Below are 126,871 nucleotides of genomic sequence, written 5' to 3' on the forward strand. Positions count from 1 at the left end.
CAAAAGCTACTGAAGATACCCATTTTCAATTTCTGTTGTCTTCAGGCATTTGTTATCTTATTCTATGTTTTTAATATCCCACATATGAGAGATCATTTTGTGTCTGTCCTTCTCCTTCTGACTAACAATTCTCAGCATAGTATTTTAAAGTCCATCCAGGTAGCAGTAAATTGCATCATGTCATCCTATCTTATAGCCACGTAGTATTTCATTTTATGTGTATGCCAGTTTCTTTATCCAGTCATTTGTTTTGAACACCTGGGTAGTTTCCAGATTTTGGCTATTGTGACTAATTCTGCAATAAAGTTAGGTATGCAAATACCTTTTCTGATTAGAGTTTTGGAGTCCTTGGAGTAGATGACAAGAAGTAGAATTGCTAGGTCATGTGGGAACTCCATTCCTAAATTTTTTGAGGATTGCCTGTATTGTTTTTCCAAAAGGCTGAAGCACTTGTCATTCCCACCAGCATCAGTGCCCCTTTTCTCCACATATATGCCCAGTGTTTGTTTTTGTTCTTTGTTGTATGTGCCAGTCTCACTAGTGTGAGGTATCTCATTGTTGCATTTTCCTTAGGGATGCAGAGAATTTCTTCGTATGTCTCTGGGCCATCTCTATGCCTTCTTTGAAGATATATATCTTAGATATTAACACTTTTTCAGATGAGTGATTAAATATTCTCATTCTAAGGGGTTGTCTTCCTTGCTAGTCATCATGTATTTTATGGGTGCAGAAGCTTCTTAGATTGATGTAGCTCCATATGTTTTTCTTTGCTTCTGTTAGCTTGTCTAATTGCGTGGAGTCACTGAAAATACCTCTAGATTCAATGTCATGAAATATTTTCCTCAGTATAACTTAGATATGATATTGAAGTCTTTTTCATTATTTTTTACTTTTGTCCTTCATCTTTTTTTGAGTATTTCTTTTTGTGTATGACTTGACCAAATTTCCAAACCCCATTCATTGTAGAAGCTTTCCTTGCTCCGCTTTGTATTTTTGCTTCCATATCTAAGATCAACTGTCCATATACCTGGTTACCTGTCCCAGAACTCTGAATTCTATGTTTTATTGGTTTGAGACTCTGTCCTTATTTTGGTACCACACTGTTTTGATTGCCCCAGCTTTATAGTATTGTGTATGTTTTTTGTTTTGGTTTTGGTTTAAAGAAAAAAGAAGAGACTTGAGTCCAAGCAGAATGTTACTAAGGAAGAAGACTTAATTTTTATACTGTAGTGGTAAAGTTGATTAGATTTTTTGATATTTGCAATTTTCTAAATCCAATGATTCTTAATTTCTTAGTATTGCAAATTTCATCTGGATTTATTATAGTATCTTGATATTTTTCAATAGCAATTGGTAGAAGAATGTACACATAGAAATGAACTTCAGATGCAACTGGCTAGTAAAGAGAGTGACATTGAGCAGTTACGTTCTAAACTTTCGGACCTTTCGGATTCTACAAGTGTTGCTAGTTTTCCCAGTGCTGATGAAACTGATGGAAACCTTCCAGGTATGAATCCTTATGAACAAAAATGTATTACATTTTTCTTAAATGTGATAAAAATTGGTCTATTTTGTATTTGATTTTCTATTTTGTCCATGGATCCTTAATAGACTTGTTTCTGATAGCCAGAATCTTAAACCTTCAGTAAAATTAATACTTTATAGAATACAGACAGTAATAAACAACGTTGAACTGTTAAAATTAATCTGATAGTTGAAAAGGTTTATGAATATATTGTGTATTTTTGTATATGTTTATTGGGGGGGCACATTTGGTGATACTCAGGGGCTACTGCTGGCTCTGCACTCAGACGTCACTCTTGGCAGTGTTCAACGGACCATGTGGGATGTCAAGGATGGAACCCTGGGGAGTCAGTTGTGTGTAAGGCAAGAGCCCTACCTACTACCTTACTACTATACTATCTTTCTAACCCCTGTGATTCTATATTGAACAGAATAGCTCCACCATAAAAGTCAGTTACTGCTACACCTCTCACTACACTATTCTAGAGAAAAATGTGTGTGCGTGCGTGCGTGTGTGTGTGTGTGTGTGTGTGTGTGTGTGTGTGTGTTTCTAAAGTTACCACTCCCAGCAGAACTCAAACTTAGTGGTGCTCACAGACTACTAGAGTCATCATATTCATTGTTTTTGGGGAAGAAACACAAAGCTGGGATTTCACTCAGATCTGGGCTTTTGTTGGGGGGGGGGGGGGAAGTTGGGCTACAACCGGCAGTGCTCAGGGGGTCCTCCTGGGTCTATGCTCAGTAATTGCATCTGACAAGCTCAGGATTTTAACTACCGACCTTCGGCATGCAAGGCAAACGCCTTACCACCATGCTATCTCTCCGGCCCCAGAGTTCTAGAAATTTAAACTTGAAAACTGATATAAGGGGCTGGAGAGATAGCATGGAGGCAAGACGTTTGCCCTGCATGCAGAAGGTAGGTGGTTCGAATCCCAGCATCCCATATGGTCCCCTGAGCCTGCCAGGAGCGATTTCTGAGAGTAGAGCCAGGAGGAACCCCCGAGCGCTGCCAGGTGTGGGGACCCCCCCCAAATAAAAGAAAACTAATATAAATTGTTCTGAGTAATGCATGAGTAAAAGAACTTTTATAGCAATACCTTGAATATTATAAGCATGCTGTTTTAGTTGATCCTTTGTGAAATTTTGGTATAAGAAACTGATATGTACAACTTAGGAAATTTTGCATTTTCCTGTGAGGTCATTTCTGGAAAGATAGTACAGTGGGTAGGATACTTGCCTTGCATATAGCTGACCTAGGTTCAGTTCCTTGTACCACATATGATCCCCAGCCACTCCAAAAGTAAGCCCTGAGTGCTGCTAAAAATAGACCACAAAAAGAAAACCAACAAAAACAAAAACAAAAAATAAAATTAGACCACAATATAAAGTGAATTCAGCCTTTATTTTTTGTAATCTCTACCCTTGTTCTTTTGTTTGGGGGTGTTTAGTTTGTTTGGGGACCCTCTTGGTTGACTTACATATCATTATCAGAGTATCACTTTGGATTTAACAAGAACTTCTAGTTTTAGCTATTTGATCATCTTTCATTTTTGGTCTTTGGGCCACACCTGTCCATGGGTTACTCAGAAATCTCTCCTGATGATGTTTGGGAGACTGTATCAGATGTCAGGGAATGAACCAGGTTGACTGCTTACAAGGCAAACGTCCTGCCCACTGTACTATTTTTCCAGCCATATATTTTTAAAATTAAAGGGGCCAGAGTCATAGTACAGCAGGTTGAATGCTTGTCTTGCACATGGCCAGCCTGGCATCAAATTGCAGCGGCTGAATTTTTTAGTTTTTAAGTTATATGGAGAATATTTTAGCCTTTTTCTTAAACTTAGTACTTTTTTTTTTTTTTTGGTGTTTCAAAATATGAGAGATACAGGAAACTATTCCTTATCCTTTTTTGGTTTTTTGTTTGTTTGTTTTTTGGGCCAACTCAGCAGCGCTCAGGGGTTAGTCCTGGCTCTGTGCTCAGAAGTCACACCTGGCAGGCTCAGGGGACCATATGGGATGCCGGGAATTGAACTCAGATCTGTCCCAGGTCAGCTTTGTGCAAAGCAAATGCCCTACCACTGCACTTTGACTCCTGCCCCTAATACTTATCCTTAACCTTAAAAGAAATAACCTTCTTCTACAGTCATCTTTCCTTCATTTTGTTTGTATACATAAAGATCTTCATGTTTATATTTCTAACATGAACATTAATTATATTTAAACAATAATTATAAAATGTCAATCATGTTAATCAAGAAACTTCAGGTATGTATAAACTAAAAGTGTCAATAGTAGACTGTCAGAATTCTTCTTGAATCATTTATTAAGTTCTATAAACTTAAAAGACTGTAAATTTTAATAAGACTTAATAACATTTATAATTACTTATCTCCCAAATTAAGTACCCCCAAACTAAATTTGATAGTTTGACATTGTTAAAAGTATTTTACCCAAACATATATAAAAATATTGTATTGAGGAAACAAATAAAATGCTTGTCTCTTATTCTTTATATCTAGTTGATTCTACCTGCATTCCTTATTTATTTATCTTCTGTTCTTATCTTCTGTGAGTAATAGGTCACTTCTGTACTTTTGCTCGTTTTTTTATTGTGTAAATCATGGCTCTGATTTGTTCCACTTGCTTCATTTTTTTTTTTTTGCTATTTATTTTTATATGAATGTAAATTATATTTAAAGTCTTCTGTATGATATGCCATTTAAGCTGCAATCCATTCCAGTCTTGCCTGGCTCTTAATGATATTGTTGTTATTTCATACTTTTATAATTGAATTCTAAGAGTTAATTTTTGGGAAAAGTGGCTTGGAATTTTTTTCTGCAATATTTGTATGGCCATTAAAGTTGATTTGTGTGATTGAAGCATGAAAGAGAAAATGATAGCATTTATTCATGTAGCTGTGTTCAGGTGCTTGTTGCTGCATGCTGTCAAACAACCATTGATAGCTTTTGCTTTTGTTATAACTGAAGCCTGATTACTTTATCATATTTTTTTCCCTCAGAGTCAAGAATTGAAGGTTGGCTTTCAGTACCAAATAGAGGAAATATCAAACGATATGGCTGGAAGAAACAGGTACCTTATGCCTCATTTTATCTAACTGATAATTTGGTAATTTATTATATTTTTTACTTTTCAAGTATAGAACTGTTCGTTTTAGGGAGCCTTTGCCTTGTACACAGCTAATCCAGGACAGACAGTTATTCGAATCCCTGCATCCCAGAGAGTCCCCCGTGCCTGCCAGAAGCAATTTCTGAGTGCAGAGCCGGTAGTAATCCCTGAGTGCCACTGGGTGTGACCCCCCCAAAAAAAAACAAAGAAAAAAAAAAAGAACTGTTTTATAGAACATTAACTGTTCTATAATTAGATTTTACTTTAAATTAATGCATTTTAAACTGTATATGAATGGTAAATATTATGCTTATCATCTTAAGTTAATGTGACTCATTTACTTCTCCTTTCTACACTTTTTTTCTCATTTTAGTATGTTGTGGTAAGCAGCAAAAAAATTTTGTTCTATAACGATGAACAAGATAAAGAACAATCCAATCCATCTATGGTATTGGACATAGAGTAAGTTGCCTTTTTTTATCATTGTAATTATGTTGACATAGTATTAATTATGTTAAGAGTCACAGTTATAGGGGCTGGAGAGATAGCATGGAAGTTGGGCATTTGCCTTGCATGCAGAAGGATGGTGGTTCGAATCCCGGCATCCCATATACTCCTCCAAGCCTGCCAGGAATGACTTCTGAGCATAGAGCCAGGAGTAACCCCTGAGCGCTGCTGGGTGTGACCCAAAAACGAGAGAGAGGGGGGGGGAGGGGAGGGGGAGGGAGGGAGAAGGAGAGAGAGAGGGGGGGGAGAGGGAGAGGGAGAGAGGGAGAGGGGGAGGGAGGGAGAGAGAGAGAGAAATGGTTATAGTTATAGTTATCGGGGCTGAATCTATAGCAGTAGGACATTTGCACTGCACGCGGCCAATCCAGGATGGACCTGAGTTCAATTCCTAGTATCCTCTGTGGTCCTCTGAGAAAGAAAGCCCTTGCAAGAGTTCACAACTCTGCCATCCTGTGGGACCATGCAGGTGCTGGGAGGTTGGGATCTAACTGAGTCTCTGTGCGAAGCTCTGCTTAGCCTCTTATGCCTTCTCTTGCCAAAGTGTCTCCCAAATATTTTGTCTTGCTTTGTTTTGTTTCGTTTTAGGGCCACAACCAGCAGTACTCAGATGTTATTCCTGTCTGTGTGCTCAGAAATGACTCCTGATGGAGTCAGGACCATATGGAATACCGGAGATTGAACCTGGGTTGGCCATGTGCAAGGCAAAATGCCTTACTCACTATACTATCATTGTGGCCCCTTTTGTCCATTTTAGATTGAGTTGCTTATATTTTTAAGATTGATATTTGAGGGCCCGGAGAAATAGCTTGGAGGTAGGGCATTTGCCTTGCATGCAGAAGGACAGTGGTTTGAATCCCAGCATCCCATATGGTCCCCCAAGCCTGCTAGGAGCTATTTCTGAGTGTAGAGCCAGGAGTAACCCCTGAGCACTGCCAGGTGTGACCCTAAAAAACAAAACAAACAAACAAAAAAAGATTGGTATTTGAAAGTTCTGAATACAGATTCAGAAATTGAAGGGTTCTTTCCCCCAAAGAAAAACACCCAATGGGATAGTTAACTGTATTGCAGTTTAACTATCCATTTAAATTGTTTTCAGTTTGGGTTTATTATGAGTAATGGTACTATAATATTATTTTTATTTCCCTGGAATAAAGAATACAATTTCAGTCATAGTAAACATGTGTTTAATTAGTTTGAAATGCATATTCTTTTTCCAGAGTAGCTCTGCAGTTTTATATTTCTGCCATAATTGTATAATAAACCTAGTTTTTCAATTTTATCAGTATTTGGGATTAATTACTACTTTTATAATTCTAAAATCCTGTTTGCAGGTGATATGATTTTAAATGGCATTTATCTAATCTTGGTGATATTGAGTATCTTGCCATATGTTGGCATCTCTAATGAAATGTTTGTCTTTTATTATAAATAAGTTTTTATAATGATCTATATCATTTTCATTACAGTAAATTATTTCATGTTCGACCTGTAACTCAAGGAGATGTCTACAGAGCTGAAACTGAAGAAATTCCTAAAATATTTCAGGTAGTAATCTGAAAATAATGTTTTAGATATTTTATCTTAAATCACTGTATATTTTGTGAAGTAAATATAAACATATACTTGTGTTTTCATACATTTGAAATTTTTACGTACAGATTGAAATATTTTATTTTATGATTTTAGATACTCTATGCAAATGAAGGTGAATGTAGAAAGGATGTAGAGATGGAACCAGTACAAACTGAAAAAACTAATTTTCAAAACCACAAAGGCCATGAGTTTATTCCGACACTCTACCATTTTCCTGCCAATTGTGAGGCTTGTGCCAAACCTCTCTGGCATGTTTTTAAGCCACCCGCTGCCCTAGAATGTCGAAGGTGCCATGTTAAGTGCCACCGAGATCATTTAGATAAGAAAGAAGACTTAATTTCTCCATGTAAAGGTAAGGCATGAAACTATATTTTTATGATCTAATAACCAGTGAAATAACTTGATTGTGTTATAAGTAGTATTTTGAGACCGCAAACATTGTACGGGGTTAAGGGACTTTACCTTGCATATGGTCAATCCTGTACACTGCGTAATCCTCCCAACATTGCCAGGAACTATTCCCAAGCACCTCTGGGTATGGTCTCTCCCCTCCGTACACATAGAAAGCAATATTTTGGAGCCAAAGATTTAGTACAATAGATAAGGCATTTGCCTTGCACGCCAGCAGACCTGTGTTCAATCTCTAGCACTCCAGATAGTCCCCTGAACCTCCCATTTTGTTAAAAGAAGAAAAAAAAAAGTGAGTTGGAAAAATAATTCAAAGCTTTGCATGCAGGAGGTCCAGGTTGGATCTTAGGTATATCTCTGGAAACAACCCCAAAGTATCACCAATGTGACCAAAAGCCACAAAGTGAGGTGGAGCAGGTAGAGAAATACATAGACAAGGCCTTGAGTTCCAACTATTTCCACAGACCTCCCACTCATCACCAAGAGTGGTTCCAGATCTGCGACACCACTGAGTATGTCAACTATTTTTTTTTAAAGTGTGACCAAGAAGCACCACTATATTGTGATTTACCCTCTTGAGGTTTTACCTCTTTCTTGTTTTTGTTTTTCTGTTTTTTACTTCCTGTGCCAAGAACATATGTTCTAACATAATCATAATGTCTTCTGAGAGGAGCTAATGGGAAATTTAATAGGTTATTACTACTTTGCTGTTTTACTTTTCAATCTTCAATTAAATTGCAAAAGATATAGTATCCAAGTTTAGTAAATAATAGTAAATGTTTTAATAAGAAACTTACGCTATTTAAAAGGTATTTTCTTTTTCTTTACATAGTAAGTTATGATGTAACATCAGCAAGAGATATGCTGTTGTTAGCATGTTCCCAAGATGAACAAAAAAAGTGGGTAACTCATTTAGTAAAGAAGATCCCTAAGAATCCACCATCTGGTTTTGTTCGTGCATCTCCTAGAACACTTTCTACAAGATCTACTGCAAATCAGTCTTTCCGGAAAGTAGTCAAAAATACATCTGGGAAAACTAGGTAAGTATTGATATATAAAATTTAGCAATATATGGGGCCAGAGCAATGGTACTGTGGGTACAGTGTTTGCCTTGCATGTAGCCAACCCGGTTTGATCCTTGGCACCCCAGATTATCCCCTGAACCAGCCAGAATAATTACTGAGTGCAGAGCCAGCAGTCCTTAAGCAGGTCTTACTATGATCCAAAACAAACCAAATAAATAAATAAATAAATGGGCAATATGAGGTAGTCAGAGTGATAACACAGTACGTAGGCACGCAGTTGACTCAGGTTTGAGCCCCAGCACCCTATATGAACACCAGTGCATGCTAGGAGTGATTCCTAAATGCAGAGTGAGCCCTAAGCATGGTTGTGGCCCCCAAACAAACAAAAAATTTAACTGGAGCCCGAAAGATAGCACAGCAATAAAGCATTTGCTTTGCACGCAGCCAGTTCAGGATGGACAGTGGTTCGAATCCTGATATCCCCCAAGTCTGCCAGGAACGATTTCTGAATGCAGAGCTAGGAGTAACCCCTGAGCACCACCAGGTATGACCCAAAAACCAAAAAAAATTAACAATGTGAAAGTGATTGGATAACATCTGTTAAAACTAAAATCTCGGGGCCAGAGAGGTGGCGCTAGAGGTAAGGTGTCTGCCTTGCAAGTGCTAGCCCAGGAAGGACCGTGATTTGATCCCCCGGCGTCCCATATGGTCCTCCAAGCCAGGGGCAATTTCTGAGCGCTTAACCAGGAGTAACCCCTGAGCATCAAACAGGTGTGGCCCAAAAAAAAACAAAAAACAAAACAAAACAAAAAACCCTAAAATCTCTTAATTTTCTTTTTCCTATAAAGGGCATCATTTGTAAATATTTATAAATTACTTTAAAATGATTTTTACAGATTAGTTTGAGATGTTAGAAGTTAATATTAATGTTATATTTATTTAGTTCCATGTGGGGACATTATTAGCATTGGTTGAGATACATGGCACAGGGTTGGAAAATTAGTCCACAAGCTAAGGCACTAGCCTTCCATGTGGCAGACCTGGTTCAATCCCTGGCATCACATATGGTCCTCCAAGCACCACCAATAGTAAGCCCTATACACCATAGGTTGTGGTCCAAGAACAATAGAGTGAGAGAGAGATAGCACATATTTACTGATCTTGATGTTTTAAACAACTTTGATTTACTTTTTTTTTTTTTTTTTTTTTTTTTTTTGGGCCACACCGGCGTTGCTCAGGGGTTACTCCTGGCTGTCTGCTCAGAAATAGCTCCTGGCAGGCACGGGGGACCATATGGGACACCAGGATTCGAACCAACCACCTTTGGTCCTGGATCGGCTGCTTGCAAGGCAAACGCCGCTGTGCTATCTCTCCGGGCCCTGATTTACTCTTTTTAATATAAGTAAATTCATATAAAACTTTGCTCATCTTCAATTATAATTTAACTTAAAAAACTAAAATTAGGGGCTGGAGAGAGAGCACAGTGATAGGGCATTTGCCTTGCATGTGGCCAACCCAGGACAGACCTGGGTTCAATTCTTGGCATCCCATATGGTCCCCTGAGCCTGCCAGGAATGATCCTGAGCACAGAGCCAGGAGTAACCCCTGAGCGTTGCTGGGCGTGGCCCAAAAACCAAATAAATAAATAAATCATATTTCTTCACAGGAATAAATGAAAGTCAGAGGAATTAACTTGCACAAATTACACAACTAACTTGTAGCAGTGAGGATTTTAAAATAGTGTTTTTTTCTTAAGCACCAAATACCAAGTTTTCGTGGAATTGAAATCCAATTCTTAAGAGAAGGGGCATTTTAAAACTATCTTTTAATTAGGGGCTGGAGTGATAGTAAAGCAGTTTAAATACTTGCCTTTACATCTGACCGAACCCAGTTTGATCCCTAGTACCATTTGTTTTACTCCAAGCACTGCCGAGAGTGCCCATCCCTTAACACAGTAGCAAGGGTTGCCACTGAGCATCATCCATTGTACCTTTTTGTGTCTCAAAAGTCAGAAAGAGAGTGATTTCATTATCTCTTCAAATGTTTTTATCCTTTACTCCAATTTCTTTTCTTTATTTGGACCCTGTGCTCTAGGTTCGTTTGAATTCAGTCCAGGCCTCCTGCATAGAATGCATGGGCTCAGCTCATTGAACTCTTTCCAGTCCTTCCTAAATGTATTTAACTATCACTCATTATATATTTCTCACTTCTGACATGTTTGTGTGGAATGCTATATCAGTCTCTTTTATATAAAATAGAACGAGGTCTAAAGTTTTTAAGATTGAATTACTGTTTTATAAGGAAAATGGATTTAAAATAGATTAAAATAGGCAGTGCTAAAGAGATAGCAGTAGTATATGTGTACTTTTTCTTTCAAATTTATTTCTTGTGTTTTTTAACTGAAAATGCATTTAAAAAAATAATCTGTTTTCTCTTTTTCCTCCAACAGTTAACCATATGATGTAGTGCCTTGTGGAATCACGTGGATGCTACCTGATAAACCAGGCTTCTTTAACCATACAGAGCAGACAGGCTGTTCCTTTGACACATATCACAGGCTTCAGGGTTAAGATTGCTGTTACTGTTACTCTGTCCTTGCTTTGGCACAAAAGCACACTGAGGGTTTTTTTAAATTGCGGGTTTGCCTAAAGGTAGATTAGATTAATTATTACTGTGTAATGCAAGTAAAATTTGGGAAAGCTTAGCTAGATATATATTTTTAAAAAGGTGCTGCCTTTTTGAATTTCTAATTAAATGCCTGTCAATAATGATAGAACATAGTTTTCCTCGTAGGAGTAAGAGGAAGGGACTTTCACTATCAAGTGGAATGGCCATCATTATCAAGATCAACTCATGGAAGGAGTAATGAAAATATCTCAAAATGAGACATGAAAATTTTTAAGTAACTTCAGTTTTTGTGCTCTTGCGGGACAATAAAAAACATTTTAAGAAAGCAGTGACATCACTTGACTTCATTGTCTTCACTGTAGAACTGAAAAGCCTTACTGTTGATTGCCCATGGTGGACTTGATGGAGAATAAATATCTTACATTATGTGTTTTACAAAATACTTTTTGTGTTTCAGGAAGTTATATAGATTGAGGGAGAGGAGAAAGCAAAAAAAAAAATTCACATTTAACCTATGCAGTTTTACCAAGCCATATTGAGTTATTTTATTACTAGAGACATTAGGAGGAAGTAATTATACAAAAGAACTGAATTGAAAAGCATTTTGTTGGGTACATCATTTCTGTAATTGTAAATGTATTTCTTTATGGTTTTAAGTGATAAAGACCTTAAGTTAACGTATAAGAAATGTATGCACTGTTTGAAATGTAAATTATTCTTAGAACATTTTCCATGGGAGTCACAATACCCTTTGAGTGCCTTAATTTGACAGAATTATTTTACAGTCAGACTAAACAAATTTCAAATGATGGATGAATTTTTATTGATAATTAGTATAATTTAAGATATGTACATGTTGGTTGGACCTTTCGAAATTCAGTACAGTCTGCATCAATCTACCTATTAAAAGGACTTTATAAAATTGCAAAATGTTAAAGGCTATAAAATTATGACAATACATCTGTGATGTTTTCCAGTTAACATAGGAATTATCAAATAAATACTATTAAACTCTTGTTCAGTAGCAGGAGTTGACACATGGGCAGTATGAATTAGTGTTTATATTTTTAACCAAATACCTCCTCAGTAATTTATAATGCTTTGCAGTAATGTGTATCAAATAAGAAGCACTGGAAAACTGAATCGTCTCTAGGTGATATGCATGTTTCAAGTGGTATTGAAAGCCGCACTGATGGATATGTTATAATAAACATATCTGTTATTAATATGCTAATGACTTTGTGCTCATTTAATGAGAAATAAAAGTAATTTATGATGGATCCTTTAATAATGACTGATATGGTGTTTTCTAATGGCTGAAATAAATGGAGATCATGTAATGATAAAATCTGGTTTGGGCTCTTAAAACAAGTGGTTGCTATTGAAAACAGTACCTAATAGCTGTTGAAAAATTTCTTTCCCATGGCTTTCTATGCTTCTTTTTTTTTTTTTTTTTTTTTTTTTGGTTTTTGGGCCACACCCGGCGGTGCTCAGGGGTTACTCCTGGCTGTCTGCTCAGAAATAGCTCCTGGCAGGTACGGGGGACCATATGGGACACCGGGATTCGAACCAACCACCTTTGGTCCTGGATCGGTTACCTGCAAGGCAAACGCCACTGTGCTATCTCTCCGGGCCCGGCTTTCTATGTTTCTTATATCTTTTTTTTTTTTTTTGGTTTTTGGGCCACACCCGGTAACGCTCAGGGGTTACTCCTGGCTATGCGCTCAGAAGTCGCTCCTGGCTTGGGGGACCATATGGGACGCCGGGGGATCGAACCGCGGTCCGTCTCCTAGGCTAGCGCAGGTAAGGCAGGCACCTTACCTCCAGCGCCACCGCCCGGCCCCCTGTTTCTTATATCTTGAGAGCAGAGACTTTTTGTTTTGTTTTGGGCCATACCTGTTGGTGCTGCAGGGCTACTCCTGGTTCTTCTATCAGGAATACTCCTGACGGGTGTGGAGGAGCTGTGGAATTCTGGGGATCGAACCCAGATCACCTGCGTGTCCCTCTGGCCCCTATGTTCTTTTTTTGGGGGGCAGGGAGCCAGACCCAGTGGCACTTGGGTTACTTCTGGCTCTCAGCTCAGAAATCACTCCTGTCAGGCACAAAGGGACCATACGCGATGCCAAGATTTGAACTACTGTTGTTCCTGGGTCAGCCGCTTGCAAGGCAAACACCTACTGGTGTACTATCTGTCTGGCCCCATATGTTCTACTTTATTTTTTGTTTTTGTTTCTATCTTTGGGTCACACCCAGCAGCGCTCAGGGGTTACTCCTGGCTCTATGCTCAGAAATCGCTCCTGGAAGGCTGAGGGGACCATATGGGATGCCAGGATTCAAACCACTGACCTTTTGCATGCAAGGCAAATGCCTTACCTCCATGTTATCTCTCCAGCCCCCATATGTTCTAATTTTTATAGAGATTCCTCAGCTGTGTTAGGGATGTCTTAGACCCACCTGACTATACCAGGCAGGGGAGTGGGGCTCGTGGTGTTGGGAATCCAGTGCAGACATGTGTGCCAACACTGCACTTTTTCTTCAGTCCTGTCTAATTTTTTTTCTGATTTAATTATTTTATTGTATCCTAGATACTATTTATACACTGAATTCTGTTATATTGCCCAGAAAAAGTATTGCTTTTCATTATTATCAGATCTTAAATCAGTCAGATTCACACTGGAAATCTTTTGGGTATCAGTTCAAATTTCTTTTATTTGTGGCCACATCATGCAGTTCCAGGCCTATACTTAATTCTGTGTTGCTCAGAACTCATTTCTGGCAGTCATGGGTGATAGGGGCTTCCAAGGGTACTAGGAATTTGACACTGACTTCCTATATGCACAGCATAATCCTTTGAGCTATCTCCCTGTTCTGTGTGTGGGTTGTTCTTCATGTATCATTTTTTTATATATATATTGGGCCACACCTGGTGACACTTAGGGGTTACTCCTGGCTGTGCACTCAGAAATCGCTCCCAAACCGCAGTCTGTCCTGGGTCAGCCATGTGCAAGGCAAACGCCCTAACACTGTGCCATTGCTCTGCCCCCCTTCATTTACCTTTTTAGTTAGTTCATGTTTAAGTTAGGGAATACTGAGATCTTTAAGCATACATACATAATTTGTTATAGCCTTTCCACTACCTAGTTCTTTAATTGCTGAAGTACTACTTAAATTTTCGGTTGCTTGTTCTCGTAAATTTCAAAGGCCGGGTAAATATGTTTTTACGCGGAGTTTGAGCCACTCTGCTGAAAGTGTTCATTCTTAAACTAGAAATGAGAATGGAAACCTCTCTGCCATTATTTTGGTTTTAAGTCATCTTTCAAAATATGCCTATATTTTGTAGCCACCAGTGACTTTATGGTGGTTGTATTTTTTGTATGTCTATTTTATATAGTTTATAGTTTTACAGCGATCCCAATGCAAAAATAGGGACTGGCATGGTAGTATAGTAGGTAAGATACTTGGCTTGAATTAGGCTGACCCAGGTTCAACCTACGGCACCCCTTATGGTCTCGACCTAAGTTTACCATGCCTAAATAAAAAGCCAGGAATAACATTGGGCTCAGCTGGGAATGACCCAAAACAAAAAGCTTATTTCACGATAGATGAAACCATCTCAGTTAAAGTACAAGTCCACTGAGGCAAGAGTAATAGCACAGTGGGTAGAGGATTTGCCTTGTATGCAGGTTCAACCTTGCATCCTATATGATTCCCCAAACCTGCAAGGAGTGATTTCTGAACACAGAGCCAGGAGTAATCCAAGTCCCTTAGAATAATATGCAAAGACCATCAGAATTTGACTCCTATCTATATATATCCCATACCACATCTTGTTTCATTATCCCCTTTTCTTGTAACTTAACAATCATACTGCCTTTCATCAGTTCAAAACAGTTTTTTAGAAGTTTGGAGTGACAAACTCAAATATCTTGGCGTCAACTAAAGAGGTGAAGGACCTATACAAAGAAAAATACAAAACCCTGTTTCAATAAATAAAAGAGGAGACAAGGAAATGGAAACATATCCTGCTTATGGATTAGGAGGATCAACATCTTTAAAATGGCAATATTCCCCAAAGCATTGCACACATTTAAAGCAATCCCTCTAAGGATAACCATGACATTCTTCAAAGAAGTGGATCAAACACTCCTGAAATTCAATAAACATCTGGAGCAACCCTTGGGGCAAGGAATATGGGAGGCATCACTTTCACCTTAAATTACAAAGCTATATTCATTAAAACAGCATGGTATTGCAATAAAACCAAACCCTCTGATCAGTGGAATATACTTGAGTATTCAAAGAATGTTTCCCAGACAGTCTTTTTTTTTTTGGGGGGGGGGGGTCACACCGACAGTGCTCAGGGTTTACTCCTGGCTTCACTTTCAGAAATTGCCCCTGGCAGGCTCTGGGGACCATATGGAATGCCGAGATTCGAACTGATGACCTTCTGCATGAAAGGCAAACGCCATACCTCGATGCTATCTCTCCGGCCCTGACAATCTTTGATGAAGGGGCAAGAAATGCAAAATGGAGCAAGGAAAGCCTCTTCAACAAGTGATATTGGGACAATTGGTCAGCCACTTGCAAAAAGCGAACTCAGACCTCCATCTAACACCATGCACAAAGGTCAAAAGCAAAAGGAATAAAGACCTAGATATCAGACCCAGAACCATACGTATATAGAACAATATGTAAGTAAAAACACTCCATGACACTGAGACTAAAGGCATCTTCAGGAAGTAAACATCACTCTCCAAAATAAGTGATAGCAGAGATAAACAGATGGGGACTTTATTAAGCTGAGAAGCTTCTGCACCTCAAAGGAAATAGTGACTTGGATACAAAGGCCACCCACAGAATGGAAAAACTATTCACCCAATACCCATCAGATAAGGGGCTAATATCTAAGACAAACAAGGTACTGACAGAACTTAAAAAAAATCTAACTCCAAAAAATGAGAACAATTTCTCAAAGAAATACAAATGTTCAAAAGGCACATGAAAAATTTTTTCCACATCAGTAATAATCAGGGAGATGCAAATCAAAACAATGAGGTACCATCTCATGCCACAGACTGACACACATCACAGAGCAAGAACAATCACTGCTAGTTGGGATGAGGAAAGTCACTCTCATTCACTGCTGTTGGGAATGCATCTAGTCCAGCCTATATGGAAAATAATATGGAGATTCCTCAAAAAAACTGGAAATTAAGCTCCCATATGATCCAGCTATACCATTCCTAGGGATAGGCCCTAGGAACACAAAAACAATACAAAATGCCTCCTCATATTCATTGCAGCACTATTTACAATAGTCAGACTGGAAACAACCAGATGCCCTTCAATGAATGGCTAAAGAAACTGAGGTACATATACACAATGGAATATTATGCAGCCGTCAGATGAAGTCATGAAATTTTCCTATACATGGATGGACATGGACTTATGCTGAGTGAAATAAGTCAAAGGGAGAGAGACACACATAGAATAGTCTCACTTATCTATGGGTTTTAAGAAAAATAAAAGACATTTTTGTAATAATGGCTACAGACAATAGCGATGAGGGCTGGAAGGACTGGCTCACAATATGAAGCTCACCACAAAGAGTGGTCAGTACAATTAGAGAAATAACTACACTAACAACTACCATGACAATGTTAATGAGTGAGAGAAGTAGAATTGCCTGTTTCGAACATAGGTTGGGGTGGGGGTGGGGGTGGGGGAGGTGGGAGATGGGGGGCATTGGTGGTGGGAATGTTCTACTGGTAAAGATGGCTGTTATGACTGAAACCCAACTACAATCATGTTTGTAATCGTGCTCAAAATATTATTAAAAATAAAAATAATGCTTTGTGGGGCCAGAGAGATGGCACAGTGGTAGGGCATTTGCCTTGCACACAGCCGATTCAGGACAGACGGTGGTTTGAATATTAGCATTCCATATGGTTTGAGACCCCTATTGAGATGATGGGGATCAAAGCCAAGTTAGCAGCATGCAAGACAAATACCCTATCTGCTGTGCTACTGCTCCAGCCCCTGGGCTGAGTTTTCTGTTTGAACTTGTTTAAAGTTATGAAAAAATGTTTAGAGTGTTAAGTTCTTGAGTCTTTACAGAAAAAAAAAATACCATTAAGTATTTATTTGAGGGGCCAGAGAGATCGCACGGAGGTAAGGCAAACATTTGCTTTGCATGCAGAAGGACAGTGGTTCGAATCCTGGCATCCCAGATGGTCTCCCGATCCTGCCAGGAGCGATTTCTGAGTGTAGAGCCAGGAGTAACCCCTGAGCGCTGCTGGGTCTGACCCAAAAACTAAAAATAAAAAAAAGTATTTATTTGATTTTTTTGGACCACACCCTGAAGTACTAAGGGCCAAGGGACTACTCTTAGCCTTAGATCTTCTCAGGGGTTGCTCCTGGTGGTGGTCAGGGGAGGAAATCAAACCAGTGTTGGCAGTCTGCAAAGATAGTGCCATAACCTTAGTGCTATCTCTCCAATTCAATCACTATTCCATATATGTTATAATTAGAAATCAACTTACAACATTTGAGGAATAAATTATTTAGGTAAGCAGGTTCTTTATGGATGAAACCATTTAGAAAGGGCTGATAAAGCTTTTATAAATCACCAAATCAACCCACAAATCATGCTTATCTTTACTATTTGTGGGATAATGAGTCATGGAGTCATGAGTCATGGAGGGTTTCCTGATAACGTACTACTAGTACTAGTACTAGAATATGACAAGAAAGCATGGTGTAACAGGGTTGGGAAGGTAGTTCAGGAGCTAAGGCACTTCCTGTATGCAGCTAATTTGATTGTTCACCAGCAATATAGTTCCCTGGAGAAATGCCAGGAGTGATTCCTGAATACAGAGCTCGAAGCTGTGAGCAGAGCCAAGTGTGATACTCCCCCCTACATTCTGACTAAAGCAAAACCAAACCAACAACCCCCTCCCAAATAATTTGAAAAAGATAAAGGTGGATTATGGATTCTTCCTTAGTCTCCAGAAAGAGAATTTATGTATGAAACTTGGGTTTACCTATGACAAGTTAGAGTTGAAAGGAGCCTCAATAACCTAGTATCATAGACCCAGGAAGTAGTACAGTGGTTTAGAGTACCTGCTTTCTGAGTGTATGGTCACAGGTTCAAATCCCAAGTGACCCACAGGTTCAAGTACAAACCGAGTCTCTGTGATCCTCCATACAGTGATTTCTATCTATACTGCACTCTGGCGTGTGAGTACAACTGAAGGGCTCGATCCCACTCTGAACTGTTACTCAAGAAAAGTGTGAAATGAGCCGGAGAAATAAGTTTTAAGAAGGGCACTTGCCCTGCAGGTGCACAACCCAGGTTCAATCCCTGGCATCCCGTATGGTCCTTAAACACAGCCAGGAGTGGCTCTTGTGCAAAGTACCACAAACATCAAAGGGATGAAGGGAAGATCTATTCTCAGCTGTTCTCCCGGATGCATTAACAAAAAGGATAAAGCATCGGCTCCCAGAGACCCTGTCTTTTGATTTTAGTTTTGGGGCCAAAGCCCTGTGTGCTGGGCGCCGGTCTGCTCGGAAGAGTGGGGTTCGCATGGTGCAGTCAAACGCCAGGCCTCGCAGCATGTGCAAGGAGCCGCTGTAAACCCCTGATGCCACAACCAAGTCCCGTTCTCAGATGAAGTGGCTTTCGGTGAGGGCGCGGCGAGGCGACGCCAGTGCGCAGGCGTCACCTGTACGGCACACGCTTGCGCGCGCACCCGCCTTCCGCTCCCACCTCCGGGCCCGCGCCGACGCTGGTGCGCAGGCGTCACCTGTACGGCACACGCGTGCGCGCGCACCCGCCCTCCGCTCCCACCTCTCCGCTGGGCGCCCCGCCCACCTCCTCCTCCCTGGAGGCGCCCGATGACTTCCGCGAGCCGCCCGCGCGCTGCTGCGTCATCGCCCGGCGCCGGTTTGAATGAGAGTCGCGTCGCGTCGCGTCGCGTCGCGCCGGAGCCGCCACCGCCGCGCCTCCACCTCCGCCGCCGCCGCTTCCGCCGCCGCCGCCGCCTCTTCGTGTCCTTCTGCCGAGCGAGGCCGCCCCCCTGCCAGGCCCGGGCTCCCTGCGCCTCCGCCGCCGTTCCTCGCGCCCCGCCATGCCGCTCTATTCCGGTGAGGTCCGAGCTAGGCCTCGGCGTAGGCCTGGGAGCGGCGGGCGCAGGGCGGGGCGGGGACGATCCTGGCCGCGTGGCCCCGGCCCCGGGCCCCCGGGAGGGTGCAGAGCCGAGCGGAGCCGGGCGCGGCGATCGCCGGTCCCGGGAGCCGTGACTCTGCAGAATAAGTTCCTGGGGCTCCTCCTTCCTCGTTGGCCCGGGGAGGCGAAGGCGTGTCACACCGGCAGCGCTCCGGGGTTCCTCCTGGCAGGCTCAGTTAGGGGACCCTATGGCATGCCACATGGGATTCGAACCACAGTCCTTCGGCATGCAAGGCTTGCAAGGCCTTAGCTCCATGCTGTCCTCCGGCATGTCCTCCTTAGTTCTTTCTGCTCGCCCCTCTAATCTTGCATCAGATGATCTTCCAGTTGCGCAGTCCAGCCGCTTCGGTTTTTTTCCTCACTTCACCCCCTCTTCGTACCAGGGTTTCTTGCCCTAAAGCACGTGTGACACCCCCCCCCCCCACACACACACACACTTCCAGCGCCTGGGAGAGGAAGATGAGGACAATCAACCTTCTGCAGGGCTCCTTTCTTCTTGACAGCCTTGACCATGCTGGCTGGTCTTGGTCAAGCATCACGATTTTTACTTCGCCTAAGTGGATCTGGCTCTTCATTGAAAATGGCCTCTTAAAAACATGTGATGACAACTGTTGACTGTGGAATTGTGATTCATTGACAACCTCCGATTTCTTTTTTAATTCGTACCCCTAGTTCTTTTAGAGAAGACGATCATTTTCCAAGTATAATAGAAATCTAGAGGAGACTGTCTTATCTGGAGGTAGTTGCTCCATGTTCTAGAATCTTGAATGCTCACCCTCTTGTCAAGCACTGGAATAGTCTTTAAAACTCTCTCCAGTCCCAGAGAGCCCTCTCATAAAGGAAAATTTTAAGTTCTGTTTACAGGTTTTTGTTTTTGTTTTTTTGGTTTTGGGGCCACACCCGGCGATGCTCTGGGGTTACTCCTGGCTGTCTGCTCAGAAATAGCTCCTGGCAGGCACGGGGGACCATATGGGACACCGGGATTCGAACCAACCACCTTTGGTCCTGGATCGGCTGCTTGCAAGGCAAACGCCGCTGTGCTATCTCTCCGGGCCCTGGTTACAGGTTTTAGTGGAAAATTAAATATTCAGATATTTCGTATGTCAGTGCCACAAAATTAGTAGACAGCCATGTGCTTTCATGAAACTTGGCTACATTGTGCATACTACCTTTTTTGTGTGTGTGTGGGGGGGGGGGCAGACCACACCCAGCTATGCTCAAAGGTTATTTCTGATTCTGCACTGAGTAATCATTCCTGGCATGTTCAGGAACTCTATAGGATCCTGGTGTATGCACCTGGTGATTGGTCGCAGGCAAGGCAAGCACACTCCCCACTGTACTATCACATATATCCTCGTGTTGCCCTATTTTCAAGTTAGAAGTGTGCTATATTAGTTTAATTCTCCTTTACGAGTAACTTGCTTGTGGTAATATAGCTTAGTAAGTCAAGTTCCTTTTCATTATTTCTTTTTTTTTTGTTTTGTTTTTGTTTTTGTTTTTGGGCCACACCCGGTGACGCTCAGGGGTTACTCCTGGCTATGCGCTCAGAAGTCGCTCCTGGCTTGGGGGACCATATGGGACGCTGGGGGATCAAACCTCGGTCCGTCCTAGGCTAGCGCAGGAAAGGCAGGCACCTTACCTCCAGCGCCACCGCCAGGCCCCCTTTTCATTATTTCTTTTTTTTTTTTTTTTTTTTTTTTTTTGGGTCACACCCGATGACGCTCAGGGGTTACTCCTGGCTCAGAAGCCACTCCTGGCTTGGGGGACCATATGGGACGCCGGGGGATCGAACCGCGGTCTGTCCTAGGCTAGCGCAGGCAAGGCAGGCACCTTACCTTTAGCGCCACCGCCCGGCCCCCTTTTCATTATTTCTAATGAAATAGTTGGTTTAGTCCTTTCTCTTTTTTTTTTTTTTTTTTTTCGGGCCACACACATTTAATGCTCAGGGGTTACTCCTGGCTAAGGCTCAGAAATTGCCCCTGGCTTGGAGGGACCATATGGGACGCTGGGGGATCTAACCACGGTCCTGATCCTTGGCTAGCGGTCCTGATCCTTGGCTAGCGCTTGCAAGGCAGACACCTTACCTCTAGCGCCACCTCGCCGGCCCCGGTTTAGTCCTTTCTCATCTTTTGCTAGTATTTTTGTGTTTCCAGCTTTTGTCAGTGAATACAGTTGTGCCTAATACTTCAAATCATTTTTTCCCCTGCTGCTCATCTAGTGATCCATCACTTAGACCAAGTGAAAATGGAAATCATTTTTAGGGATTACATGTTTTCTTTAACCTAGAACCTTTATGCTTTAGTGACAATATTATTTTAGTGACAATATTTATATTAAATTTGTGACGATAATTATATAATAAATTATATTTAGTGATAATATTATCTTCCCAGACTTGATCTTTGGCTAGTTCTAGTTTTGACTACTTATTCACCCTGGTAATTATTTATTTATTTAATTATCAAACACATTGTACTGCTTTATGCTTTTCATTGTGTTTTTTTTTTTTTTCCCTGCTTTATTTTGGGACCACATCTAAATGTACTCAGCGGTCACTCCTGGTCCTGCTCTCAGGAATAATTTCTGGAAGGCTCTGGGGACTATATCCCCAGACTCTTATCTCCAGGGGTTCCAGGGATTGAACCTGGTTTGGCCAGGTGCAAGGCAAGCACTTATCCACTGTACAATTTCTCCATCCCTTTCACTTTTATTGTCCCCAGGAATAATTTTATTCTATCAGTCCTGTTAATACTAATATTTTGAGATCTCAGCTCACAGTTGACATTGACAGCTCAAAGTTATTTCTCTGGGGAATCTTTTCTCATGAAATACTCCTCTGTTCCGATAGTAGCATTTATAATGTTCGTGTTACATTACTAATTTTAATCTCCCAACTGTCTTTACTTTATTAGAATGTAAATTCATAAGAAATCTCTAATGATTATTACTAATCACTGAATAATTTAACTTGTAAAAATGTTAGGATATGAAATATGGGTCAGTTTACCAAGTTCTTATATTTTTAGTAAGAAATCAGATAACTAGGGTCAGAGTACAGCAGGTAGGGTGTTTGCTTTGCACACGACTGACCTGGATTCTATCCCCAGCATCCTATATGATTCCCTGAGCCTGCCAGGAGTAACCCCTGAGTGCCTCTTGGGTGGCCCAAAAACCAAAAAAAAAAAAAAAAAAAAAAAAAAAAGAAAAGAAAAAATAAATCAGATAACTGTTAGTTAAATCAGACTACTGTTAGATGAGTATTTATATATATCCCTATTTATTTTCACACATTTAACAAGTGAACGATCCCTGGAGGCTGATTTTTATTTATTTATTTATTTATTTTTATTTTAGAAGGGGGAGGCATATACAGCAGTGCTAAGAGTTTACTACTTTTGGCTCAGTGCTTGGACCATGTGATGCTGGTATCCAGTCCAGGCCTCCTACATGCAAAGCATATGTTCCAGCTTGAAGTGCTCTCTCCCCAACTCAAGTGTACATTTTCTGGCATTAAGTATGTTCATTTTGTCTTGCATCCACCTTTATGTGCCTCTGAAACTTTTTCATGCTTCTAACTGAAATTGTACTCAATATAACAGTAACTTTTTTTTTTCATGTCAGAAGGGTTATGTGCCAACGTCTTAACAAGGTTGAAGGGAAGCACATATCACACAGATGTGTGAAAATCCGATCGTCATGCTTATGAACCGGAAAAGGATCTATTAACTTTTTTTTATCCTTCTTCCCAGACTCTTGGCAACCAACTATTCCGGTTTCTGCCTACAAAGTTGACTACACTAACTCAGTTAGCCCTACAATCATAACATTTCACTTAGTAGAATGTCTCCAATTACATTTGTATTGTAACATGTGCAAGAGTTTCCTTACTTTATAAGATGGAATAATATTTTTGGTGAGCATGTAGCACTTTTGTTTATTCATTCATCATTTGATGGATCCTTGAGTTGCTACCATCTTTAGACCTTTGCATATAACGCTACTATGAAAACTATATAGGACTGAAGACCAAGCTCAAAGGGCTTAGTGCAAGCATTACATGCAGAAGGTACGGATACATACCATGTGATTTCCCCAACTCTGCCTGAGCATAGAGTGAGGAATAGCCCCTTAGAACCTCAGTTTGAGTTCCTGCTTTTCATACTTTGAGGTGTATGCTCAGAAGTATATTATGGTTATTTTAGTAATTTGTTGAGGAACTCCTATATTTTTTTTTCTACAGTGACTGTACTGTTTTATATTCTCACCAGCAATGTACAAAGGTTTTAGTTCCTTTACATTTTTACCAATGCTTAAAAAGACAATGTGGGGAAGAGTGGGACATGTTACACCCAGTGGAGGTAGATGTCCTGGGCCACCCTCACTGATGCAGAATATAGTGCTATCATGCCAATAATTCTTAGAGGCCTTGCAGTGGCAGGGATCTACCATAGTTTCCATTTTTATGGTTTTTGTTTATGTTTTTGGGCCCATTGGGTGAGATTCAGGGATTTCTCCTGGCTCTGTACTCAGGAATCTTGGCAGTGTTCTGGGGACCATATAGAATTGCCTGGTTTGGCAAGCGATTTACCTGCTGCACAGACCCCAACTTTCTTTTTTTGTTTTTAGTCCACACCCGTCAGCAGTCAGAGGTTATTCCTGGCTCTGCACTAGAAATCACGCCTGGCAGGCTTGGGATTAGAATGGATACTGGGGATCAAATGTGGGTTGGTTTCAAGCAAAGCATATGCCCTGCCTGCTATACTATCACACCTACCCCTCTTTTTTTGTTTGTTTGTTTTTTGGGGGGTGCCGCACTGACACTCAGGGGTTACTCCTGGCTATGTGCTCAGAAATCGCTCCTGGCTTGGGAGACCATATGGGACCCCCAGGGATTGAACCCTGGTCCGTCCTAGGCTAGCTTAGGCAAGGCAGATGTCTTACTGCTTGTGCCACTGCTTTGGCCCTGCCCTCGTTTGTTTTTTAAATTTATGATACCTGAATGGTTGTGAAGTAGGATTTATATATATGTAATGTATATTATATATTACATATATCTACACATACATACACATGTGGGTGCATAAACGTTTGGATTTTTTTTTTGGTTTTTGGGTCACACCTGGCAGTGCTCAGGGGTTACTCCTGGCTCTACACTCAGAAATCGCTCCTGGCAGGCTTGGGGGACCATATGGAATGTCAGGATTCGACCACCGTCCTTCTGCATGCCAGGCAAACGCTTTATCTCCATCATATCTCTCCGACCTAATGTTTAGGTTCTTAATGTTTTTGTGTTTTTGTGTCCCATTCAATGGTACAGAGGACTTATTCCTGGCTCTGCACTCAGATTACTCCTCTCTGGGCTCAGGGAGCATATAGGATACTGGGGATTGAATATGGGTCATTTGAGTGCAAGGCGCCTCTCTTTCTATTCTACTATTGCTCTAACTCTGGATTCTTTTACTTTTGGGTGGATCATACCCAGCAGTGCTCTGGAGTTACTCCTGTCTCTGCACTCAGGAATTACACCCTGCAGCCTCAGGGAAACCATTTGAGATGCCAGTGATCGAATGCAGGTCAGCCATATACAAGGCAAAGACCCTACTACTGTACTATTGCTCTAGTCCCTGGCCCTGGATTCTTTTTTTTTTTTTTTTTTTTTTTTTTTTTTTTTTGGTTTTTGGGTCACACCTGGTGGGGCTCAGGGGCTACTCCTGGCTCTATACTCAACAATTGTTCCTGGCAGGTTCGGGGGACCATATGGGATGCCAGAATTTGAACCACTGTTCTGCATGCAAGGCAAATGCCTTACCTCCATGCTATCTCTCTGGCTTATAGCCCTGGATTCTTTTTTTTTTTTTTTTTTTTTGGTTTTTGGATCACACCCGGCAGCGCTCAGGGGTTACTCCTGACTCTATGTTCAGAAATAGCCCCTGGCAGGCACAGGGGACCATATGGGATGCCGAGATTCGAACCACTGTCCTTCTGCATGAAAGGCAAATGCCTTACCTCCATGCTATCCGGCCTATGGCCTTGGATTCTTAATGAGGCCCTCTTACCTTAGAAACTTCCTTTTAGTTTTTCCACATCTTACTACTCTCACAGATTGTATTCCTTAACCTAGTTATACATTAAGTTTCTTTCCTCAAATTATTTTTCTAATCCTTTTTCTCTTGTTCCAAGAGTATATATTGATTTTAACAGTTATTTTAATGGCTTTTTGAAATTTAATCCAGCTTCTGAAAAATATTTTATTGTCATCTGATTTGGCAAAATATTGAAGAATACTTGGACTATTTGCTAATTTTATAACATTGATTATTAAATTAATAATATGGGACCGGATTACTTATGAAGTTACTTCTATTTAGGATTGGGGATAAAAAGTTTTCCTTTTAAGGTCTTGCCTAATAGGCTCCTGCGGATCTTCTAAATCTAAAATCTTGGTATTTTGTAATTACTGTGTTTCCTTTGCAGTTACTGTGAAATGGGGAAAAGAGAAGTTTGAAGGTGTGGAACTGAACACTGATGAACCTCCAATGGTGTTCAAGGCTCAGCTTTTTGCACTGACTGGAGTCCAACCAGCCAGACAGAAAGTTATGGTTAAAGGAGGAACATTGAAGGTAACATTTTGGTTCAGTTTTCATCACATACAATTTTTATAATAATTACTGAAAATATGGGCCAGCGAGGTGGCGCTAGAGGTAAGGTGTCTGCCTTGCAAGCGCTAGCCAAAGAAAGATCATGACCACCGTTCGATCCCCAGCATCCCATATGGTCCCCCCCCAAGCCAGGGGCAATTCCTGAGCGCTTAGCCAGGAGTAAACCCCTGAGCATCAAACGGGTGTGACCCGAAAAACCAAAAAAAAAAAATTACTGAAAATAACACAAGAAATTTAGCATTTCAGGTATTTGTTGGGAGTACATAATCTGTGAGATTAAAACTTTTATTGATGTTTGGGACTGGAGCAATAGGGTGTTTGTATATATACAAACAATAGGATAGGGTGTTTATATATATACATAGACATGCATGCGCACACACATACTGGTTTTTTTTTTTTTGTTTTGTTTTTTGTTTTTATTTTGTTTGGAGCCCACAACCAGCTGCGCCTAGGGGTTAATCCTGACTCTGCGCTCAGAAATTGCTCCTGGCAGGCTCGGGGAACCATATGGGATGCTGGAGATCGAACTTGGGTCTGTCCCAGGTTGGCAGCATGCAAGGCACTTTTATAATTTTCATTTTTCCCTCCTTTAAGCACTAGTTTATAATATTGTTACTGATAAACTATCATCCATATCACTTTACCTTTTATTTTTATTTGTTTTTGTTTTTTTGGGGTCACAACCAGTACCACTCAGAAGTTACTCCTGGCTCTATGCTCAGAAATTGCTCCTGGCAGGCTCGGGGGACCATGTGGGATGCTGGGATTTGAACCACCATCCTTCTGTCTGCAAGGCAAATACCCTGCCTCCATGCTATCTCTCCAGCCCTCACTTTAACTTTTTTTCAGCACCTACACCTGAACTGAAATGACTAGTTATCTCTGTCACTGTCACAGTTGTTCCTTCTGCTAAGGACCAGTTCTGCTCTTTGTTTCTATTGCCTTTAGGCATTAATTATTCCCCTACTATGTTTCATTATGTCCCACATATGAATGAGATCATTCCGTGTCTGACCCTCTTCGTCTGATTCATTTCACTCAGCCTTACTCTCAGATCCCTCCATGTATTATCAAATAAATGACTATCTTATAGCTGAGTAGTATTCTATATTATATTTGTACCATAACTTCTTTATCCAGTCATGTTTTGGGTACTTGGGTTGTTTCAGATTTTGATTTTTGCCCACACCTATTATTTCCCAGGGTTACTCATGACTCTTCACTAGGAGTTTCTTCCAGCAGTCTCAAGGGACTAATTGGGATGTTGGAGATTGAATCCAGGTTGGCTGTGTGCAAAGCAAGCCTCTTACCTACTGTACAATCTCTTTCCCCCATTTCCAGATTTTGGCTATTGTGAATAGTGCTGCAATGATATAGGGCTGCAGATGTCTTTTCTGCACATTGAATATTTGTATAATTTAAAAAATAATTGAGGGCCGGAGAGATAGCATGGAGGTAGGACATTTGCCTTGCATGCAGAAGGATGGTGGTTCGAATCTCGGCGTCCCACATGGTCCCCTGAGCCTGCCAGCAGCTATTTCTGAGCGTAGAGCCAGAGTAACCCCTGAGCACTGCCAGGTGTGGCCAAAAAACAACAACAACAAAAATTGAAGTGTATTTTGAGACTGGAGGCAGGTATGATTTCTGGGCTCAGACCCAGGAGTAAATTCTGAGCTCCACTGAGTGTGCCCCTTCCCCAAATTCCTCCCAAAAACCAAACAGACCTCTACCAAAAACCAACAAATAAGTTGACTCAGGACTTTTTGCTCTATGCTCAGGAATAATTCCTGGTCATGCTCAGCGAGATATATATGCTGCCTTTGGGTATTAAAGCAAGTGTCTTTCTTACCCCTGTACACTCTCTCTAGTCCTGTATTTCAGAAATGAAAGTTATAGATGAAGAAGCAGCATCATAGACTTAATAGCAACAAGTATGGTCTTAAAGACCTTGCAGTTTACTTGTCTAGCAGATCTGGTTTCATTTTAGAATTTTGTATCATCTTCAATGAATGATCTGAGGGAGGAATGTGTATAATTATCATTTTTTATAATTTACTAATAATATGTGTGTATATATGTGTGTATTTAGTAGATATATATATGGAAATGGAAATGAGATTTTAAGAAGATACCATTCAACTTTGAAAGAAATTGTCCAAAGAGGCAATTAATGGCCATTTCTATAGGGAATTAATGTGAATGTTGGCACCTTTTGTGAAAAGATAGGAGTGAAAGAGTACACTAGGTAGAGCAGTTGCCTCGCACACAGCTGAATTGGGTTAGATGCCCGGCACCCATATTGTCTGTCTCCTGACAGGTAAAGTGTAATCCCTGAGCACTACTGGATGTGGCCCAAAACAAACAGAAAGATTTTATTTAAAAAAAAAAAGAAAAGGGGAAGTCAGGGAAGTTCTTAGTTTATGGGAGGAGTCTACTTAAATCAAAATTCTCATAGCAAGGGGCCGGAGAGATAGCATGGAGGTAAGGCATTTGCCTTTCATGCAGCAGGTCATTAGTTCAAATCCCGGCATCTCATATGGTCCCCCCATGCCTGCCAAGGGCTATTTCTGAGCAGATAGCCAGGAGCCCTGAGCACCGCCGGGTGTGGCCCAAAGACCAAAAAAAAAAAAAAAAAGTTTTCCATAGCAAATATTATTGAGTTACTTTGCGGGCCTGAGAGATAGCACAGTAGTAGGGCATTTGCCTTGTATGCGGCTGACCCAGGAGGGACCTGGTTTGATTCCCGCCATCCCATATGGTCCTCCAGCCTACCAGGGGTGATTTCTGAGTGCAGAGCCAGGAGTGAATTCTGATCACCGCTGGGTCTGATCCAGAAACCAATCAATCAATGAATCAATACAGTTTAAAAAATAGTTTATTTAGTCTAAGTCATGTTTATTCTTTGGCATAATTGAAAAAAAATAGGGGCTACTTAAACAAAGTTGGGAAGGGATGCCAACCTCTGTTGACTGAATAAACTTTGTTTTTGGCTTACATGCAGCTGTGCTCAAGGCTTATTCCTGGCTTTGTTCTATGGGATTACTCCTGGCAGGGCTAGGGGATCATACTTATGTCCTGCTGAGAATTGAATCAAAGTTAGCCTTGTATTAGGCAAAAGCCCAAAACCTGGGCAGTCACTCTAGCCCTAGTATAATATTGTGGGGGAGGATTGGCCACACCAGGCGCACTCAGAGGTTGCTTCTAATTCTGTCCTTAGAAATTACTCCTGACAGGCTCGACACCATATGGGATGCGGAGATTTAACCTGGGTCGGCCATGTGCAGGACAAATATCCAACTTGCTGTGTTTATACTCTGGCCCCTTGTAGCATAATTTTTTAGAAGTTATTTTTCATTCTTGTTACATGTTTCTTATAGTTCTGCTTTTCCCAAACATGCAGAAAATTAACATCTGTCATTTGTCATGAAGTTAGTATTTTAGAGTGTGTCCATGTACTATAGACACTATTTTTTTGTTGTTTTTTTTTTTTTTTTGAGTCACACCCGGCAGCGCTCAGGGGTTACTCCTGGCTCCACGCTCAAAAATCGCTCCTGGCAGGATTCGGGGGACCATGTGGGATGCCGGGATTAGAACCACTGACCTTCTGCATACAAGGCAAATGCTTTACCGCCATGCTATCTCTCCGGCCCCACTTTAGGCACTATTAAGACTGATTAACTTCACTTTTTTTTCCCCTTAAAATATTTTAGTTGAGGCTAGAGCAATGGCGCAAGTGGTAGGGTGTTTGCCTAGCACACGCTAACCTAGGAAGGACCGTGGTTTCATCCCTTGGCGTCCTGTATGCTCCCCCAAGCCAGGGGTGATTTCTGAGCGCATAGCCAGGAGTAACCCCTGAGCATCACCAGGTGTGGCTCAAAAATAAAAAACAAAACAAAAACTTTAGTGGCTGGAGAAATAGTACAGCAGGTAGAGTGTTTGCCTTGCACGTGACCGACCAGGTTTGATCCTTGAGCATAGGAATGGAACCACTAAACCCAGAGCCAGGAATAACCATGAGCACTGCTGAGTGTAGCCCCCAAATCAAAAAGTAGTACGACTGGAGATATAGTGCAAAGGATTGAGTATGCAAGAGGCTTGGGTTCAATTCCTGGCACGTTTGGTCAGTAGGAGTAAACCAGCTCTGTCTAAGAACAGAGCTGGGAATAGACCCTGAGCATTGCTGGTATGATGTCCCACAAAAAAACAAAAATAACAAAAAAACTGGCAATTGTAATCATCCTTCAGAAAAAAAACTTGTATTTTGAAGTAGTTTAAATTGAATTTTATTAGATTGTACTAACAAGAGCCATTAAATATTTTTTGTTTTCAAAACAGGATGATGATTGGGGAAATATCAAAATAAAAACTGTAAGTATTGTTTTAAAAATACTTATAATACAGTTTTCTAAATTATATTTCAGATGTCTTTCATGTGTATTGTGTAGTTCTTAAAATTCCAAACTTTCTTTTTTTTTTTTTGCTTTATTGGGTCATGCCCGGTGGTGCTCAGGGGTTACTCCTGGCTCTACGCTCAGAAGTTGCTCCTGGCAGGCACAAGGGAGAATATGGAGTGCCAGGATTCGAAACACTGTCTGTTCGATCAGCTGCGTGCAAAGCCTTACCGCTTATCTCTCCAGCCCTCAATTCCAAAGTATTTTGCTGGAATTTTTTTTTCTTTTTTTTGGTGGGGTTGCTATACAAAGTGATCTTAGGAGTTAACTCCTGCCTTTGCACTTCTAGCTAATTGGGATGCTGGGGATTGAACCCAGGTCACTACCTGCTGTACTATCTCTCTGGCCCTAGAGTTTTCTTTTGGCCATCTCCACTAAAGCTCTGGTTACTCCTGTCTCTGGTAGCATTTTTTTTTTTTGGTTTTTGGGCCACACCCGGCGTTGCTCAGGGGTTACTCCTGGCTGTCTGCTCAGAAATAGCTCCTGGCAGGCACGGGGGACCATATGGGACACCGGGATTCGAACCAACCACCTTTGGTCCTGGATCGGCAAGGCAAACACCATTGTGTTATCTCTCCGGGCCCTCTCTGGTAGCATTTAAGGGTAGCATCATACCTGCTGTACTATAGCTCCAGCCCCCATTTTTAACTTTAGTGAGTTTGTTTTATTTGGTTTTGGTCACACCTGTGACTTTGCTCAGGGGTTCTTCCTAGCTTTGCACTCAGGAATCATTCCTGGCGGACTCAAGGGACCATATGGAATGCTAGGGAGTGAATCAGGTTGGTCACTTGCAAGACAAATGCCCTACCCACTATGCTGTTGCTTCGGCCCTTTAGGGAGAATTTTTACTTAGCTTTCTTGAGGCATGCTTTCAGACTCACCTTTTTTATTTTTTGTTTTGTTTTGTTTTTGGGTCACAACCTGGTGGCCCTCAGGGGCTAGTCCTGGCTCTGTACTCAGAAATCAATTGTGCCAGACTTGGGGGACTATATGGGATGCCAGGGATAGAACCCAATATCTCAGGCCCGGAGAGATAGCACAGTGGTGTTTGCCTTGCAAGCAGCCGATCCAGGACCAAAGGTGGTTGGTTCAAATCCCGGTGTCCCATGTGGTCCCCTGTGCCTGCCAGGAGCTATTTTTGAGTATTGCCGGGTGTGGTCCAAAAACAAAACAAAAAAAAAAAAGAACCCAGATCCATCTCGGGCCGGACACATGCAAGGCAAATGCCTATGGCTGTGCTATAGCTCTGGCTCCAGACTCATCTTTTTTTAATGTACAATCTGATGAGTTTGCAGCCTGGCACTATCAGGATTTGCAGCCTGGCACTATCAGGATTTAGTCCTGCCACTTTAAAGTTCTTTTATAACTTTTGTGACTCTTTGCAGAGAAGCATGTGACCTCTGGTCTGAAGTATTTTGTTGGTGTGTTGTTGCTGTTATTATTATCTTGTTTTTTGGGGCCAAAGCTAGCAGTGCTCAGGGAGTACTCCTGACTCTATGCTCAGGAATTACTCCAGACAGGCTCTAGGGACTTTGCTAGGGATTGAACCCTAGTTGACTGCATGCAAGGTAAAAAATGCCTTATTTGCTGTGCTATTGCTCCAACCCCCAGTATTACTATTTTATAACAACTTAATGATATTAAAATTATCTAGAGCTGCATAATCTTTTTTTTTCTTTTTCTTTTTTTGTTTTTGTTTTTGGGCCACACCCTGTGGTGCTCAGGGGTTAGTACTGGCTCTGCACTCAGAAATTGCATCTGGCAGAATAGGGGGAACCATATGGGATGCCAGGGATCAAAGCAGGATTCATTCTGGGTTGGCCATGTACAAGACAAACCCATACCGCTGTGCTATCGCTCCAGCTCCTGTATAATCTTTTTTATTACAGATAAATAATTATAGATTATACTTTTACTATAGTCTAGAACTTCTCTGTCATCCTAAAGAGAAGTTTCCACATTCCAAAGTCACATCCACTTCTGACTTAGGCATAGGCAACTCCTATTCCTGTTTTGTGTCTCTATAGACTTAGCTTTGTTGGCAAATACAATATGCATTATATGTTTTCTTGTTTGTATGGCTTTATTGTACACAACATATGATTAACTTGAGGACATTTTAATGAGCTTTTTTCTTAAACAGGGAATGACTCTACTAATGATGGGGTCAGCAGATGCTCTTCCTGAGGAACCATCAGCTAAAACTGTCTTTGTAGAAGATATGACAGAAGAACAGTTAGCATCTGCTGTAAGACATGCTGCATTTTACATATTTGATCTCTGCTTTTCAAAAATACAGTTATGAATATATCTTTCAAAAAGCATCTAAATAATTTGAGGATTTAATTATTAATATCCAGGTGTATGTTTTAGCAGTAGATAAATTTTTCTTCTATAATAAAATGAGTTTTTCTTTTTAAATGGTACATGCTGGGAGGTGGGTGTTCCCCATACCTAGTGGTACTCAGCTTACTCCTGTCTTTGCATTCAGGGATCGCTTTTAGAGGGACTTAAAGGATCATATGGGGTTCAATCATATGGGGATTGAACTCGAGGTATATGCATGCAAGACAAATGCATACCAGCTATTCTATAACTTCAGTGCTATCTATGTCCCTGCCTTTGTTGTTTGTTTGTTTTGGGGTTATTCTTATTGGTGCTCAGCACTTTCTTATGGGTTTGTGCTCAGGGATCACTTCTGACATGTGTTGGGGAAGACTAGGGATCAAATCCAGGGGCTCTGGACCCTAAGTGCCCTAAGTGGTGCAATTATTAGTACTGTTTTCCTGACTTCCTTATCTCTCTCTCTCTCTCTCTCTGTATGTGTGCATATATGCATATATATATATGTTTTAGGCTTCATTATTTAACATTAAATATAAAGTTCGTAATGTACAGTTTATGTGTTTTAAGCCTCAAAATTCTGAAGTCTTAAGTGCTATAACTAGGGATGAAGGTTATTGGAAGTAGATACATACACATTTTTTTGTGTTGGAAGATGGCACAATTTAAATTTTAATCACTTTCGGGGCTGAATAGGTAGCATGGAGGTAAGGCATTTGCCTTTCATGCAGAAGTACAGTGGTTCGAAGCCCAGCATCCCATATGTTCCCCCAAGACTGCCAGGAGCGATTTCTGAGTATGGAGCCAGGAGTGACCCCTGAGCGCTGCTGGGTATGATCCAAAAAAAAAAAAAAAAAAAAAGGTTTAAACACTTTCTATGTGGAAAAATGTATATAATCTGTCTTTAATTTATATAGAGTTTAGGGACTGGAGTAATAGTACAGCAGGTAGTGCACTTGATTTGCAAGGGGTGGACTCAAATTCAATCTCCAGCATCCCATTTGGTTCCCCGGCACACTCTGGAGTAATTCCTGAGTGCAGAACCAGGAGTAGCTCCTGAGCTTTGCCAGGTGTGACCCCAAAACAAAAACAAACAAAAAATAATGGGAATTGACTTTTGAAGGTAGCTAATATATACTTGTCAACTTTCTTTTTTTCCCTCTCTTTTGTGGTGCTGGGGATCAAATGCAGTACCTCAGCAAGGCAGTTGCTGAGCCATATCTTTGGCCATTTTTTTTCTAACCTCTCATCACTTACACAAAAGCCATTTGCGTTTTTCTGTCTTTCTGTGCATATTTTGCTTCCTTTTCAAGTGGTAAGGAGGCAGGGACCATCTCTTACTGTTTTTCAGAATAACTGTCAGCATGATGCTATGTAAATTTCTTTTTGGAAATAAAACATTACATAGGTGAAGGTGAAATTTAGATTTCCACTAGTTGGTAAGTTGTACTTGCTCCAAAGTACATATGAATTTTAGTGATTTATATAGTAATTCCTTGCTTAACATCATTGATAGGTTCTAGGAAACTGACTTGAAACAAAAGAATATACAGCATAATCAAATTTGCTGTATATTAGTTGGAAAAAGGTGGTAAGTCCTATAGAGTGTTTTTTATCACATAGCATTATCAGACAAATAATGAGCCGAAATACTTGCAGAAGTTAATAATTTGAATCATTCGTCTTTCCCTTGCCTTAGTTCAGGGCTGTGGGTGGCGGGGTTCAGTTTCACAGCAGCTCCGAATGTTGGAACCAAACCTGAACAGTGTACTGTTTATTACCTCACCCACTCACAGTCACTCCTATTGGGATAGCTTTGACACTTATGTACCTTTTGAATATATCTTTGGGATGAGAGTAGAACCGGAGTGGAGAGAGAAAACTCACACAGGGAGATTGCAAATGTGCAGACTCCACACAGGATCCACACACTTTTAATTAGGTTTATTTTTTTCTTTTATCAACTACCTTTTTTTTGTGCTGGGCCCCACATGTGCAAAGCTGCAAGGCAAATGTTCTACTGCTAAGATGTATTCCCAATCCTGATAAGTCACATTATTGAATAATACCCTGAAAGGGAAAGTCCCCTAATTAAAAATTGGAAATTGTTTCTACCTAATGCATATCAAATTTGCATTTTTTGAGTCATAAATTGGGCATTAATTTTTCATTCAGTTCACTTTTTGGGGGGTGAGGTATTTAGGCCACACCCGCTGTCGCTCAGGGGTTACTACTGGCTATGTGCTCAGAAATTGCTCCTGGCTTGGGGACCATATAGAATGCCAGGTATCCAACCCAGGTCTCCAACTCAGCTGTGTGCAAGGCAAACGCCCTACCACTGTGCTATCGATCTGGCCCCCTAGTTCACCTTTTTTTTTTCCTTTTCTTCTCTTTTTTTTTTTTTTTTTTTTGATTTTGGATTTTGGATCACACCTGGCAGCACTCAGGGGTTACTCCTGGCAGGTTCAGGGGACCATATGGGATGCCGAGATTCGAACCACCGTCCTTCTGCATGCAAGGCAAATGCCTTACCTCCATTCTATCTCTCCAGCCCCAGTTCACCATTTTGGTGGGGGGGATGTTAAAGGGTTTTGTGGCCAGAGCTCAGGAACTTGTGCTCAGAAGTAACCCTTGGTGAGTGCTCAGGGAACCCTATTTGATGCCAGGGATTCAAACATGGGTTGTTCCTGTTGTGGCCATATGCAAGATAAGTCCCTCACATGCTCTGCAGTCCACAATTCATCTTTTTAAAGTTACTGTCCTGGGGCCAGAGAGATAGCACAGTGGTAGGGCATTTGCCTTGCATGCAGTTCATTCAGGATAGGCGGTGAGTGTGTGTGTCTCTCTTTTGATAGACGGTGTTTTAAATCCCGGTATTCATTATGATCCCCTGTGCCTGCCAGGGAAAATTTCTGAGCGCAGAGCCAGGAGTAAACCAAGTGCCACCAGGTTGTGATCCAAAAACCAAATATCAAACAAAAGTTACTGTCCTTATAATATATAACAATGAAATGCTTGGTTTTATATTTGTAAATTGTGAAACCATGACCACAGTATAATTTTACTTTCTTCTAAAAATCCCCCCAATACTAATTAGTAGTCACACTTTTCTTATAGTTAGTGATAGGCAGCCATTGCTTCTTTTTCTTAGAGATTTGCTTTTTTTTTTTTTTTTTTTTGATTTTTCTTTTTTTTTTTTTGGGGGGGGTTACTCCTGGCTGTGCACTCAAAAATTGCTCCTGGGGGTGTGGGAAGGGGAAGAAATTGCTCCTGGCTTGGGGGACCATATGGGACACCAGGGATCAAACCACGGTCCATCCTAGGCTCTTGCTAGCAAGGCTCCACGCCACTGCTCCAGCCCGAGATTTGCCTGTTTTTAATATTTAATAGAAAGAACCATATATGGTGTGGTCTTTAGCAACATGCTTCTTTTACTTAGTGTAATGTTTCCTAAGTGTATTCACATTATTGCACATACCAGTACTGTATGCTTCTATTATTTTATTTCATGGTATGGATAAGCCACATTTTGCATATTCAGATCAGTTCATAAACATTTGGATTATTTCCTCTTTTAATTCTAACGACTAATGTTCCGATGAGCATCATTCAGCATTCAAGCTCAAATTTCTTTTGACTTTATGCTTTTGGTTTTTTGTTTGTTTGTTTTTGAATTACACCTGGCAATGATCAGGATTCACTTCTTTTTTTGAGGGGGAGGTCACACCCGGCAGTGCTCAGGGGTTGCTCCTGGCTTTATGCTCAGAAATTGCTCCTGGCAGCTCGGGGGACCATATGGGATCCCGGGATTCGAACCTCCATCCTTCTGCATGCAAGGCAAATGCCTTACCTCCATGCTATCTCTCCGGCCCCTATCACTTCTTTTTTTTTTTTTTTTTTTTTTGTGGTTTTTGGGTCACACCCGGCAGTGCTCAGGGGTTATTCCTGGCTCCAGGCTCAGAAATTGCTCCTGGCAGGCACGGGAGGACCATATGGGACGCCGGGATTCGAACCGATGACCTCCTGCATGAGAGGCAAACGCCTTACCTCCATGCTATCTCTCCGGCCCCCCCTATCACTTCTAACTGTACATTCAGGAATTACTTCTGGTGGGATCATATGGGTTACTAGGGTCAAACCCAGGTTGGCTGCATGGAAGGCAAGTACCCTGCCTGCTCTCTGTTGTTCCAGTCTCTTGACATTTTTGCAAGGAGGGGTTTGGGTCCCACCTGGCAGTACTTGGGAAGCTCTTCCCTGCTCTGTGCCTGGTGTCAGGAGACTGAGGAGTTAACTATTATCAGCTGCGTGCAAGACACGTTGTAACTATTAGCTGCTTCGCTATTTTCTCCAGCCTAAGTTCTTTTCATTTATTTTATTTGAGAGTGGATTCTTTGGGGCATATAGTAACTATATTAAATAACATTTTGAGGAACCGCAGTCCTGTTTTCCAAAATTGCTGCACCTCTTTTCAACTTCAGTAGCAGTGTAAGTTCCAAATTTCATCTCTGAACCAATCTTGTTATGTTTTTGATTATAACTATCTTAAGGGTATAAAGTAGTATCTCATGCTTCATTTCTGCATTTATTTACTGGCTAGTGATACTGAACATCTATTTATGTGATGTTGGCCATTTGTGTATCTACTTTGGAGAAATCTCCAGATTCTTTTAAAAATATCTTCTTAATTGCATTTATGTCTTTTTGTTATTCAGCTGGTTTTTTTTTTTTTTTTAATGCATTCTGCATACAGGTGTCTTTTCAGATAGATAATTTGTAAATATCATTTTGGAAACTATTTATGGGAGGTATTACCTCCCTTGAAGTTTTCCAGTTCAAGACCAACTTTCTGGTGATACTCAGCACAGTGGTTCAGTACTTGGGTCCTGTGGTGCTGCTGCCTTTTTTTTTTTTTTTCTTCTCATTATTGTCGGTTTTGGACCACACCTGACTTACTCCTGGCCCTGAACACAGGGCTCTCTTCTAATGGGTTCAGGAAGTGTAATGCTAGGAATTGAACCTTAGTGGGGTTCAAAAGGTAAATTCTTTACCTGCTGCTTTACCTTATATTTCCGACCCTCTTTTCTCTTTTTAAATTGAACTATTTTGTTTTTGGGTGCACCCCTGGTGTTACTTGGGAATTACTCTCCATTTAGTGCTTGGAAGTTGGCTTCTGTTGGTGCTTAGGAATCCTACTACCTGGAATCAACCTAGGCCACCTCTGTTTAAAGTGTGCATTCAATCCATTTAATTACCCTCCAACTGGACCATTCTTTTTTTCTCCCACACTCCCTCCCTCTCTCCTTCTCGCCTTCCCTTTCCTTTCTTCCTGTGATCTAACCCAAGTCTCAATGTATGCAAGGCAGGCTTTATCCCACTTGGCTTCATCCCTTCCCTCATTTTGGCTTTTTGTTTTTCCCCCAGTGACTCTAGATTTTATTTTTTAATCTTGGGTTTGGGGGGCATACCCGGCAATGCTTAGGAATTACTGCTGACTCTAACTTAGGAATTATTCCTAGTGGTACTCAGGGGACTTTATAGAATACCTGGAATTTAATCCAGTTAGGCCATTTGCAAAACAGTTGCTCTGTTTGCTGTACTCTCACTCTGGCCCCTGACACTGGATTTTAAATTTAACCACCCTGCCTGTGTCATTGCTTTCATGATGGTACAAACAATAGGACAAAAACGAGAAATTTTGATGTAGTTTGATTTTTTTTTTCCCTAGATGGAATTACCATGTGGATTGACAAATCTTGGTAACACTTGTTACATGAATGCTACAGTTCAGTGTATTCGTTCTGTGCCCGAACTCAAAGATGCCCTAAAACGGTAAGTCTGAAGAGAAAAAATTTGTAGGGGTGTTTGAATTATAGAGGGAATCGGGTCACACCTGGCTGTGCTCAGAGGCTACTCTTGGCTCTGTGCTCAGCATATTGTATATAGTGTCAGGAAATCAAATCAGGGTTGGGAGTAAGGAAGGCAAGAGCTTTAATCTTGGTACAATCTCTCCAGCACAAGAAATCTTTTTCATTTAGGCCATATTCGGCGGCGCTCAGGAATCACTCCTGGCAAGCTCCAGGGACCAAATGGGATGCTGGGGATTGAACCCGGTTGACTGTGCAAAGCAAATGCCTTCCCTGCTATGCTATCATTCTAGCTCCTGAAATATTTTTTAGGTTAAAGAAATTTATATTGGGGAATAATCTTGTTGTATGTGTGTATGTGTGTGTGTGTGTGTGTGTGTGTGTGTGTGTGTGTGTGTGTGTGTGTGTGTGTGTGTATATATATATATATATATATAGTATTTAGCCTTATTGCAATGTATTAATCCATATTGACTTACATTAGGGCTATGTTCTTGAAAAGGTACTGTAAATTTAAAGTATTGTAAGTTAAAAATACATTTAAGACATGTAACCAGAGACATTATAGCTTGTCTTCACAAAACCCTCTGTATAATCAAGTGTCTTCTTAAATATAAATTTTCATAGAGGTGGATCCCTTGTACTAACATACTCAGTGCAAAGATGATGTAGAATTACTTTATTTTGGGGTTCTATGTCCCCCCAAACCTCACCTCAACACACACATATTTGTTTTATATCTCACTTAATTTTCTTGCCAAATATTTTTTCACAGAAGCAGTTTCCCTCATTTTTAAATGGTCTTATCCTACTATCTTTGTTTTGCTTTGTGGGTCAACTTGTGTATTGCTGAGAGCCTAGTCCTATACTTACTTAGGATTTGTGTTCTCAGCAGGGCTGGGGAACCATATGGGATTTCCTCTATCTGAATCAATTGACTTCTTGCAGGCTATCTCTCTGGCCCTCATTTATCTTTATTTCCATTTTCTATAGCCTTGTTCTATTTTCTTTTTTGTTTGTTTTTTGTTTGTTTGGGTTTTTGAGCCATACCTGGTGACGCTCATGTGTTACTCCTGGCTATACGCTTAAGCTTGGGGGACCATATGGGACGCTGGGGATCGAACCGAGGTCCATCCTGGGTCAGCCGTATGAAAGGCAAATGCCCTACTGCTGAGCTATCGCTTCAGCCCCTTCCTCTTCTATTTTCTGATGATCCATCCATCTATTTTCATGGTCCATCTTTGGATCATGCATTTGTTCATGTGTAATAATGAAAGGTGAAACTGTTTAGGTAATATAAACTTAAACAAAGGTAGTAGGAATTAATCTGTAGTGCTGTGGATTATCTGGGCCAGATGGTGTTGCTCAAGCCCTCTCAGGCTACACCTGTCAGTGTGCAGGAGATCCTGTTCATGCTGGGGATTGAACTGAGATTGACCTCTTGTGAGATACACTTCTTAATCTCTATATGAGCTCTCTAGTCCCTGTGTATATTGATTGGTTTTGGGGCCACACGTGGTGGCAGTCTGCTATTGGATCTTTGCTTTAGGGTTATTTTTCGAATTGCTTGTGCAGTCTTGTGATACAGGAGATTAAATGTAGGTTCTGTCATGCAAAGCATGCTTTGAATTCTTTCAGAGCTTTTATGTAATAGATGTATTTTTTTGTTTCTGAGCCAGATCTGGTGGTGGTTTTGGGCTTGGAAATTTCTTCTGGTGCTGCTACAGGGTGGATCTGGGGAAGTGTATGTAGTGCTAGGATTGAATTATTTTTTTCCCTTTTTTTTGATTTTGGGTCACACCCAGCAGTGCTAAGGTGTTACTCCTGGCTCTATGCTCAGAAATCGCTCCTAGCAGGTTTGGGGGACCATATGGGATGCCAGGATTGAAACCACTGTCCTTCTGCATGCAAGGCAAATGCCTTACCTCCATACTATATCTCTGGCCCCAAATTAGTTTTTTCTTGATTGATTGATTGATTTTTCTCTTGTAAAGCATTTGCTTGACCCATTCAGCTGTCTGTCCTGCCTAGAAAATGTTTGTTTAAGATGAGTTAGGCCAGTGGTTTTCAATTTTTGGTTAATTTTTTGGTTAAAGAAGTACTGCTTTGCCAAAGTTTCTGATCTATAAAGCCGGAGCGGTGGCACAAGCGGTAAGGCGTCTGCCTCACGTGTTAGCCTAGGACGGACCTCGGTTCCATCCCCTGGTGTCCCATATGGTTCCCCAAGCTAGGAGCAATTTCTGAGTGCATAACCAGGAGTAACCCCTGAGCGTCACTGGGTGTGGCCCAAAAAGCAAAAAAAAGTTATTGCTTCACTGACAATTTTTCTGCCTTTGGTTTGTGGGCTTAATGGGCTGGTCTGCAGGTATAAGAAAGTCTATATACTACTGAGATAGATAAGAGGGAAAGGTTTGAAAGTAGGCTTTATTGCTATAAATTACATTTTTTTATGTGTGTGTGGGAAGGGTTGTTTGGGAGTTGGTGGGCAACAACTGACAGTGCACTGGACTTGCTCCTGGTTCAGTGCTTAGGGTTCACTTCTAGTGAGACTGAGAGGAATATAGTAGGTGCTGGGATTTAATCTGGGTCAACCATGTGCCAGGCAAGTACCTTACCCTCTAGTATCTCCTAGACAATAATAAAATAATAAAAAAATAAAAGTACTTTTATCTCAGTGATTCTTTTTTGCCTATATTATCCTTAAAAACCAGAAGAAAATTGAAAGATGCTAACAGTTCTGAGAAATTTGTGGTGAGGATATAATTCTTAGCTTCTCATATTTCAGAGTAAATTAAATCTTAATTAATTCTGCTTTAATATTCCTAGATATGCAGGTGCCTTGAGAGCCTCAGGGGAAATGGCTTCAGCGCAGTATATTACTGCAGGTCAGTATTTAAACCCAGAGCCCCACATATCCAAGACATATGCAACATCTCTGCCCAGTCAGTAATATTTTATTGAAACTCTTTCTTTTAAATTGGGGGTGGAGTTTGTGGATGGCCGGCCACACTCACAGTGCTTCTGCCTCTGCTCAGATATCACTCCTAGCAGGGCTCAGGATCATCTGGGGTGCCAGGTATCCAACTCCAGTGGGATGTGTACAGGCAAGCTCCTTACCCACTGTATTACCTTTCTTTTTTTTTTTTTTTTTTTTTTTTGTTTTGGTTTTTGGGCCACACCCAGTAACGCTCAGGGGTTACTCTTGGCTATGTGCTCAGAAGTTGCTCCTGGCTTGGGGGACCATATGGGACACCGGGGGATCGAACCGCGGTCCGTCCAAGGCTAGCGCAGGCAAGGCAGGCACCTTACCTTTAGCGCCACCGCCCTGTATTACCTTTCTGTCTCCAACATTTCACTTCTTGGTTCACAAGGTAATAAAACAAAAGCTAACATTGCTGTATTTGGAGTAGGACAAAGTGTGAGATTTAGTAATCAGCAGTGGGAGAGTATTCTGAGCTCTGTGATTGGATTTTTTTTTTCCTGGCTCTATGCTCAGAAATTGCTCCCGGCAGGCTCAGGGGACCATATGGGATGTCGGGACTCGAACCACCGTCCTTCTGCATAAAAGGCAAACGCCTTACCTCCATGTTATCTCTCCGGCCTCTGTGATTGGATTTTAATGTTGGTGTGAGAGACTTTGCAGAGGACAGATTCTGAAGAATGCAAATTCATTTTGGAGCTTAGCTCTGTTTAGAGTCAGGAAGTATATTTTTATCTTTTTAATTTAGTCTTGAAGTTACAAAGTTATTCATGATTGGATTTCAGGTATACAGTGTTTCAGCACTGATCCTTTAGCCTAGGGAATGTATTTAGGGAACTGATTGTACTTTTCAGGAGTTCAGTAGATGGGAACCTAGGATGATGATCTTGGAGGGAGGTGGGTTGGAATGGTGACTAAAGGACCTGATAATTTGTAGTGGTAGAACAGTAGCATAGGCTGTTTGGTTCCAAGACAAGGGGTTATATGTTCTCTGTATTGAGCGAATAGCCTCTAGTTTGAATGGGGAGACAGTGCCTGACTAAGATGAGTGAGGAGGGAGCCAGACTCAGGAGTTGTTGATAATGATTCCATTCTAAGGTTGAAGTTTTTTGGTTTTTGTATTTCATTTATTTTTTTTTGGATTTTGGGCCACACCTGGTGACACTCAGGGGTTACTCCTGGCTATACGCTCAGAAGTTGCTCCTGGCGTGGCGGGGGACCATAGGGACGCTGGGAAATTGAACCTTGGCCTGTCCTAGCTTAGTGCATTCAAGGCAGACGCCCTGCCACTTGTGCTACCACTCTGACTCCTATAAGTTTAGAGCTTTTAAGAGTTAAAAACAAATCTTAGAAAAAAAAAACAAACAAATCTTACTAGTAATCTAATAATTGTAAAAGGAATGGATTTACCTCAAAGTAACCAAGCTTATGGTTGTATTATTTATAATAGCACATATTAAATATATCAGTTTTACTAATGGTATGTTTGCTTTTAATGTTTTTTTTTTTTTAAGCTCTTAGAGATTTGTTTGATTCCATGGATAAAACTTCTTCTAGTATTCCGCCTATTATTCTACTGCAGTTTTTGCACATGGCTTTCCCACAGTTTGCAGAGAAGGGTGAACAAGGACAGTATCTTCAGCAGGTAATTAGGGGATGGGTCTCTGCTTTAAAATTTCCCATATATACTATATTAGAGTATATTTGAATATAAAAATATCTTCTTACTTTACTAATAGTTGTTTTGCCTCTCTGCATTATCTCATTATTTCAGCCCCCAGAATCTTAAAAATGTAAACAATAATATATATCCCTTGCTTTTTATCCGTAGGGGGTTTCTGTTCAATTCTAAATTATTCAGCTCCTGACAGCCTCTCTGAACTCATGATGTGCTACTTTCCCTGCTCAGTTTTTTCCAGAGAACTATTTCTCTGACCTGAAACCCTCCAGTTATCATGGGGCTGCTTCCTTCAATTTCCCTTGCTCAAATGTTAGGGCATCCAAGAGGTTATCAGGCATCCTGTTGAAGTAGCACTATCCATTTTCTTTTTCCTTTTTTTGTTTTTGTTTTTTGCTTTTTGTTTTTGGGCCACACCCGTCGATGCTCAGGGGTTACTCCTGGCTGTCTGCTCAGAAATAGCTCCTGGCAGGCACGGGGGATCATATGGGACACTGGGATTTGAACCAACCACCTTTGGTCCTGGATCGGCTGCTTGCAAGGCAAACACCGCTGTGCTATCTCTCTGGGCCCGCACTATCCATTTTCTAATTACGTTCTAGTTCCATATTGCTTTTTCTCCCTCAAACAAGAATTTATGATATTTTATCTGTATATTCTGGTTTTTTTGTTTTGTTTTGTTTTGGCCATACCCAGTGACACTCTGGTTACTCCTGGTTATGCACTCAGAAATTGCTCATGGCTTGGGGGATCTTGTGGGATGCGGGGGCAGAGGGATCAAACTGTGGTCCTTCCTAGGATAGCATGGGCAAGGCAGATACCTTACCGTTTGCGACACCACTCTGGCCGCTGTCTGTATATTCTGGATTTATTTTTTGTTTATTGCTGTGTATTCCTAGCTTGCTTTAGTATAGTTTAGGAGCTCAGGAAACATTTGTTAAATGAACAAACTTTCTGAAATTCTTTGTTTTTTATTTTTAAAGATCGTGTTAGATGCTTAATGCAGGTGCCTGAGGATGTGTTACTGCCAGGGATTACTGAGACTACTTAGTGGTGTTTAAGGGGTTCCAGCACTGATTCTGTGATACCCTGGGGACCTTGTGCCTGGGTTGACTGCTTGCATGACATGCACCTCAATTCTTTGTCCTTTCTCTTTGGCTCTGAAAGGATTTCTTAAGACCAAACACAGGATTGTGAGGATTTTTTGGTTGCTTACTTTTTGTTTTGGGGCCAGTCCTGGTGGGTTGAAGTGCCACAGAAGATGCCAGGGTTTGAACACAGATTGGCCACATGAAAGACAAGTTACTCTACCCAGTGTACTATCTCTTCACTCACTATTGTTATTTTTTTTAATTACAGGATGCTAATGAATGTTGGATACAAATGATGAGAGTATTGCAACAGAAATTGGAAGCCATAGAGGATGATTCTGTTAAAGAGGTAACTTGGGACTGGAGTGAGAGCATAATGGTAGAGCATTTGCCTTGCACACAGACGACCTAGGGTGGACCCAGGTTCAATCGCTGGCATCCCATATGATCCCCTGAGCCTCCCAGGAGCGATTTCTGAGTGCAGAGCAGGGGTAACTCCTAGGGCTGCTAGGTGTGGCTCCAAAACCAAAAAAAAAAAAAAAAAAAAAAAGAGGTAACTTAAAAACCTTTGTTACTTTCTTTGCTCCTCTTCACTCCCTCACCCCGTCTTTAAGTAAATATCTTTTAATAGTTATGTACTAGACTACTTTATATGCTCAGTCTATAGTTGTAATTTGAAAGTTGATACTTGAACTCATTATACTGATTGTGAAAGTTACTTGATAATGTTGAGTATCCAGTCTTTTGACCAGTGGAGAAATTTTACTTTTGGGGACCCACATTTTGAGCTACACTAAGTAGTTACTGGATCTACTCCTGGCTTTTTGTAGAGCTTGCTTCTGGTGGTGCAAATGGACCACATGTAGTATTGGGGAGCCTTTGGGGATTGGCTTAAAGCAGTGTGATTCCTATACTATCCCTGTGCCTCCAAGGATTACATTTTTTTTTTTTTTTAGTTTTTGGGTCACACCCAGCAGCACTCAAGGGTTATTCCTGACTCTACACTCAGAAATCGCTCCTGGCAGCTCAGGGGACCATGGGATGCCGGGATTCAAACCACTTCTGCATGCCTTACCTCCATGCTATCTCTCCGGCTCCCAAGGATTATATTTTTAAGCCCTTTATGTATTCCTAACCTGGACTGTTGAGATGAAGTACACTAATACCTGTAAAAAGTAAAATTGAAATATTTATCTTATTTTACTATTTTGCAGGCAGATTCATCTGTAGCAGCATCAGCACCTTCTAAAAAGAAAAGTTTAATTGATCAATTCTTTGGAGTTGAATTTGAAACTACGTATCCTTCTAAAAATATATTCTTAGTTAATTGGTAAATGATAGTTGAAATATTGGTGGATTACATATGAAATAGAACTTTCATGTGTTGTTATATCCAAAAGTGTTAATTAGGAATTTGGGAAAGTATATCTTTTGGAGTGATCTTGAAATTTAGATAAATGTACATCTATGTACATTTATGTTTTGTTTTTTTTGTTGTTGTTTTGGGCCACACCCAGAGATGCCCAGGGGTGTTCATTCCTAACTTTGCACTCAGGAATTATTTCTTGTGGAGCTCAATGGACTGTATGGGATGCTGGGCGTCGAATCTGGGTTGACTATGTGCAAGGCAAGTACCTGCTATACTATTGCTCCAGCTCCCTTTATGGACATTTATATTTATTAAAATATTTTTATCACTGTCTCCTCATTAATTTACTTTAAAGAGAATGTATGATATTCAGAATATTTTCAAATTAATTATGTATATGAGATTTCACCAATTAATAAAGGTAAGTTTTAGGGAACTGCTATTTTCTGGGTGATGGATAGGAACAGGATAAGATTTTTACTTATGTATCTTCCAGTTAATCAGACTGTTACAAATGTCAATATATAGATTTATTTAGCATTAATATATTTGTGATATTTGTGTCCCTTCTGGTTTGATGCTAGCTGATCTGCTAACACCACTGGTTGCTCCTGCTCTCATTGTCAGGGATATTCATGATATGTGGCTAATTCTATCTCCCTGACCTCTGGATAAAATATTTTGGGGGGGGGGGCATACCCAATGATGCTCAGGGGTTACTCCTGCCTTGGGGGACCATATAGGACGCCTCTGGCTCAAAACACGGTCTGTTCTAGGCTAGCACAGGCAAGGCAGACGCCTCACCCCTTGTACCACCACTCCAGCCCCTAATTTTTTTGTTTTGTTTTTGGGTCATACCCAGCTGCGCTCAGGGGTTACTACTGACTCTAAGCTCAGAAATCACTCCTGGCACACTCGGGGATTATATGAGATGCTGGGGTTTTAACCACTGTCCTTCTGCATGCAAGCCAAGCACCCTAACTCCATGCTATCTCTCCGGCCCCCAATTTTTTTTAAATAAGTTTTGGGGTCACACCTGGTGTTGATCTTAGGAATTATTCTGGCTGTTGTTTGAGGGCCCATTAGTGTTTGGGGGTGCTGGAGTTTAAATCCATATCAGGTGTGTAAGAGGCAAGTACCATCCTCCTGTACCAAGTCCCAAGTGCCCAACCTCCTGTATTATAACTACAGTCCTAAATGAACTTCTTAAATATATTGAAATGGTTGTCGGAAGACTAGTAAAATGCTTTGAGTAACAATAAAAAAGGCTATTTTGATCATTTCTTTTATTCAGGATTATGTAGCAAATCCTGTGTCATTTGCCTATTCCTTACATTATTTTGCAAAGTATGAAGTGTACAGAATCTGAAGAAGAGGAAGTTACTAAAGGAAAGGAAAACCAGCTTCAGCTTAGCTGTTTTATCAATCAAGAAGTCAAGTATCTATTTACAGGACTTAAATTGGTAAGGGCAGTTGATCATCATTATTCTTGGATTCTATTTGTATTTGTGAATGCACTTACTAAAGTCCATTCGTAACCTCAACATCAGTATTTGCGATTTTTTAATTTAATTTTTTTTTGGTTTTTGGGCGACATCTGGCAGCACTCGTGTTACACCTGGCTCTTCTCTCAAAAATCACCCCTGGCAGGCTCAGGGGACCATATGGGATGTTGGGGGTCGAATCAAGGTCTGTCCTGTCCTGGTCAGCCGAGTGCAAGTGCAAGACCTATGGTCTCTGGAGCCCCAGACCATACAGAATGCTAGAGACAAAACATGAGTGGGCCATGACCAAAGCAAGTGCCCTACTTGCCTTCCTACCCATCTGGCCCTATATATGGTTTGAAGCATTAAGAATTGAAGCATTCTAGGTATTACTGAAGTTTCTACATACATCGTCACTAGAATTGGATGTTGGCCAAGAATCTCCCACTCCTCCCAAAATGTTTACATGTATATGCCAGCATCTAAGAAAAGGACTGCTGCTTGTGGGGAGCACTTCAGCCCAACTTGTGAACACGACAACTTGACATACCACCCCTGGTGTGCCCCAGAACTGGAAATGAGAGAATGGCCAACTTATGTCATTTCTGGTCACAGTCATTATAACTATGAAGGAAGGGGAGGAGGTAATAATTATAGCAAAATTGTGTGTTAATGAGGCATATGACTATTAAGTCCTTTTATTTATTTTGTGTTGCTCAAATAATGAGGCCTGTTGCATGCAAGGAAATTGCTGTACTATGGAACTACATCCTGGCCCTAAGAGAAGCTGATTTTAAAAGCAATAACATTCTAGCTAAAACCCAACTCTTTTTTTTTTTTTTTTTTTTTTTGGTTTTTCGGGCCACACCCGTTAGATGCTCAGGGGTTACTCCTGGCTACGCGCTCAGAAATTGCCCCTGGCTTGGGGGGACCATATGGGACACCGGGGGATCGAACCGTGGTCCTTTCCTTGGCTAGCGCTTGTAAGGCAGACACCTTACCTCTAGCGCCACCTCGCCGGCCCCTAAAACCCAACTCTTATAGCAAATTATGATGTGAAGGTTTAGAAAGTATAGAGCAATGACGGCTAACCTTTTTGAGCCCAAGTGCCCAAACTGCCACACAATGCCTGGTCCTCCCAATGGCCAGTCCGGCCCTGTTGCCAGGTGAGTTGCAAAGTAGACATTGGCACACTCTCTTCCCGCTGCGCCGCATATCTTAATTGTGGACCCCTTCCCACTTGCCAACTGTAAGACCTTCATGTGCCACCGCTGGTAGTGCGTGCCATAGGTTCACCATAGAGGGTGTAGAAGAACCAGTGATAGTATAGTAGTTACCTTGCAGACAGTCAACCTGGATTCAACTACTATACGATCCCCACAGGAGTTATCTCTGAGTACAGAGCCAGGTGTAACCCGTGACACCACCAGTTTACCTTCCCCCCCAAAAGTTGGAAAGAATAGAGTATAATGCTCTATCCAGGCACTGAGCTACTATTAGTATTTGAACACTGCTGGTTGTGACCTTAAAAACAACAAAACTAGGAAAATGTGCTTGGACCTTTTTAGATATGTGATTTTGGAATGATCTGAGGGATGGTAGTAATCATGGTGCTTCCTGTTTGCTTAAAGAATGGATAGCTTCAGGGGAGCACTGAGTTAATCTCTCCCTACCCCCATCCCAGGATTGTAGACCAAGTAAGTTTGGACATCTGTTCTGGAGAAAGCAAGTATGCTATGATGTATTCATTATCTTGTTATATTTTTTAATGTTTTTTTATCCTGATCATTCTTTTTAACCCAGTGTCCTTGGGTTACTCCTGGCTCTGCTTTCAGAAAATATTACTGACAGGCTCGGGGGACCATATGGGATGTTGGGGATTGAATCTGGGTTGGTCGTGTACAAGGCATACACCCTACCAGCTGTACTGTCACTGTCACTCTGGCCCCTATTTATTCTGATCATTCTTGAAAATTATCTCAATGTTTGATTTTTTTTTTTTTTCTGAATGAACAGTCAGGGTTTATTGGGCTCAAGGATCTCTGTGAATTTGCTGATTTTGTTTTCCACATTCTTTTTTGCCTATTTCCGTAGATCATGAGCTGCTTTTTCTTGTATTAGTACATCTTGGCCCTTTCCTTCCTTTTTTTCCTCCAGGGTGGTTGTCACGTCCTGGTACTTCCAGGCAATCTCATAGGCCAGGTGCCCCAGATAGGCAAGCTTTCAGGTGGGCTCCAGGCTCACCATCTTGAGTGCAGCAGGGATCACCATGTGTTTTTTTCTTGTCATAGGGCAGTGGGATCCCTTCGAACACTTTGAGGTGGTCCAAGGCAGCTTGTTCACGCTTGGTTTTTGAGGAGCATGCTTTGCACAGTCTGCCAAAAGTTGCGATGTTCGAAATTGTAGCTGATGTTATTAAATGTGGATGTGTCTGGTTTTCCAAGTTTGCTACATGTATTAACTCATGTAATTCTGACTAATGCACTATAAGGTAAATGTCATTATCAGCAAAAACAATTGATATCCCAGGGCAGTGATAGCTAACCTATTTGAGCCCGAGTGCCCAGACTGCCGCACAAAACCAAAGAATTTCCTCAAAAGTGCTAGCACGTCAATTAAACCTTAATAACAAGATTTTAGTATCTAAAAACTATGCGGCACGTGGCGCATATCTTAATTGTGGACCTTCCCGCATGCCAGCTGCAAGGCCTTCGCGTGCTATCGAGGTCCTAGGGAATTACTCTTTTACTAATGTTACACAGGATGTGAGAAAGTAGTGAAACAGTCATGATTCTAAATATGGGTCATATAAAGTCTTTGCCACGTTTGTTAGATTAATAGAAGTTTCCATATATAACACTATATTGATTGGTTCTGGAAAATAAAACACAGGGGAAAAGGTTCTCTTTTGTTTTTGGTTCATACCCTGTGGTGGTCAGTACTTATTTCTGTTTTTTTTGTTTGGTTTTGGTGTTGGGGTCATACCCAGCAGTGCTCAGGAGTTACTCCTGGCTCTGCACTCAGAAGTCGCTCCTAGTAGGCTTGGGGGACCATATGGGATGCCGGGATTCGAACTGGGGTTCGTCCTGTGTTGGCCAGGTGCAAGGCAAATGCTTTGTGCTTTCTCTGGCATCCAGGGCTTATTCCTGGCATAGCTCAAGTGTCAGTCCCAGTGGTGCTGAGCACCATATGTGGAGCTAGGGATTGAACCCAGCTAGGCCACGTTAAAAACAAGAGACTTGGGGGGGGGGGGGGACAAGAGACTTGGGCTGGAGTGTTAGCACAGTGGTAGGGTGTTTGCCTTGCATGTGGGTGACCCAGGGCAGATAGGGGTTCGATCCCAGCATCCCATATGGTCCCCCGAGCCAGGAGCAATTTCTGAGCGCTGCTGGGTGTGGCCTAAAAGAAAACAAAATGGAAAAAAAAGACAATCCTATCTCTTTAGTCATGGTTTCCTTCTTTTAATATTTGTATGGATATTCTGAAATTCATAAATGAGGAATACTATAAAAAGCTTTCTTAGGGGAGCCGGTGCAGTAGCACAGTAGTAGGGCTTTTGCCTTGCACACTGCCAACACAGGACTGATCCCGGTTTGATTCCCATCTGGTCTCCCCAGTCTGCCAGGAGCGATTTCTGAGCACAGAGCCAGGAGTAACCCCTGAGCACCGCCGGGTGTGACCTAACCCCCCTCCCCAAACTGCTTTCTTATATAGTAGAGTATAAGTTCTCAGAAACTTGGTTAGAGTGCTACTTCAAAGAGCTGAACATTGCAGAGTTCTGGGTTTAGTCCCCTACTAGGTATGGTCCAAAAACTAAAGAAAATAGCCTTTCAGAAACTAAGTAGTAGTTGAGTCATAGCTAAAAAAGTTTAAACAGTATATTCTGTAGTCTCACACCAGTGTATATGCTTTGATGCGATAAAAACAAAAAATGGAAACAAACAAAAAAACAAAAAATGGAACCATGGGGGCTTGAGAGATAGCATGGAAGTAGGGTGTTTGCCTTGCATGCAGAAGGACGGTAGTTCGCCAGGAGTAACCCCTAAGCACTGCCAGATGTGACCCAAACCTCCCTCCCAAAAAATGGAACCGTGTCTTGGTCTTCTTATTCATTCTAATTTTTCCTATAGTATACACCCACATGTATACTGCTATGTTGTCAATTAAATAGTACTTTTTTTTTTTTTTTTGGTCACACTCAGCAGTGCTTAGGTTACTCCTGGCTCTGTGCTCAGAAATCTCTCCTGGCAGTCTTGGAGGACCATATGGGATGCCGGGAATCGAAGTGGGTTGGCCTGGGTTGACCGCATGCAAGGCAGTGCCCTACTCCTGTGCTATCGTTCCAGCCCCTAGTAGTACTAATTTTTAAAAGAAATAAAGGTGTTACATATTGCAGGGGAAAAAATGTTGAGCCTATTTTTGGTATTCTTTTTCAGCGTCTTCAGGAAGAAATCACTAAACAGTCTCCAACCTTGCAAAGAAATGCTTTATACATCAAATCTGTAAGTTGTACTTTCCTTTTTAAATTGGATTTTATTTCATTGAAGGGTTTTCAGTTGATGTTATGTTACCCATCATTTTTTATTTGTTCACTTGTTTTGGTTCACACCTAGCTGTGCTCCGGCATCATTCTTGGTAGACTTGAAGGACCATCGGGGTGCTGAGGATCAATCCTAGGTCAATCATTTGCAAATCAAGTGCCAGACCTGCTGTACTCTCATTCCTGCCCCCAGTCTTTTGTATTGAACCAAGGAAGTAAAAATTTGTGTGTCATTTGACCTGAAATATGACTTATTTTCTCTCTCCAGTCTAAGATCAGCCGATTGCCTGCTTACTTGACTATCCAAATGGTTCGATTTTTTTACAAAGAGAAGGAATCTGTGAATGCTAAAGTTCTTAAGGTTAGTGGTGCACTGCAGCATAATAAAACAATAATTCTTTGAAGGCAATTCCTGATTTATATGTAAGCCTATTTTAATTTCTTTGGAAGTAAACTTTCTTTAAAACAGTGAGAGTTATTACAAGTGGTTTTAAACCCAAAGTGTGTATTGTATTGGAATTATCTATCTTTAAAAGAGTTTAAAATCATAGATATATGCCTGGCTTGATAACTCCTCTTTCCTCACCCTAAGTTACCTGATTAAGTGGAGTCTAAGGTCTTATATTTTTCAAAAGACTTCTAGATGATTCTTACGGATGCCCTCTACTCCCATAAACACTGCACTATATAGGAAACTTGCATCTCCAGAGATTATGAGCCAAGGTAGTTTTTCTTTTTTTGGTTTTTGGGACACACTTGGCAGCTCTCATGGGTTACTCCTGGCTCTATGCTTAGAAATTGCTCCTAGCAGGCTTAGGGAGCATATGGAATGCCAGAATTTGAACCACTGACCTTCTGCTTGCAAGGAAAATGCCTTACCTCCATGCTATCTCTCCGGCCCCAAGATAGTGGTTTTCTAAAGAGATAAAAAAAAATCCGGGTGCATCTCCCATTCTCGGGGTGATTTGGAAGCTCACTTTGTTTCCTTTTTTTTTTTTTTTTTTTTTGGGGGGGGCCACACCCGGTGATGCTCAGGGGTTACTCCTGGCTATTGGCTCAGAAGTCGCTCCTGGCTTGGGGGACCATATGGGACGCCGGGGGATCGAACCGCGGTCCGTCCTAGGCTAGCGCAGGCAAGGCAGGCACCTTACCTCCAGCGCCACCGCCCGGCCCCTCACTTTGTTTCTTAAACATAAATTTCTCTCTTAGTCTCTCACCTCCTCTCCACTTTCTTCTCTTTCTCTCTTCATTATTCTCTAAATAGAACTTTAAAAGTGGCGGGAAGGTTGGGAATAAGCACCAAAACAAGTTTGGGGAAAGAAAGCTGGTAGGAGCCAGTATAACATTCTGGTGGATGAAAGAAGAGATTTAATACGGGTATCCAGAGAATAATGTATTGACAGAGGAGCCAACCTTTTGGTTAAATGGATTTATTCAGCTGTAGCAGATTACATATCCTAGAACCCTGATCTTTGGAAAAGTTATATAGAACACTTACTGAGCTGAAATTGATAATACATTTCAAATATGAAGAGGTTAAATGTAATTGGTCGCCTACTGTAAAATATTAATATATATTAACTATGGTTCCAATGTGAAATCGTATTTTATTTATCAAGTCAAAAGTAACCACATTTGTAGTTTGACTCTGCTGTGAGTTTTAGGTATCCATTATTCTCACAGCAATTGGCCTAAAATTTCTATAAGTGTTCCTTTTGGGGCCAGAGCAGTGGCGCAGTGGTGAGTTGTCTGCCTTGCAAGCTGCTGACCTAGGACTGACTGCGGTTTGATCCCCTGGTGTCCCATATGGTCCCTCCAAGCCAGGAGTAACCCCTGAGCATCACCGGGTGTGGCCCCAAAACCAAAAAAAAAGTTCCTTTTATCAGATAATCTTGATTTTTTTTTTTTGGTTTTGGGTCACACCCAGTGGCACTCAGGGATTACTCTTATCTCTTCTTATCTCTGCACTTAGAAATTGTTCCTGGCAGGCTAGGGGACCATATGGGATGCTGGGATTTGAACCACCAGCTCCTGGGTTGTCCGCCTGCAACGCAAACACCCTACCACTGTGCTATCTCTCCAGCCCCCAATTTTGACAATTCTGTGGCCACTTTCACAGTTTAAAGTGTTTTAATGGAAAAACATTTAAATTTTTATAAATTTAAGAATTTTCAATTGTACTAATACTTTTTTCTTTGGTTTATGTATAGGATGTTAAGTTTCCTCTTATGTTGGATGTGTATGAACTATGTACACCAGAACTTCAAGAGAGAATGGTCTCCTTTCGATCAAAATTCAAGGATCTAGAAGATAAAAAAGTAAATCAGCAGCCAAAGACAGTACGTTTTTGTGTTGGTTTTCTACTTTAGAATGTAATTTTCTTTATGTTAAGAAATACTATGTATTTACTTACTAATAAAATGGATGAAACTTATATTAGAAAGACATATTAGTACAATATAATTAGAATAAATATTTCCCCCTCTCCCTGCCTATACCTTCTGTGCCCATGTGTTGTTGTTCCTGGCTCTGCACTCAGGAATCACTCCTGGTGGGTTTGGGGACCATATAGTGCCAGGGACCTAACTCAGGTTAGCAACATGTGAGGCAAATACCCTACCTGCTTTACTTTCTCTCCAGCCTGGTTTTTTTTTTTTTTTTTTTTTTTTGCTTGTTTGTAGGTTATTTGAAATGTTCAGAATTCCATTTTTTTTCTTACCCTGTATGTAGACAGAATAGGCAACCTCGCTAGGATCTGAAGTTAATAATTTTTTTTTTTTTGGCTTTTGGGTCACACCCGGCAGTGCCCAGGGGTCACTCCTGGCAGGCTCGGGGGACCATATGGGATGCTGGGATTCGAACCTGCATGGAAGGCAAACGCCTTTCCTCCATGCTATCTCTCTGGCCCCTGAAGTTAATAAATTTCTATCACTGCAATGACTATAGTAATAAACCTCATTCTCCTAGCTATGAATGGACGTAATTTTTTTTCCTTTGTTGTTGTATATTTTGTTTGGTTGTAGGGATCCTTTGGTCTGGTATACTCCAAGTTGTCTTTATATTTAAAGACAAAGCTGGCTTTGTTTTCACTTCCATCATAGCTTTCAAGAGCTCTGTTTTAGCTTTTGTTTTTCACATGCTGAAATGGATTGAGGGTATTCTCACTGAATATTCTTGTATTAATATTGCCTGAATTAAGTGTTTTTGCTCACTGGTCAAGACTTAGATTACTTATGAGTTGCAGCAATTTGGCTTTTTCCTATTTTTTTTAAACTTGTGTGTTTCATAGTATTTTGGTAAAATGATAGAATACCTTCCTCTTCTACCTTAGAACTTTTGTCTGTACTGCTGCATTCTCTAGTATATCTATTTTTTTGTTTTGGGGCCACACTTGGCAGTGCTCAGAGATTACTCCTGGCTCTGTGCTCGGAAATTGCTCTTGGCAGACACAGGGGACCATATGGGATGCCGGGATTCGAACCACCATTGTTGTTCCTGGGTCAGCCGCTTGCAAGGCAAATGCCCTACCGCTTTTCTATCTCTCCGGCCCTCTCTAGTTAGTATATTGTAACTTAAGTGGATTGAAGCTACCCATAGAATCAGATCTGCTATTGTACATTCCTAATTGCACAGCTGAATTAACAATTTTATCACGATTACTTTTTTTTTTTTTTGGTGGTTTTTGGGTCACACCCGGCAGTGTTCAGGGGTTATTCCTGGCTCCAGGCTCAGAAATTGCTCCTGGCAGGCACGGGGGACCATATGGGACGCGGGATTCGAACAGATGACCTCCTGCATGAAAGGCAAACGCCTTACCTCTATGCTATCTCTCCGGCCCCATTATCACGATTACTTTAGCAGTTCGTAAGGTAGACTTATTTTGCCTCAGTGTTGTTGATAATAACTATTTGTGTAATTGAACACTTATTGAGAATTGCAGATTTCCAATATTATTTAAAATTTAAAACTTGTTTTTTCAGAGTGACAAAAAAGGTAGTCCCCAGAAAGAAGTTAAGTATGAACCCTTTTCTTTTGTTGATGGTAAGTGAAATCTTTATTTCGTTTGAGTTATTGGTTCAAAATTAAAATTACTATCTTGCCAGGTATTATGCCTTAAATTTTAAGAAGTTTTTAAGAAATTTAAATTTTAAAAAAGCTTGGTGTTTTGAAGTATAATTTACATTATGAAGTGCAATAAAGTCCTTTAGTGAATAAAATTTATGAATGTTATGTAGCATTAAGCAGCTTTCATTCTGATTGGACAGCAGTATCTCACTGGCTCCTAATAGCAATGCTGATTCTGTAGTTTAAACTTCCAAAATGTTCTTATTACCTAGTTTGACAAAGTACATGTCTATTCACTTGTCTTATATAATTGGATTTGTCTAGATATTGGCTCCAATAACTGTGGCTACTATGACTTACAAGCTGTGCTGACACACCAGGGAAGGTCTAGTTCTTCAGGTCATTATGTATCATGGGTGAAAAGGAAACAAGGTAAAGGATTTTTCTGTTATTAAATCCTATTTTGTTTGTTTAGTATCAAGATTTTTTTGTGATGCCACATATCTGATATGAGAAGCATGTGATCTATCCATCCCTAACTTGTATTTACTATAAATTTTATTTATAGCACAGTTCTGAACTTTTTGGTCTTATTGTTAATCATTACCCAAAAAAGCTTTTGTTTGAGGTTGTTGATAACCTCAAGTAATACTGGAATATAAATTAAAACAAATAAGCTCAGAACTTATTTGAACTGAGAATGTTATTGTACTCATTAACATTAGGAAAAAGGATATCTCCTGCCCCCATTAATAAGAAATGCTATTATAAGCACAATGGGTACTGTATGGTGCGTGACTTACATGCAGTTGACTCAGATTTGATTCCTGGCACCCTATACAGTGCCCCTAAGCCCAGCAAGAGTGATCCCTTTGGACAGTAGTAATTAATACCTGAAAACTGCAGAGTATGACCCCCCCCCCAAAAAAAAAAGTGCTATTAATTTATATTTTTAAGTTGGCTTTGTTTAATAGTTGGATTCTCCTCTGTGCTTTCACTGTTGTTTATTAAACATTATAAACCCTTTGGAGAATTTCAAACTGATAAACAAAATTTTATAAATGTAAAAAGTCATAATATGGGACTGGAGTTATAGTATAGTGGGTAGGGCATTTGCTTTGCACAGTTTTCCTGGTTTTGATCCCCAGTATCCCTTTGGTTTCCCAAGACCTGCCAGGATTAATTCCCGAGTTTAAAGCCAGGAGTAACTGTGCTTTGTGGGATGTCCCCAGAACAAAACAAAAAATTATAAACATTCTCAAAGCCCCTGAAATAGTGTCTTTGTGGCTCTTGAGCCATACCTTAAGAACTCTTCATATGGTAATACTGGCCATGAAACTAAGTGTAATAAAAATTGTTTACATTTCCTTTAGTAAACAAGTACAGTAAGTTTTTGAAGTACAACTCTGAAAAGATTTTATGTATTAATTTCATTTCTCTCTCTTTAGATGAATGGATTAAGTTTGATGATGATAAGGTCAGCATTGTGACACCAGAGGATATCTTGCGGCTTTCTGGTGGAGGAGACTGGCATATAGCTTATGTTTTACTCTATGGGCCTCGCAGAGTTGAAATAATGGAAGAGGAAAGTGAACAGTAATCTTCACTTTAGCTATTTATGCTTAGGTGTGAAATAAATATTGTTGATCACTTCTATAACCCAGGGCTTTTAGGGAAGATATTTTAGTGGTTTTATGGGTTTCCCCTTCATGTGGGAAAAAGGAAGCTGACCACTATCAACCTGAAAAAAATTATAGAAAATGGATTCTGGATTGTGCTGCCCTGTATAAAGGCAGAAAGACATTTTTTAAAAAGCTTATGTCTTGCATTAATGCTGAATAATTGTGTTGAAATGACTCTACCATTACCTTCTGTGATAAAATTTTCTCCTTGCCCTTTTTAGCCCAGGATTCAGCAAGGCAAATGTTTATTACACACCTATTACTCTTGTTCTTGCATGGTTTAAATCACCATCCAGTAGCAGCCCATCCTTTGCCTTATCTAACACATTTGTTGTCAGGAAGGTGAAAAGGAAGTGTTGCTTTATTGTGTAACTCAGTGCTGCTGTCCACATCCCATGGAGACGGGCACAATCAAGTATTTGTCAGCTGGACTTGTGCTGGCTTTTCATGACTTTAAAATAAATTGTGATCAATAATAGTACATATGATTATACATTTATTATTGTGTTTCTGATGTACTATGGTTTTTACATTTAACTTTGCAATGGTTTTGTAGTAATCAACCTTAAAAAAATGTTGACAAGCTTTGGTTGCTTATTTTTAGAAAATGAGGATATTTAATTAAAAAAAAGGCGGGATTAACAGATTTGACCTCACATCTTTTGTCTATTAGTGTTGGAGCTTGGCTGAAGTTGAGGTATGTTTTAAATCCTACAATTCTGCAGATGGTTAGTTTTCTTTTGCTGTTAAGCATCCACTGAAAAATTGTTTCTTCTTTTCTTGATCACATATTCTGTTTAAAAAGAAACACAAAGTTGTAAAAGTAATGGAGTTTCTGAATACTGAATGCAAGTCATCAGATTTGTTCTTGACTAAGCTGTTTGCATTTACTCTGACAATACATCTTATATAAGATCGTGATATAAATGTCAAGAACTTAATTGACTTTAAAGGATGTTAGGAATACGAAGACTGAGATATCTTATGGATAGATTTTCTTACATTTTAGTATAATTAATTCCTCATCTTTAAGAGCCTTGATTGCTAGAGAAAAGACAGAATATTATCTTAAGGTCTCTGGATTTTAGTTACAGCATTTAACTTTGGGAATTATGAAATCTGTTATCTTGGCTTAGTTTAAATACTCTACAGAGCATAGAACTAGTGATTATTAAATTCTTAGAGAATAATGACCATTTTCAATACTAAGGAATGAAATATTTCAGAGCAACATGGAAGTTCTTTAAAAGCTAAATTCTTACTACTGCCTCTCACCCTTGCTTTGTGCAAGGGTGCCTGGCAGAATGGGGAAGATGAGACCTTAAGAATAGTAATAATTTCTCTATATATTATATAATGCCAGCAACTTTATGCTGGTTTTGCTTTTTAATTTGGTCTGGCTCTCAGTCTGAACAATTTGAGGATGTAAGATTATAGTAGAATTGATCAGGTGAGGTAGATTTAGAACAAATTTTATAAGCTTCATATGGAATTAGAACTTTGACATTATTATAAAAACTTCATTCAGTCCAAAAAGCATTATTCCAAAGACTTTTTAAAATTAATTAGGCTGTTTTAGAAGTCAGCCTCTCATATAAGGTCTTTGAGAGAAGGGGAGAGTGAGTAAGAAAATCTCTGACACCTGAGTGTGCCTTATATGCTGTGCAATTACAGAGGCCTTTTTGGTAATAGTGCTTTGCTTTGGACTAGCTAGTGAATTCAAGTCTACACAATAACATTTACAGTGTAATATGCAGTTAGTTGCCCTTAAGAATCAATTAGAAATAAGCAATGACCTAAACTTAGAGCCTCAGTGTTTATATGGGAATAGGAAAAGTAGGTGGACCTATATATATCTAGCTATCTCTACACAGTGGTTGATGTCAACACACACAGGGTGCTTTCATATGCTTACCACAATCCCTAGTCAGTCATCTTAAATCACTGAAGAGATTGTTTTGTAAGGTCAGAACTAGGTTTTAGACTCTACCCTGCTTCATGTAAAGTTGGGGTCAGCAAAGAGTTTTTATAATGGCTTTGCAAATAAAGTGTGGCAGCTACTAAACTCCAGCTTTCTTACAATATGGGAAGAGCCATGGACAATACCAAAATAGAAACAGGTGGTGAATGGACCATTATTTGCCAGTCCCCTACATTGAAAGCCATAAGAGAGTAGTCCTATAGAGACTTGACTAGTGAGTTAAATTTTCTAACTATGGCATATGGGAAACTGATATGGCAGTATCTCTTAGGAAAACAAAATACCCCTACATTTTGTTGGCTTTATTGTTAAAAAAAAAAACTATTGTGTGACCTTAAGGTCATATTCTGACTATTTTCTCAAACCTCTACCCCCCCCATGCAATCCCTGAGGCCATTTATTAAGAGCTAATATGCATTATTTTCTTGGAGCATCAGCCAATTGTACAACTGTTATATAAAAATGTTTATTGTTTACCAAAACCAGTGGACCTCTTATGAAATGCTGCTTGGTTAACAAAATCTTATCACAGTTTTAATAAAAAAAAGAAAGAAAGAAGAAAGAAATTAAGCTAACTATTTGTCTCATTGTCATTAGTTAGACTTTCTGCAAGGTCACTTAATCCAGACTTATTCAGTGCATTAATCAAATTCTCAGGCGTTGCATGCACCCCCTCTTGATCTTGCCAGGCAACTAGTAGCTGCTTAGCTCTCATCTTCATGTCTTCACTGTCACACTCAATCTGTCTAATTTCTGAGTCTTTCATTTCCAAGTAGGGAGCCAAAACCTTCCAATGTTCGCCCAGTTTGTTGGCAAATACCTCTATTTGTTCCCCTGTTACAGGTTTGTCTCGCCGAACATCAGGGCCTAGAAAACATAAGAAATGTAAGTTTTATGCTAAGTACAAGGACACATACACTGTAAGATTACAACTGGAAAGATATGGAGACACAGGTATTAATTCAAGATGTCAGAAGTCTCTTCATTTTCTTGGTCTTTGGGCCACACACAGCCGCACCCAGGGTTACTCCTGGCTATGCACTCAGAAATCACATCTGGCATGCTTGGGGGGGGACCATATAGGATGCCAGGAATCGAACGCAGGTCCATCCTGGGTTGGCCAAATGCAAGGGAAATAGCCTAGTGCTATGCTATCTCTTTTCATATCATTCTATGATCCTTGAGAAATGAATCAAGGTTAAGAAGTTATAAGCTCCCTTGGCTTTCCTGAAACCAGCTGCTCCACCCCTCCCCACCCACTCTGCTCTGAGGCTGTTACCTTCAAATAGAATCTTCCTTCTATATACTTCCCTGCTTTGTTGTATTAAAAATAAAGTATTTTAAGGTTTAAATCTACACTATAAGAGCTGAGGTAAATGGTAATAGTTGAAAGTAGATTGAATCAAGAATGTGCCTCTCAACAAAGAACCCCAATCTTTTCCAATTTTGAAAAGAGTCAAGATAATTTGATTCTTACTTTCATTTTCTTTCAGTAAAGCATCATTATCTTCCTCATCTTCATCCTCACCTGTTTTTATTTCTTCAGAAGGAGGCTAAAAATGAGTATGAAGAGTATGTAAGAGAATACCAACTTCTAAAATTAGATAGCTGGAGGTTCACTTGGTTTAAATAGGGTGGTCATGAGAGTCTTAAGTGGAGGGGCCAGTGATTGTAAGATACTGGGGAGATACAGGAAGACCTGAGAATTAGAAAGACCTCCCTTACTCCCACTCTGAACAGAAGGAAGTCAGTTAAAAAAAATCAAGGTAAGTTGCCCTGCAAATTCAATATAGAGTAAAATAATGGCTATGGGAAGACTGAGTCAACACTATGTTGCCACTATTTTTTGAGTTAGCTTTATAGGTTTTTGATGTGCATTACTATTTCACAGTACATTTAGAAAACTAGTGGAAAATAGAACAGAGAAGAGATTTTTTTGTTAACTATAAAAGTCTGAATTTATACATAATTTACCCAGATTTCTGTGGAAGCAGACCAAATTGCAAGTTATGTAAGAAAAGTAACTCTCAATTTATGTACTTTCTGCATTATTTACAAAATTAAATTTATAGACATTTTAAGAAACTAGTATTAATTCTTTCAAATGTGGGAAGTAGATAACTTGAATATAGTCAATTAAAAATTTGGCTTTTTTCTTAAAGGGTAATAGTAATTTTAAAGAAGCTAACAATGAAGAACTGTGAAAACATTGTTCTATGTTACTTACTGGTAATTCCTTGGCTAGCTTTATTACCATGTTTTCAAGATATTCTGGCAAACTTTTAAACTGCTGATTGGTAGGCTGGAAGAAGTGAGGACTTCTCCGTGCTAATAGCCTCAAGGCTCTCCAACCATAATTGGAATTGTTGACTGCCCTATAAAAAGAATCATTTCATCCTAATTAGAGTAATTCTCCATCTGAAATTACACTAAGTAGTCAAACACAACATTTTTCCCTTTCAAATGTAGAGAATTTACACCATGTTCTTTCTTTGGGGGTGTGGGGTTCACACCTACATAGTTCAGGTATTACTCCTGGCTCTGTTCAAAATGACTTGCGGGGATCCTGGATAATGTGGGGTTCTTGGATAATTTTTTCTTTGGGGGTCACACCTGGCTCTATGCTCAGAAGTTGATCCTGGCAGGCTTGGAGACCATATGGGATGCTGGGATTCGAACCAGGGTCCGTTCAGTATTGGCCAAGTGCAAGGAAAAACGCCTTATCATTGTGCTATCACTCCGGCCCCTACAGCATGTTCTTATCTAGAACACACTTTTGTTGTTAAAGGTCACAGTGATGTGGGATAGTACCAGAGATAGAATGTGTAGCCTCATTCATGCATACACCTCTATTTTTGATCCTTCAAAGCAGCACTATTTTCATTCTGATCCAATTCTGCAAAGTAGCTCTTGGTTTGCAGTTCACTGATTAACAGCAAACACATTTTATTTTACTTCATTTTTTGCTTTTGGGCCACACCCTGCGTGTGATGCTCAGGGGTTACTACTGACTATGTGCTCTAAAATCACTCCTGGCTTGGAGGATCAGATGGGACGCAATGAATTGAACCAAGGTCCATCCTGGATTGGCCATGTGCAAGGCAAATGCCCCATCGCTGTGCTATTGCTCCAGCCCCAACAGGAAACACATTTTAAAAGTTGACCAAGTTAGTCTGTATAGTATTGATTATATTGTGCCTTATGTGCAGGAATCAACTATTTAAAATGTCATAGTAGGTTCACAGTATTCAAGAAGTTGAAATACTGGCAGTATTACCTGTAGATATGAATTTCAGAATATCTTACAAATTCAAACACAACTTTTCATCATCTTAATGTAACTACTATTTGCTTTGTTACGTAAGTATCACATCTTAAAATTCACTTGGTACTCAATACCAATTCATTCAATGAATAAAAATGCCTCCAAAAGGGTGTGGGGTGTATGGGATTAGAGCAGATCCAGCTCCAAAAGTAAAAGGGAAACATCCAAAAGTTTCTAAGAAGAATATATGAACTTATAAAAATTGTAAATATAACTGGGAATAGGTGAGCTTCAGAATTCAAATACAGAAATCTGTTCAACTTGAGTTCCTGCAAACTGTTATGTAAATTCCCCAAAGTGAAGCACATCTTAAGTGAAATGTTCTGGCACCAGTTGCTTGATCAGTGGGGATGGTCACTGATAAAAGGATGTGCAATAATGTGAACTTGGGACAACTAGCGACTCCCTAATGTCAGTTGCTATAATGTTAGTTCAAGAAACTTTACTTACTTATATTCATTTTCAACCATATTTTCAGGATCTGCTTGTTCAATGGCTTCTTCAAAAAATTCCTCCAATGTTGGCATGTATTCCCTAAGAATTACAAGCCAGTTTCAATTGTGTGCTCTTAATAAGTTCTCAAAATTGCAATACATGATTAAAATGTTACTCAGTGAATTATCTTATTTAAGAATCAAGTATTGTAAAGAGGTGAATAACTCAAAAGTAAAAGCCTTAAGGGTGGTGGCAGTGCAACTGGTATTATATCTTTTTTTTTTTTTTTTTGGTTTTTGGGCCACACCCGGCGGTGCTCAGGGGCTACTCCTGGCTGTCTGCTCAGAAATAGCTCCTGGCAGGCACAGGGGACCATATGGGACACCGGGATTCGAACCAACCACCTTTGGTCCTGGATCGGCTGCTTGCAAGGCAAACGCCGCTGTGCTATCCCTCTGGCCCATATCTTGTTTATATACCGTATTTGCTGGGATATAAGATGACCCCCTAATTTTGCAGTTAAAACATAGATAGGCCTATATTCGCTGTATCAGACAACGTTCCTGTGCTGCAACTGTATGTACCACAGTTAGCCAATCACAACAAGCAAAGGTTCAAAGGTTATACTGTCATAGACTTCCTCTCTGACTCTGGCCAATCCGAGCAGGCTTTTGACAGTGTAGATTCTGGTCAGAACATTGTCTAATTTGCATGCATCAAAAGCCTACTTGGATTGGCTGAGTCAGAGAGGCGGTCCGAGCAGCCTGGCAGTGATTGGTGTAGGATCGAATTGAAAAATTCGTTTTGTGACAATATTCAGACAATTTTCGTTTAGCGGCATATTGAAACATTTTTCGGGATATACTCGGCGTATATAAGACGACCCCCAATTTTCAGTTGACATTTTTTTGTTTCAAAAGTCGTCACCCCCGATTTTCGGTCGACGTTTTTTTTGTTTCAAAAGTCGTCTTATACGCCGGAAAATACAGTATATATAAATGTAGGGCAACATATGATCTTATGAGTGTTATGGTCACAGCTGCAGGGATTTGTTTAGTATTTGAATTTTACCAGCAAGCCAGACTTTTTCATATCATACACACATTTATGGATGTTTTCCTTCACCAAAAGTTATAACCAGATAATACTGAGATTTCACTTTAGTTTTAGATTGTAATAATTGGCTTTTAATTGCACCTTAAGTTTGTTTTAAGAAATTTAAAATATCAGGCCCAGAGAGATAGCACAGCGGCGTTTGCGATCCAGGACCAAAGGTGGTTGGTTCAAATCCCGGTGTCCCATATGGTCCCCCGTGCCTGCCACGAGCTATTTCTGAGCAGACAGCCAGGAGTGACCCCTGAGCACTGCCAGGTGTGGCCCAAAAAAAAAAAAAAAATTTTTTTTTAAATATCGATAGTCAGCAAATCAGTAAGATCCAAGGGTCACACAAGGTATCTTTAACAAAACCTAGAAATGTAGGCTCTCTGATGAAAAACCAACATTTTAGAAACTTAATTACAAAATTATATAGCCTACATGTGGTAAATTCCACAGGCCTGAAAATGTATCTTGTGCATTTGTCTATTTACCTGCATGTCATACTTGCAGTCCTGCATGCGATTATGGGGTGTTTTTTGTTTTTTCACTTAAAAGGAGCTGTAGGCTCCTTTTCACTAGACGCTTTATCCTAAAATTCCAATTATACTCACAAATATTTGAGACCATTTTTTAGTTTTAAGTTATATATTGCTAGCGATCAGGATTGATCTTACAAATACATTTGCTGTATATGTTTTCAGACTTACAAACCATATAGTTGAGAATAACCATGTTTCCTTTAAAATGTTTTCCTCTCTCCAAAATCACTTTTCAGAAATTATATTTGTCATTAAACAAAATGATTCTATTTTATACACATATCTTCTTTAATTTTTCAAGCCTTTTTTTTGGGGGGGGGGGGTCACACCCAGCTGTGTTCATAAAGCTTCTGGCAGGCTTGGGTGACCATGTAGGATGCTGGGAATTGAACAGGAGTCCGTCCAGGGTTGGCCATGTGCAAGGCAAATGCCCTATTGCTGTGCTATTGCTCTGGCCCTTCAAACTTTTTATTAATGGAATCCTGTTTTTAACTTTCTGTATTTCTGATTTTGCCACAGTAAACCTATGTTGGTAATCCTAAATTTTAGCACACAGTATATAAAAATCCATTATATCGACATGCCACAACTTAACCATATTCTTGGATAAGAGCTTCTTATCCCATATTTCCTATAACATTGCTAAAAAAAAAAAACAAAAAAAAAACCTGTGCCTATACCAATATCCTTGTGCAGATATATTAAAATGTCTACAGATACTAGCCTTCGATCTTCCACAACTCACAAAAATGAATATGAAATTGTTATAACCCAATACATATATATGTATATACACACACAACTAATAGAAAGTTCACAAAACTCTCGGATGTACTTGTAGAACAATTGAGAAAAGCAATTCTTTATGTGAACATTTTAAATTTACCTTGTTTCTGATTTACAGGCTTCCATATTATCAGGACATAGATTCCAAAGCCTTGTTAACTCCTCACTACAGAATAAACATAAGAATATTCATATTTTTACAAATGTGTTTTTATGATTTATATCTATTATGTCTTAAAGTTAGATAGAAAAACAATAGACAGTGGTTAATTTCAGTGCTATTAGATATGTATTTTATTTTATTTTTTTTTTTGGTTTTTGGGCCACACCCAGTAACGCTCAGGGGTTACTCCTGGCTATGCGCTCAGAAGTTGCTCCTGGCTTGGGGGACCATATGGGACACCGGGGGATCGAACCGCGGTCCGTCCAAGGCTAGCGCAGGCAAGGCGGGCACCTTACCTTTAGCGCCACCGCCCGGCCCCAAGATATGTATTTTATTTTAAATTTTAATTTATAGAATTATAAATTATAATTATAAAATGATCTTATCATTTTAACTAAAAATACTCAATTTAAAGGTGAACTGTAAAGTCACTGGGATTCAAGGATTGTGGTACCCTCTCATAACTTCCAATAGTTGAATGAGTTTAAACAACTGACTTTCTGTAACCAGATAAATGGCATAGCCAACGACCATGGGTTTTAAAAGGAAACAAAAAGTCAGTTGCATGAATCTACAAGCCTTGGTGACAGGGTGTGATTTACTTTGATCATTATTGTATATGTCAAACACATTTACTAGAACACCACAAAAACTGGTGAATTCTCACAGTAACATCTTCATATGAATGTAACTGCTAACATTCTAATGGAGAAAAGTTAACCTACTTTCCCATCAGAATCTTTTTGTTCGGTCCTCTCCCTAGAAAGTCTTCTGGTGCTGTTCTCTTCCGTACTACTCTCGTTGGCTTGGTATCTGATGTTCTGTGATGAATAAAACATACTAAACGTTAAATAGACATCAGCAGAGATGGAAAAGCATTCAGTGTAAAATTAGTTCTTTCAGGGAAGTGGTGATAGTTACGCCTGCAATGCTGGGGGGAGGGGAGAGGCATTATAGGCGGTGCCAGGGAAACAATTCAGCCACTAACAAGGCAAGCAAGTGCCTGACCATTTATGTTGCCTCGCCCTATTTGTTCACTATTGTTAACACTGATTTCCTCCTAAACTTTGTTAGAAAACTTAAGTTAGCATTTTTACTATGTAATGAATACTTCATATTTGTTTTTTTGTTTATTTTGGGCCACACCCTGTGATGTTTCAGGGATTACTGCTGGCTATGCACTCAGAAATCGTTCCTGGCTTGAGGGAACCATACAGGACACAGATCGAACCTCGTTCCATCCTAGGTCAGCTGCGTGCAAGGCAAATGCCCTACCCGCTGCACCACCACTCCAGCCCCAATATTTCATATTCTACCATCAGTAGAAGAAAAGATGTTAACACCAGAAGAAATGACAAAAAATGGGTGTATTTTCTCAGCAATAGAAATATATATCAAGAAACTTACATATGTGAGAGGGCAGATAACAGGTTGAGCACATGCTATACAGGTGTAGTTTAATCTCTAGTACTGCATGGTACCCCCAAGAATTTCCAGGAGTAACTCCTCAGTTCAGTGCTGATAGTAGACCAAAACACTACTTGGGTGTGGCCCCAAAGCCAATGCACATCTCCCATCATAAAGAAAAACGACTGGGTGCGCTAGCCTAGGACAGACCCTGGCGTCCCATATGGTCTCCCAAGCCAAGAGCAATTTCTGAGGACATGGCCAGGAGTAACCCCTGAGCGTCACCGAGTTTGGCCAAAAAACCAAAAGAAAAAAAAGATTGGATTATTAGAGTTCAAGTTACGTAAAACACAAATGCACATCTGTATTTCAGTAAAATGTCGAATTACAATTTGAGGTTGTTAAAACTGCTTGAGACAATTTACCTTTCTTTCACAAAACTAGGGCAGCCTTCATTTTTCCATGAGTTCCAGTTTTCTTCAGTATTTAATATATGCTAGAAAAAATAGAAATTACATTAGCATAAGGAAAGGTTCTTAAACCTATTTGGTGATAAAGAGGCTACGAAAATATAAAACACATACCTCTACCATCTTTGAAAATCTTTCTCCATCGGGTGGATTTTCAGATAGTAGCTGTGATTAGAAAGAATATACTAAGCTTTCAACAACTTTCTGCATCATAGAAGTGGTTTGTAGGCAGAGAACCAAGAAGTGTTTGTGGTCTTGTACCTGAGCTTAACTTTATCCTTATTTTCCTATTTGGGGCTGAAACAAAGAAAATTCTAAATTTCCATTTTGTTCAATCATGGGTTTGTTGCATGATGAACTTACTTGATAAACTGATTTTGTGGTATCTTCAATCCAGAGTGATTGTTCATCAGTTAAAACATAGTTAGAACTAGGGAAACAAAACAGTAAAGCGTATTACAGCAAGAGACATTTAATGTTAAGATTTATTCACAGTCTTGAAATATAATACAAGGCATGTAAATAAGTTAATCAAGTTGTAAAGTTTCAAAACCATCAGGAATAGTCATAATAAGGGCACTCTAAAAGTTTCTGTACTGAATCTTTTAGATTGAGTAGGTTTAGAATCCTATGAAAGACATGAAGGTAATAGAGAGCACACATTTAATAAATCAATTACTATAAAAGCACATGGCGTTCCTTAAAATAAGCTTAACGTGGAATAGTAGCCTTTGGTACAATAACATTTCTTTGTATGATATGCACATCTACAAAGCTACACCCTTTTAAAATATATTTTAAAAATGTATGATCCTATGTGAAGGCTGAGGCAGACCCTAGATTGTTAATAGCTGCCATTAATTTAGCTCTCCCTATGCACTGTTTTGAAGTAAGTCAATAATGTCAATAGACTCTTATACCAGGATATGAAAACTATGCATACATTGTTCAACTGCTTCTCAGGATGATTACATATGACTTAAAGGATACTAAGTCATTGATTTGTGATTTGTTCACTTTGTGATTTGTCCAAGTTTAGAGAAGCATTCAAACCTAGTTCTGGATTCAAAATTCTTGATTATTCTTAGTTTTCACCAAGCTATTGTAATAAAATACTATTTTTGAGTGCTTGCTATGTACTATTTTAATTTTCCTCCTTTTTTTTTTTTGGTTTTATTTATTGGTGTTTGTCCCCAACAGTATTTAAGGGGAACCAAGCAGTGTAGGGATCAAAATCGGGTTCCTGGGGCCAGGGCAAGAGTTCAGAGAGTAGGGAGCTTGCCTTGTAGGTGACCAACTGAAGTTTGATCCCCAGGTCCCATATATTCCCAGGAGTCTGCCAAGTGATTCCTGAATAACCAGGAATAACCCCTAGGTGTCATCCCCAAGACAAATATTCCCCCCAAAACTACCAAAACAAACTGGGTTCCCACATGCAATAAAAATACTCAAACCCTTCCTCTTCACATGTGTTACCTTAAACATCAAATAATTAAATCACAGAGACAAAAGGAAATGATCTGTGCAGCAGACAGAGCTACCCAGTGTCCAGTTTGTTTACTAAATGCCCTCTGAAATGAGAACTCCTTTTTACTGCAAACATTTCCTTGGTTTTGTTAAGTTTTGATGCTTGTGAAAGTACCACTCCTGGGGCCAGTGAGGTGGTGCTAGAGGTAAGGTGTCTGCCTTGCAAGCACTAGCCAAGGAAGGACCGTGGTTCAATCCCCCGGCGTCCCATATGGTCCCCCAAGCCAGGGGCGATTTCTGTGCGCTTAGCCAGGAGTATCCCCTGAGCATCAAACGGGTGTGGCCCCAAAACAAAACAAAAAAATAAAGTACCACTCCTGTGAGAAACCATTTTTTTGGTAAGAGGGACCCAGTGTGTGAGAGAGAGAGGAGAGAGAGGAGAGAGAGAGAGGAGAGAGAGAGGAGAGAGGAGAGAGAGGAGAGAGAGAGAAGAGAGAGAGAGAGAGAGAGAGAGAGAGAGAGAGAGAGAGAGAGAGAGAGAGAGAGAGAGAGAGAGAGAGAGAGAGAGAGAGAGAGAGAGAGAGAGAGAGAGAGAGAATATGAGGCATAACCTGGTGCTCAGGGATGAGTCCTTGGCTCAGGAGCCTATATGGGGAGCTGGGGATCAAACCTGGGTTGGCTGTGTGCAAGACAATTTTTTTGTTTGTTTTGTTTTTGGGTCACACCCAGCAGGCTCAAGGGACCATAATGGATGCCAGGATTTGAACCACTGTCCTGCATGCAAGGCTAATTTTTTTTTTTTTTTTTGGTTTTTGAGTCACACCCGGCAGTGCTCAGGGGTTACTCCTGGCTCTATGCTCAGAAATCGCTCCTGGCAGGCTCAGGGGACCATGCCGGGATTTGAACCACCGACCTGCACGCAATGCAAATGCCTTACCTCCATGCTATCTCTCCGGCCCTGAGAAATATTTTTGACTTAGTTTGCAAACTATGTTTAGAGAGGGTCTGAATAAGATGAAAAGGGAATGAAGAAGTCAGGAGTAGAGAGCTCTCAGCCACCTGAGAACTCTTCGGAAGCCCTGATGCCTGCTCTCTAGTAAATATACTGACAGTAACTATATACAGATTTTTTTCTTCTAGAATAAATAGCCCTGTGTCTGGTCACTTGAACATATACCTCTGATTATCTAATGTTGCTCCAAAGAAATGTTTTAGTGAAGTGTTCCTTGTACAAAATTTGACACATAGCTAGAAAAGCACATCAATAAGGAACATATTTTGCTCTTTAGAAATCACTTACTGTACATATTAACTTACCTTTTGAACTTGACCTGCCCCTTGAGATACTGAAATAAAATGAGATACTGCAACAAGATGTGACGCCGAAAATTACTGTCACTCAGTTGTAAATCCATCAGCTAAACAAGCACACAAATACATAATGTTAGACTTGACCTTTGTTTAATTGCACAGAAATGTAAGATAATTTTTTGTTATGCTTAGTAGGAATTAGAGTTATACCTTTTCACTTGTTAAAAATTTTGCAAAGTATACATGCTCTCCTCCTGTTTTTAATTCTTCCATCTTTTTCCTTGAGGCCTGAGTATCATCTAGTTTGTAACTTTTAAAAACAGCTAGAACTTCTTCAGAATACTGTAAAGTAAAAATATCATTTAGTTTAGAATGGCATTATTCTCAAAAGTTTAGTTTAGTGCTCTTCTCTATGAAAAAATTTAGAAATCAGCTTCCAATTAACAACTATATACAGTAAGCAGGAAAAGTTAGAAGATAGTAAAATGAGGGCAAAATAACTGTCACTGGTATTGTAAAAGAAGAAATAGTACTTTTAAACAAGTGTGATTTCTTATGTAGTTTGTGAAAGGAAAAAGCAAAGAAAAGAATACTTCTGAGTACACAGAAATTTACCAGTTAAGTTTAACCAGTAGCCAAGGAAACAGTTTTCAGCATTTCTAAGTATGTGACCAAATGATAAGGATGCTGTTAACTCCTATCAAAATTCCACGTGATTGGGCATTTGCCTTGTAAGCAGTATATCCAAGATGGACGGTGGTTCAAATCCCGGCATCCCATATGGTCCCCCTGAGCCTGCCAGGATTGATTTCTGAGCACAGAGCCAGGAGTAACCTCTGAGTGTCACTGGTGTGACCCAGAAACCAAATAAAATAAAATAAAATAAAAAATTTAAAAAAATTCCACGTGATTTCTCATTTAATATGAGTTAGTATGGTGGCCCCAAATCCTACTGTATATAAAATTAAGACAACATCTAATACAAGCCATACTTCTCTTTTATTTTTGTTTTTGTTTTTGGGTCACACCCGGCAGCACTCAGGGGCTACTCCTGGTTCTATGCTCAGATATCGCTCCTGGCAGGCACAGGGGACCATATGGGATGCCAAAATTTGAACCGCTGTCCTGCATGAAAGGCATGAAAGGCAAACGCCTTACCTCCATGCTATCTCTTCGGCCCCATATTTCTCTTTTTTATTCTTTTTAGATTTTGGGTCTCCCTTGGCGGTGCTCAGGGGTTACTCCTGGTTCTGAGCTCAGAAATTGATCCTGGTAGGCTTGGGGGACCACAAGGGATGCCAGTATTCAAACCACCATCTGTCCTGGGTCGGCTGCATGCAAAGCAAATGTCCTAACACTATTTCTCCAAGGCCCCAAGCTATATATCTTTTAAAAATCAATCTTTTAAAAAACCTGGGGCCAGATAGTTACAGCAAGTAGAGTGCTTGCCTTATGGCTGATCCAGGTTCAATCTCCATCATCCTATATGATGCTTCCCCACCCTTGCTTCACTAGGAGTGATCCCTGAGCACAAAGTTAGGAGTATGCTAAGTTGGGTGTGTCCCAAAAAGAAAAAAAAATAGGCGTATTAGGGACCAGAGCAGTGCCCAGATTTGAACCACCGTTCTTCCTGGGTCAGCTCATGCAAGGCAAACACCCTACTGCTGTGCTATCTCTCCAGCCCCTAAAACAAGAATTCTTATAGGGCCGGAGAAATAGCATGGAGGTAGGGCATTTATTTGCCTTGCATGCAGAAGGATGGTGATTCAAATCCTGGCATCCCATATGGTCCCCCAAGCCTGCCAGGAGCGATTTCTGAGCATAGAGCCAGGAGTAACCCTGAGAACTGCCAGGTGTGACTCAAAAGCCAAAAAAAAAAAAGAGAGAGAATTCTTATAGACAGGTGTTAGCAAACTTTCTTTGTAAAATGCTATTAATAACCATTTAAAACTATATGGATCATAGTCTCAGCTGAAACTATTCTAATCTTTAATAACAACACAAAAATTAGTGAAAAAATGAAGAGATAGCTTAAAAGAGAAGTACATAGCCTGCATGTGAAGGCCCAGGTTAGATTTCCTGACACTGCAGTTTCCTCGGCACTACCAGGCAAGTCCCATGGAAACATACCCATAACCCCCCTATAAACCACAAAAATATGTAAATGAGCAGGCACAGTATGGGCCAAATTACTTTGTTTACAAAGGGGAAATGGGATAGATTAGGTCCAAGGTCACAGTTTTCTGCCTTCTAATAGAAAAGCTGAAGAATGTATTCTGTAAAATAATTAATGTTGACTTTATTTTTGGAAAAAAAAAGAAAGGTTTAAATTAACTCTCAAATTCCCAAGTCATTATAAACTTTTCTACAATATTTGTTTAGTATTGATTCTCCATTTAGCATCTGTATAATATCTGTAAAGTTATTAACACAGAATATAAAACAAATAATAGCTGAAAAAGGTAGCTTTGGAACTGCCATTATCTGTAAAAATATGGAACTTTAGGTAGTCTGATTTTTTTTCTCACCTTGAGAAAAGTTTTCCAGGAAATCTTCTCATAGCATTGCACAGGATTCCTGAAGTAATCCTGAAGTGACCAGAATTTTCTGTATAGGTTGTAATCAATTGGAATGGAGCTAATAAAATAAATGTTATATTGAACAAGTCACTCATATTCTAGAAATATCAAAAAAATTCTAGAAATATCTTATGCATGTAACTTTTCTTGAGTCACAAAACCCTATTAAGCTGATGAAAGATATAAATGATCTTTTATCCCAATAAAACTGTTTTCATAAATACTGACATAAACTCTACATAAAATTTCAAGAGGATTAACATAAAACATTAACATTAAACCCTTTTTATACTCTGTAGTGAAATTCTTAAATTTTGGCCAGAAATGAACTCTAAATTATATCCGGAAATAAAGACTTTTCACTATTATAGTAAGGAGTATTTAGCATTTTTTATTTTTGCAAGTGCTTAATATACAGATCTGACAATGGGTCATGTTGGATCATAGGAAAAAAATCAAACTGATACATAATGGTATAAGAAGTGAGAAGGGGGGCCGGTGAGGTGGTGCTAGAGGTAAGGTGTCTGCCTTGCAAGCGCTAGCCAAGGAAAGACCACAGTTCGATCCCCCGGCATCCCATATGGTCCCCCAAGCCAGGGGCAATTTCTGAGCACTTAGCCAGGAGTAACCCCTGAACATCAAACGGGTGTGGCCCCCCAAACAAAAAACAAACAAAAAGAAGTGAGAAGGAATGTGGATTCTTCCTGAAGTCTAGTACCCCCACTCCTCGTCTCCAAAGTTTCTGTGAGAAAAATATTTCTATACTAATGTAAATTTGAAAATAACAGCATTTCCTGATTGATCAGTGCTAGGTTTGGGTGAAGCTATAGTTCCCCCTATTGAGGGCAGTAGGGCAGATGGGTATTGCCAGGGTTTGAATTTAGTCTCTGGGTACTCTAGGCATGTGCTTTGGCTTTCTGAACTATTCCCCGGCTATACACTTTTCTTTTATGACTTTATTCTGAGATTACAAATTCAAAGTAAAATTTGGCTATATCATAAAACTACATACCGTACAGTAGAAATTCATTCTTCTTCTTTTTTTTTTGGTTTTTGGGTCACACCCGGCAGCACGCAGGGATTACTCCTGGCTCTATGCTCAGAAATCGCCCCTGGCAGGCCGGGATTCAAACCACTGACCTTCTGCATGAAAGGCAAATGCCTTACCTCCATGCTATCTCTCCGGCCCCAATTTTTTTAAACTATAAACAATCATTGACTATAAAGAATTGATAGTTAATGTTAAAACAAACATTTAAAATTTTACACAAGAGATTGTTTTGTTTGGGGCCACACTTGGCAGTGCTCAAGGTTTACTCCTGGCTCTGCATTCAGGGATTCTCTATTATCCATTAAAAATGACCATTGACCCCCATATGCGCCAATAACACCACATGGCATTGCTCCTTTTTTGCATAGGCACATTAAAATGGGAAAATGCTATACATACAAGTAAGATCTTATCTAATAGAGATTGGAACACACAAATCTTGTAGTGCAAAGGGACCTTACACTCTGAACATTGACATAATGATCTGGCACAGGCCTCTGAAGAAAGGGCATCTTCCATTCACCCCTGAACTCAGGAAGCCATCCATGAAACATCCAGGTTTGTCTATAACATCACCTGGAAACAATCCTCTACCACGGAAGACCCTACCACTGCTCAGACATCAACCTGCTCAAAAGAGACTTCCCTTAACACTGAGAGGACTTAACAACAACAACAACAACCTGCTTATAGGACAGGGCTTCCTGCATTGCCCTTTAATGGTGAGGTGAAACGAGAGGACACTCCACATCCTGACTTCAATGTAGGATATGCAGGTTCCAGGATCTTTAATACAGAAACATGATACCAACAACAGAAACTGTGTGAAAAATAAAAGTGTTGGCACTACAATGTCTTGGATTGGACGATCTAGCTTGCCTGGAGCCTAGAGTTGGTCTTATGCCAGGAAACTTCAGGGGTAGGGTCTCTTTGTATTTAGGCCAAGGTTATTCCTTTCCATGCCCCTCATATTTTGGTGGGCCTATGCAAACAACAATTGCCACTCTAACTCCGTTTTTACTGTGCTCCTTTGACTCTAATCCTGAAAAAAATACCACTTAAAATTTGAGGTTAACTTAAGCTAATATGCATGTACATGGAAACGTAAAAATACCATGCCTCTAATGTTTAAGGAGTTACATAAGTTTTATGGCTTTAGATTGCCTTGTGTGCTGTTAAGAAATATTATAATGTGTTACAATCTGGGGACTTGAGGGACAAAGTAATTGTACATAGATTCTGTTTTATTTATCTTAATGTTCTTTGGCTGAAAGTTCAAAGTTAAGATATCAGCAAGGGGACTTCTGAGAATTATGTTATGGGTAATTGTCCTTCCACTGTAACTTTACCTTGTCCTCTTTCTTTGCATCTTTGTTCTCATAATTAAAAATTAAAAATTAAAAAAAAAAAAGGCCATTGAAGGATCAGAGGGAGAGGTTAAGGGATTAATCCAGGGATTAATAAAGTGACTCCACTACATGTGTCCACACCCTAAAAGCACAAGTTATTATAAGTTACTAAACAGTGAAGAGACCATTTTAGTACTTTATGTATTTTCTTAATTTTTAACGCAAACTACAGCAACAATAGTAAAATTGCCTCATTAGGCCATTTCTGTTCAACATTTTATTGAATCCATTCCAACTGCAGTGGTATTACTACATATTACAGATACTGGACAGAAATTAAGGTTATATCAGTTGGAAATAATTAAAGTAATCTTGAAGCCACACTACTTTTCTATTTCTTTGGGCAATATGACAGAAATCTGAACATCAGAATACAACTCGTGTGCAAACAGAAATTTTCTGCTCCTCAGAAAATTCTCTTAACTAAAAAGGAAGTTTGTCATCTAAGAAAATGGAAGAGACCTAGTGAGTTTTCTTTCATTCTATCCAATTTTACTTCTCCACTCATTTCTTTTTTTTTTTTTTTTTTTTTTTGGTTTTGGGCCACACCAGGTAACGCTCAGGGTTTTCTCCTGGCTATGCGCTCAGAATTTGCTCGTGGCTTAAGGGACCATATGGGACGCCGGGGGATCAAACTGCAGTCTGTCCAAGGCTAGCACAGGCAAGGCAGGCACCTTACCTCTAGCGCCACCGCCCGGCCCCTCCACTCATTCTTAATCATCAAGAAGAGATTATTTGAAAGAAAGCACAGGGCTGTAGATACCAAAAGGAAACCAACAGGTGTATGAGGGATGAGAAGAGATATGAGGGATGAAGAGAGAAGTCTTTTATCTTCCTTCTTCATTAAATTAGTCAGCTCAGTTGGAGCCAGAGTGATAGCACAGCAAATAGGATGTTTGCCTTGCATGGGGCTGACCTAGGTTCAATCCTTGGCATTTGATTGGTCCCCTGAACCTGCTAGGAGTAATTTCTAAGCACAGAACCAGAAATAACTGCTGGTGTGGTTCAAAAAGCCCCCCACCTCCAATAAACTTACAAAAGTCAACCCAAAGGGATTTGAGAGATAGCAAGTAGGACACTTGCCTTGCGTGAGACCAAACTTGATTTAATTCTGGGCACCCTGTATGGTTGCCCAAGCCAGAAGTAAGCCCCACAGAGCAGAGTGTAACAAAAATAATAGCAAAAATCAAGGTATCGGGATTAATCACATAGCTCACTAGGAGATGGGCTTTTTCATGAGGGAAATGTATAAAGTCACAAAGCCTGTGTGTAATTTAGATATCAACAGAATCAACCCACTAGTTATTTAAGATTTATGATTTTTAAAGTAGTTTATATAAAAGCTAAAAAAAAAGAATAAACATGATTCCTCTTGTCTCCACCTCACTCAAACACCTGTTATGTCACTGTTAGGCATTATCTTTATAAATCAAAAAACATGAATTTCAAATAACTTACCAAGTTGTCGGAGCTTCATCATCTCCCATTTCACCTTCTTCTACATCCATTCCTTCTTCTCTATCCTCAGTGTGCTAAAAATCAAAAGGTAAAGCCTATGCTGTTAAACTGCAAGGTATTTACACACTGCTTGACATATTTTTGCTTAAGCAAATATGACCACAGTAATTCTAATGTGAATTTAATTTAGTTTTCTTCCCAATTTTTACTTGAACATAAAATCTCATCCCCACAAAACTATCCCTATAGTTTTTTTTTAATTACTAGAGATCACCTACATGCCTACAGATAAGGGATTACACACACACACACACACACACACACACACACACACACACACAAACACAAACACACACACACATCCTTTTAAGATCTTGGAAAGCATTAAAATGGTCAAAAAGATCTGAATGTACTGATACAGAAATACATCCACTATTTATGTCTGAAAGAAGAAACTGCAGGGCAGAAATACTATACTATAGGAGCTAAAGTGCTTATCTAGCATGTAGCCAACTCTGTCTGGTTCAATCCTTGGTACCCCATGCACCACATATTGTCCCAGATCACTTCCAGGATGACTCCCAAGAACTGAGTAAAAGGCTTGAGTATAGAAGAGTGTGGCTCAACCCTCCACTCATACATACATGCAAAAAATGTATATTTCAAAATAGTATAGACACTGGATCTCAAAACACACAAAAATCCTATAAGGAAGATAGAATGGTACTAGTTTTTCTGATGATTTAGAAGACCTATTCATGTGTGATCTTAATAATAAACTTAAGGACCAGGAAGATACTCCAATGCAGTCAACCTGGACTTGATACCCAGCAGCCATATGGTCCTGAGTATCGCCAGGAGGAATTCCTGAGTGCTCAGCTAGGAATAACCTCTAAGCATTGCTGGGTGTGGCCCAAATACCAAAAATAAAAAATAAACTTCATAATACAGCAGGTAGGGCATTTGCTTGTACATGGCCAACTTGGTTAGATCCCTAACCTAGGGTCCCTGGGAATCCTTTGGAGTAACTGTGAGTGCAGAACCAGAGTAACCTTGAGCATCACTGGGTACAGAGCCCCCCCAGAAACACAAAAATAATTATAAACTTACAGTATATATATATATGGCTTACCTTCTGACCCAAGGTGCTTTCCTGTTCATTAGTATTGAAAACAGTGACATTTTCTAGATTAAATTGACTCTGCAAATTGAGACCTATTAAAAAAAATTAAAATAAATTCATCACATAAAAATTTGTTTAAGAAGGGCCCGTAGAGATAGCACAGCGGCGTTTGCCTTGCAGGCAGCTGATCCAGGACCAAAGGTGGTTGGTTCAAATCCCGGTGTCCCATATGGTAACCCCGTGCCTCCCAGGAGCTATTTCTGAGCAGACAGCCAGGAGTCACCCCTGAGCATCGCTGGGTGTGGCCCAAAAACAAAAACAAAACAAAAATTTGTTTAAGAAGATAAATCTGGGGTTGGACAGAGTACTATGGGTAAGGCACTTTATCTATATTTGATCTCTGGCACAATGTACACACAGTAAATGCTGTTACACAATCCAAAAATATACACAAAGATAACTCATAGTTAAAAGATCAAGTCAAAGTAATCAGAGAGATAGCACAGTGGGTAGGGTTTTCCCCTTGCATGCGGCTGACGCAGGTTGATCCCAGTATCCCTTGGGGTCCTAAGCACCACCAGGAGTGATTCCTGACTACAGAACCAGGAGTAACCTCTTTTTTTTTTGGTTTTTGGGTCACACCTGGCAGCGCTCAGGGGTTACTCCTGATTCTAAACTCAGAAATCGCTCCTGGCAGGCTCGGGGGACCATATGGGATGCCGCTACTACCGACCTTCCGCATGCAAGGCAAATGCCTTACCTCCATGCTATCTCTCTGGCCCCCAGGAGTAACTTATCACTGTTGGGTGTGCCTCCCACAAACAAACAAAGATCAAGTTGGGGGCCAGTGAAAGCACAGAAGCAGGGTGTTTGCCTTCCACATGGCTGACCTAGGTTCCATCCCTAGCATCCCATATTGTCTCCCAAACCAGCCAGGAAGATTTCTGAGCACAGAGCCAAGAGTAAACCCTTAGCACCACTGGTTGTGGCCCAAAAACCAAATTCAAACAAACAAAAAAGGTCAAGTCACAAATGAACACACTTAGCTTTCAAATTATCTCCAAAGTTGACAGTGGAATTTTTTAATAGTTAAAAAGGTTACAATACCCAAGGTGTGTATGTGTGTGTGTGGGGGGGGGACTGCTATGTGTACCACTTGAACTACTGGCTTGGACTGGTGTGTGCCTGCGTGTTCGCATGCACGCACAGGCGTTCCACTTGAGCTGCTACTGGCTTGTCCCTGATGGTTATTTCAAATATGAAATTATAAAATTGTTAACATTATTCTTTATTTGTTTAGTCAATGAAAAGAGGAAAATTTGGGCCCGGAGAGATAGCACAGCGGCATTTGCCTTGCAAACAGCCGACCCAGGACCAAAGGTGGTTGGTTCGAATCCCGGTGTCCCATATGGTCCCCCGTAGACAGCCAGGAGTCACCCCTAAGCAACGCCAGGTGTGACCCAAAAACCAAAAAAAAAAAAAAAAAAAAAAGAAAAAAGGAAAATTTTATATTCTTTTTCTTCGAAATTCAAACCAGAATTCTATCTTATGTTTTTGAAAAGATTTCTTCATGTGTCTTGAATGTGGTTGACCTTGATCAGATCAGGAGTACCACAAGGAATTATCCCACCAGAAATAAAATCTGATATGTTCTTGAAAACAAACACACAAACCAAGAAAACAATAAAGATGTTCAAACAAAACAGAAAATGCACTTAAGAAAACTTAAAAGGATGGATACTGAAAGGAAATAAAGTGATACGAAAGGTACCTCTTCATTAACAATAGTGCAAACCAGTGTCAAGAAGGAAAGAGAGAAAAATGCCTGCCCCAGAGGCAAGTGGGGGAAGTAGGGAGAACTGGTGACACTGGGGGTGGGAAAAGCGCATTGGTGAAGGCTGGTGTACATTGTATGACAGAAACACAATCATGAACATTTTTTTTTTTACCACAGTGCTTAAATAAAGTAATTACAAACAAAAAAAAACCTAAAGGAAAAAAATGATCACAGATCAAAAGTCAAAACACAAGTAATAGGAGGCCAGAGTGATTACACATAGTACAGTGTTTGCCTTGCACTTGGCCGACCCAGGACAGACCATAGTTTGATCCCCAGCATACTTGGTCTGGTGTCTGCCAGGGGTGATTTCTGAGCAGTCAGGAGTAACCAGAGTACTGCCAGGTGTGGCCCCAAAACAAACAAAAAAACAATAGGGGCCAGAGTAATAATAGCAGTGGGTAGAGCGATTCCCTTTCATACAGCTGACCCAAGTTTCATCCTAGCATCCCATATATGGTACTCCTTTTTAAAAAAAATTGGGGGGGGGGGCAAGTGAGGAGGAAGAGGAGGGGGATCTGGTTGCCCGGCATGGGTGCTGGGGATCCGGTGGGATGCTGCTGCAACCACAGGCAGGCCAGTGAACTAGTTCCGGGATGCCCCCAAACCTAAGGCCATCAACATCACTGTCTATTCAGCTCCTCCAACAGCTACCACTAGTGCCCAGGTGGGTAGGGAGCTCACTCTTGCCATAGGGCGACAGAGGTGGAGGTAAGACCAGCTCTGCCCCTAGGGGGGGTGGGAGAGGGGAAAGTCACTCCAAGGGGAAATGGTGAGGAGGGAAAGAGAAAAAGGAAAACAAAGGGGGGGGGGGGAGTTAAGAAAAAGCATAACGGGCCGGAATGCTAGCACAGCAGTAGGGCATTTGCCTTGTACACAGCCAACCCTAGACTGAACCAAGTTCGATTCATGGCATCTCAAATGATCCCCTCCCTCTCCCACCCCCCCAGCCTGCCAGGAGCGATTTCTGAGCACAGAGCCAGGATGTGACCCAAAAAGAAAAAGTGAGACAGGAGCTGCTGCTTCTGCTCACAGCAAAGGGAGGGAAGGGGACCCATATGGTACTCCTGAGCATAGAACTAGAAGTAATACATGAGCATTGCCAGGTGTGGCCACAAAACAAAACAAACTGATAAAACTAAACCTTGACCATATAAAATAAATAGGAAAACAATAGAAACCTAGCATGAACAAAACAAACCAAAAAAAAAAAAATAACCTTATACATAAAAATGATGGCCAATATACTGGTTTTTGGGTCATACCTGGCAGCGCTCCAGGGTTACTCCTGGCTCTATGCTCAGAAATTGCTCCTGGCAGGCTCGGGGGACCAGATGAGATGCTGGGATTCGAAACACTGTCCTTCTGCATGCAGGTCAAATACCCTACCTCCATGAAATCTCTCTGGCCCATTGTAAGATCTTAATCATATTTATTTCCTTATGTAGTTGGTTGGAATATTAGTTGATACTAATGAAAAGAACACTGATGCATATTTGAGGAGCTGAGGATGCCACTGAGTAGCAGATCTCTGCATATATGAGGCAAGGATTCAGTTCCTGGCACCAAAAATAAATTCAGAAGATCTAGCATATTTGGATAAATTGTAAAGAATGCAAAGGACTATCAATGCTTCATTTCTGGACCTAGAGAATGATTATGGAACACTTCAGATTTACAATGATGGTAGAAGTCAGGAAATGTGGCTAAACTGAGGTAGAAAATGGAAGCAGAAAAATCAGCACATGATTATCAGACAAAATACCAATGTGATGGTTCACATCTACACATTCTATTGTGATTCAATGATTAAGCTTTGACTTAAAAACAAATCAGTGACTTTAAAGGTTACTTGTATTCTACACTAAAATTAGTATTACAAAATCGAAGTAAAAGAAAATAAAGAGGTAATCCTATGTGTTAACTTTAAAACCACCTTTTTTGTTATTATCATTACATTCTAATCTATTAAAGATTTTAAAAGATTTCACTGCAAAGCATCATTATTTAATATATGAAAGCTTACCTGACTTCTCTGATAAAGGAAAAAGCCTGGCTAAAAAGAGCTGAATTCGTCCACAGAAGACAGTATTCTGGGATTTTGATAATCTTCTTAGGAGATCTATCAATATATACAAAGAAAGCCTATATGAGAGATCATCCTACATTTATTATCCTAGCATCACAGTATGGTCAAAGTATTCTAAAGCAGTACTATCAAAATGGAACTAGAATCTTGTGTCACCAAAAAAGCATTAGAAAATAAAACAAGTTGACCTTGGACAATATACAGAAGTTACTAAAATTTTTAATTTTCATAACATTTATCCCTCCCAGAATAGGAAGTTTAAACTATATTATTTATTTTACTAGCTATTCAATATTCATTGAATATTTATATTGAATAAATATATTTTGTTTTGGGGCTTTAGCTCAATGGTAGAGGAGAAGCCAATGAAACAGAGGCTTAGATTCCCAGTACTAAAAAATACTAATTTATTTAAAAACTTTTGCAAGAGACTAGACAATGTCAATGAAAACAAAACAAAACCATAGCAGCTTCTGATGACAAAACTGCAGTTACCCATGAGGGCGGAAAAGGAGTGTTCAGAAAGGCTACTATGTACCTTTCCTAAAACACCTTTATCCCCTAAAAATGTTTAACACTAGTTTAAAAAAAAAGAAAAAAAATTCAATCTTTTCATTTAATCACCTGTTTCTGGACACATTTGTATTTTTAAAAATTTCATCATTTAACTACCGTTTTGCCGGCATATAAGACGACTGGGTGTATAAAACGACCCCTTAATTTTGCAGTCAAAACATAGGTTTAGGCCTATATTCGCTGTATCAGACAGAACATTCCTGTGCTGCATGTGCTGCATGTGTTCCTGTGTTCATGTACCACAGTGAGCCAATCACAACAAGCAAAGGTTAAAAGGTTCTACTGTAATAGACTTCCTCTCTGACTCTGGCCAATCTGAGCAGACTTTTGACAGTGTAGATTTGGGTCCAGAACACTGTCTAATTTGCATGCATAAAAAGCCTGCTTGGATTGGCTGAGTTAGAGAGGCGGTCCGAGCAGCCTTGCAGTGATTGGTGCAGGATCGAGTTGGAAAATTCGTTTTGTGGCAATATTCAGACAATTTTCGTTTAGTGGCATATTTCGGGATATATTCGGCATATAAGATGAACCCCAATTTTTGGTTGACTTTTTTGTTTCAAAAGTCATCTTATACGCAGGAAAATACGGTACTTACCATTGCACATACGCAATAAGTAATTTTTCCCAGCAGAATAGAATGTATTCTGAAATGAAGACAAAATTATCATTATTGTTCAGTCGCACATTCTTTCATGGTCATGGGAAGCAAAACATTAAAGAACAGTAACCTGCAATGAGAATCTACAATAAACCACTTTCACATTAAGAGCATTTTCAATATAAATGAAATTTATTTTGATAAATATGGTAAATGTTTTGATACTGATTAAGAAACATGAAAGTGGGAATTTTTAGGTAGTTACTACTAAAATATTTGTACCTCAACCTTTCTCATGATTTACTTGGTCACACTCACAAAAAAGAATAATATATAGGGGCCAGAGCAATAGCACAGAAGTAAACTTTTTGCCTTGCACACGGCCAACACTGGTTGATCTAGGTTTGATACCCGACATCTCATATGGTTCCCTAGTCTTTCAGGAATGATCCCTGAGCACAAAGCCAGGAGTAAGTAACCCCAGTATTGCCAGGTGTGCCTACAAGCAAACGAAAAAGATTATTCTTTCATAAGCACAAATGTTTTTATAATCAACATTAGAAATTTAAGAGGCCGAAATAATAGCACAGTGGGTAGGGTGTGTGCCCTGGGTTCAATCTCCGGCACCCCATATGGTGCCACAAGACTGCCAGAAGTAATTTCTGAGCACAGAGCCAGGAATAACCTCTCAGCACTGCCAGATGTGCCCTTTCCCCATCAAAAGAAAAGAAATGTAAGCAAAATTCTAAGTAAATATTATAACCAGGAAAAATGAAACAACAAATACAAGTACTTACTGACTTCCAAGTAGCAACATTTTTTTCCACAAAAGTAAATATTGTGTCACAGAGATCCAGAGGAAGACAGTCCAAAACATCTCCCAACAATACAAAAGGTGTAGAGGCAGTACAAATACCTTCAAGTGGAACAGAAGCCAATTAAAAAGTTTATAAAGTACTACATGAAAAACTCTGAAGGTATCTTAAAGGTACAATTTGCCAATTCTAACAGGCTTTATAAGACAAATACTGGAAACAACATAAAAAAGTCCTCAAATAAGACAGTCTTCGTGTGTACATAATAATACTTATAATAATCTTGATTAAAAACTTCTAGAGCGGGACCGGGAAGGTGGTGCTAGAGGTAAGGTGTCTGCCTTGCAAGCGCTAGCGTAGGACGGACCGTGGTTTGATCCCCCAGTGTCCCATATGGTCCCCCCAAGCCAGGGGCGATTTCTGAGCACATAGCCAGGAGTAACCCCTGAGCATCAAACGGGTGTGGCCCAAAAAACAAACAAAAAAAACAACAAACAACTTCTAGAACATTTATATACACATCAGGTACCTGTTTACAAATACTAACACATTTAACCTTTGTAACCCTAGGAAGTAGGAATTATCTCTGGTTTACAGGAAAAAAAAAGAGACACAGATAAGTAACTTGCCCAAGATCATAGAGCCAATTAATGGTTGTGCTGGGATACAAAACCTGGCTCTCTGGCTCCAGAGTCTGTTTTCCTCACCACTAAGTTATTCAAAGAATATAATGCAGTCAATTAAAACTGATGGTTATTATGGTGCCGGAGAGATAGGATGGAGGTAGGACATTTGCCTTGCATGCAGAAGGATGGTGGTTTGAATCCTGGCATCCCATATGGACCCTCGAGCCTGCCAGGAGTGATGTCTGAGCATAGAACCAGGAGTAATCCCTGAACGCTGCTGGGTGTGACCCAAAAACCAACCCCAACCCCCCCAAAAAAAACCAAACTGAAAATGATGGTTATTAAGATTACAACTTGGGAAGTGCTTATTATGTGATATGAAAAACAAGCAGCCTTACAGCTTATTTAAATAGATTGGTGATTTCCCATAACTTTCACAATAATGTCCCAGCCTCTACACCACTCTTTACCCTAAAGCCTGGCCACAGTTATGCTGTCCTTAGTTCTCAAACACTTCGCTATGTTCATAATTTATATTTTAACAATTCTTTTTTTTTTTTTTTGGTTTTTGGGCCACACCCGGTAATGCTCAGGGGTTACTCCTGGCTAAGCGCTCAGAAGTTGCTCCTGGCTTGGGGGACCATATGGGACACCGGGGGATCAAACCGCGGTCCGTCCAAGGCTAGCGCTGGCAAGGCAGGCACCTTACCTTTAGCGCCACCGCCCGGCCCCTATTTTAACAATTCTTGTTAGAATACTTTTTTCCTGTCCAGCTGTCATCCTATCACATGGTATTTCCAATTCTACCTTTTTGGGAATGTTGTGTGCGTGTGTGGTGGTAGTTGAAGGGATGGGGACTGGGTAGGCCATGCCCAGTAGTGTTGAAAACTCATTCCTGGTGGAACTCAAGATACCAAAACTGGTGCCAGGAATCAAACTGGAGCTGGCTACATGCAAGTAAATGCCTCAACCCTTGTACTATACTATCATTCTGTTCCTACTCCATCTTTTAAAATCATAAATAAATTGAAACAACTCCTCGTGATACCTTTTAGTAGGACACCTAACCTATGTTTCCAAAGTAAACTATACATAAACTAGTAAATCATCATGTCATGTGGATTATGAACTTCTTAAAGGGTATGTTTTGACAATCACGGTTTTTGACGCTCAATATTTGAGTTGATTTTATGGAGAATTTGAAAAACTGTCAAAGACAATAATAATCTCCCTCAAGAAAGAATTTTCACTGTTAAAATAAAAAGTCAGGGATGTGACATAGTTTTAGAGCACATGCTTTGCATGTGTGAGATTTGTTTAATTTGCCAGCATTGCAAACATAAATTTAAAAAATGTAAGAATTTAAGATTTGGGGGCCGGAGAGATAGCATGGAGGTAAGGCGTTTGCCTTTCATGCAGGAGGTCATCGGTTCGAATCCCGACGTCCCATATGGTCCCCTGTGCCTGCCAGGAGCAATTTCTGAGCCTGGAGCCAGGAATAACCCCTGAGCACTGCCGGGTGTGACCCAAAAACCACAAAAAAAAAAAAAAAAAAAAAAAAAGAATTTAAGATTTATGGTTTAATTTAAATAAGTTAAATAAAATTTAACTTTCAAGTAAAATAAAAATTCTAAATATGAGCATACATCTTCAAGTGTTAAGGATTTGATTATCAGTCTGTATGCGGCAAAGTAGCATCAAGTCTGTTAATCAGTGAACTAACTCCCTGCTTCAAATTGTTTAACAAGAGCTGTGAAAGGGTCACTGCATTGTAGAATTCAAATTTAAATATAGGTTTTTTTGTTTTTGTTTGTTTTGAGTTTTGGGCAACACCTAGTGATGCTCAGAGGTTACTCCTGGCTATGAGCTCAGAAATCGATCCTGGCTTGGGGGACCAGATAGGACGCCAGGGAACGAACTCAGGTCTGTCCTGGGCAGCCGCATGCTGTGCTATCACTCTGGCCCCGAAATCCTTAAATATTCTAGTTTTAATAGAAATGAATGCAAAACAAAAAAAATAAATAAAAAGAAATGAATGCTAATGTGAATGTCTTCAATTAAAAGGCATTTTACACATAAATTATCTGAATTAACCAAATGAATAATTTAACCAAACTTATAAAAGGGTACTCATGAACTATATTTTCCATTGCTCCTTTCTGCAAATATTTAATGAGTTCCTACTATTTGTTAGGAGTGTTTTTAGAAATTGAACCCAGGGCCTCACACAAGTAAGGCAAGAATGTCCAGATCCTGGGACTGGAGAGAGAGCATGGAGATAGGGTGTTTGCCTTGCATGCAGAAGGACAGTGGTTCAAATCCCAGCATCCCATACGGTCACCCAGGGCCTGACAGGAGCAATTTCTAAGCCTAAAGCCAGGAATAACCCCTGAGCGCTACCAGATGTTACCCCCCCCCAAAAAAAAACAAACAACAACAACAAAAAGAATTTCCAGATCCTAATATGTACTTTCAAAAAGTTTCCTAAAATTAATCACCTATTGCCCCATTTTAAGTCCCAAACCCAGTTTTTCCCAACAAACTTTCCTAATAGGTTTTCCTGCATAGCATCTCTATAGTAAGGCATATAAAACCATTTACAATGACCTTAATTTACTTTCCAGTTTCTTTCCTCAGTATATCTCATTCTTTTGCTCCAGTTTTTCATTTATGTTAAACGTGCAGAACTAATTCATTTTCTTTCCAACTTCCTTTCTAAAACCTTTCCAATTCCTTTACACCAGTATTTCCCAAAATGGGTGATACCACTTTTTCCCCTCCCAAAGCAGTAATCTCAAGTTTAATTGGGGTTACTTTCCGTATTTTTTGGTTTTTTTTTTTTGGGGGGGGGGTCACACCCGGCAGCACTCAGGAGTTAGTTACTCCTGGCTCTACGTTCAGAAATTGCTCCTGGCAGGCAAGGGGGACCATATGGGATGCCAGGATTCGAACCACCGTCCTTCTGCATGCAAGGCAAACGCCTTACCTCCATGCTATCTCTCTGGCCCCCACTTTCCATTTTTTCTTTTAAAGTAGGTAGATGGATCAGATGGGTTGCCGGGATTCTAACTAGGGTCCGTCTTGTGTTGGCCATGTGCAAGGCAAATGCCTTACCACTCCAGCTCCGTAAGCAGGTAGATAGTTCTAAGGGAGTATCAGGTGATTTTTTTTTTCTTTAAAAAAAAAAAAGTATCATAGGCCAAATAAATTATCACTGCTTTAACTCTAAAACAGGGGTCTCAAACTCAATTTACCTGGGGGCTGCAGGAGGCAAAGTCAGGTTGATCCTTGAGTGCAAAGTCAGTAGTAAGCCTTGAACATTGGGGGGTGTGACCCAAACAACTAAAACAAAACAAAACAAAAAAAGATTCCTCTAGGGCAGGGCCACAAAATGCTGTACAGAGGGCTGCAAACGGCCCGCGGGCCGCGAGTTTGAGACCCCCTGCTCTAAAATTTTGAGTGACTTCAGTTCCAGTTCCATTAGCCACTAGGATCTATAGAGCAGGCAATATGTTTTTATTTGCCACTACATCTCCAAGTTATAGTTCAGAACCAGCCTTATAGTAGATGCACAATAGTAACCAAATAAACAAAACAACAGCAGAAGAACATGCCAAAAAGTGTATTGTATATAGAGATGAAAAATAAGTGTGAGGCACTATTTTCAGGATTTCTTGGTAAAGACAAGAATCAGAATTTGAAGAAAGAATAATATCTGATGGACAGATATAGAAGAATTAATTTTAAATGAAGTATGTCATGTCCAAGGTTACTTAAAATGAAAACAAACCATACTTACCTTCAGTTACTCCCCCAATAGCAAGAGAAATAATAGCTAAAACGTTTTCACAAGATGAATGATTTATCTATCAACAGAGGAGAAAACAATTTAGGGGCCACAGTTTAGACTAACTTCATAACAATATAAAAATACCCACTGACATAAAATTGATTATCACAAATACGAGATTAAAAATATTTCTTAGAAGACAAAATTATGGAATGAAAATATCAAAAATAGTAAATAACTAGTTACAGAAACATGAAAAATGTCAAGTGAATAAAAAAGCAGGTGGTTCATAAAAATCTAAGTCTTATAAAATGATCCCATTAACATGATTATGACTTAAGGTAATCAAATGTAGAGGTGCTGAGGTGGTAACTAAAATAAATAACACGTCATAGGTAGGACTAAGGGAATTATTACCAATCCAGTGTTTAAATGTCTGAGGGAGGGAGATATTAAAACATTAATAGCAAAGAGGTAATGCAGAGGTCTGACATCATGAAAATCAGCTAATTTACTGAGGAACATTAAGTTTTATATAACCTTGAAAGAATGGTGTTTCCCTCCTTACAAATAAAAGTACATAGCTCAGATAAAGCAAAGTAGTCTGTCTACCATCTCACAGTAGGGAAGAAACTAGATTTGAAGAGGAAAGCTGATACAGCTCTGTCCAAACAAAAAGTAATACTGGCTCTGTGCTCATGTATCATTCCTGGCAGGTGCTGGGGGAACACCAGGTATACAGAGGATTAAATTGGTGTTGGCTGTATGCAAGGCAAGTGCCCCACCTGCAGTACTCTCTCCAATCTGGAAACAAAGTAGGTATTAAGACCATTAGGAGAGAATCCAACCTCTTGGGATCTAAACTTCACCAAACCAGTAATAAACTAAACTGTTGGACATTTTCATTCAGTTATCACAGTAATGGTAAATGCTTAGAGCTGGAGAGATAGAAGGTAGGGCTTTTGCCTTGCATGCAGTTGACCCCGGGTCCCCAGAGCCTGCTAGATGAGATTTCTGAGCACAGAGCCAAGAGTTACCCCTGAGCATTGCCAGGTGTGGCCTAAAAACCAGGAAAACAAAACAAAACAGAGTACGCATGTTCAAATTTTTCTACTTAGGTTGCATAGGATCTGGATACTTTGGTATGCTAACTGACGTAGACAGTGATTTAGGGAAGTGAAGACATTAATTCTAGCTCCCAAGCTGAACATCCTTAGAAAAAACTTATCTTGCCACTATAGGGTGAATTACTGTTTATAATTCAGGGGTCCTCAAACTTTTTAAACAGGGGGCCAGTTCACTGTCCCTCAGACCATTGGAGGGTCTGACTATAGTAAAAACAAAACTTATGAACGAATCCTTATGCACACTGCATATATCTTATTTTGCAATGAAGAAACAAACCAGATACAAATACAATATGTGGCCCGTGGGCCATAGTTTGAGGACCACTGGATAGTAAAGCAACAGGGTTCATCTTTAAATTCTAGTTCTGCTGAGCAAGACCTAATCTTCACTTTTGTCATAGTCACTTGGAGAAGGTTCTTTTAATTTCTCAAACCAAATCTTTAAACTGTACTGTTTTCAAAGTTCTTACTCTCTCAATCCAATTTCAAGATCAAGTCATTTTTCACAAGGTTGTAAGTTCACTGTAGAAAAGTACTTAAATATGAAATGTAAGAATAAAAGAAACTGGGGCCGGCGAGGTGGCGCTAGAGGTAAGGTGTCTGCCTTACAAGCGCTAGCCAAGGAAAGGACCACGGTTCGATCCCCCGGTGTCCCATATGGTCCCCCCAAGCCAGGGGCAATTTCTGAGTGCGTAGCCAGGAGTAATCCCTGAGCATCTAACGGGTGTGGCCCAAAAAACCAAAAAAAAAAAAAAAAAAGAAAAAAAAAAAAAGAATAAAAGAAACTTTAAAAATAAGTCTAATTTTCCAGCAAAGTTTTAATAATAAAAGAAAACACACTTACAATTTCTTCTTCTAGAACACCTCTGAAAGCTTGGTCAAGGGTACATTTTTTTTCATTTTCACTATTAAAAACAAAAGACACCTGCATTTTTAAAATAGCTCAGGTTAAGTATAATGAGTCAGGCAAATATATGTCACGAGTATCAATGCATTACCTTCCAGGTAACTGGCTGAAGGCATTTAACAATGGCTTGATATTTTTGTTGTTTAAGGCCTCTCTGGTAGACTTCTAAAAAAATAAAAACAGTTAATAAGAGGAATGATTCTGTTTATTATTTGCTGAAAACATTACCCTTGAATGGTTTATTTAACTGAAAGTGATTAAACCTGGATAAAAATATTAGCCATTCAATTAGTAACTCTTTAAAGTATATTTACTATTATACTCTCTTCACTTTTAAGCTGGCAAGAGCTTAAAAGTATTGGAATTAGACTTTCTCATTTCAGGTTTTACCACTTACCATCTCTAATCATATTTGTGGAGTACAGTTAACAGTCTCTTAATGTTATTGATGCCTACAATTTTAGGCAGAAGAATCTATAACAAAGTAGGTCTCTAATCATTGTATTCAACCTCGGATAGTTTTTTTCTTATGTGGCACCTCCAACATTCTACTTAAAAAAAAGTCTCGATAGCACAGCCGTAGGGCATTTTCCTTGCACTCGGCTGACCCAGGACGGACCTGGGCCCGATCACCGGCGTCCCTGTGTCTAATATGGTCCCCCGAGCCAGGAGTAAGGTCTGAGCGCATAGCCAGGAGTAAACACCCGAGTGCCACAGGGTGTGGCCCAAAAACATAAAAACAAAACAAAAGTCTCAAAGTGATTCCTTATTAATGTTTTGGTTTTGAAAAAAATCATTCCACTCACACTATCAAAATTTACTCTCCACTAAGTCTACTCTGTCAACATTTTCAATTAAGCTCACTCTAGTGCATTCACATACTCATGCTAATTCAAAATTTTTTTGTTGTTTGATTTTGGACAATAATAACCTCCAGTGATGATCAAGGGTTCTTCTGTGTATTCAGGAATTACGCTAGGTAGTCCATGGGGGACCATAAAGGATGATGGGAAAACATCAAACCCAGGTCAATTGTGTACAAGGAAAATCGACTGTACTATCACTCCAGCCCAAGGAAAACGCCCTATCTACTGTACAATCTCTCCAACCCTACTTATTCAAATTCTATCTATCCTCCAGGACCCTGCTCTTCTAGTCTAACCTCTTTTAGGTAGTTTGTTCAGTCAGTACATGAGAACTTAAAAAAACTAATTCTCAAGGATTATCTTAGCAATAATTCAAAGACAGATACAGGAAAGTCATTTACTCATGAAAATTCATATACAGTTGTAAAGCCAGTTTATTGCCTCATATTTTTGTTCATAAAATATTCACTTCTGACTCTGCCAGGAATAGGCTGTGTAAGGTTAAGATATATCCTATTTTTCCTGTGAGCCTCATTTCCCTTCCCTAATTAAGACTGGAATTTGTACCAGCAACTGTCTTGGCACACCTGAGAACTTACAGATTTCTTACGGCTGAAGAAATAGTACAGCAAGCAGGACATTTGCCTTACACACGGCCTATGAGTTTTGAGTCTCAATACTTCATATGGTGCCCTAAGCAATAACAGGAATGATTCTTGAGCACAGAGCCTGGAGTAAGCACTAAGCCAGGGGTCCTCAAACTTTTTAAACAGAGGGCCAGTTCACTGTCCCTCAGACCATTGGAGGGTCTGACTATAGTAAAAACAAAACATATGAACGAATTATTATGCACAATGCATATATCTTATTTTGCAATGAAGAAACAAAACAGATACAAATACAATATGTGGCCCGTGGGCCATAGTTTGAGGACCACTGCATGACTAAGCATTGCATAGTGTGGCCCCCAAACAAACAAACAAAAAAAGTAGACCTCAGGCCTCACAGAGACCCACTGAATCTACATTTAACAAGATCTCCAGGGGATCCTACCACACACTGAAGTTTGTGAAGCACTAGGATAAATTACCTCCAATTAAATAGTCCCTTCTGGGTATACTGTGATCTTGGGTATTTCTAAGAGTTGTTTTCAGAATCTCAAGAGCACCAAGAATTACAGCAAATTAAATGCAGAGGAAATGTGATTTAGATGATTAAAAACAAGATACAAGATACAACTCTATAATGGATGAGACAAGTGTCTCCCTCAAATAAAATTAAGTTTATAAAGAAGAGATGCCCCCCCCCACACACACACACACTCCGTCTTTTCATTGTGGCATCACTGGGGCTAAGTAAGCACAGTCGAATATCTAAGAAGTTGAAACCAGGGCTTTAAATAAGAGTACAAACGTTAACAACAAACAAAGCCAAACACCCTCAAATGTAGCACCACTGGAGCTATGTCAAGCATAGACGAATGAGACACTGAATCATGGCACGAAATACGGGTACAATCGTTAACAAGACACCCTCCAACGGGGTTTTTCAGGAACATGCAACATACAAAATACCGATTCTGAATCAGGAAAAAAAATAAAGTACATCTTTGCTAAGGAGAGAATCTCTTGCATGTGCCTCACTTGCCAGGGATTATAAAAAGATGACTTCAGTGTCATTCAATTAAATAAGCGAACAAACAACAACAACAAAAGCTCTTTTGGTAAAAGGAATTCCCAAATGCTGAAAACTCTTCTTCCTTACATGTGTAAAAAATAAATAAAGAGCAGCTGGCAGCTGCCCTATCGTGTTTTGTATTTAGGATCTCGTGGATCTCGATGCCACTTTGTAGCAGATTGTAGCTGGAACCACCAGCAGGCAGCTTGCTCTGATTCCGAGGCCCAGCGGGAGGGAGGGAGCAGGGGCAGGTTACCTGGGGAGCCGCGCCCCGCGCCCCCCTCCCGCGGCTGTGCGTGCATGCATGCATCCATCCAGGCCTAGATCCTCGTCCTCGGAGCCTGGACCACTCCCGGGCTCGACTGCGAGGCAGCAGATCCCCGGGTCAAGAGCCCCGCTTTCCCCCTTCCCCGGCCCCGAGCTCCGACATCGGGAGCTTCCTCTTCATCGCTGGATCCTCACCAAGCCCCAGAGCCCAACTCGGGTTCGGGTAAAACTAGGTTAAAATCGGGTCAGGTCCGCGCCCCTTCCCACCACCTCCCCACCGTAAATCGCGTCCGTGCTTCGGGCAAACTGAAGAGCGGCGGCGTCGGAGACATCTTCTAGGCTGCGCGCGCCCGCCACCACCACGCCTGGCGCATGCAGATGACGTCAGGCGGCGCGCGCCGTGGGGGGGAGAGCAACGAGACCGGGCGCCGTTCGCGGCTAGAGAGACCTCGGGAGCGCGCCGTGCGGATGGTTTTGGAGGAGGCGCGGCGCGGCGCTCTAGCGCGGTGGAAGTGGGCGCTCGAATCCTCTGTAGGCCTCACAGTCGGGTTCGTGGGCCCGACGGCAGATCGAGAAGTTAATTGAGCCTTGTTAATTGAGCGGCGGCAACTGAGCCAGGGTGTGCGATTTGCGGTGGCGGGAAGGGATGGTCGGCTCTTGGGTGCGCAGTGGGCGGCGCCCGAGAGTCCCGAGGCGGCTTCATTTGTCCTAGCAAGGCCCAGGTTGGAGAAGCCCGGCCTGTGTCTGTCATTCTGTCATTCTTGTCATTCTCGCCAATGGAGAGCTTCAAGCCAGTTGTGTGAGGGATTCGCGGGCATCGTGGCCCACGGAGCAGCACTTCTCTCCCTGGCCTGTATTCCAAGACTGGAAAAGCGCCCATTGAAATCAGGAATTCTTATTTATTCATTCCGGGACCGCTGTCAGATGAGTCTCACATTTTGGAGCCCCACTTAGCAAAGCTCCAGTAACTCCTGGCTACTCTACTCAGGAATTTGGCGGGCTCTGGGGACCATGGACTGTGTGTAAGGCAGCTGAACTCTCTTCAAACCCCGGTTGTCACTGATATTTTGATACAGATAGCTAGATCTCTATGGAACGCAGTACTACTTGGCGCTCGGTTGTGAAAATAGGTACAAAACCCATCTATGCAGCAATTTCCTCTATTTGTCTCCGGAATAGATGTGCTCAATGGGCAGCTTAGTGGTAATTTGTTATCTCACATTGGCACGCTTAATGTGTCTAGCATGATGAGATTATTATTACAGATGGCTATTAACTCTCTGGAGCACTGTTATGTTTATGTCCCAGGTTGGCAAAGATGGAAGCACACCGCAAAGTTTAAGTCAGTACTACGTATTAGCCCTGCAGTGACTTCACTTCAGACAAAAGAAGGCAAACTGCAGCCCCGAACACAGCATATAATTCTTTTTTTTCTTCTATTTTTTCCTTCTATTTTTTCCCATCCAGCATATAATTCTTTAGCAGATAAACAAAAAGACAGTGACATAATAGTAAGAAATAAGGCTACAAATGTTAGATGGCTGGCCACCGAGCAGAAGAGAAGACAGAGGCTTATGCAGATCTATTAAAACTCTGCATTGAAGGACCATAATTCAGAGAGATTTAGAGCTTCAAGCTTCTGGTAGAGACACACTTTATACATTTTCAACCCACATTTTCAAGGTGTAGCTAAGCACACACCCTGCTTTCCCTAATCTCCTCTTCCTGTCTTCCTTAAACACACCATTTAATCCCTTTCACATAATACCTGATTGGCTGACACCCTACTCTCCCCTAATATAAATATCCATTTCCCAACTAGGGTAAACTGAATTACTCTCCGGGAGTGGCTGGTGGATGCTTCCTTGTGAGTACTCTGCTCATCAAGATCTGACCTCATCAGAGACTTATACACCTTCGTATCTGAATTCACGTATTCCTAACCTTTATTTAATGAACAGAAACAAACGGAGAATTTAGGTCAGGGGTCTCAAACTCGCGGCCCGTCGGCTGTTTGCTGCCCTCCGTACAACGTTTTGTGGCCCGCGGCCGGCCTTCAAATATCGCAGTATTCGCGATTATTCGCTTACCGAATAATCGCAATAAAAATCACATTAGTAAGATAAAAATCGCATTAAACATTCGCATACCCCGAGCAGTTCCTTTCGGGGTATGCAAATGTTTAATGCGATTTTTTGCGATTTTTTTCTTATTAATGCGATTTTTTATTGCAAATATTCGGTAAGCGAAATCCCTTATGCGGCCCTGCCTCACCCCAACTTTGCCTCCTGTGGCCCCTAGGTAAATTGAGTTTGAGACCCCTGATTTAGGGTATTCTTACCAGATTATGCCATACCTCATGTTTTCGATCTCTTACCAACTTCTGATCCTTACCCTCCAAAAGGTAGGGCTAGAGGAGGGGCGGATTCCCTAATTTCATTCTGGCCATTGTGCAGGCCTGGTCTCCATTTTGTTTTCCTAGGTTCAGGCCCCAGCTGGGTAATGGCACTGCTCTGGTTCACAGCACCACTTAAGAGCAGAGAGGTAAATAGAATCTATTTCTCTTGAATATAATTGACATGTAGGCTCAGTGTACATTTTCCATATTTGTACTATGACATGTAACTGACATGTAATTGACATGTAGGCTCAGTGTACATGTAGCAGGACAGCCCCTGAAGAGGTTGACTGATGGAGGGATGGAGAATGAGGCCCTTTTCTTCCAGCTCGTAGCACGTGTCTGCCACCCTGTCTAGCCCACGGTTCTGAGGTGAAACGGCGGGTAAACAGCTCGCAGACAATCAGGCTCGTGGAAATATTTGCTTTATTCGGATGGACAAAACTGAAGTCCAAAGACTCCGATTCAGTTCCAGCCAGCAAAAGCCTCTCGCCTTCCACAGGCCCTTGCTCTTATAGTCCAGAGTCAGGTCCCACCCAATGGTGGGATCAGATACCAACCAATGGTGGAAGCAGAATCAGGTCCTACCCTAGGGTGGGGGCAGAATGCCAGGTCACACCCTAGGGTAGGGCACAATCACCTAATCAGATTAGGGTGAGCAACATAGTAATCCCCCAAAATATTTACATACACAACAATTCCCCCTTTTGTTTTTAGTAAACAAACAATATTGTCTACAATTATTAAAAGAAAAATTAGTCAATAATAAAAGAGCGGCTGTTTGCATAAGCGCATCACAGGAAAATGTAAAGAAAAACTTCTAACCTAAGCACAGGGTGTCTAAAACCAGAAACATGTATCAAGGAATCAACTACAAGCTCCTGAGAAGATAAATCTAAGACGTACATAGATCTTTCGAAGAGACACCAGAAAGGTTGTGTAGCAGGCAAGAAGAAGCACCTTTTCTTTATTTGTTGTTGTTGTAGGTGGTGGTGGTGGTCGTTTTTGGGTCACACCTGGCAGTGCTCAGGAGTTACTCCTGACTCCACGTTCAGAAATCGCTCCTGGCAGATACCGGCATTTGAACCAATGACCTTCTGCATGAAAGGCCAACGCCTCGCCTCCATGCTATCTCTCCAGCTCCATTTTCATTCAAGTTCAGGTAGACCAGAAAGCCCATCTTTGAGGGCATTGAACTAGGCCTTTATTTCGGAAGAAGTGGCACATACACCCTCTGCACAGTGGGGAGCCACTGCAATGATGATCAATAGGTATCTGAACTTAGTCCAAGTTCTTAATCCGGTCTGAAGTCCATAAGATGTCTGAAATTGATGTCGACTATTTATAGATGGGAGCTTAAGTCACAAACCAAAACAAAATGTTTAAGGCAGAGACCCTCCCTGTGTAAATAAACAACTTGAGGGCCCATCCAAAATGGATGGAACCTTCTATAAACCTAGTATTTTGCCTATGATGCGCCCACGCAAAAAACCCTGAGAACAGACAAAAATATCATTTGGGAAATTATAGACAATAATATATAACTCACAAACCTAAAGTCAAGAAAGCAAAACCTTAATGTAATACAACATCGATTCCTAATATTAAAAACTAAAATAGAAAAACATTAATTACGATAGTCAAAAGAAGTGTAGTACCAAACATAACTTCAAAGGATTACAGTTATAGGAAAAACAACAGATGTAATTTCTACAGAGTTCAATACTAATCTGTAAATATGAGGGGTCTGGAACTCCAAAAAGACCGGCAGAAGACACTTGATGGGTCTGGAAAAGCCGGTTGAAGCCTTGTACAGGAGATAACATCAAGCTGAATGAAGAAGGAAGGCCAGTACAGTCATTCATGTGTTGGGGCATCCCCAAGCGTTACATCATTACATCATAAGTTGGTTGGGCTTCTGTATTTCCTTTGGGATCGGTGCAATCTTGGGGTAGCCATTGTAGAAACGGTCAACAATAGCATTTTGTATGTGGATGGAAAGCCAGAAATTCAGATAGCACAGTTTAACTGGGATCCAGAGACTGTGGGTCTTGTCCATGGATCTTTTCTCTGGTGTTACATTGTGACACAAATCCCAGGTGGCTTCATTTCCAACAAGTTTGCAGCATATATGGTGTAAAACTCCAACAGTCATGGATTTCTTCTTCCCGCCGAGATCAGGAAGCTTGTAGTTGTGGGTGAAGGAGATGGGTTGCACATGTGAAATCCTGAAAATTAAAATGTTAAGGACTAGGAAGAGAGAAGGAAGGATAAGGAAGACTAATTTGGGGAAGATAAAGTTAGGAAAAAGGAAACTATATACAAAATATGCAGAACAGACAGACACTAAACAAGACATACATACACAGACTTCACAAAAAATATGGCCATAACACTCACTCATACTAAAAAATATTTGTTAGAAAGGATCCAAAATAGAGCAAAAGAAAAGAGAATTCAGCTGAATCAATTAAAAGCTCCTTAAAATGTAATAGCCGGCAATTGTTTAGATAAATCATTTCAAATTCACAAAAAAAAATTTTTTTTTATGGTTTTGCCTAGCAGATCTGAAAGAGAATTTCATGCATAATACAAACATGGACAACTCTACTATACGTGTATATCAGTATATATACAAAGTTATTGTATAACAGTAACTTTATGATAATCAATCATAGGCAAGAAGCACTGTGAAGAAAGTCCACCTAAAATTATCATTATGTAAGCGTCTTAAAACCTAAATTGAGGGAAATAAAGCAATGATGTTAAAATAAAAAGAGTGAAAGTCGTTAAATGAGTATACCTAGAAAGAAAAACATTAATATGATGAGAAATTTCTCTTTCAGGTGAACCTTGACTAAATTAATTTGTAAAATTTCATGATTAACTGAGACCTAGAGCAATAATGAAATTAAGACATAAATCCATCCTACAAGGAAACACATTGGGGATTCATGATTTTCAATCTATATTCATTGATCATGCCTGTGGAAAGAATCCTAGAGCATTAATAGCAACTGATAAGGAAGTAAAATGATTATCTGGTGTTCATTGTAGATCTCTAAGAAGTATAAAACAGGATGTATGCTGCTGTGGATTTCACCAATGTATTAGGGACTTTTTTGATCTTCTTGTCATCAAAATTTATCCAGTGTTGTTTTGCAGCAATTTTACAGTATGAAGTACAGTGTCCATAGTGAACTTTACCATAATGGTTTGACACCGATGATAAGTTGTATTTCTTAATCTTGCTTTTATTCTCTGAAGTGAATTCCTCTAAATTGAGGTCTTCTAAAGGAAAATCTACATAAGTATGCAATTTTTTTATTTGTTTGCCATCAAAAGCAAAACGTTTCAAGTGTATTATAAGTACTGGTGGCAGTTTCCATAAGTACATTTTCTTTGAAAAATCCCTTCTATTTTTGCAACTGTTGCACAGAACTTTGTTGTCATTTCTTAATTCTTCTTCTTTAAAAAATTCAGAGAGGCATTCCTGTAATGTACATTTATCTGTAGATGTAACAGCCAAAGACAAATGAACAAATGTCTCATAAACCTCAGACTTTTGGTGGCAAGTGAGACACTGGAGTATAGATTTGAATTGTCCTTGAAAGAGATCATAAATAATAGATTTATGAGCCTTTTGGTGTTCTGGACTAAATTGTTCATAATTTTCATTTCCCATGAGATGTGTAGTTTTGTCTCTCATTAGATTTACAGTAAGCAAGTCCTGATGTAATCCCTCTATTAGGAACATCAGTAGTTCGTGAGGATCCTGCTGATTGTGTCCAGCAAACTGGTCATTAAGTAAACCAATTGTTACTTTGAAGCTTTCAGGGTTAATATATCTATGAAATCCATTTCCCATGGTTTTGATGAGCCGACCAAATTCTTCGGCTAATTTACCTTCATGCCCCATCGGATTTTTCTTGTTAATATCCTTTTTATAATGATCTTTATAAAAATACTGAGTTAAGTCTGAAATATTATACAAGCATTGCAATATTGAGTTCATGTAGCAAGAGTTTCCTATATTTTGGAGCCCAGTTAAGACAGGTTCCTGTCTTTCCTTTTGCATCTCGGAGTGTAAGGGTTTATCACTACCATCAGTCTCACTCATTGTATGGTGTGTGACAGCTAAATCGTTCCCTGCCCCAGAGACCTTAGTAATATTACTGCTGTTAGTGTCTGAAGTATTCTGTTTTTTCTCTGAAGGGGAGTTTGTAGTCTGAACCTGATCATTTGTGCTAGCCCGATTTCTAACAAGACGTAATGGAACCCAAAATTTCTTGGGAGGGTCATCATTTATAGAAACATAGGCATAACCCCTTCCTCTTAGGAGAAGATAGCCAGCTATCCATTTTTCATCCTCCTTGATCCAAATAGGTTTATGGGTTGTTTCTTGTCTCTGAATATCTTCTTTAAAATGTCTTTCCGCTGCAGTGTAGCTTTCCCCTTGGGGTAAGTTAAAGTAATTTAGTGTGATAAGAGTCAAAGACAGCAAATCCGTTGGTGGTAAACCTCTTTTTCTATTTTTTTGCAATTGAGTTTTTAAGGTTCTGTGAGTCCTTTCTACAATGGCCTGTCCCCTACAATTGTAAGGAATTCCTCTGAGATGTCTTATCTGCCATTCCTTACAAAAAAATTCAAAAGTTTTGCTAACATAGGCTGGCCCATTATCAGTTTTTATAGAATATGGAATACCCATCACAGAGAAACATTGTAAAAGAAAACTACAAGCAGCCTTAGATTTTTGAGAAGACATGGGAATTGCCCACATAAACCGAGAATAAGTGTCCACCACAACATGAAGATAAGGTTTCCTTGGAAATAAATCTGTTTGAGTTATATCCATTTGCCAAAGTTCGTTAGACTGTAAGCCTCTTGGGTTTGCTCCTGCTATGTGAGTCTTTTTTGTTAACGGTGCACATACGTTGCAGTTTTCTACGATTTCTCTAGCTTGCCTCCATGGAATTTGGTAATTCACATGTAAACGGCGAGCATTTGTGTGTAGGGCTGAATGTTCCTCTATAGGTGATTTAAATATAGGCATTGCTAGCAAGTCAGCAGTTTTATTTCCTTGAGCCATAGGTCCTGGAAGACCTGAGTGGGCTCTAATATGTGTGATGAAGATGGGCTCGGTTCGTTTTTGAAGAAGCTGCTGTAATTGTTTAAGTAAGTCCTGTATGATCGGGTTATTAGCATTAAGGGATGCAGTGGCTATCACATGACATAAATTTACCACATACAAAGAATCAGAAACTATATTCATGGCTTCAGATACATTTTCTAATAGGTAAATTAACGTTGCTAATTCAACTTTCTGTGCAGATTTATATTTGGTATCTATGGTCATATTAATGTTGTCTCCAGTTATTCCTCCTTTTCCATTTTGGGATCCATCAATGTAAAAAACCTTGGCATTGGGAATAGGGGAATCCCGAACAATTGAAGAAATAACAAACTGAGTTTTCTTTAAAAAGTCCCAAATTTTTCCTGCTGGATAATGGGAGGATATTTCTTCTGTGAAATCTGAGAGGGCCCTTTGTAGAGATTCATTAATTGGCAATATTGACTCAATTTCCTTTTTTGGTACTGGCAAAACTATTATATCTGGATCAAAACCTAGTAAAGATATAGATCTGAGTCTTGCCTTGATAATAATCTCTGAAATCAGTTGTAAGTAGGGGACAACTGAGCGAGGTTGTTTGTTATGTAAATACACCCATTCCAAAGGTCCTGACTGTTGCATCAAGGCCCCTGTGGGGGTTTCTATAGTAGGGAAGATTAACAGTAATACCTTTTCTCCTGGGATGAATCTTGAGAGAAACGATTTTTGTAATCTGCTCAAGAAGATGTCCAATTCATTTTTTGCAGCTGTTGTTAAATTTCTCGGGCTATCTAAAGCAGGATCACCCTCCAACGTTTTAAACAGATTAGATAACTCTGCATTTGGGATTCCTAGTGCAGGGCGGAGCCAATTTACGTCACCTAAAAGTCTCTGAAAATCATTAAGCGTTCTGAGGTTTTCTTTTTTGATAGAAAATTTTTGTGGACGTATAGACGTCCGGTCCAAAATAAAACCCAAATATTGATACGGTGGCATTATCTGTATTTTTTCTAAAGCTATTTTCAGTCCTGATGTTTGTAAACAGTCAGTAACATAAGAGTATAATTCCTGTAAATCTGTTTCGTTGTTCATTGTGAGCAAGATATCATCTGTATAATGAAATATCATGGCTTGAGGAAATTTTTCACGAGCAGGGCTCAAAACCTTATCTACAAAAAACTGACACATGGTTGGGGAATTCAGCATGCCTTGGGGGAGAACAGTCCATTGGAAACGTCTGCAGGGATGGGTATTATTGAGAGAAGGAACTGAGAATGCAAAACGTTTTTTATCATCTGGGTGGATAGGAATATGGTAGAAGCAGTCTTTCAGATCAATTATAATTAGTGGCCATTCCTTTGGAATAACTACAGGTGATGGTAAACCAGTCTGCAATTTGCCCATAGGTATCATGGATAAATTTATAGCTCTAAGATCCATCAAAAGTCTCCATTTACCGGATTTCTTTTTTATAGTGAATATAGGTGAATTCCATTGAGAAAAAGATGGTTCAATATGTCCTAAACTTAGCTGTTCCTCCACTAATTCTGTCAGCACCTTTAATTTATCAGTTTTAAGGGGCCACTGACCTGTCCAAATTGGTTCATCAGATTTCCATTTTATTTTTATTGGTGCTGGTGTTTTTACGGTAGTGGCCCCCACTAAAAATTTTGGGTTTTTAAATCAAAAGAAGGTTCGGACTCTTCTGGAGCTAATGGGATGTGGAATTCTGCTTTCCACTGTTTGTGTAGGTCACGGCCCCACAGGGATGGTGAAAATGGGCCCACGTGAGGTCTGATTATTGCTTTTTGATTTTCTGGGCCGTAAAATAGTATAGTCCTCGTACTCAACAGACAGGAACTCAGGCCTCCTATTCCTTCTAGGGAATACGGGATTTCCTGAAGAGGCCAATTTTCTGGCCATTCTTTATCAGAAATTACGGTAACCTGAGCACCCGTATCTATCATTCCATCAAAGGGTTTGCCTTCCAAGTGAAGTTTGATCATTGGGTGTTCATCTTTACATTTAGTCAACCAGAGCCACGATTGGGTTTTGAGCAGCACCCGGATCTGTGCTTCCAAAACCTCCAATTCTAGTCTTATCTGAAGTCCCAAATTTGACATAAGGCACTATTACTATCTGGGCAATCGCTTCTCCTTTTTTAAAGGTCCATGAAACTGGTACAGTAATAACTACAATGATTTCTCCCATGGAATCTGAGTCAATGACACCAGTGATTACTGATATACCCTTTATGTTGAGGGAACTTCTGCCAAGAATCAAACCCATGGTATCTGGGGGTGGCGGGCCTACAATGCCAGTTTCTAACATGTAAGGGCATGCTCCTGGGTAAATTGTAATGTCCTCTGGGCATAATATGTCTAATCCGGCACTCCCTGAAGTAGAGTGGATTAATTCCCTTATCGTGATGAATTTTCTTGGGCTGGGCTTGGAAGGATTATTGTCTGTGAACTTTGCCCCTGATTTGGAAGGGCCTGGGGGGAGGCCCTGTGGGCGTTTCCCTGCATCTTGTATGTGTGTTCTTGGGGAGCTGAATTTATAAGGAGACGACAATTTCTTTTGATATGTCCCTGTTTTCCACAATGGTAGCAGGCGATTTGCCTCCTGGGGACTGTGTTGAAACCTCTACTTAGGTTATTATTAATGAGGTTTCTGGATCTGCAATCTTTCGCCCAGTGGCGACCCCTTTTGCATTTTGGGCAAAGACCTGGTTTCCGGAAAGTGTTCTGTCCCCGAGGGGAGTAAGACATTGTTCCCTTGGTAACTGGGAAGGTTTGTACTGAGTCTGAGTGGGGTGGAGGTTGGGGTTCCACATAGACATTCCGGCAGGCATAAAGGTAATCATTCAGATCTGACTTTTCATTTAATGTATTCAATACTAATCTACAGGCTGAATTTGCATTATGATAGGCCACAGATTTTACTAGGAAGTTTCTAATCTCCTCATCTTCCACCTGTAACTTCAGAGCATCTTTAATCTTACCTACAAACTCTGCAAATGACTCATAAGGGCCTTGGGTAATTTTTAAAAAGTTTCCTCTACAATGCTGTTAGAATCAATTTTTTCCCATGCTGACAATGCAATCTCCCTGATTAAATTTAAGATTTCCTTAGGTAAAGCTGCTTGTGTCTGAATATTTGCAAATTGATTTTCTGCCATCAATAATTCATACGATAGAGTAACACCTGCCACTTGCTTTTTCATACCATCCGGACTATATAATTTAGCTTTTACGCCTTCTGAATAGTACATTTCCCATTCAGTTCGCTGTTTAGACGACAGGCATATTTCAGCGATTCTTTTAAAATCATACAAAGTCCAAGATGAGTTATGACTCCAAAGTCTTAATAACTCCACACTGTATGGCGATTTTGGCCCATTTTCTTTACATGATCTTTTAAACCGATCTAATTCTTCCATCTGATAGGGTACATAGTTAGAAACATTTACCCCGTCTATAGGGGATAAAGCCTGATTAGCAAAATTACTCTGAATAGAGCTCTGAGACTGAGCATGTGGTTCATTTTTTGAATCTGCTCTGCTCTGCGATTCAATTTTGTGACTAGAAGGAGGCATACTTCGTGGAGTTAGCACTGGAGGTAGATCATTATCTGAGTCACTACTGTCAAGCAATTAACTAGAATCAGGCAGGCTTAACATTCTGAGTTGTTTTTCTTCCAGCAAAAATTTCTATATTGTTGATGGTGGGGCTGGATTCGTCAGCCTGCACCTTGGTCTGAGTTTTCGTCAGATAAATTTCATTATTATCTATACTGGTTTTAGCCTCACCATTTCTACACTTTCTATTTCCTAAATAGAAATAACAGCAAATAACTATGCTCATAATAATAACGTTAGTCAACACAGAAATTCCACAAACTATGATGGCTAGAGACACTACACTTTTCATTTGAAATATAGACCACAACCATCCAACTGCAGTGATTGTCCTTAGATCAAAACCAATTAGTTTTAAACAAAATGGAATGATCCACTTGTATACTAGAGCACCAATGCGTAAGACTAAGGGTGGTAAAATCCACATGACTAACCACAGAAACCATTTGATGGTCAGCATAGGAAATTTCCAATGAAATATTTCACTTACAGTTCTGAGGGTCCAGGGTTCAGGTCCCTGTCCGGGCGCCATTATGTAGCAGGACAGCCCCTGAAGAGGTTGACTGATGGAGGGATGGAGAATGAGGCCCTTTTCTTCCAGCTCGTAGCACGTGTCTGCCACCCTGTCTAGCCCACGGTTCTGAGGTGAAACGGCGGGTAAACAGCTCGCAGACAATCAGGCTCGTGGAAATATTTGCTTTATTCGGATGGACAAAACTGAAGTCCAAAGACTCCGATTCAGTTCCAGCCAGCAAAAGCCTCTCGCCTTCCACAGGCCCTTGCTCTTATAGTCCAGAGTCAGGTCCCACCCAATGGTGGGATCAGATACCAACCAATGGTGGAAGCAGAATCAGGTCCTACCCTAGGGTGGGGGCAGAATGCCAGGTCACACCCTAGGGTAGGGCACAATCACCTAATCAGATTAGGGTGAGCAACATAGTAATCCCCCAAAATATTTACATACACAACAGTACATTTTCCATATTTGTACTATGGAATGGCCCCAACAATGTTGTGAATATGCCCTACAAGTCACATTTTTTTTCTCAGATCATTTAAAGGCCACTCTGACATAAGGGTGCACTCCGACTTAAGGGTACAATCAATAAGTACCATTAAGTATGGACCATTTTTTTCCATTAATTTGCCTTGCTTGCCGCAATTATGAAACTGGAAGCTTACTCATTTCACTCTTGCACCAACCCTTGTCTCAGTCTTGACTACACTTGTGGACTGGCACCAATCTTCAGACTGGTGATATGAATAATATGTGTCTCACTAATATTTTGATGCAGATAGATCTCTACAAATTATATACTTTGGGAGGCCAGAGTGACAATACAGTGGGTAGGGTATTTGCTTTGCACATGGCCACACTGGGTTCAATTTCTGTGGTCAGGAATCAGTCCTGGTGGGGTTCAGGTAACCATGTGGAATGCTGGGGATCAAACAAGGGTTAACTGCATGCAAGGCAAGGTTCTTACCCTTTGTCCTTCTGTACTATCTCTCCAGTCCCCCGGAAGAGCAGATTTTAAAAATTATTAAAGAATTTCACTAAGAGGCCAGAGAAAGCACAGTGGTAGGGCATGTGCCTCTGTGCAGCCGATCCAGGATGGACGGTGGTTCAAATCCTGGAATCCTATATGGTCCCCTGAACCTGCCAGGAGCGACTTCTGACTGTAGAGCCAGGAGTAATCCCTGAGCGCTGCTGGGTGTGACCCAAAAACAAAGCAAAAACAAAACAAAACAAAAAAATAATGAACAGACAATAGACCTTTGGAATAAATTTGACATGAACAACATATGAATCATTGGGGTCCCAGAGGGAAAAGAAGTAAACCCCTAAGAAGAATTAACAGCAGCATCATCACTGAGAAATTTCTGTAGCTGAAGAATGCTTGCACCCATATTCTCTAACAGAGATCCAAATAAAAGTACCCAAGGCACATTCTAGTCACAGTGATGAAACTGTAGGTAGAGATAGAATACTTAAAGCAGCAAGAATGAAATTTGAAATTATAAAAATGAAAATTGCATACAAAGAAGAAAACTTGAGGTTTTGTTTTTGTTTTTTGGGTCACACCTGCCTTCGCTCAGGGGTTACTCCTGGCTCTACACTCAGAAATTGCTCCTGGCAGGCTTGAGGGACCATATGGGATGCCGGGATTTGAACCACCGTCCTTCTGCATGCATGGCAAATGCCCTACCTCCATGCTATCTCTCCTGCCCTCAAACTTGAGATTTACAATGGATTTATCACAAGCAACCTTCCAGCCCCAAAGGCAGGCAGTGGTGGGATTTATATATATATATATATTTGTCTTTTTGTTTTGTTTTGGGGTCACACCAGACGTTGCTCAGGGGGGATATATTTTTTATAATAAAATCAATGAAATTATGTCTTACTAAGAATACTTCACTCAGTCAGACTTTCAATTAGATTTGAAGAAAGGATTTACTGCTTCATGGATAAACAACAGCTCAAAAACTTTACAGACACAAAATGCTGCTGGGTCTACTTTAAGGCAAACAACCCCAAAACACACCAAACTTCTTAAAAAAGATGGCTCAAAATACCATGACAATTATCTGTGTGCTGAAAGGAGATAAAGTGGTAGGCACGATACAAAGCACAATGTGTCTTTTTAATAATGTATTTATTACAAACATGATTGTAGTTGGGTTTCAGTCATACAAAGAACATTTCCCCTTCACCAATCAATCAATCAATGTCATCAATTAAGAGACACAGAGTGAGGGGCCAGAGAGATAGCATGAAGGTAAGGTGTTTGCCTTGAGTCCAGAAGGATGGTGGTTCGTATCCCGGCATCCCATATGCTCCCCCGTGCCTGCCAGGGGTGATTTCTGAGCGTAGAGCCAGGAGTAGCCCTTGAGCGCTGCCGGGTGTAACCCAACCCCCCCAAAAAAAAAGAGACACAGAGTGGAAAAAAGGGATCAGAATATTGAATCCATCTTTCAGTTCCAAGTAGATTACAACAAATTGAGTAATTTTATTGAAATGAGTCAGAGGGATATAAGAGGATATATATATATATATATCCTCTTATATCCCTCTGACTCATTTCAATATATATATATATATAGTGAGATATAAGGACAAAAAAGATAGCATGGTAATAATATCATAGATGGTAGAGGTAAGTCCTAGGAAGACCAGTCTACAGCACAAAGCTTCCTACAAATAGTGGGAGATTGCCTTTAGGGCAGAGAAGAGATCACTCAGACAATGAGAATTGGAAATAGTCACTCTGAACAAGAATTGTATGCTGAGGGGCTGGAGCAATAGTACAGAGGGTAAAGCATTTGCCTTTCAAGTGGCTGACCAGGGTTTGATGCCGGGGAATCCCATATGGTCCCCAGAGCCTTCAGGAGTAACTACAAATTACAGAATAATTTCTATGCATAGAGCCACCAGGAGTAACTCCTGAGTGCCGCGGGGTGTGTCCTAAAACAAAAATAAAAAGAAAGGAATTGTGTCCTGAAAGGAGATAAAGTGATAGGCATGATACAAAGCATAATGTGTTTTTATTAATAATGTATTTATTACAAACATGATTGTAGTTGGGTTTCAATCATACAAAGAACATCTCCCCTTCACCAATGCCCATCACCAATGCCCCCGATCTCCCTCCTCCCTCACCCCCTGCCTGTATTCGAGAAGGCATTCTGCTACTCTCACTCATTAACATTGTCATGGTAGTTATTAGAGTAGTTACTTTTTTTTTTTCTTTTTGGTTTTTGGGCCACACCCGGCAGCGCTCAGGGGTTACTCCTGGCTCTCTGCTCAGAATTGCTCCTGGCAGGCTGGGGGACCATATGGGATGCCGGGACTTGAACCACCGTCCTTCTGTATGCAAGGCAAACGCCTTACCTCCATGCTATCTCTCCAGCCCCATAGTTATTTTTCTTTTTCTTTTTTTGGTTTTTAGGCCACACCCCGCGGTGCTCAGAAATAGCCCCTGGCAGGCACGGGGGACCATATGGAACACTGGGATTTGAACCAATGACCTTCTGCATGAAAGGCAAACGCCTTACCTCCATGCTATCTCTCTGGCCCCCCATAGTTATTTTTCTAACTGCACTCACCATTCTTTGTGGTGAGTTTCATATCGTGAGCCGGTCCTTCTGGCCCTCATCTCTGGGCATTATAACACTAATGTCTTTTATTTTTCTTAAAACCCATAGATCAGTGAGATTATTCTAATGTGTGTCTCTCTCCCTCTGGCTTAGTTCATTCAGCATAACAAATTCTATGTCCATCCATGTATAGGAAAATTTCATAACCTCATCTCCTGCTGGCTGCATAATATTCCATTAAGCCACATTGTTTAAAAGGGGGGAGGAAGTGAAAGATACAGAAAGACAGGAAGAAACAGAGTAGGGGGGGGAGAGAGACAGAGAGAGAGAGAGAGAAGAAAACTGTCAAACTGTCTGCCTCATAGGCAGTAGGCAGATGGGGGAGGACGGTAGGGAAACTGGCGACATTGGTTGTGGAAAATGTGCACTGGTGAAGGGTGCTGCATATTGCATGACTGAAACTCAATCATGAATAACTTTGTATCTGATAAAAACTAATTGTATGGGCCTGGAGAGATAGCACAGCGGCGTTTGCCTTGCAAGCAGCCGATCCAGGACCAAAGGTGGTTGGTTCAAATCCCGGTGTCCCATATGGTCCCCCGTGCCTTCCAGGAGCTATTTCTGAGCAGACAGCCAGGAGTAACGCCTGAGCACCACCGGGTGTGACCCAAAAACCAAAAAAAAAAAAAAAAAAAAAAAACTAATTGTATTATGGACAATCTTGTATCACAATGTTTAAATGGAGTAATTAATATCAACAAAAAAGAAAATTCTACCACTTGTGATAATGAGGAATTGGGAGACCAGTTCACAATAATGGACAAGACACAAGACAACTTCTACATTATCTAACATAAATATGAAATCTGAAAAGTCAAACCTGTAAAAGTAGAATGATTGGTTCCAGTATTTGGAGCATGGGGGACACAAGATACAGAGTTGTTAGAGGAGTAGGAGGTGGGTATCAGAAGGACAATGGGGTTCTTTATAATATATATAGGCTGAAGGATGGTAATAGAAGTATAGCAAAAGCTGTAACCATGTTTTCGTAATGATAAAACATTTTCAAATATTCCAGGTGGACAGTATGAAATGCTGAATTATTTAAAATGCCTTAGATGTCTTGGAATAGGGAGACATTTTTGAAGAATAAAAAAATCATAAACAGCTTGATAATTTTGGTTTGACAACTTTGGACAAGAGAAATAGTACAAGAATGAATGCACATACTTGCATGTGGCCAACTGGGGTTCAAATCCCATTGCATCTCATGGTTCCTTGTGCTTTATTTAAAACCCAGTATTGTATGATCCACGACCTCCACAAGGAACAACTATCAGCAAAGAGCCTAGAGTAGTGTGCCAATGTGGTCCCAAAACAAAAGTAAAGACAAATTATCCTGTGTAATAACAAAATGATGTTTCCTTAATAAAAAATGATTTGCAATTAATAATCAGTGGCCATTATCAAATGTATTAAATATAACTAGCGTTTTAACAAAAGTAAAGACAAATTATCCTGTGTAATAACAAAATGATGTTTCCTTAATAAAAAATGATTTGCAATTAATAATCAGTGGTCATTATCAAATGTATTAAATATAACTAGCGTTTTAAGATGTCACATAACTGAGCTGGAGTGATAGTATAGTGGCTAAGATAATTGTTTTGCATGAGGCCAATTGGTGTTTGACCTGACACCATTTATCATCCTTCAGCACTCCCTGGAGTGATTGATTTCTGAGTTCAGAGCCAGGAGTAAACTCTGAAGACCAGCAGATGTGGCTACAAACAAAAAAGTATATGAAAATAAAAATGGCAGGGTCGGAGCAGTGGCACAAGCAGTAGGGTGTTTGCCTTGCACCTAGGACTAATAGCGGTTCTATCCCTGGGCGTCCCATATGGTCCTCCAAGCTAGGAGCGATTTCTGAGCGCATAGCCAGGAGTAACCCCTGATCATCACTGGGTGTGGCCCAATAAGCAAAAAACAAACAAAAACCAAAAAAATAAAACAAAACAAAAACAACAAAAGGCAACTGACAATTAAAAATGGCAAAAGACAAATGGAAAATCCATACAGAAGTAAAAATGCAAAAATATGCTTAGTCTCACAGAAGGGACTGTTTAAGCAATATTAAGATGTTTTTGCATCTGTTTCAGGTGAGACTCAAATCCTTGGTGGAAATCTGCTCTGTTAAAATCATCTTAGAGATGAATTTAGCATTTCATCAAGGCTGATGATGTCATACTTTCTAACCCAACAATGTTACTCAAAGTATAAACACTAGAGGATTTCTTACATATGTATATATGGGTTTATCATTTTCAACAGGAATGTAAAAACCTTTTTGTGTGTTTTTGAAGGTTTTTTGTATATTTTTCAATGGTTGAAAAAAATTTTTTTAAATATGGAACGCTTCACGAATTTGCGTGTCATCCTTGCGCAGGGGCCATGCTAATCTTCTCTGTATCGTTCCAATTTTAGTATATGTGCTGCCGAACTATTTTCAACTATGGTTGACAATTTTTACTCTTAAAATATGATCACTTACCTAGCATTGTCCATGTGATTTCCTGACGGCAGCACCACACCGCCACAAAACAGAATCAATTAACCTTCTCTGTTGCTTTATGTCCATAACAAATTAAATCCAAGTTTCCTGAGAGTAATACTACTTTGATGTAACAAATTCTTACCACAAGGGGCCAGTATTTTCCTGAAAATATTTCCAGGCAGTGTAATAGGGAGGAAAAACCCATAACAAAAAAAAGAGATCTTTAAAAAAAAAAAAAAAAAGTGACCTTTTTGTATTTAGATGAATTCTAAACTGAAGTGAACTAATCTTACTCTTAAATGCTCTTTAAGAAGTATATTGCTATACTGTATATATTCTAAGTAAGAGTTAGAATGCTTAATTTGTCAGGGAGTGGGGAGGCTGGAGAGATAGTACAGCAAGGAAGGGTACTTGCCTTGCATGATTGATCCCTGGCATCCCATAATGGTCCAATATTGCCAAGAATAATTCCAGAAAACAGAGCCAGGAGTTACCTCTCACATATGGGGTGTGACCCTAAAAAACAAAACAGAATAACAATGTGCTGATTTTTCATTAATTTTGAGCTACTCAGCAGTTTCAGTATTTTACTTTCTTCTAATGACATTTTTGTCAGTTTGAAAATTGGCACCAGGGCTGGAGCGATAGCACAGTAGGGTGTTTGCCTTGCACGCAGCTGACCCAGGATGGACCTCGGTTCCCATAGGGACTCCTGAGTTGGAGCGCTTTCAGAGTGCAGAGCCAGGAGTAATCCCTGGGCGTCACCGCGTGTGGCCCAAAGAAACAAACTAACAAACAAAAAAAAAAAACAAAAAAAATGGCACCGTTATCAGAGGGAATTACTTACATTATGATCACTTTATGAGAAATTAATACACCTTAACAGGAAAAGGCATTTTTCCCTTACAGCAGGGAGACCTCTGCCATTTAGTCAGGTTAGACTTCTATTTCTTCTCCCTCTGTAAATTGAAAGCACAGAAGTTTACTAGTTTGAGGTTAGGATAGAGACTGGAACTGTAGATAGAAATTTTTTGTTTTGTTTTGTTTTTTGGGTCACACCCGGCAGTGCTCAGGGGTTACTCCTGGCTCTATGCTCAGAAATCGCTCCTGGCAGGCTCAGGGGACCATATGGGACGCTGGGATTCGAACCACTGACCTTCTGCATGAGAGGCAAACGGCTTACCTCCGTGCTATATCTCCGGCCCCTAGATAGAATTTTTATTCATATATTTCCCCCAAGTACTTCATCCACCTCCACTGCTTTATACTTCATCTGTCTGAAAAACAGAAACTTCATCAATCAGTCCATTCCCAACTGAAAATCTTTCAGAGGCTTTAAATAGCTTTCAAGTGTTACTTAAATTAGCTCCACATTTAAAACATTATCTGACCTTGCCTAGGACCATCATGGTTTTATTTATAATTTACTCCTATTAATAATCACTAAATGCTAAATTGGCACCATATACTGTCATTGTCTTTTATATTTCTGTGTTCTCATTTTTCTTCTTGATATATTGTTTGCAAATCAGGAAATCAAAAAATTAAAATAAATTCAACTTTTTTTTTTTTTTTTTTTTTTTTGGTTTTTGGGCCACACCCGTTTGACGCTCAGGGGTTACTCCTGGCTATGCGCTCAGAAATCGCCCCTGGCTTGGGGGGACCATATGGGACGCCGGGGGATCGAACCGCGGTCCTTCCTTGGCTAGCGCTTGCAAGGCAGTCACCTTACCTCCAGCGCCACCTACCCGGCCCCAAATTCAACACTTTTTTTTCACAACTTGAGTATGACTCCAAAGTCATAACTATGTACCATTTTTTTCTTATTGTTTTTCTCCATACACTATCTTCCTTTTGTGTCTAATAACTTTTGCCTACATTTTACTTTTTACTGGAATGCTTTTATGTCCTGTTTTGTTTTATTTTTTAGGCTTTGCTGACAGTGCTCAGGGATCACTCCTAGTAGTGCTGTGGATCAAAATAGGGTCAGCATTGTGCAAGGCAAATGTCTTACCCACCTTCTATTTCTCCTGCCTCTGTTCTGTTCTATCTTATAAAATATTTATTTGAGATTTAGTTTACTCTTCACCTACTGTGAATTGATCCTAACTGATCCTGTTGATGTGTTCTTGGCCTTGCTCTTAATCAAGTCATTGTTCTTTGTAGTTTTTCTTAGAACATGTATGGCAGAGTATGGCAGATTATCTGGGGGGGGTAATTGTTGATATGACATTGGAAGAAACATTGCTCTTTTCAGTGTGGAAAACTGTTTTTAGCTTGAATCCAGCAAGGAAGTGATTCTTCCAAAAGGAGGAAATTTAGTACTTCTATTTTGGTCTTGGGATAGTTACTAGCAGAGAATAGTTTGAAGCTGAGATTAAAGTTTCAAGACAGACCTCCCAAGTTAGCAACTTAAAGTTCCAAGAGAACAACAACAACAACAAAAAAGACATTTCCTGGGCTAACTAATCAAATAAACAGCTGTACTTCAGTAGACTTGACATGAACTTCAAGAATGTAAAGATCAAAAGGGACTTGGACATAGGGAGCAATGGCGGATCTTGTCTAAACTGAAGAGTTTGAATAACAGATGGGTCAAATACAAGAAGCAGTATTTTATTTCTTGAGTGGGGGGTAGGGGGGCTGGGCCACACCTGGTGGTGCTCAGGGATATCTCCTAGCAGTGCTCGTGATCCAAATGGGCTCAGCCACATACAATGTAAATGTCTTAGTTCATACACTATTTCTCCGGTTCCTTTTCTCTCCTTTTATTTGGGGGAGGGGGGATGGTGCCACGCCCCGTAGTCCTTAGTATTGCTCTTAGTGGACTCATGGGACCATATAGGGTGCCAGAGATTGAATCTAGGTTGACTTCATTGTAAGGCAACCACCCAACCTGTTTATCTTTGGCTCCTGCTACTTTCCCCTTATTTTTCTGTTTTTGTTTTTGGGTCACACCCAGTGATGCTCAGGGATTACTTCTGGTTCTGCATTAATGAATTATTACTTCCGGCAGTGCTTGGGAGACCATTTGTGATACTTGGGGTCAAAATTGGTGCAGTTGCAGGCAAGGCAAATGCTCTACCCACTCTAGAAGACTGACTACAACAACCATAACTGGGTAGAATCTATCCCGGGGCCAATAAAAAAGGCTCTAGTCTAGGCTTTGGCCTACGACCTGTACAACAATCAAGATCTCTAATTCCAGGGGCTGGCGAGATAGCATGGAGGTAAGGCATTTGCCTTCCGTGCAGAAGGACGGTGGTTTGAATCCCAGCATCCCATATGGTCCCCCTTGCCTGCCAAGGGTGATTTCTGAGTGTAGAGCCAGGAGTAACCCCTGAGCACTTCCAGGTGTGACCCAAAAACCAAAAAAAAAATAAATCTCTAATTCCAGAGGTCTGACTGAGACAAATGCAACTGAGCAGAATTTCTGGAAACATAACAAAAGACTCTATCCTAGACTTCATCCTAGGATCAGTGCAAAAACCAAGTCCATCAACTAAAATGATTAAAACAACAGTGATGGAACAGAACTTCTAGAACCATAAAGACTCCTAGGCTCCATCCTATGACCTGTGCAAATACCAAGATCTCTAGTTCAGAGGCCTGCTTTTATCATCCACAACTGAGTGGAAAGTTCCCAGACATCACAAAAGGACCTAGGGGAGAGAATAAGAGCATGTATGGAGCCTGTAGTTATTCCCATGACAGTATACTCAAGGGCGGAGAAACCCTGTATCTCTTAGGCCAAGGGAATTCCCTTTCTAATCTCCCAATATTTACTGTGCCCATGTAAAAAAAAAAAAGAAGCACAAATTAATTTTTTGTTATTGTTGCTCTTGCTCTTTTTTGTGCTTTGTTTTGTTTTTATCTTGGGACCATGGTTATTGTTTGATTGTTGTCTTTATTGCTGTAGTGCTTATTGCTGTGGTGCTTTTTGGATTTTTTTTTTTTTTTTTTTTTTTGGTTTTTGGGCCACACCTGGCGGTGCTCAGGGGTTACTTCTGGCTGTCTGCTCAGAAATAGCTCCTGGCAGGCACGGGGGACCATATGGGACACCGGGATTCGAACCAACCACCTTTGGTCCTGGATTGGCTGCTTGCAAGGCAAATGCCACTGTGCTATCTCTCTGGGCCCATAGATTTTTTTGTTTGATTTTTTTTGTGTTGTTGTTATATTTTTCTTTCTTTTTCACTTAAATTGATATTTATAGCCTCTAGAAGGACTCCTCCTGTTTTTTTGCTTGTTTGATTTTTGCCCTCCCCCTTTTTTCTCTTCTAGCAGAACCACATAACTTGAACTATCTTGTTCTGCCTCACAAATTGAAGGGGAAATAATGGAGGGTACCAAGATCAAACAATTGTATGAACATTGAGTAGAAATTAAAAATTATCAGACTTAAACACCAAATTCAAAGCCAATGACAATAGAATAGATACCCAATCTACAACAAGCTAGATACAGAGGGGCCACTTATACTAGCAGCCTGGGGAGCAAAAGAGGGGGATATGAGATGCATGCTGGGAACAGGGGTGGAGGGAGGACAACATTGACGGTGGGAATGCCCCTGATTCAATGTCACTATGTACCTAAAATATTACTGTGAAAGATTTGTAATCCACTGTGGTCAAAATAAAAATTATTTAAAAAAAAGAAGAAGGGAGAAAAAATACATTGATAATCAAATTTGTGAAGATTATTGTATCTCCAATGAGGCTATTAAGTCATTGTCAGAGTAAGCTTTTTTTTGCTACTTGACCATTCTGTTAGTTCATTTATTTCTAAGCATTAAGTGACTTCAGCCACACATTGGCATCTAAACCGGTGTGTCCCTGTGGATACCACCTATGTCTTATGACAAAATATCTTTTTATTTTGTTTAGAGCCACACCCAGCAGTGCTCAAATCTTAGTCCCTGCTTTATTCTTAAAGATCACTCCTGAAGGGGCATGGGAATACCATAGTGGGAACAAGTCCAGTTTGGCTGAGTACACTAAGTAAGAGAGTACTAAGAGAGTACCAGCTTCTATTCTCTCTGGCCTTTAGATACTTTAATAGTTTTCTAGAATGACAGACCTACTGTTCCATTAAGAAGAAAAAATAGGTAGTGATTCCCTATAGTTTTATCACTCTCTTCCAACCTAAATTTTGACTTATATGTTGGAGCCTCCCAAGAAATACTTAGGAGACCTTAGCACCAGTGATTTGGCCAACTGTGTTGGCCATTCAAATCAAGGGCCTGACATTGTGATGCTCAGGGAACTATGTAGAGCTGGTACCAGAGTTGGGTGCATGACAGCTATGCACCTAATTGCTGTACTGTCTCTTTCAACCCCAGAATTCATGTGTGCTTTTTAGATAGGTCTATCCTAAGCTGTTTCAAGTGAACATTGGTTCCAAGGGTCTCTTTGGTTCAGGGAGGTCTGGCCTATTTCAAAAACCTCTCTCTAATGTTTTCTCTCCCTAAAGATATCCCTACAGATATTCAGTTTTCTCTTTTCTGGATACTACCAATCTGCAACCTTTGCATCAAAAGGCATAATAATGTGACTAAAAAGAGATCATAGGCACAGGTTATCCTGGAGTTTCCAAATGAATCAGACTGACTATTCCTATCCAATAAACAAGAATAAATAAGAGGGGAAAAATAAACACTTATGAAACTTGGAAGTTCTAAGTACCCGAACTCTCAACCCAAAGAAGGTAATATTTGCTGAAGTAGATTTAAGTGCCTGATGTTTGCTATCATTTTACATTTTATATTGTTAGCAGTTTATATATTTATTAATTGATTGGTTTTTTGGGCCACATCCAGTGATGCTCAGAGGTTACTCCTGGATCTATGCTCAGAAATTGCTCCTGGCTTAAGGGACCATATGGGATTCCAGGATTCTAACCATCATCCTTCTGCATGCAAGGCAAACACTTTATCTCCATGCTATCTTTTCAGCCCCTCATTTTATGTTTTTTTTTGGTTTTTGTTTTGTTTTGTTTTTTTTTTTTTTTTTTTTTTTTTTTTGGTTTTTGGGCCACACCCGGTGGTGCTCAAGGGTTACTCCTGGCTGTCTGCTCAGTAATAGCTCCTGGCAGGCACGGGGGACCATATGGGACACCGAGATTCGAACCAACCACCTTTGGTCCTGGATTGGCTGCTTGCAAGGCAAATGCCACTGTGCTATCTCTCCTGGGCCCTTCATTTTATATTTTAAAATAATATTCTAATTCTGAAAAAAATACACTTTTGGCAGGTTTTCATTAAATATATGCTTATCATGTGAGATTTTAGAAGAAAGGAAGGGAAATTAGTCACTCAATACTTTGAAGCATCCAGCAACTGCTAAATCCCTGGAAAAATCAACACAAGGCAAATCTCTTGTGGATTTCTTCACTTCTACTCTCCTAGAATGTCAATCTCTCTCAGCTGGCTGAAAGACAAGTTGAGAGCAAGGATTGATCCAAACCAAATTGTGGTTTTTCACTTTTCTATCATAATAACATTAAAATGGTAATAACAAGCACATCTTAAAGCGTGGTCCTCCTAACCACAAAGCAGGCAGAGAATTGTCTGTCATGCAATTTTCTCTGTGTGTAGCGGGGCCACCTTCTAGGCTAGGGACTTAAAGGAGAGCCTATACATATGGTAGCCCAGCTCTACTGTCACTGAGAAAAAGTACAGACTTAATTTTTAGAGAGCTCCTTTTATATCACATCTTCTCTGAACTTGTGAATAAGAATGTTAACCAATATGGGAAGAGAATGATCACAAAATGTTGGTGCTTTTGGAAGTGGCCTCTTACCACTTAGGGTAGCCTTAACAGGAACAGTGAGAATAATTCTCCCACTGGACAGAGATGCTAGTAACATATTTGATGACTCCCTCCCTGTCATGAGGAAGAAGCACTCTGAGTGATAGACTGACATGAACTCTGAGGCAAGGGTAAATTTTTTTGGTTTTTTGGGCGACACCTGTTTGATGCTCAGGGGTTACTCCTGGCTAAGCGCTCAGAAATTGCCCCTGCGGGCCCGGAGAGATAGCACAGCGGCGTTTGCCTTGCAAGCAGCCAATCCAGGACCAAAGGTGGTTGGTTCGAATCCCGGTGTCCCATATGGTCCCCTGTGCCTGCCAGGAGCTATTTCTGAGCAGACAGCCAGGAGTAACCCCTGAGCACCGCCGGGTGTGGCCCAAAAACAAACAAACAAACAAACAAACAAAAAAAACAAATTGCCCCTGGCTTAGGGGATCCCGGGGGATCGAACCGCTGTGCTTCCTTGGCTAGCGCTTGGCCCCATGGGTAAATCTCTTAACTGCTTAATTATGATTCAAATGGAACCAGAATGGATGTCAATGACAAAGTAATCTGGGGAAGAGGAGTAAGGCTGATTCTTCTGCCCTCCCCCACATCAGTACCTTTTAGATTCTTCTTGTCAGTGGAAGAATAGACAAAGGAAATAAAAGTGGTGGGCAATATTAGTCCTAATCCCTGTGAGGAGTTCATTTTGTTTTGATAATGGACACACATGTAATTGATTGGAATCCAGAGGGCTCACTGGGACATCCATAAGTGCTTTCATGTTACATCAAGATAACAAATTGGCAGTGAGGTGAAGGCAGCTAAGAACTAGTGCTGAAGTTCTGGGTTGGCCCATCAGGTAAGATTACTGGTCAAGAGTGTCTAGAACACTGTCTAGAATAGTTAGTGGAGGAAAGACATAGCATCTTTATCTTGACTTCTGATTTCTAGAACTCGAAAAATCCCAGCACCTGTTGCAGGATTTGGAATTTAGTAGAAATCTCTATACAATTGAGTGTATAAATTTTTGATGTATCTATTTTTTTTTTGGTTTTGGGGCCACACCCATTTGATGCTCAGGGTTTACTCCTGGCTAAGTGCTCAGAAATCGCCCCTGGCTTGGGGGGGACCATATGGGACGCTGGGGATTGAACCGTGGTCCTTCCTTGACTAGCACTTGCAAGGCAGACACCTTACCTCTAGCGCCACCTCACAGGGTCCTATATCTATTAATGAATAATTTTTGCCTTGAGGTTTATAGTAAAGGTGCTCACCTTAATGAGTATTTGGAAAATGCTTAGGATTCTCAGGGAAAAACTCTATATGTTAGTATGTGGCACACCCTTATCCTTGTCTCAGCAAGGTTCAGTAACTATTCCTCCCAAGAAGCTAGGTTTGGTGGGGAAAGTTCCCACATAGCTTTGGAAGCACACCAAACCACCTTTCTGCTTGCCTTCCCAAGCTACTGTGTCACCAGCAGGAACTCATTACTCCTTCAGAGTAAGAGTGACAAAGAGAAATACAATCTTGAAGACTTCACCATTTTCTTGCCCCCAAATGAAAAAGCCAAGTCACACATGGCTACAATTTGAATGTGGTGTCAATTTCACACTTTATTTTCCCACACATAAACTGGTTGAATGTTTTTGTAAGTGCCTGAATGAGTTTAGTTTTCAAATTATTCTATGTACCTTACCCTGATAAATTACTAAAATAAACAGCAAGCATAATGTAATTACAACATTGTCTGTGGTCTATCTAAGACTCAGCTAGATGGAAAAATGCTTTCCATCCACCCCTTCATTTCTCTCTCTCAGGATCAGTTGATTGGAGATGAATTCTCTAAAATATTAGCTAGTTTCTTGAAAGGTAATGAAGTGCTAGATGGGCCTGGAAATGTTGTATCTTGTGCCTCATTGTAAAAGCAGATTTGGATTTGTAGATAGGGGGAAAAGCTATCAGCCTTTTACTCTATTTCTATCAATATTTTGTTTGGAGGGGGCATACCTACTATACTCAGGGTTTACACTGTGCTGAAGGATCATTCCTGGAGGACTCAACAGACTGGGGATCAAAAACCCTGGTCAGGGGCTGGAGCTATAGCACAGTGGTAAGGCGTTTGCCTTGCATGCAGAAGGACAGTGGTTCGAATCCCGGCATCCCATATTGTCCTCCGAGTCTGCTGGGGGCAATTTCTGAGCATAGAACCAGGAATAACCCCTGAGCACTGCCAGGTGTGACCCAAAAAACCAACCCCCCCAAAAGATAACCCCCCAAAAATCTAGGTCAGTTGTTTGCAAAGCAAGCACCTTACTCACTATCTATCATTCAAGTTCTACCATCTTTTTTATTATTGCTTGTTTACAATTTCTATTTATGTCATTGTCAATTTTGACAATTTGACAGTCTCGCTCAGTGATACTCAATTCTGTATTTCTAGTCTATTCTAGATAGTTGAAGAGATAAAATTTGTTTTGTTTTGTTTTTAATAATATATTTAAGCACCATGAATACAAACTAGATACTAGTTGGGTTTCAGTAATAAAAAGAACACCCCAATTCACCAGTGCAACATTCCTACCACCAATGCCCTCCATTTTCTTCCTCCCCAACCCCCTGCCTGTATTTGAGACAGGCATTCTACTTCTCTTGCCCATTAATATTGTCATGTAGTTGTTAGTGTAGTTATTTCTCTAACTGCACTCAACACTTTTTGTGGTGAGCTTCATATCGTGAGATGGTCCTTCTGGCCCTCATCTTAATTGTCTGTAGGCATTATTACAATAATGTCTTTTATTTTTCTTAAAACCTATAGGTGAGTGAAACTATTCTGTTTGTGCCTCTTTCTCCCTCTGACTTATTTCACTCAGCATAATAGTTGCTATTTACAGAAGACTGACCTTGACAAACATGACTAGACAGAACCTAGCAAGGGACCAACAAGGAAATTCCTTGATTAGGCCTCAGCTTCATATTCATACAAAAACCAAGATCTCTAATCCCAGAGGTCTGACTGTGACAACTGCAACTGAGCAGAACATCTGGAACCATGTTGAAAGACTATAGCCTAGGCTCTGACCTAGGATCTGAGCAAAAACCAAGTCCACTAACCACAGAAGACCGATTACAACAACAGTGATGAAACAAAAATCCTAGAACAGTAAAAACAAACAGCAAACAAATAAATTAAAAAACCTCTCTCCTAGCCTTCGCCCTATGACCTATGCAAATAGCAAGATCTTCAGCTACAGAGGTGAGATGTCATTGCCCACACCTGAGCAGAAAGTCTTCTAGCACCATAAAAAGACCTTGAAGTGTGTAAAAGAGTGAGTAGGGAGCCTGTAGTTGTTCCCATGGCAGTACGCTTCCCCAATATGCTTTCCCCAATGTTTACTGTGCCTATGCAAAAAAAAAAAAAAAAAAAAAAGGGAACACAACCCTTTATTAAGAAGGTGCTGGTCTGGTTGTTTTTTTCTTTCTTTTTCTCTTTTCTTGTTTTTTTTTTTTTTTTTTTTGGTCTTTGGGTCACACCCAGCAGTGCTCAGGGGTTACTCCTGGCTCTATGTTCAGAAATCATTCCTGGCAGGCTCAGGGGACTATATGGGAAGCTGGGAACCACCGATCTTTTGCATGCAAGGCACAGGTCTTACCTCCATGCTATCTCTCTGGCCCCTTGTTTTTGTTTTTGCTTGTTTGTTTGTTTTTGGTTTGTTTCTTTGTAGCTGATAGTTTTGGTTTTTGATTTACTTTTTTTTCTTAATTCTTTTTGTACTTTTTTTTGTTAGTCCCTTATGTTGTTGTTGTTGTTTTTGGTTTTTGGGTCACACCCAGCAGTGCTCAGGGGTTACTCCTGGCTCTAAGCTCAGAAATCACTCCTGGCAGGATCAGGGGACCATATGGGATGCTAGGATTAGAACCAGTGTCCTGCATGCAAGGCAAACACCTTACCTCCATGCTATCTCTCTGGCCCCCCACTTATTGGTTTTTTGTTCTGTTTTGTTTTTGTCTTGTATCATTTCATTTTGTTTTGTTACTTTTTTCTTCTTTCCCCTTTCTTCTTCCAAAGGGAAACTTACAGCACCTAGATGGACTCCTCCCATACCCCTTCTTATATCTTCAATAGAGCCACATTACTGGAATCACCTTGAACAGCACCATAATTGGAGGGAAAAAATTGATGGTACCAAGACCAGACAGTCGTATGTCCACTTGGTGGAAATAATGTTCAGACTTGAACATAAAACCCAAAGTCAACAACAACAAAAATAATACCCAATCTACATCAAGCTGTACATGGGGGGAAACAGTTGCACTAGCATTAGGGGGAGTAGAGGAGGGTAAAGGGGGATGCATGCTGGAAAAAGGAGTGGAGGGAGGACAACATGATGGTGGGAATGCCCCTCATTCATTACTATTATGTACCTTAAATATTACTGTGAAAGATTTGTAATTCACTTTGCCCACAAAAATTTTTTTATTCTAGCAACTGTGAATTTTGAATAAAAATTGCTGTATAAGTTAATGTTATTTGAGAAAATAAGTATTCATTTAAATATAAATTACCTAATCTTAAATAATAATACAAGTTTCTTTAAATAAAATATTTAAAAACTCAAAAAAAAAAAAAAAGCTACCTGGCCCTTAATATAAAGCTTGGTACTTGGTAATGCAGCTAGGGGAGAGGAGGAATAGGTCAATGGAGGGGAAAGATGTGGCACCTAAAGGAGGACAGGATCCTGAAAGAAGGCAAAATAAATGCATGATACTCTATCAGAAACGGTATTGTAAACCATAGTGCTTAAAAGGAAAGAGGGGGAGGGAAATAAAGAAAAAAGTGCCATAGAGGCATTCTGCAGGGGTTGCTGATGAGAAGGAAAAGGGCAAATTGGTAGAGGGAAGTGGCCACTGGTGAAGGGATTGGTGTTGGAACATTGTATGCCTGAAACTCAATCATTAATTACCTTGTAGCTTTGTAATCCACATTGCTTTAATAATAATAATAATAATAATAATAATGATGATGAAAAAGAAGTCACAATGATATAGATGTCATATGATCACAATGATATAGAAGTCACTTATGATATAAATAAGTACATAAAGAAATGTTCACACCCTGGTTAATGTACATACATAAGAGAAGTGGCATTCAATTAGTAACAAGTACATCTAATGTCCAGTGTCTATAATTCAATACAGGGGCCAAAGTAGGTGGAGTTCTTGCTTTGCATGTGGCCAACCCAGGTTCAATCCCTGGCAACACATCTGATCTCTTGAGTTTTCTAGGAACGATTCCTGAGCATAAAGCCAGAAGTAATCCCGAAGCACTGCCAGGTGTGGCCCCAAAACAAAACAAAATAATTTCAACATTAAACATGATAAAAATCGGGGCCTAAGAGATAGCAGGAAGGTAAGATGTTAGCCTTGCATGCAGAAGGTTGGTGGTTTGAATCCCAGCATCCCATAGGGTCCCCCGAGCCTGCCAGGAGCAATTTCTGAACATAGAGCCAGGAGTAACCCCTGAGCACAGCTGGGTGTGACCAAAAACCAAAACCAAACAAAGAACCCCTCCAAAATGATAAAAATTACTGAATAAGTGGGGGAAGAGACAAATATCTGGTGAAAATTTAAAATAATCTCAATTCTCCATGTCCAAGGAGGAAAAGATAATTTCTCACTCTTTAGCAGTGGACTGTACACAGTGAGTTCTTTTACAGGAGGATAGAGTAAAAAGAGATAAGAAAACTGATCAACTGATCAACTATGGCAATGACAGGTGTAAATGATCACTCTGGACAAGAATTGAGTGCTGAAAGGAGAAAAAGTGATTTGCATGATACTCTTCAGTAACAATGTCTAAAGGGGGAAATGGAAGAGAGAGAGAGAGAGAGAGAGAGAGAGAGAGAGAGAGAGAGAGAGAGGGAGAGAGAGAGGGAGAGAGAGAGAGAGTCATAGAGGTAGGCAAGGGAGAGGGCAGGGAGGAGGGGGGAGGAAAAACAGCGACATTGGTGATGGGAAATGTGGACTGGTGAAGGGTATTGTACATTGTATGACTGAAACTCAATCATGAACAACATTGTAAATGGAAAAAAAAACAACTATTATGAAAAACCTTGTAACCACAGTTTTAATGTTTTAAAATGTGGTCAAATGGGGAGACTTGACCAATGTTCTGTCCAATGTTCCGTCTGCCAGGTGATCAAAACTAACATTAATAGTAAAAATAATCATGTTAGTATATATCTTTCATATAATGTAATAAAAAGGCACTTTAGCTCTGTGGTCTCCCCATCACCCCTTTACGCCCCCCAGCCCATAAAACCAACCTATTCATGCAGAAAACTTCAGAAAAATTTCCACAGAAGGGCAGCCTAAAAAAAAAAAAATCTCTTTTTTGGGGGGGTTCATACCAGGCAATGCTCAGAAGATACTTGTAGCTTTTTGTGCCTGACCATAAACTTTGGAATTAGCTGTTAAGCCAGATAGAAGTATTTCATTTCTTGGCTGGACAAAAGTAATTCACAGTTTCTTAATGATCTTCATTAACAGTTTTACTTAGTTTGACCTATAGTCAGCACAAGTAGTCAGAGATGTCTGATATCCCTTGTTGTTTTAGATGTCTGATATCCCCTGTCCACAGGATAAGAGATTTGTATGGTATACAGGTATCGTTCTGTTTCTTAGCACAATTAATAATCCTCAGACATTTTCTTCTCATAAATAAACAGTAGCTAAACATGTAGTTTTTACCTGGTAAGAAACATATAGTTCTATGGCATTTTACATGTTATGGCATTATAGTACTATGGCATCAATAACATGCAACCAAATATCTATCAAGAAATTAATTTCATCTTTGGCACTATTAAAAATTGTTACAAGGATGTAGAAAAGTAAATCAAAGCTAAGAAGTTTATGAAAAACTATGTAAGAGCCATATGTAATTTACTGAAAGGAGATAACATGTAGTTTTCTTTTTATTTTTTGAAACTATTTTTATTTATTTAAATATCTTGATTACATATATGATTGTGATTAGGTTTCAGTCATGTAAAGAACACCCCCCTTTACCAGTGCAACATTCCCACCACCAATGTCCCAAATCTCCCTCCATCCCACCCCACCCCCACCTGTACTCCAGACAGGCTTTCCAGTTCCCTCATTCATTCACATGACTATGGTAGTTCTCTGTGTAGTTATTTCTATAACTGCACTCACCACTCTTTGTGGTGAGCTTCATGAAGTGAGCTCCAGCCCTCCTCTCATTGTCTCTGAGGATTGTTGCAAAAATGACTTTTATTTTTCTTAAAACCCATAGATGAGTGAGACTATTCTGCGTCTCTCTCTCTCTCCCTCTGACTTATTTCACTCAGCATGATAGATTCCATGTACATCCATGTATAGGAAAATTTCATGACTTCATCTCCTGATGGCTGCATATTATTCCATTGTGTATATGTACCATAGTTTCTTTAGCTATTCATCTGTTGAAGGGCATCTTGGTTGTTTCCAGAGCCTGGCTATTGCGAACAGTGCTGTAATAAATATAGGTGTGAGGAAGGGATTTTTGTATTGTGTTCTTGTGTTCTTAGGGTATATCCCTAGGAGTAAAATAGCTGGGTCGAATGGGAGCTCAATTTCCAGGTTCGGAGGAATCTTCATATCGCTTTCTATAGAGGTTGGACTAGATGGCATTCCCACCAGCAGTGGATAAGAGTTCCTTTCTCTCCACATCCCCGCCAGCACTGATTGTTCTCATTCTTTGTGATGTGCGCCAATCTTTATGGTGTGAGGTGGTATCTCATCGTTGTTTTGATTTGCATCTCCCTGATGATTAGTGATGAGGAGCATTTTTTCACGTGCCTTTTGGCCATTTGTATTTCTTTTTTATCAAAGCGTCTGTTCATTTTTTCTCCCCATTTTTTTTGATGGGATTAGATATTTTTTTTCTTCTTGTAAAGTTCTGTCAGTGCCCTGGATATTTTGGATATTAGCCCTGTGGGGAGCCTAGCTGATGGAACCTAGAACAAAGACACCTCAGTAATCCCTGACTTTGTCACCCACGTGACCAAAAGCGCCCATGCCCTGAGAACAAAGGAAATAGACAAATACTAAAGTAATTCAAAGCAGCCCAATACATCCAGCCAGAAAGAAAAATATAGAGCAACTTGCCTTTGTGTTAGCAAAAGGTTATTATGATTACAGCTGATGTTTTATTTATGCTTGCTAAGTAAAATTTATAGAACTCTGTTGGAATCTTATGCTTTCAGGTAAAACGTGCTCTCTACCTCTTTGCCCCTCCCTATTACCTGCCCCAGCTTATGCTAATGAATGCTTGTAATTGTAATTGGTGGAAAAACCTGTAACACCCTCTGACGTATTTCAGCCCTTAAAAGCTGATCCCCCGACAATAAACTCCCCCTTTGAACAGCATGTGTTGTCTTGAGGACTTCTCTTACTAACTTCTCAAGTTTTTCTTCACAGGTCGGTTCTGCTGGGGCAAACCCATGAATAACTAGCAACCTTCATTTCCACACCCCCGCAGGTCGGGGGTCCCCCACAGTCTGATGGGTGTTGGGTGAATAGTTTCTCCCACTCGGTGGGTGACTCTTGTATCCTGGGCACTATTTCTTTTGAGGTGCAGAAGCTTCTCAGTTTAATGTATTCCCATCTGTTGATCTCTGCTTCCACTTGTTTGGAAACTGCAGTTTCCTCCTTGAAGATGCCTTTAGTCTCAATGTCATCCAATGTTTTACTGATGTGTTGTTCTATATACCTTATGGTATCCGGTCTGATATCAGGGTCTTTAATCCATTTGGATTTTACCTTCATACATGATGTTAACTGGGGGTCTATGTTTGCTTTTTTGCAAGTGGCTAACCAGTTCTGCCAGCACCACATGTTGAAGAGGTTTTCCCTGCTCCACTTAGGATTTCTTGCTCCTTTGTCAAAAATTAGGTAATTGTATGTCTGAGGGACAATGTCTGAGAACTGAAGCCTATTCCACTGATCTGAGGGTCTGTCTTTATTCCAATACCATGCTGTTTTGATAGCTATTGCTTTGTAGTACAGTTTAAAGTTGGGGAAAGTAATGCCTCCCATTTTCCTTTTCTCTAGGAGTGCCTTAGCTATTCGAGGGTGTTTATTGTTCATAAGTGTTTGATCCACTTCTTTGAAGAATGTCATGGGTATTTTTAAGGGGATCGCATTAAATCTGTATAATGCTTTGGGGAGTATTGCCATTTTAATGATG

At 40.2% G+C, this 126,871-nt stretch overlaps 3 protein-coding genes, 1 non-coding gene and 1 pseudogene across 4 annotated transcripts in view; 2 read left to right on the forward strand and 3 right to left on the reverse strand.

Moving 5' to 3' along the window:
- Positions 1-12,102, forward strand: part of ROCK1 (Rho associated coiled-coil containing protein kinase 1) — a 647,994-nt gene extending 635,892 nt beyond the window's left edge. The window contains exons 28-34 of the mRNA XM_049769981.1: positions 1,348-1,507; positions 4,544-4,614; positions 5,024-5,112; positions 6,624-6,702; positions 6,844-7,102; positions 7,991-8,198; positions 10,633-12,102. Of these exons, the coding sequence (XP_049625938.1) occupies positions 1,348-1,507; positions 4,544-4,614; positions 5,024-5,112; positions 6,624-6,702; positions 6,844-7,102; positions 7,991-8,198; positions 10,633-10,636 (870 nt within the window). The 3' untranslated portion in view covers positions 10,637-12,102. The remainder of the gene's footprint in view (positions 1-1,347; positions 1,508-4,543; positions 4,615-5,023; positions 5,113-6,623; positions 6,703-6,843; positions 7,103-7,990; positions 8,199-10,632) is intronic.
- Positions 12,103-18,806: 6,704 nt separating this feature from the next.
- USP14 (ubiquitin specific peptidase 14) lies at positions 18,807-57,728 on the forward strand. The gene is made up of 16 exons (XM_049770079.1): positions 18,807-18,956; positions 25,513-25,658; positions 30,036-30,068; positions 32,295-32,399; positions 38,220-38,323; positions 41,185-41,243; positions 42,853-42,983; positions 44,376-44,456; positions 45,322-45,404; positions 46,825-46,939; positions 51,397-51,462; positions 51,769-51,861; positions 53,711-53,839; positions 55,481-55,541; positions 55,890-55,997; positions 57,014-57,728. The coding sequence occupies exons 1-16, from the start codon at positions 18,941-18,943 to the stop codon at positions 57,163-57,165; spliced, it is 1,482 nt and encodes a 493-aa protein (XP_049626036.1). The 5' UTR covers positions 18,807-18,940; the 3' UTR covers positions 57,166-57,728.
- Positions 22,654-22,757, reverse strand: LOC126005330 (small nucleolar RNA U13). Its single transcript, XR_007494464.1, has one exon. It is a non-coding gene; the product is annotated as a small nucleolar RNA U13 (small nucleolar RNA).
- A 1,952-nt stretch (positions 57,729-59,680) lies between the features above and the next one.
- Positions 59,681-93,356, reverse strand: THOC1 (THO complex subunit 1). The gene is made up of 21 exons (XM_049770051.1): positions 93,303-93,356; positions 90,306-90,379; positions 90,152-90,212; positions 88,190-88,256; positions 83,747-83,865; positions 82,947-82,995; positions 81,713-81,808; positions 77,859-77,941; positions 76,727-76,800; positions 72,758-72,866; positions 70,440-70,571; positions 70,236-70,336; positions 67,815-67,881; positions 67,566-67,616; positions 67,407-67,477; positions 66,300-66,395; positions 65,512-65,577; positions 63,004-63,087; positions 61,456-61,603; positions 60,706-60,781; positions 59,681-60,095 (listed from the first exon to the last, which is right to left on the reverse strand). Exons 1-21 carry the CDS (start codon positions 93,354-93,356, stop codon positions 59,800-59,802), a joined length of 1,974 nt encoding a protein of 657 aa, XP_049626008.1. The 3' UTR covers positions 59,681-59,799.
- A 17,315-nt stretch (positions 93,357-110,671) lies between these two features.
- On the reverse strand, positions 110,672-110,771 carry LOC126004589 (uncharacterized; annotated as a pseudogene).
- Positions 110,772-126,871: the final 16,100 nt, after the last annotated feature.

This window comes from Suncus etruscus, chromosome 3, assembly GCF_024139225.1.
Source record: "Suncus etruscus isolate mSunEtr1 chromosome 3, mSunEtr1.pri.cur, whole genome shotgun sequence".
In the NCBI taxonomy this organism is placed as follows: domain Eukaryota; kingdom Metazoa; phylum Chordata; class Mammalia; order Eulipotyphla; family Soricidae; genus Suncus; species Suncus etruscus.

Excerpts from the sequence above, each read along its gene's own strand:
- USP14 (XM_049770079.1), top strand. Across the intron at positions 25,659-30,035 it reads TTAAAGGAGGAACATTGAAG|GATGATGATTGGGGAAATAT; the intron begins GTAACATTTTGG and ends TTTTCAAAACAG. Across the intron at positions 55,998-57,013 it reads ATGGGTGAAAAGGAAACAAG|ATGAATGGATTAAGTTTGAT; the intron begins GTAAAGGATTTT and ends CTCTCTCTTTAG.
- THOC1 (XM_049770051.1), bottom strand. The coding sequence starts at position 93,356 with ATGTCTCCGACGCCGCCGCTCTTCAGTTTGCCCGAAGCACGGACGCGA. Across the intron at positions 90,380-93,302 it reads AAGCACGGACGCGATTTACG|AAGTCTACCAGAGAGGCCTT; the intron begins GTGGGGAGGTGG and ends TTATTTTTTTAG. Across the intron at positions 63,088-65,511 it reads GCCTGTAAATCAGAAACAAG|GGAATACATGCCAACATTGG; the intron begins GTAAATTTAAAA and ends TGTAATTCTTAG.